The sequence below is a fragment of the Sinohyriopsis cumingii genome, chromosome 9 (genome assembly GCF_028554795.1).
Source record: "Sinohyriopsis cumingii isolate HCF-2022 chromosome 9, ASM2855479v2, whole genome shotgun sequence".
NCBI classification, from domain to species: Eukaryota; Metazoa; Mollusca; class Bivalvia; order Unionida; family Unionidae; genus Sinohyriopsis; species Sinohyriopsis cumingii.
The window spans coordinates 31,956,094-32,083,935 of record NC_142969.1 but is presented as its reverse complement, the minus strand read 5'-3'; the positions used below and the strand labels follow the sequence as shown (position 1 = coordinate 32,083,935).

Here is a 127,842-nt window from a genome sequence, read left to right as displayed (position 1 = left end):
CATTCCAAAGACTTATAAAAATGGTACCTGCAGCTGCCTGGCTTGGCGCTTAGCATTAAGAGGTTAGTTCTAGGACTGGCCGATCCGGTTTGTCAGGATAATGTGACTGGGTGGAACATGATGCTACATGTTTGCTGAATGATGCCCCAGTACTAAATATAAGTATAATCTGCCACACGGCAGACATCGTAGCGATATGACTGAATTCTTTTTAAAGTTCCGTTTAAAATCCAAATCACACAAACACACACACACAGACACACATCTACACAGCAAGATAGACAGAAATACGATCGGAAAGGAGCGAGGAATGTCGCAAGCAGTGGTCGCGTTACTTAGATAATACAACCAGAGCAGGGACACATACAAACCGTCCGAGGTTGTCCTGTTAATGCAGTTAGGAAACAAAATATCCGTACAATGTTTGTAATTGCCTTCGATACACTCAAAGGTGCAATAATAAACAAAAACAAAACTGTGAGGATAGCTCTAAATATCGAACGTGCAAAACCACAAAACAATGAATGCCTATTCTTAGCAAATCTGAAAACGGTATTGAAGAGGTTTGTCCGTATTAATGCCACTTGAACAGACAAAAGAAACCTACTGGTAGCAAAATATAGTCCCAGAATACAAGGGATAGTGACGTCGCTTTCGCCATTGAAAAAGAAACCGAAGACGTGCTCTATTATCTACTGAAAAACGAATCAAAAGTCGAAGAGACTAAAGCCTTCACTCGCGAAATGGACAATTAATGTTCATACTACGCCCGTGGCGTAAGCAATCATTATTGGAAGATGACGTTATAATAGTCAATGGAAAAAATATTGCAAGTCGTGGAGACACCGATGACTGAAGGAACAACAGCAGCCATATATATAGAAGTTCATCTTACAGGGATACCTATAGATATCCCACTAGAGGCAGCAGTGGAAATAGTCCATCAGAAATTTGACACCAGTATTACAGAATCGAAAATGGGGACATTTCCCACATATCCAATTGTACACTCATGGCTAAGGAGTTAAATATGGAAAATATAATTAAGGATGTATCTTTCATAGAAAATGTCACAAATGCGGGACACGATGTCATAATCCTAGAAATCGTAACAATGCAGAAGAGCGATCAGAATAGCAAGAAGAATGGCTAGCAATCCACATCATAGCACAACCATACAAGACCATCGTAACAATTGCGTCAATGGAGGTAACAGGTAGACAATTCCCATAGGGCACTACAATAGCGAAACCAAACAAGAAGAATACGTTTTTGGAAATTGCTCCAGAGAGATATGTAATGGAGGTAAAGAAGATGATGGGAACGAAGAAGAGAATACAGTAGTTTCGACTAGCCTTCGAAGAAGAAAGCCTAGAAGAAAAGGAGGATGGGCATCATATCATGGAATAAACGATAGTAAAGGGTACCACAGCTGGAAAAAGCAACAATGCAAAAACGATATAACCAGAGGTGCAGAAACAAATTTGCGATAAAACCATTCAAACAAAAGCCTATGTCAAGGCACAGAACGCAATCAGAGTGTATTCATAAAGACGAGATAAGATTTGAAGCTTAAGCAAAAAGAAACCACCACCCGATAGAAAAGTATAAAAAGGAGAAGAACGAAAACAAAAACAGAAGAAAGAAAAACGATAGAGTTTTAAGTAAAAGAGGAGACAGAACGAAATGCACATATATAAATGTTCACCGTAAAACAAAGAAATGATAAGTCAAAAAATGTTTTAGTTTAACCCATACACGCAAAATTAGAAATAGAGTATTATATAACGCTATCCAAATTTAACAAGAGAATCAAAAATACCGACGTAAGGGCAAAGTTCACATTAATCAAAAACTAGATATGGAGAAATGGGAAAGAAAATGCCGACCGACATAACATACCTGGTGGGAGTGCAGAACTAGACTAGAAACCCCGATTCCAAGAAAACTTGCTTGTTTAGTAAACAAAACTATGAACCTCAAATAAAATTTTATTCAAATATAAAACTATGCATTTGGGTATTTAGAACATATCTGAGGAGACAGCTCGAATGATCTAACCAGCCATATAGGCTTGGAAGGACTTAGATCCGTCCACAAATATGCAATATTGCATTGTTTGTAACTGACTCAAAAGCGCAGGTAATTGTTTCAAGGTTGAAGCATTGGCGCCTCGTAACGGCTGGGTAAGGTAAAACGAGAATAAATAAACATAAAAAGTCTGATTAATAAGTCACCTTGTGAACTCTCTCACACACACACACACACACACACACACACACTGGGGATTTAATGTCCAATAAATTCAGCTGACATGCAATGAGATGTGTGATAAATAGTTAGCTTATCTATCATTCATATACATGCCCGAGACTATAAGCAACGAATTGTGTTTCCATTGGTGTACAATTTGTTTATATTTCTGACAGAATTTAGGCAAAAGGAAAACTCTGCACATTGCTCATCCCGACCCTATTATCTCGTTACAATATTAAGTATGTGATGCATACATAAATAAAAGGCTACTGTGAATTTCAATAATTAGTAAATTAATAGTTTAAAACACACACTTAATATATACGTCTTTAAACGTATAAAAATATCCTTCAGTTCGAAATACAGACCTTTCCTAAATTTTAAGTCATAAATGACATGTTGAAAACTGCGCGCACGCAAGCGAGCGAGCGAGAAAGAGAGAGAGAGATGACCTAGACTGGTTAGGGCGACTTTTCGAATCAAACAAAATGTTCCAAAATAGAATCTTAGGAGGTTACCACAATTAATCACACATAGCGTCTTTGCGTCGTTGAAATGTTTCGCCGTGTTAAAGAATCCGTTACAAGTATTCTGGTCAGTGTGAGTGTGTGTATAGTTACTAGGACATTATGAAATGAAAACAGTACTAAGAAATAATCATAACGAAACGTTGTTGGAATGAAAGCAGTATAGTCTTTAGAATGTCCAATTGTGCCAAGATCTACAATGTCCTGTGTTCTTACTTTCTGTAGTGCCATGGATATGTGCGGTTTTGATAGCGTCAAGCATGTCAGACAATCTTGATGTCCATTTGTGCCAAGAATTGTAATGTCATGTTTTCTTACTGTCAGTAGTGCCATGGACAGGTACGGTTTTGATAGAGACTGGCGTGTCAGACACTCTTGATGTTTATGATATTGTCTGAATATATCTCATGGTTTTATTTGGGGGCAGGAGTGAATTCAGGTAAATTTCCTAAAAGTAAAAATTAAATAATAATAATAATAATAATAATAATAATAATAACGCTGTAAGGACCTATATGTTTAAATTATAGATTCAAGAGGTATTGATTTTTTATTCAGTGTGGCAAATGTTACAGAACATGTAAGCTTTATTATGATTTTATCAACTGTATCAACAGCTCTAATCAACAACAAATGTAATTTCTGCAGTATTAGGTACAATGAATAAGAATTAAGTAATTCTTTGCTTATCGAAATGACAACTGCAGTCGAATATTTATTCTATCTTCTTTAGGCAATTAATAATTTCTAGACATGTCGATAAATGTACATGTGTTGCTTTCTTTCTGTGTCCCGCATGCAAAACAAGCGGTCGAGAGTTTGTAACTCGCGGCGACATCCCAATATTTTTATTTAATATTTTTTTTTACATTTTAATGTACAAACTTTCGTTTAAACTCGCCAATCTCTATTTGTTTAATGTTTATTTTATTTATTATTATTTTACTTTTTTTGTTCCCGTCCGAGGACGGGCAATTAAGCTAGTTCAATATAATATGCATGTCACGAAGCATTATTCAAATTTCATTCCAAATACTTTAGCCACTGTATTATACAAAATAAGTCCCGAATGCAATTCTCAAGTTCACGCCTACTGATTTAGCCAGTCAAGCTCTGCTTGTCATCTAACCATTTCATTGTGTGTTCTTGATGTGATATATGACACTGAGAGACCTTGGAATGGCATTATTTATTTAAGTTTATGTCGATCCACATATCCTCTTTCGAATACTACATGCATCGTACCCCCCCCCCCAATAAATTTCAGCAGGAGGTACATTTCTGATTTTACCATCCTAGTGTAAGTAACATAACTCATGGCTGATATTATCTACTTTTACGTCTCTATTGATATGTCATATTAAGTATCCAGCCTGATATTTATCCATACAGAACCATCTGATGTAGGTCAATTTATCATCAGAGTTCCAAACCAATTAGACGAGATATCTAAACATTTATAAATAATACTTATATTAGACATGCATTATTTCTTTTCTGTTTTGAATTGAACTCTGTATTGTATGTTTGTTGGGGGTTGCTTTTTGGGGTGGAGTTTTTGTGGTTTTCTTATGACTGCTTTTTAATTGCCTTTAACAATGACAGTTGAAATCTAAGCTAGTCCAAATCCTTGCTCTGTTCCTTAATAGGTTTTTGCATCTCTCTCTCTCTCTCTCTCTCTCTCTCTCTGAAGCTTGCACACACTGCTAATTGGTGACCAATTGCAGTATTGTATTTTATTTTCGACAAAGAGTATGGTCTTTGTTTTCCTTCGATACTACTTTAAGTGTAATAAAATTAAACATTTTTTATCAGACAGTACATTGAGAACTATTTTTAGTTCCTGCAGCAACGGTACGAAAAAAAAAGAAAGAAAAAGTATTTTCCTTGCTGCCAAAACTGATACACTGAAGAAGCAAAGTAATATGAGATTTAATGAAAGCACTGTGACCAATTAGTTTATAGCGGATAAGCAGATGAAACCTTCATTTCGAACTTTCTTTGTAGACCCACCTCACGAAGACATACAGAGAAAAAGAATAACGATTGAATGAACGAACGCAAAAACAGAAAGATCGTATTAAGAAAAACAAGCAAGACTGAAATACAAATGTAGGCTAAAAATCATGGCATGTTTGAAAGCGCAGCTATAAATATTAAAAGTATAAAGACTTGATACGGGGACGTGCACAATTGTACATACATGCATAACTTCTTAAGCGCCACAAACCATGCTGTTTAGGTTGCGCTCAGTAAATGGAGGGGTCATACCTTTAAGATTACATCATTTAAATCACAATAAAACTGAAAATAAACACGGCTAATAGAGTTCAACCAAAAAAGTGTTTATGTAAGATCTTATTTCAAAGATATTGTACCTACCTGTCAACTGTCCTAACAAATTAACTTCCTTATAACCAGTGTATATTATGACGCATGCATTATCTGAGCACGAAAGTTTATATAAAAACACACATACGCACGCATATGTCTCTCTCTCTCTTTCTCTCTCTCTCTCTAAGAGAGACAGACAGACAGAGACAAACAGAGACAGAAATGAAATATTTTAAAAGTAAAGTTAATTAATTTGAGATAAATGACCCGTGAAATATATACCTTATTCTAAGGATGGAATGCTGGGTTGAAGTAATCAAAGTGTAATGGTTTCTGGGTCAGATATACTCTAACGAAGTCGTGAATTTGTGATAAGTAAGTAAAAATGTTGTCATCAAAATAGATGCGTATACTGACATCCTCGCGAAAAAGCGGTGGTTCTTCTTTATTTCCTCATCTATTTCACAGTCTTAAACATCCTAAATTTAAAGCATGTTCTGTCTGATTTATTAAGACAACTATCTTTTGCTTAGACATATATGGAACATTTTCAAAATGCCCGTGGAACTCTAGGTATAACTAAAAATGTTACATAGGAGCGCAAACAAATGATTCAAAAATCCCATACACCGTAGCGTTAATATTTGGCCAAATTACTATACGCATGCGATAAGACCGACAAATCTCACATACATCTTATGCCTGATCTACCCATGAAGACCCATTGAAACCTATAAAATTGATAGAATGCGCTTTGCTGGCAGACACTATATTGATTGTGTTTATTATAAAAATCCAACAACTTAAGTTTTCCCCTTTTAGTTTTATCGCTCCAGTGGCGTAAGTGGTCGGATCGTCTACCTCGGATGCGGAAGGTTGCGGGTTCGAGAAGCTTACATTATCAGCAGCCTCGCTATGCGCTCAGCATTAAGATGTTAGTATTAGGACTGTTCGGCTTGCTGTCAAGATAATGTGACTGGGTGGGACATGATACTACATGTCTGTGGCATGATGCTCCAGTGCTAGACATCACTATAAACTGCCACACTGCGGTATCGTAGGGATATGACTGAACAATTGTTAAAGATCCATTAAAAATCCAAATCTCACACGCACACACACACACACACACACACACCATTTCAGTTTTAGGAGTACCTGTCCGGCGACAACGATACAATAAAAATGGAATTAAGTATAGACCTATTAATGTGCTCAATTTATCCATAGGCAGGGTTTGGGAAAAATTACTGTTTATTTTGTACCGGTATTTATTTTCATCCATGGATCGACCCTCATTCTTTTAAATATGCCATTTAAGATATCAATGCACATATACTGGCTCTGTGGCTCAAATAGGTATTAGTTACTTTTACCCAATCATTACATTTGACTTTCTTTACAACAGTCAAGAGCTCTTGTCGTTGAGACATTTTTCAAACTCATACTTATCTTGCAATCTCCGTTTAAGCTTTAGACAATGTAGTTCAGTTTGGGTGCCTGGCATATATATTGAAAAGATTTCTCAACAAAATAATGCATGTATCCTCAGAAACGTCTTCATATATCCAAGACAAACTATATCTATATGTTGTGCTCATCTTTTCTGTTTGAATCTTAACGCACATACCATCACAAATCTGAGAAAGGGGAAGGTTATTTTGGTTCCTGAGATGGACTCCAAGTTGATGTAAAATTATCAAAAGTTTTGACCTTTCTCAAATCATTACTCAACCTATCTGAATGTGCTTACATCAAAAATTATTTGTAATTCTTCGTTGTGACGGCGATGAATGGCAAATGTTTTTTTAATGAAATGGGTGCGTTTACAACGAGTGTCATAGAAAAGGGACGCACATCCTGAAACCCACCCATTTTTCTACGCAGATTTCAATTTCCACCACGCTTGAGAAACCAATCAGTCCATTTCGGTGGTAATGAAACTAAAGTTAAACATTTTTTTGTATCGATTATTAAAGAAACACGCTTTTTCCGCCATTTGCACCAGAGGCGGAAAGAGATCAACCAGTAACATCAAATATTAAATGCAAGGCATGCACAACTCTAAAATAATTATCATAAAGAATTCCCAAGTTACAGAAACAAGACTTCAACTGATATTGATAATACGATCTCGTTTAGTGGTCTGTTTTTATCATAGTAGATGTGTCCGATTTGAGAAAGAAAAAAACACAGCTTAATACGTTTTATAAAAATGTTTGTAATGACATTGTACATTTTTCATCCCTGATATTTAATAAATGCATTCAACCTGTTCTACCTTTGAAATCCGAGAATTGTTAATCGTGTATTTGTTTAGCTGGAAATTACGACAGACAGGGTTTTGAACACGTATAATAATACAGAACTTCTGATGAAATGCATTACACGGTCTTTTATTACACAATGCATGTATGTATGTATGCATGCATGTATGTATGTATGTATGTATGTATGTATGTACGTATGTATGTGTGTGTGTATGTGTGTATACATGTGTGTATGTGCGTATATGTGTGTGCGTGCGTAAGTGTCTGCGTGCCTGTATGTATGTATATATGTATGTATGTATGTATGCATGCATGCATGCATGCAAGCAGCAGAGATGGAGAACAGATCTTGTTTTCTGAAAAGTCATTTGCTTAAAATAAAAGCTTCTTACGAAATGAAAAATAAGGTCACTAACGCTGAACTAAAGCTTCTAACTTACCGAGAGTTTTTCTAATTGGGTTAATTGGGGTGTGTTTTGTTACATTATTTGTGCAGTTAGTTTTTTTTTAAGTATGCGCGCGCGTTTACCCACGGTGACGCTTCATTAAAATCATTATTTATATATCAATTATGACACCGGGTACGGAATCTTATAGAGCTAGATTAGCTAGATAAAGATTGGAAGCAATCAAAAGGTTTTTGCCTGTTCGTGATTATCTTAGACAAACACTTCAGGAACGTCAAGAATCTCACGTTGAATATGCAGAAGTTACGGAAAAATTATTTAAACCCATTACAAAAGTTACTGAAAGAGTTGCAGAAGCAACTAAAGGTCGTCACCTAACGTTAGCACAGCCTGCTACATGTACTAGAAAAATAGCAGAAAGAGCTAAAAAATGTATAATAATTTTACGAGATCTTTCAAATGAAATGGCTTCTGCTCAACCTCCCACCGTAGACGGAGAAATACTTGAAGGTACTGGTGAAATAAAAACAAATTCTTTCACCAAAGCCAAAACTAAAAGAAGAAGCGTAACTAGAAGAACAACAGGATGCTTGAAAACATTGATGATATGGCTGTTAAGGCAGTATAAAAATAGAAGATTTATCTAAACTTGGTGCTCCAAGTTTTAGTTTTAGAGAAAGATATTTAAGACCTGAACATAATAAACCTGTAAGTATAGACACCTGGTATAATTGGATATATCGCATAAAATTTAGAAAGATCGAATCTCAAATGATGATATAATATATCAAGCGTATATGGATGCAATAAAAAATATAATTTAGGTGCTCAATTTTCTCACCTTTCCCAACCTTCACCACAACATGCCCAGCAAGAACCTTCTTTTCGACTTCTCCACCGCAGCAACAAATAGAAGGAGTACAAAAAGTACTACAATCTCCCGGGTAACGAATTACTCGGTCACAATAAAAAACACAGCCTCTTCAGCAAAATCCTAGCGCTTATAAAAATATATTTGTTGGATGAAATCGTATATTATTTAATAATCGAACATCATCAGCAACGGTTGCTGCTTTTTGTTCGGAAATATAAAAAAAAAAATATTTCAATAAAGATTAGAACCTTCAAAAATGGACTGCTACAGTATATGCCGCTCATAAAACTCGAAATTCTTTAGATCCTACTAGTGAGGATTTTATTGACTTTAAACAAGAGGTATTGAGACGTAGAGATAGAAGATATGAAAGACCAGCTAAAGAAGTAAGCGAGACTGATGAAGAAGTTAAACAGCGACGTAATGACCTTGATGAAATTTACGAACCTAAGTGAGGCGCTATTGGAAGTGGCTTTTACTCAACTATTGCTCGTCCTAATAATATGATTTCTGACGTAGATAGGTTAGAAATTCTGATTGGAGGGAAGCAGGCTGGAAATAATTCGAAGGAAATAATTAATGAAACCTCTGATATTTGTCAAAGATTATTTACTGGCAGTATTATGGATCGCAACATTTATCATTCTCTCATTAATGAAAGTGTTGATGATTATCACAGCGACTAAAATAAATACTAATTAATCAGTATGTAATTTAAAAATGATTATACACAATGCACAACGTGGACCTGTAATGGTCAGGGTAGTAAACTCACGATTATCAACTTACAACTTACAACTTACAAAGTGATTTACGGAGATGGACTAAGTGATGTTCGTATGGGTTTATTCAAAAGGATAGCTCCAAAGGCAATACCGATTGCAAAACAATTAGGGATGAAGGCTATTGAGGCTGTTCGTGATAAAGGCGTCGGGGCTAATGGTAATGTTGCTGATAAAGCATTTTCATCGATCAAAGAAAGACTAGCTCGATTAGTAAGAGGAAAACCACAATCACCATTAAAATTACCTAGCAATGAAGTTATGCCTGCAAATGTCAGGGGAAAAAAATAAATCAAGCTGCAAATTAAAATCTATCAGAGATGGCAGGTAAAGCAGAAAGACATATAACTGTAAATTGAATAGCAGGGAGTTGTCTTCGTTTTAGCCGATGATAAATATAATAAACACGCATATCTGATACAGCATTCGATATGGACGCACCGATTCTCAAAGATGAATCGATACGTGATTATCAATTTTATTCTTATGAAGCAAGACAACCAAAACAGCGTTCAGGATACAAGTAGTTATTTCTTACCCGCTGAAGCATTTATTGAAAGTAGAAAGGGAAGTTGTAACAAATATTGTACCTGATACACCATCTGGTGAAAATCTACATCTTGGTTTTGGGAAAAATGGAATTATGACGTTGTTTGATAACGCTACATGTATGATTGATGGAATAAATATTGAATCAATTAAAAGAAAACGTCGATGTTGCCACAACGATAATAGGTTTGGCAAAATATATGATGATTATACAGGATCAGCTGTTCCATTAATGATGGTTGCTAAAGATGTTACCGACAATGCTAATCATTTTCAATGTACTAAAATGTTTATACCACAAAATACTGCAGATGATCCATAAACGGATGACTTTGAACACGCAGATAGACCAGTTCCTGCTTTTGATATTATAGGAAATGTTGCTGCAAATTTCGACTTAGGATTTGCAGCACGTGCATTGATATTGCTATGAGGATGTATACAATTTTCATGTGCAATTCCACTCTCACATATTTTTGGATTTTGCAGATATGTTAGAAAGGTTATTTTCGGGGCTAAGCATACAGTTGTGCTTGTAAGAAAGGGCAATGACTATGACGCAATCTGGTTGGTGCTGTTAATGATGGTTAAGTAAATATAATAAAATTCTCACTGTGGATGCCAATTGTTGAAGAAAAAAATAAGCTTTCTTTAATGGATTCGGGTGGTAAATCACTGTTATCATGGTTAACAGTGACCACAGATAGCGTTTAAAGCACAGTTCCAGGTGTATTTACATGGCATGTATCATCACAACAGTGTGTTCCTGCACCACGTCACATTTTTATTGTTTTGCAAAATAATAGTCGATTAAACTCGCAAGAACGTAGTCATATATTTGACCAATTCACAGTTACCGAGGTTTCTGTAAGAATAAATGGCCAACAAGCGCCAGCTGAGGATATATTGTTAGATTAACTGTCGATGATATACACTTCCGAGCTCGCGTAAACGAAGTAGCCGTTGATGGTTACAGAGCAATTGCAGTTTTTCAGATAAAGCAATGTTACTTGAAGGTATTGGTGGACGAATGAGAGTTATTGACGATCCAGTAGAAACCATGTAATTGACTCACTTATCATATTATAGAAAATGTCCGATAATCACGTTAATGTCACTCTGACTTCCGGTCAAGTGAACAAATTACAATCAAAGCTGCAACTAAATGTGGAAAAAAAATAACGTTTAAAAAAGATCAAATTTCTAGTGGCGGTCCAAACAAATTATTATTAACTAAGACTCAGCTTAAACCTTTGAATAAGGATTTAGAATCAAAAACCGGAGTTCAGCTTCAACTTTTTCCGAGTTTCTTTAAAGACTCAATTAAAACAGGCCGTATATTTCCACTTCTTGCGTTAATAGCCGCTGCAGCTCCAGACGTAGCAAAAGCAGCTGTACGTGGTGCTGTTGGATCCGCCGCTGGAATGGCATTAAAGAAAGCAACAGGAAAAAATTGTTTAATGGGGGAAATGCCTAAGATTACCAGGAACCTATCGACACGGAAAAAGTAAGAGAGTTCCAGGAACACTTTGCTAAGTTTTCCAATGTCAAATTTTGATTTGCTCGATGTTGTTAAAACATTAAATATACAAGATTTTAATATTATTTCTATGTGTGATCAATTGTCAAAACAACCAAATATTTTTTAAATATGAATTATTGATCTTGATAACAGTTCTGGTCTAGGAACTCACTGGGTTGCATACAGAATTGATCCACGTGGAATTGTTTATTTTGATTCGTATGGGTTGGCACCACCAAGTGAATTTTTAAAATATACAAACGCTAAAAATATCCCAGTCCTGTGTAAAGCATTACCATCACAAACAATGACAGATCCACAGATGTGTGGTCGTGAAACAATTTCTGTACTCGACGCTATATCAAAATCTTCTGGTGCACCTCATAAAGTCGTAGACGAATATACAAGTAACCGCGTTGTTTTAAACAGACCGTACAATATAATGGTCTATATTTACGGAAAATCGTCTCTTAGTGGTACCACTAAGAGCAAGATAATAGAAAGATAATATTGATTTATCAAATTACGAAACTAAAGATGAACTTGTAGATATTATTTACCTCTCTGGAGCTGAGTGAATTTTTAAAATACGAAAATCGTCTCTTAGTGGTACCACTAAGAGCAAGATAATAGAAAGATAATATTGATTTATCAAATTACGAAACTAAAGATGAACTTGAAGATATTATTTACCTCTCTGGAGCTGATCGAGATGAACTTGTTATTATTCAGGATAAATACGGTGTTTTAAAGATTAGCAACATTAAGTGGAATGGTATAGTTCGTATAGTGTTATGGTGCTACTGCGGATAACATCCGGGTATTTGCTATTGACGGTAAAATCAGAGATTCAAGTAGATCAATCGCAACTGTTAGAAATGAAATTGCAAAAAGTGTTGTTAATCGTTTGCGATCTAAAGGTGATATTATGGCAGATGAACTCAGCATGGATGGAAATAAAATAATTGTTTTAAGAGATCCAACAATTGATGAAGATGCTGCAACAAAAATATGTAGACACAGTACATACTAAATTATCCACGCTGCGGGCCGGGTATGACGTTCACGTAAAAATCTTTATGAAAACTCGTAGAAAGTTTCAAAAACTCAATAAAATCGCCGATGACATTTTTTGGGTACTCCACTGACTGCTGACATGAAACGCTCTGACATTAAGACTAATAAGAATCTTTTCTTTTTAATAAAAAAAAACATTAGAATATGTTATCAGCGGAATTCTGATATCGTTAAAAATTCAACTGATTACATTTTTCCAAAAGCACATTGTCAATAAAGCATACACGGTAACATCGGGATACTCAACACGGTCACAGCAAAATAACACTATCAAACATACCGGGGAAGTCACTGGTGTGTATATACTGTCTGTGTTCAGTGCCGCAAAATTTAGTATATACACAACGTATCTATGGCGTCATTCAACCGATAAGTGTTCTGGAGCCGTGTCTAATGCGTTAAATAGCGGAGACGAAGAAACGTTTATACTGGAATCAGCTGATAGGAATTAACCACAACGTCTGACTGGTGGTGTCTGGAAGTTGTAGCTGAAGCACCTCAATTGATTAATAAATAAATTATAATGAGCCTTCCGATCAACGTTCAACGTTTTAGATACAATCAAGCACGTGAATGGCAAACAAAATTTTTAAAAAAGTATCGTTAACTGGTATATAGTAAAAGTAAAGAAAAATCGCAGACGTGTAGTTATTGTTGATATAACTGTTTATTCAGCGTCTGCTCTTATTGCTGAAACCGGCGTATTATTATCAACAATAACAGTATCTCTAGCGATGGCAACAGCGCTTGTGACATTTTGTGTTTCAGCTGCAACAACGATTGTCGGTATTCTTAATATCATGGCAATAAAAGATATATACGTGCACAGATGCAAAATTGCATGATTTTATAATAAAATTACACACGCCGACAGTAGCATACTCAAAATTATCATCGTTCTTATCAACAAGTCTTAGTGATGAAAAAATATAGATTTTGAGTTAACGGGTATGATCAAAATCTACAAAGACGCCATGACTGATTGAATTAGAAGATCAGGATTTAAATAAGAATGTCAACGCCGAACGAGATACTTCTACATATCGTAACGAATACAATTCCGTCAAAAAACTACGATGATATCAGTGACATCAACTATTCCAGAATTTAGTGTTAACTTTCCATTTGCAATTCCTGTGAAAGAAATCGCACTACCACAATTACAAGTATATTGCAGCTGGACAAATATCAGATCAAAATCATTTGGTGGATTGCAGGCGAATACGTTGCTTGTATTTGCAAACAAAATTAAAGATTATGTAGCAACAGACTGGAAAGTTGTCACTATTCCTACAGGTAATTATAAAATCGAACAAATCAATGATGAATTTCAGCGCAGTATAAAATCTACAAAGATTCCAAAATAACTATAACAGTTCACGAACCATCGTTATCAGTTGCTATTGAAATATATTCTCCAGATTACGTTGTAGATAGTTTATCAGTTAGATCTATTTTAGGATTGTCATATGTTCCACCAGGATATCAAGAAAATACCAAAACCAATACGTGTTGATTTCTCCACGGTCAATACAATATTTATAAAACTTCCAGAAAATCGAGAAAATTATCCGTGGAAGTTTACAAAACCAGTTGAGAGATGAATATTGTAAAATAATTACTAACGAATAGAAAATATATAATATTACACCTGCTGGTACAAAACATACATGGCTAGGTTTAGGTAGATATAGTGTTGATTTACGAGGTGATGGAAAATATATTGATAAAATATATTCCGGCCCGAACTAATCTGATTATCAACAAATAATTAACAAGTCACAAAATTTATTTTCTAGTATTACAATTTATTATATTAACGATGTAAAACCACAGATCATTGAGTCAATACAATATTTAAACCAGATTATATCAGATCTCGATTATCTTAATGAAGTATCCGTTGAAAGTGTCGCCCAACATACTCAAGTTTTATCTGAAAACGTATTGCATAAAGAAATATTTTTCGATCATTATAAAATAACTGAGGCAGAGTTACCAACATTCGTAATACCATAATTTAGAACCGACGAACTAAACAAAATCACTTAACGATCTTCTGAACGAAATGTTTCCTAAATACTCAAATTATGGAGACAAATAGCCCCACGAGCTTCTATTCTCAAACATTATAATAATTCTCACGGTGAAGCTCCTCGTATTTCACCAGGAATCGTCAATAATATTTCAACTAGTGCACTCACTCTTGTATACGAAGTAATTGATGGAAGTTATCAAATAGACTTTGACAAATAGACGTTTACTCCGCAAGTACCTCCTGGATATTTGATTGTGCAAAAGCCTATTAATCCAGTTTATCTGCGATGTCATAATAATTTATTATCAAGAAAAAATTTCAAACTAACCGACCAGTCCAGAAACTTAATTGACTTGCGTGGAGAATGTTTAAATATAAATCTGCATGTCAAATCTTAACGATATATTTTTGCAGAGTGTTTTAAAAATAATTATTTAATCAAGAGCTATATTATATAATGTACCAGCATGTGATAAATTGCATGCACGAAAAGGAGGAGGTACTTAAATACGCCGGCAGATCAATAATAACACAGTGTCCAGTCAACACAGAACAACTTAGTGTTGATATAAATATTGATGAATTCGGCAACGAAGACTTTTTATTGACGCAAGAACAATTAAATCAATTGCGGCGAGAACATATTTATATCATCACGTGTGATAGAGAACAGATTCTGAATAATGCACATTCATGTATCAAATTTGATCGGCTTGAAAGAAACCATTGTCTAATTCTAAATAAAAACTCTGATTGCATTAAAGATGAGTATATTATCTAGAATTTTTATATATATAAAAATATATTATAATAGAATATTTATTTTACTGATTCTCGCTCAGATTTCAGATAAATAATTAAATTAGTCAAATTTTATAATTGTATAGGGTGAAAACCTCAGCGATTCTCTGAACAATTTATCGATGAATCGATAATTTTTCCTTCTTCTGCTCCAAAAAACAATCAAATTCAGATATATTTCAATAATAATAATAAAAACATTACTTTCGACTGTGTTTCATCAAAATTTGATGATTTATAGATTTTCACACTTCAAAAATCTGCTATTTCACTGATTTTTTACTGACAAATCGACCAAAGTCGGTGACAAAAATATGAATGTTGACTAAAGTTCATTAAAATCTCGGAAAAGCAACATAACAAATAGTATACCCAGAATAAAATTAACTTATACTTTTCGCAATCACTACTCACGACAGGGACACCAGTTGCCATAACTTTCATTTTCGTAACTAACCTCAATAGTGACGTCTTTACTACAATAACTTTCATAAGTGACACCGTTTTCTTTTGCACGGTCTGATATAATCTTTTCAGTTGTTTTACGCGTGTATTGATAATCTTTCTTGTTTCGTATTCATCAGATAATTTTGATCTAATTTTTTCAATCGCGTTTGAAAGCGGGACGAATTTTTTCATGTCTGTATCTTTAACCGTTGATAAAGATTGTAACATAATTTGCAGGATGGTCTTAATCAATCAATATTAAGCTGATAGTGTAAATCCATCTTCAAATTTACGATTTTGTAATGATTCAAAATCGAAAATAATTTTTCATCATGTTTAATTTTTAATTGCGTAAATAATAGCATTAATATTTTCCAAATTTATTTTATTGTATATATATTATAAAATATATATTTAAAATAAAATATATTAGGTCAACATTGACCGTTTTGGATGACAACACAACACATATTTTTTGTTTTGAGGATGGCACAACATATTAATTTTGTTTTGAGGACGACACAAATCCATATAAAAGCATATTTACATCGTATATATACTTAATTCTAGTAAGGATAGTGAAAAGTTGATATTGTTCTAGAGAGAAAAGCCAAATTGAGATTTTTCTAGTAAGAATAACCAAATTGATATTTTTTTCTAGTTTACCAAATTGACGTTTATCTAGTGAGAATAACCATCTTAACATTTGACTAGCGATAAGAGCCAATGTGATGTTTGTCTAATGAGAATGGATAAATTTACGTTTTCCTAGGGAGAAAAGCCAAATTGAAATTTGTCTATAAGCTTTTTAGATATATGCATTCTTAATTCTAAGGACGGCATAACATTCAATCTTAATTTTATAAATTAATTCCAAGGACGTCACAAATATATATAATTTTGTTTTAGAGACAGCACAACATATACGAGAGCCTTCTCTACGTTCAACATATTTTTGCAAACACAACACCCACACCCACCCCAAATCAACCCGGGAGAGTGCTTAAAATCATCCACCACATGGATATATGGTGGGAGGGTGTATTTGTCTCTGATAAAGTGCGAGCTAGTTTTTTATATCTCCACTTATTAATGAAAGAACGCGAAATATCGCAACCGTCAACAATTGTCAGTCACGGGTTTCGATCGCGAGACCCAGAGTATCATAATTCTGTGCTTTAGCAATGAGCCATCTTACAGATATACGTTTCAGAAATTATCATACAGTTACCTATGTTGAGCTGCTACACACAGTACAGAGTAAAATTAGAGAGTGTGTTTATTTTCTCTTTTACAGAACACGGTACAAAATAACTGTATATTATACATTTCTGCCTTGACAAAGTCTGGTTTGAAAAATATATATTTTCTGTCTTGATTTTGTTTGCAAGTTAGAAACCAGAAATTATCCTTCGACTAATTTGAACTATTATGCAATTATGTTACTTCACTGATATTAATTATGACATAGATGTTTAATTAATTAATTACGATCACAAAACGAATTATAATCTACTTAGAAAGGTATACTAGAGGGTTATATTTCTTCTTTCAGGTCATTGGAGTCAAAAGGAGATTACCGCTAATTTACTCTGCCAAAGAGACAAGAGTTATCTTTCTCACATAATACTAAATTTTGTATAGAGGTATCAGAAAAAAAATTAGAACAAAGATATTATTTACCTCTCTGGAGTTGATCGAGGTGAAGTTGTTATTATTCTAGAAAAATACGATGTTTTAAAGATTAGTAACATTGAGTGGAATGGTATAGTTCGTAGCGTTCTGGGAACAAACATTATTATTACGGTATATGTTCGATGGAACATTACTATTATTGTTAACAGTAAATAAAGCAATTATATCATACCGTCCGCAGAAAGAAGTTTGGTTACCACAACAAAATAAATATTATGATGATGAAAATCCCGATATAACTGATTTTGAGAATAAAATCGCAACAAATCTTGGCAGAAAAATAATCGGTAAATTCAAACAAGGAGGATCATAAGATTACATTTTTTTAAAAAGATTGATTATGGATGATGCTGAATTAAATTTTATAATTGCTCTTACGACAAAAAATATATGTATAAGTCGAAGTAATGTTAATTTATCAGACGGAACTAAAATTAGGTGCAGCTGTGAGTTATATTGATGGTGAGTCACCACAGTTTACTCATTTAAGATCTGCAATGCTACTGCACTTTCGATAAATTTATTATCGATCATAAATAGAGTTCTTAAGTTTGCTGTCAGAGTTGCTACGAATTCGTTTTATATCAATACTAAATATTCAGGATTGGTGGAAACATTGAATATGTTCATTTATGTATCGTGGGACGAATGGAGAATAAAACAAGAAAATATACTCGATTATTCTGAAATTTTGAAATCGAAGATATTTATTACAAAAATAAACAAATATCAAAATTGTCATCTGCGCTAGACATAAAACAGTTTATCTCAATAGGCCTGGAGGTTTTGGTAAAATAACTCGTGTGATTGAACTATTTCGCAATTGTGATATGGTCGTTTTAACCCCTACACACAGACTTGCACGAGAAAGGAGAATAAGAAATATTAAATCATGTACTTATCATAAATTCTTTCGATGGAAGGGAGATACATGGACTCCTGATCGAATGGGTGAAAAATACATTCCAGAGATTATTGTTTTGGATGAAGTATGTACAGTGTCGTTAGAAACGTTAAAAACATGTCTTGATAGGTTATCAACAAAAAATACTGCTGTAATAATGTGCCGCGATCGTGGTCAACTGCCACCTTTTTTTGGATTGTCTACGTACGAATGGTTGAAAAACTGTGTGGATTGTTATGAAAAATAGCCGATGATCATTGAGCGCTTGATCCAGAATAAAGAGAGCTTAATAAATGAATCAGACTACAACCGAATAAAGTTCCGTGTGAAATAATGTCTGATATAATTTCAGAAACTCCTATTAATAGTGTTTTGAATTTATGTAGACCAAATGATTTAATAGTTGCAAGTAGCAAAATCGTCAGAGATACAGTTCAACAACAATTATTTCTATTAAATAAATAATATTTTCAAATCTACAAGTACTATTGTGTTATCAACCAGCAGATACGCGGCGTCAAAATATCGACGTTTATATACCCGGACCCTTGACAGAGTCAAGGAGGAAACATAATCTTTTGTTAAATGATATTGTTTTAGTTGATGCCAGTGTTGTTGAGAACGCTTTAATGGACAAAACTCCGTAGACGCTACGATACGCAATGTTTGGATCTTCGATGATCATTTTTAATGGTCAAATTTGGTTTCCCTCGCAGTGTCTCGAATTAGAAAAATATCTCAGTTGCGGAGGGTTATCATAGACTTCACAGAAAATAATAATCGAACTGCTGACAGTAACGATGATATTGTAAGAAAAGAATTAGCTATAAATAATGTGACAACAAAAACAAAAACGCGACTTTGATCTTAACGCTAAATTTATCATGACATTAAAACAAAAACAGAATAATCATTGTACGAGCTGTAACACAGTAAGGTTGTGGCATTATTTAAATAATAATCCAAAACTATTTACCGTAGATACAATTAATATTAGTCTTGTGATGCTGACCTGTATTGAATGTAATCGAAGTCGATGTGCAAGTTTACAAAAGTGAATGCGGTGGTAATTGTGTGTCTTCAGGAATTGCTTGTAATTAGTCGCGTACGAATCCTCGTTGAGGAGCAGTTGAATCTAGTCTGTAGATTGCAATTCTACCCGTGGATCTTACCACACTAGATATTGTATGTGTCGTAATACTCCAAATAGGACCATTTGCACTTTTTTACCGCCTTCAAAGTTAACCAGGTTCATATAAATATCTTAGTCACATTACACAGTACTGATTGCTTTGAAAAATCATGTCGTTGTATTGGTATATGTTTTATTGTAATCGCATTAATGGGTTTCATGGCAGTTGTTCGAGTAATTTCGTTATTTAATGCTGCTACCATATTTGGCAGTCTTACAACACGTTTGCGGGATCTCGTATCTCTCTGAATTCTTTCCTTTGCATATTGATATCCAAATATGTGTTCGATTAAATCGTTCAACAATTGCCTAATCACGATGAATTGCAGTATGTCCTCGTCTAATTTTGACATTATGTTTTTTCATCGAAGATGATACTACACTAGGGAATTCTTTGCCAGGATCAACCTGTACTAGTTGTGGCCATCGTAAGGGTCCTCCAAGATCAATTCGTTCAAAAGCATATACAAATTTATCAGCTGTTTTAGTTGATAGTGGTTCTGAGTTTTCATGCCTACTTCCAACGTCAACGACAGTTAACGCGTATATAAACGTTCGTGACTGACTTCTACAACGTTTGATAGTATATTGTGGTAAAAATAAAATATCTGCTTGATGAACTTCGTTAGGAGTGCTGACATCAAAACGTGCATCCTGATTTGTTTTAGGTGATGGTAAATAAATGTGCTATAATAATCTTGGGCTATAATAATTCGATTCCATTTTTTTAATAATTGGTTAATTAATTACCGGCTCCGAATGATAATTTACCTTTAATCGCAGATCTCATTGCCAATGTAGCTAATTTTCTTTTAAAGATAATTATCTTATGGAATTTAATGCATTAATTAAATTTACGTCTGCACTATGTCGTTCTTGCAGATGTTTATTTATAAGCTACATCATGAGCATGATATGTTCGATCTGTATCATTTAAAGGATACTCTGCAGGTCTTTGTTGATCTTGTTTATCAAGTCGGATGTCAAGTCAGGTTTCAGGACCACAATAATTATATCCTGGAAGGTGTTTTTCTCCTCGGCATTTGCCCACGGACTTCTAGTAATTTTCCTAATAAAGTAGCGATATCACCACCAATTTTCCTTGACTTGTCAAGGGAAATAAATTTATATTTATTTGTAAGACATCTTACATATTTACATGTAAGTGCATGTCTTTTATTTTTAGTTATTATTGTTGTCAACATACTCGTAGGAGTATGTGCTCTACATCGAACACAATATAGATCCATATTATTTATAATATTTCTATAACATGGATGTCACTGTTATCTCAACGACATGAACACAAGAGCCAGTCAAAGATATTTCAGCATTATTGAATTATATTAAAATGATAATAATAGGTCCATCTGGATCCGGTAAAACACACTTATTACTTAATTTGATAATGAGATGGCTCAAGTTGGACAAGTTATATTTAGTTGCACCATCAGTTGATGAAAAAAGATGCTACTATGTACTAAAAGATTTTAATGACTAGGCAAAATTGTTAAATGAAGATGGTGACATTTTTAATTTTATAACTGAGATAGATGAAACACCGTATGTAGATGAATAAGATGGATTTGTTAATAATCTCGTAGTATACGACGACGTAATACTGGACAAACAAACAAATCCAGCTCGGACATTTTCTAGAGGTAGGCTTACCAATGATGTGATTTATGTTACTCAGAGATATACACAAATACCTAAGGTGATCAGAGATTACTGTGATATTTTAGTTGTTCTTAATGTAGTTGACACAGATACTCTGCGAAATATTCACCAGACTTGGTGTAGTAGGTATATGGACATGGTTAAGTTCAAACACTTCTTTTCAAAAGCACAATCTGCTCCACACGGATTTATAACAATACATTTGCCTGATCCTAGAGCAAGATCTCGTGTATGTCTTGATAAAATATTTCGTTGATATAATAATGATTTAATTACAGCAGAAGAGAGGGTGCGACCTCAATTAGACGTCCGGCGGGTAAACGAAAACACGCGTACAAATTTCAACAAAATAAAAACAACAATAACGTAACCAAAAAATTAAACCAATTAAGGAAACTCTCGGTAAGTTAGAGGTTATGGTTTAGCGTTAGTGTGATTTTTTCATTTCGTAATAAGCTTTTATTTTAAGCAAATGACGTTTCAGCAAAAGGTATGTTCACCCTCTCTGCTATGCATGCTGTGTGTGATTTGGATTTTTAACGTAGCTTTAACAATTTTTCAGTCATATCGCTACGATATCTGCAGTGTAGCATTTTATAGTGATGTCTAACACTGGGGCATCATGCCGCAGACATGTAGCATGATGTCACACCCAGTCACATTATCCTGACACCACGCCGACTAGTCCTAACCCTAACCTCTTAATGCTGAGCTCCAAGCGAGGCAGCTGGTAGTACCATGTGTGTAAGTCTTTGGTATGTCTCGGCCGGGGATCGAATCCACGACCTTCCGCATCTAAGGCGGACGCTCTAACCACTAGGCCACCGGAGCGGTTTGTATGTATGTATGTATGTATGTATTATGTATGTATGTATGTATGTATGTATGTATGTATGTATGTATGTATGTATGTATGTATGTATGTATTATGTATGTATGAATGTATGTATGTAAAATCTTTGTATGTATCACTTGCACCAAATTTGTATTTATTACGACTACCATGAAAAGTTTAACATGTATCAGGAATTACTGGAAAACAAAATAACACTAAGAGAGTATGCAATTTGGTTCATTGCTGATGTTACTTATAAAAAGATGTCTTCTTTTATACAATCTAGACCATGTAAGCGTGCTTACTCTTTAACATATGGATTTAAATAGTATTGTTTTTGTTACGTGATCATCATATGGATGACTATTTCTTAAACTATTTCCTTTTCTTATTCAATTCCTTAAATTTTAGAGATCGAAATCTACTTACTTGTTTTACCGACGATAAGCTGGAGTGCCTCCACTAAATTACTGAGCTGTCAAACTACTTTATACTATAGGCATCCAAATTACGGGATTCTGGTTAAAAATTTGAATGCCCTATATTTTGATTTTCACGTTGCCTACGGCAAGAGGAAAAGTCATCTGTAAGAGGAAATTATATAGAACGTATAATAAAAATATGGATATGTAGGTGCTTCGACAATGCAATTGCATGGCCTGCTTGCCTATTTTCTTTTTTCTTTCATTGAGGTAAAGTAAAGCCACAAACTGCGGAAAACGCATTTGAATGGATACAGCCGAAGTTCTTGAGAACATAATTCCGTTTATAGAAACAGGAAATATTTGTATTTCCATATTAAGCAGTAAGTTTGTTGAAACATAAGGAATATGTGCTTCATCAAAGTGATATGTATTTTATTGCTTTCAATTCATGTTTTGAGGGGGAACAAACTTTCTCAAAGATATCCGTAAATCAAATACCCTCTTGCAATACATACACGTTACACTTTGGAGACAAACTTGAAAGTAATAATCTATATACGGATGTAAGAGTAATCATAAGGCATTTTGACATGGACTCTCTAGCATAAACAAGATGACACGAAATGAACTTGTCTGACTAATCAATTTTGCAAAAATTAGGAAATATTTTTCTCTTTAGTTTCCGTTGTACACTAGATTTAGGATACATAAAGTGTAAGCTTTAAGACCGGCAATCTTTTTATTTTTATGTAATGATCATGGTATGCCTTCTAGGAACGATTCATAATATCTGGCATGTAAGAAGATTTATTTTCATACTGTATACGTATTAAAGACTTCACCATAACCAAGTGTTTATGCAGACTTAAACTTAAACTTGTTTTGATAACCGATTAATTTAAAATAACTAAATTATATCGACGTATATCGAGGAATAAAACAAAATATGAGTAAATGTAGACAAGTCGACAAGTCATGGAAATCTGAAATGTTTCTTCCTAATTAGAAGTAATAAAAAGAAACACACCTGAAAATTCAGGACAGTAAATACGTTAAGCATTTTTAAAGTGGGCGCTATTCATTTTGTGGACATACTGGAACGTGCACCACCAATAGCTGCTATTCTGATATTACTTTCTGGTGCAAACCTTAAGTGCGTTTATGCGAATGAAATTTCGTAATATTCGTAAGCCATGCAATTATACTAAATGTCGATCATTCGAAACGCATAACAGCTGATTCTTTCAATCGGATAACTGATATTCAGAATTCACACTTGTGTGGTACGCTCACCCTTAGTATCACTAAAAGGCATGTATTGTGTCATGTCATCTGTGAATCAGCCGAGTGGTGCATTCCACACCATGCCCACAATAAGCCGTATCATACATAATGTAGTCTGTGGAACTAGATATAAAATCTGTTTGTTTTAGTGTCAGCATATACATTGAAAGAAATTTAGTTAGGGTTGGTGCGAAGTAATATGACGAATAATGGATTCCGTGACTTGTTTCTGACTGTCCGTAGACTTCCCTTGAACTCATGTTTTACTGTATCTAAACATTCTCTTAAACCTTAATGTCTATTTGTCTTCTGCTATACGACGCTTTCCTCAGAATCCTTCACCGCTGTACAAAATGTTTTCTTCACCAGTTTCTTTCTGTATCAAGCAATAATATTATTTTTGTTTCGTTTTATAAAGCAAGCAGTTTTTAAATATTTTCTGTTGTTTTTCCTTCCTTTCTCTTGGTGAAAAGAATATGCTTCAGGTCTTTGTTAATACATACAGTGATTTTCGGACAACATATGTACATGGTGAATGGAACAGATAAAAGCAATGATAATACTTGGACAACATACATACAAAGAGACTGGAAGAGAACAAATGTATGATAATGAATGGGGCACCTTATGTACAAACTGAATAGAAGAAAATAAAACAGTTGTAATGATTTGGACAAAATAATCGCAAAGTAAAACGAAGATACGAAATCAATGATACTGACTGAAACCTCACCATACACCAAAGTGAACGAAAGAGAAGAAAGAGATGATGCTGAATGGGATGATGAGGATAAGGATGCATTTTTAAAGTGTACTAAAGTGATGCTGTTGAAGTGTACTCTTACAAGTATAATACCATCAGCGTTTTGAAGACAGGAATGAAAATACTGGTGGAGAGTGGAATATGTGTTTGTAGTGTACATCATTTAGAATGATACGTGTACACGAAGTACATACGACTGACTCATTTATTGCCCAAATATAATTTTGTAAAAGCCCTGAATAGCCAGTTTTGCGTAGAACAGCCATGGTAAATAAATCAATTTTAAGTTTGGTAGCATTTTACTGAGTTGATATACGAGGGAGATGGATGGGGAAGCAGATCCAACATTACATTTCGGTTTGATTTTCAGTGAATACAAGGAAATATGGGTCTCTACTCTCCTCGCATGTATCTAATGGCCAAACACGTGCTGCTTTAGCTAGAAAAAGACACCCACGATGATCAGTGTTATAAAGATCCATACCTAACTTTAGTCAGGTCAGCCATTTCTAAGCGAGGTTTACTTTAGGTCTGTAGGTGGTGAATTATTTTGGAAGTCATTGTATTCATACGTTTTCTTTCTCTTCTTATTTACTTGGAAATGTTGACATTTTACATGATGTATTAGAGGTAAAGCTATCCAAAATCACTACAAATAATGAAATGAAATGAACGGCTAAAAGTAAAAATAATTACACTTAACATCATAATAAATGGTAGCTGTAAGGTCATGATTGTGGAGAATAAGAAAGAAAGGATGCTATTTGAAATTAGAAGAAAATGAGACGAAAAGTCAGCTTAACATTTTATTTTCGATGTGGGAGCGGTCGGGTCCTGTGTTTAATTTCCCACACACAAAAAATGGACTATTGGGTTGCTATGTCATTAGGTGCATACCAGAAAGTCCCCTGTTTAGCAGCAAAATGCACAAGAAAATAGTGTGAAACATCAATTGTTTTCAAAGCTAAGAAATATCTAACTCTAACGAATGGAAACGTGTGGTTCTTGTGTTAATCAAATTAATATTTTAAAAAAAGAACAAGAATATATTATAGTAACTAGGAAATACATTAATGGTCAGATCCCTAATTTGCATTGCATAACTTAATTTTCCACCTGTAAATGTGAATAGTATGTGTGCTTACACACACTATACTCATAAAGACACTGTATAATATCAAACAGGAGGGTAAGAAGTTATAGATTTAGCTTTCGTGGAAGATACACACATGCACAAACATAAAACTTGCAGATTAGCAATGATTCGGGTATTAGTTATGTTTCGTGGAGGACTGAATGGTTCTGAAAAGGTCCGTTATATGATATTTTTTTAAATATAAGCGTCTAAAGACAATGTAAAAACATATGGACCTGTTAATATTAGATGCAACTGCATTATAACTTCTCTACATCCACTTCGTACTCTTGCTGTGGTCAGAGTCAGATCAAGTCAACTGTTTGATTCTTCTGTCTGTAGATGACATGGAGTGTTCAAAAAAATTAAATGCAATATTTAGCTTGTGTATTCCCCTCTACAACCTGACTTCTTTAATGTTCAGAACGAGTTTATTCTACATGATAATCTAACCTGCAAATTGTTTATAGAAGGCAGTCTGATGAATCATCGTATGAATACGTGCAAGTACGTCCATGGTCTATCTGACACTTTCGTCATCTCAGATGCAAATGTTCAACGAAGTATTTTAATATTCCCTGGGAAATTTTCACCCTTCAAAATGTTGACTAGTGAGGACAAGAGGATACATAAATCAATCTTTATAAATTCAGAAGGTTATACATACTTGGCATTTTGTCGTTTTGGTAAAACATATATATTTGAATCAAACAAGGCATAAAATATACATTCAGTGGTTATTATTGTTGCTTTGGGTTTTAACACCAATTTTCAGCACATGGTAGGCAATACACATTGGCCAGTATATTCGTGTCAGAACCCAGAGAAATCCAGAGAATAACCACTTATCAATGAGAAGCTAGTGGCTAGCTTTCTCAAATACCCACGCTGTCTAAACCCAAGACTCGAACCCACATATCAGTGAAATGGTGAGATATCATGGTATATGGAGCTATATAATATTAACCATTTGCTTTAGTTTGGTGGATCATTGAAAAACAAAGAACAGAAAAACATTCTGATGTGGACTAAAACATGATAATCTCAGGAGCAGCCAATTATGCCTTGTCTTTGTGCTATTAAATCAATGAGTAACCGCAGCTGGATAATTTAGATGAATATGCTTGCTTCTTAAGATACCTATACTACAATACTGGGCAAAACGTTATCACCATAGTGTCTACACGACACCCCCCACAAAAAAACTGGAATCAGCTCTTTATTGTCTGGGCACTCAAACTTTGAAGAACTCTAACTCTTTGGTTTATACACCTGTGGATGTGTAGTTCAATACTGATCAAGGGTGGCATGTCTTCATGCTGTTCTTGGCTTGAACGCATGAATGCCAACTGACCCTGCCAAAAAAATCAAACAATGTTTATTGCTTTTTTTCTGCTTGAAATTAGCAAACTGTCGTGCCATATTAAGCCAATGCAGTCGTGTAATCACAGCATTACTATAAATATACTACACAAGCAGCAATGTGTGAAAATAATTAAAGGTAAATTTGTTAATAATAATTATGTGCATGCACAAGATTTCAATTAGTGATGGGATGGAGAGGAGGCACATTTTATCTCAGGAGGAGAACCAGGGAGGTTTACATGTATACAATAATCAGCTATGTGCACAAGTTTTGAAAGAAAATAAACAAGCATACATTTCTCATTTTATTTGTAATCAAGTTATAAAACATCATAACAAAATATATATATGTAAATGTGGCATATTGATTAAAATATATGTTAAGCTCTCTAAAAATTCAATTTTACTGACCAGTAATATATTGTCACCATTATCTATTGTGCTGATCTGTTGCCCTAAAATGAAGTTATGTACATTTTTGAGCATTATAAACTGCACCACTATATAAATTGTTTTTGTTAAATAAGATACAAATTAAGGAATTTCATGACTAAATTATAAGAAAGATAAAAGATATTAAATCTTTGAACATGATTTATGAATGGACAAATTTCAAGTGATTGATACAAGGGAAATGTTTAAGACCTTTTGTCCCATAAGTAAAATAATAAAGACCACTTATAAAACACAAGATTCCATGATAAATGTTGTATTGTCTACTATTTTAACAAACATTTTGTTCCTTGTAGTATTTTATTGCAACTATCAAGACAGACACATGATATCAATATGATATCATTTATACACAAGGAATGGAAAAATATTGTGCTATGGTTGTAAATATTCTATTAACAAAGGATCAGAAACAAAAACTAATAATCTATGACATAACAAATACAATATTGTCATTAAAAATTGTGCATCTAAATAGACATGTCTCAACTGTCAAGAACATATTTTGACATTGTCAAGTATTAAGTGGGTAATGAGTCAGTGTAGAAAAGTAGTTTACAGCTTGGGGTTTTCTTATTACCTTTATGTTCACACTAAAACTTCCAGATGAATTACTGCTATGTCCAATGATTAAAGACTAAAGTTTTCCACAGATATTTGATGTACAACGATCAACTCCCTGTTTATCATGTACGCACAAAAGTATTTACAATCACCAATCAGCTGTTAAACATTTTTAATCCAGTGACAATTGTCCACTACTTGCTTAGTAAACTCTTTACCACTGAAGTTGTTCTAGCATGTTCACTGATGCATGGAAACTGAAATATCTTTGATGTTGAGCTCGTGTCAATACTGCTAAAATGGAAATTTACTTGGATCCAATAATTTAGCAGACAAAAGCAATTCATGTCTGTAAAACACAGAGATGGTACTATTTCACTTTTTCATATTTGCTTACATTTTATACTTGATCAGTCCATAATTATTATACATTTTTTTAATCAAACAGAACTTGTAACCTTTGAAAGTAACAGATTCTAGGTAAAAAAACATGTTTTTACAGAACAAAGTTTAAGTACAGGGAACATATTCTTCGATAAAATATGCAGACCTTAGGTACATGTTTTCTTTTAAAAAATCAGACTTTAGGTACAGATAACATGTTCTTTTTGAAATTTGTAGACATCAGGTACTGAGAACATTTTTCTTACTCAAAGTTTGCAGAATTTAGGTATAGATGTGTTCTTACTGAATGACTGCAGATGTTAGGAACAGAGAATATGTCCATATTGAAAATTTTTGATATTAGGTAGAGAGAAATGTCTGTCATGAAAATTTGCAAGGCTCAAGAATAGAAACATGTTGTCACTGAATACATTGTACACATTTGATACAGTGAACCTGTTCTTACCAAAAGTTTGCAGATTTTCGGTACAGAGAAATAATGATCAATGTTTCAACACACAACTATTTTTAAACTTGAAAAAAAAAACCACAGAAAATTTATAAAGAATTACAGACATGACAGCCATAAAAAACTAAGTAAGTCTTAACTAAAGGAAAACATATGTCAAGCCCTACTCTTCATCAACTAAGCATATTAATGGACATGTAAACCACAATTTGGACTTAATACATTGCAAATGTTACCAACATCAAACAACAAGTACATCACATGACCCTGTCAGTTTAAAATTAAAGAGCAACATAAAAATACAGTTATAAAAAGATTAGTGAATAATTTAATGAATGTTCAATACAAGAGACATAAAATGCAAATAGATAAGAAACAATGTATACATTTTACATTTAACACTGCTTACAGACTACATATGTGATGAAGCATCTATAAACATTTGGGGCATTACATCCAAAGTAGAACCTAATTCCTGACAAGAGTATTTCATTTTCTCAATATCCTCTCCTAACATAACAATTTTTCTATTTCATTAGCTGTTAATATCTCTATTTTGCAAGCTATACCAGCTAGCTTGGTATTTATAGATTTACTGAACTATATATGAATTTATCACAGTTCACATTAACAATTTTCAACCTTGATAATAAAATTCTTGTTTTTATTTACAATAACATGTTAAAAAATCTATTCAAGGCTATGGCCAAGTCTGTATAACATGATAAAAACATGTCTATTACATGCTAAATGTTTTCTTAATTACATTGTCAGAAGCGTACAGTATATTTCCATATTGCATGGCTTCATATTGCACCATGCATGTGTCTAAAAATAGTATAGTGTACTAGTAACTACTTTTTAAATCAATGACAGAACAGAAACACACATGCAGCTGATTCAATGAAGGTCCCTCCGTGCTTGAATCACATGTACTTCGTGCGGAATTGATATAGCTAATAAATCCAGTCCAATGCAAGCAGAATTCAGTAGAATCAATAACAAGAAAACAACAAAAACAATCCGTTCCTAACCAAGTGTAAAAGTTGTTGCAATGTGTATTCATGGACAATACGACTCAAAATTTGAACTTTAAGTAGACCAAAACGACAATTCTTTTTTAAACTAATGTCAAGCACATGATGAATCTCAAAGGATGATGGGTGTTTCTATGTGTGCATTAATATTGTTATTCTGTAATGATGAATGGTTATGTATGTATTTTCGAATACTGTATAGTTCAATTACTTTGTTTCCGATAATGTATCTTTAATAAATTAAGCCTTAGATAGAATAAAAACCGGGTATATAATAAGAAGGGTCATTGTATCTGTATGGGAAAAATATGAACTCATGCAATATTACTCGAAAAAAGGCTTTCATATCTTCTCATACAAGTGCAGTAACCTATAAATATATGCTATGAAGAATTTGTTTAATAGAACTTTCAATAAGTGGGTACCTAATAAATTGTTGCTAATTACTGAAATAACCCAAAAAAAACCACTTAAAATCTCTTACAAAAATAGGAAAGCTGCACCATATCTTTTCCCGTTAACATAGAATGAATTTGCTACACTTATACACCTCTGTAGACAGGAATGTCAGGTCAGGACCACAACATTATTAAAGTTAATTCCGTCTAATTTCCTGCAAACAATGCATATGAATTGTACATCTATCATCAAATTTAGATCTGCATGCAGATTTAAAACCCACTGAAGTGAGATAAAATAACCCTTTTTATTAAGTGTATATAGCAAACTTGACCTTTGTAGCCTCTTGATTAGAAATAAATATTATATTTTCAATTTTAGGTCTCAGATTAATGATTATTATGCAACATTTAAAACAACAGGAAAGACTATAATAAGCTACTTCTATTGTAAGTTTTTACTCATGCCTGAGGTAAATGACTAATATTTGCTTCTCAAATATATATTTACATCTAGAATGAAATTGTGCATAATAAATGAGCCAATATATACACTTCTGAAACATAACATTTTGGCATTCACAATAAAATGCAACAATATATACTGATTTCCTCATTTGGCATCAAGTAACAAAGCACCTTCTATGCCTCTGAGATTTTCGAGTTTCGCAGCAATGTGAAAAGTAGTGAAACATCTTGTTTCCTTCTAAGAAGCTGATTCCCTCTGTAATAAAATAAAAGAACATATTCTCATGAGACTAAAAATGAAATGTTACCAATTTCTGCACTATATGGCTTAGAGAAACTAACGTCTAATGGCTGCCTAAAGGAAAGAATCATTGTGTTCAAAGTAATGCACACATATACCTTAATAGGTACACACATCATTTGGTAAAAAGTAAAAAGCATTTGTATCTGCCATAATCTCACATATCAATCCCAGCATGCTTCACAAGACAAATCAATTACTAAAATTCACTTGAAAATCATGATTTTCTTGGAACCTATCACCACCCAGGGCTGCTGCTTCAATGCTTGATGAGACAAATCAGCTGATATGACAGCTTTGAACATCATGATTTTATGGGAACCTACCACCACTGACTTGTTTCAATCCCAGCATGCTTTGAAACAAATCAATTACTAAAATCCACTTGAACATCTTGACTTTCTTGGAACCTACCACCACCGATTTGTTTTAATCCCAGCATGCTTCGAGACAAATCAATTATTAAAATCCATTTGATCATGATTTTCTTGGAACCTACCACCAATTATGGCTGATTCTTCACTGCTTCATGGGATTCGGCTAATGTGGGTATGTGAGAAAGCTTGCCAGTAGCTTCTCATGGGTCGGTGGTTCTTCCCAGGGTTTACCCGGATTCTTTCTCCACCATTAATACTGGCCGCCATTCATAGCTGATCGTGTGCTGAAAAATGGCGTTAAACCCTACAACAACAACAACAACGATCACTGCTTTATGAGACAAATCAGCTGGTAAAACAGCTCTGAACATCATGGTTTTATGGGAACCTATCACACATTCATGTTTTCAAATTATTGTTATACTTTGTGGGAAATATAAGTCTCAGAATAAACCTTAAATGTTTTTTATTAGATACAATCAGTTCGTGTAAGAGAATAAACCACTAAAGTTGAGAGTTCTTGACACAAGGAAAAGCTACTAACAATCCACAAATGTACACATGAACATAACAGACTGGTCTGTGTATTACACCTGGACATCTGTAGATATGTTTATTCCATCTAGCTTTAACCTGACTGAAATTATTCAACTGAAAATTTCTTAAGCAGACAGTATTGGTTTTACATCAAGTACCATATGTCTAACAAATGTTTTGAAGAGAAACAATGTACCTGTAAAATCATGTATCCATCCTTTGGTGAACATTAAGAATAACAATACATTTAAATTACATGCTTATCTCAATCAAGATCACCAGGTTCTTATCATAATTAGGTCTCATAAAAATCGATCCCTGAAATGAGATCCTTACTTTTCATGGTTGCCCTTCACTATTGGGGCTATTCATATCAACAAGACATACTAGGGTAAGAAGGAAACATTTGAATTTTGGACAACATGCAAGACTTTCAGCTGATGTACATGATATAAAGGAATACTTTCTGCATCAGAACATCGAACCATATTAGTCTGGCTTCCCTTACATCACTGAAGAATATGTTAATATGGAACAACCCTTCTGAAAATTCATATAATCCAAGTAAACAAATAAATAGTAGAAAGGCCCTTTTCTATCTCCACCAAATTCCCTTGTCTGCAGAAACGGTATCATATCACACCTTTATGAGTAAAACAAATTGGGTTCATTAATCTGATGTGCAAACAAATATTTTTAATCAATCAATACAATTTCTGAATAGTTTGGTACTCTGGATTTTAAAAGCTTGTAAAATCTTAACATTTTATTTCATATATACTTATTAAGAAAGGAAAACAAGAGCTATCGTATTAACTCACTTATAAGTCGAGTCAAACTGCAAAACTGCACAGAACTAGGTCTGCTGTCACATAATATGCCAGCAGATCAGGGTCTGTGAATTGTTACATGTAATCAGTAGAACAAAACAACACAGACCTGATCTGCAGGAGCAAAATGCTATGACAGATCAGGATCTTTGTTTTCAAGTGAGTATATACAATAATTTACTAAAAGCAGATATAAACAAAAAATGTCAACCACAGCATAATTTGGATTTGGATGCTTTTTTTACGTAGCTTTAACAACTTCTCAGTCATCGCTATGATGTATGGTGTGGCAGTTTATGGTGATGTCTAGCGCTGGGGCATCATGCCGCAGACATGTAGCATTATGTCTCACCCAGACACATTATCCTGACACCAGGCCAACCAGTCTTAACACTACCCTCTTAATGCTGAGTGCAAGGCGAGGCAGCTGTTAGTAGCAATTTTGTAAGTCTTTGGTATGACTCGGTCATGGTTCGAACCCACAACCTCACGTATCCTAGGTGGAAGCTATAACTACTAGACCACCAGAGCGGTCCACAGCATAATTTTTATCAAAACTACTTTTATACTTAACCATTCTGCTGAATAGTAAGTGATTCAAAAATACAAAATTTACATAACAACTTACTCAGATTTAAAAAATATGTGCTTTATATTACAAAATCTTTCAATTTTGACGATCAATTCATTCAAAACGACTTTATTTATAGAATTACTAAAAAAAAATTAATTTCCCCCCTCCCTTGACTCTTCACAATCAAAGTAGCCAAATAATTCAAAATGGTTATTAAAAGAAGTACAAATATTTGCTTGATTTGCTATTGAACCATTTATATAAAAAAATAAGAACGATAATATTTTTATTCTGTACTTGAAAATATAATAATTCTCAAAAATCCATACAATTAAAAATGTAATTCCTGAAATTTAATAGTTAGATAATACATATATTTTCAGTTTAAAAATGAAACTACACACGTTATAACTTTGCCTTTCATAAACTGGAATCAAAAATTAAATTATAAATCAGGAAAACAAAATCTTTAGGAGCTTCAAACTTTTATTTAAATGTTACCTACTTTTGAGATATATAAATGGATATACAGACATAAAGATAGACTAAAGGACAGATGGATATAAAGATATATAGATAGACAAAAGGACTTTTGGACATATACCCATATATATAGACAAAGGTACAGATCCATATCAGATATATAATATAGACTTAACGGGCAGATGGATATACAGACATATTGTTAGACAAAAGGATGAATAGGTATAAGACAAATAGACAAAGGACCGATGGATATAGAACATACAGACAAACAAAGGAGAATGGATACAGACAAAATGATAGATAGATGGCCATAACCATTAGTTATTAAAATGCCCATATCTTGGTTTCTACAAGTCAATTAAATAACCATGCCTGTTATGAAGTGGTCACTAATATATGACACTGATATATTTCATTATACAGTGCACTGAAAACAGGTTGCACAACTAACTTTCTGTTTCAGTCCTTCTCAACCTGATTCATTACCCATTGGTAATTTGTATATTTATTCATATATCTCCTTTATATCTTTTCAAACCAAACTAAGTCTGTATGTTAGTGTATTTTGGATTTTAAACGTAGCTTTAACAATTTCTCAGTCATATCGCTATGATGTCTGCAGTGTGGCAGTTTATAGTGATGTCTAGTGCTGGGACATCATGCCGCAGACACGTGGCATTATCTCCCACCCAGTCACATCCTGATACCAGGCTGACTAGTCCTAACACTAACCTCTTAATGCTTAGTGCCTAGCAAATCAGCTGTCAGTACCATTTTCATAAGTCTTTGGGATGACTCTACCAGAGTTCGAACCTGCAACCTCCCACATCTGAGGAAAATGCTCTAACCACCAGGCCACCAGAGTGGTCAAAAACCAAATTTAATGTATTGTTATGTTGTGGATTCAAACGAAATGAGTACCCTACATAATGTATAAAGCATCAATATTATCTTTGTGATTTACAGCCAAGGAATCTGGTCAACAGTTCATGATCACGTTCTCAAATACCAAATATAATAGCATATAAAAATGTGTGTGTGTGTGTGATTTTGGAATTTTAACGTAGCATAACAATTTTGCAGTAATATCGCTCTGATGTTTGCAGTGTGGCAGTTTATAATTATGTCTGGCACTGGGGCATCATGCCTTAGACATGTAGCATAATGTTCCACCTAGTCACATTATCCTGACACCGGGTCAACCAGTACTAACAGGATCCAACTTCAAAATAGTCTATATATGAGTATATTCAGTTTCAAGTACAATACTGATATGGTATCACATGTGATGTTCACATGGTACCAAATATGATGTTTATACAGTAACATATACATTTTTATTAAAATAAAGTGCCATATGAAAATTATTGTCACCTTTACTGTTAAGTCAAACTCTACTTACTATGTATGAAAGCTTACATTGCTGATTAGCAAAAAAGACTGTTGTATTTATCTCAATACATACCCCAAACATTGGATTAGGTTGTGTGTCATGCTGTGGTCTTTTAATTTCATACTGAAATCGTGAAAGAAAAAACATTCAACTGCAGTTGTGAAGAAAGAAATACAATTGATTTACAAATAAATATACACAGCAAATCAGATTCGTTTATAAGATAGTAATGTATAATTACATACAGTGATAAAAGACAAACTGAATGAAACAAAAATATATTACAGAGATAAGTTAAACATGAGCTTTACATAGAAAGTGGAGTCCAAATGTTGAGCTGACCTTTTCTGCATAGTTTGCAGTGTCATATAACACATTTCTAACCATGGTCACAGAGCTACTGTAGTCATGTTATCAATATCTATGCAGATTATGTTGTGAAAATAGTCCCAGGAATCGCCACTGTCAATATGCAAAACAACTACATTTGACGGTTCAAACTTTATTGAACTCATTTCTGAATGGGCTTATATATGAACAACTGGTAAATACATGTATAACTGTCTCATCTCCAAGAGCACCAGCAAAAAGCTTGTGACCCATCAGAAAGGTTAAACCCAAATTAATTTCTGAATATGCACAAATATGACTAATTCAATATGAATTTTTTCTTTTTCCAAGGCAACATAGTAAGTTCTAGACCTATCATGTTAAGATAAGCAACATTTATTATACTTTCACAGATGAAATTATTCTACTTCTTAGAGCAATGTAAAAGCAGTACTTGTATGAAAACTTCTGCAAATAATCTGATTTTTCAAACAGTAAATGAGTATTGGATGCTATGGCATGCAAAGTTACGACATGAAATATGGCAACTGTACAAAAGTGCTAATACAAAATGAATGACCAAAGTCAAAATTTAAGGATACTGTAAAACATGAAAATTGTGTGCAGAAAGGTTGTTTGGACACAAACATTTTTGGTTGATGGAAAGGCATTCCTTTTTATCAGTTTATGAATAAATTTTATTACGGCCTGGATATCACTTTTTTCTTTTCTTCATTTATTCCATGGAATTAATGCAATTTTATGCTTAATATTTTTAATCTTACTGTGTATTATGAACTCACCTTTTCATCTGGATTAACATAATTATACATGAAATCCCATGAAAAGTTGGATGTCCTCTGATTGTCATATACTAAAAATAAAAAGAAATATACAAGAACTGTATGATATATGTTTACATAAAAAGTCTGTAAAAGAAATAAGACCAGAATCTTAAACTGTAAATATGAGAATAAATATCACTTTTGAATTCTTCAACAATATTTATTCCATTATAATTTTGTATTGAAAAAGTGAATTTATAATAATGATAAAAAGATATGTACTATTTGCTGATAATTAGTTAATCAAACTGAGAAAATCTGAGTTGTAACATAATAAAAATATGGAACAATTAATTACCAGAGAATACAAGTTAAAGCAACAAAGATTATATGGAACAATGTGTCTGACCTGTGTATAAACAAGAATTTCATGAACATGGTGTCTAACCTGTATCTAAACAAGGGTTTAGTAGAACATAGGTAAAACCCATCTCCAAACAAGGATTTCATGGAAAAGGGTATCTAGCATGTGTCTAAACAAGGGTTCTTTGGGCAAGGTGTCAAACACATATCTAGACCTAGCATGTTTCTTAACAAGGATTCTATGCAACTAGATGTCAAATCCGTGCCAAAACAAGGATTCCATGGACCAAGGCATACCTGCCAACCCTAACAAGACTTTGTCAGTAAGATAATTCATATTCTTTCAACAAGGCCTCTAACCTGTGACTACACAAAGGTTCAGTGGATAAAGATATCTAATCTCTGAACGGTATTAGAATTACAGAACATTATTCTTAATCTAGCAAGAAAGAAACCTCAAAGTACACCACAGTACAAACATTAGGCATATGGTAGTATTACACTAAGTTTCAAATGAATAAAGGAACTCACTAAATATATGACTTATGACAACTTTATTTCATAATCTTTTAATTGCTACTGTCAATACATCCATCATAGACAAGCCAAATACACATAATAAACCAGAATACAACCCTGAAGCATATATTAATATTAGTCCACTGAAGAAGGTATATGACTTTCAAAACTTTAATTCAAAATCTTTCAAAAACAAGTAGTACTAAAGTCTAGGAAAGTTAACATTTAAGACACATTTCATGACACTCAATAGTAGCTCACCTGTGTTTAGCCTCAATCTCACCTGTGTAACAATGTGCTTATGACTTCACGTTGCGCGCAAACACTTTAACAAAAAGATATTATTTTGACAACATGATGGGGGCCCTGAGTGGCCGCGTGGTCTAAAGCGCTCACCATTATGGATACATGCCATATCACCTCTGTCTATGTGGGTTCGAGTCTTGGATTCGGACAATGTGGTTATGTGTGAAAGCTTGCCAGTAGCTTCTTGTGGGTCGGTGGTTCTTTCTGGGGTTTTCCCTGGTTCATTTTCCACCATTTTATACTGGCCACCATGTATAGCCTATCTTGTCCTGAAAAATGACATTAAACCCTACAACAACAAAAACACTGACGCTGCACTTGCCAATATAAAAGTGACACCCACATCTCATAGAGCTCCTACAAATGAGGCAAATATTATCCAATATCCATACCATTCGTTCCTCCCTGGTACATGTTATCAAGGTCATGGTGTATGTTTCTACTATGCTTATGTCTGCTGTCATTGCTTGAGTTAGATGTACTTGAGTCTTCCTCCCAAACCTGTGGGCCATGAAATGGCCCACCAGTGCGTCCCCAACTTGATATCTTTGTAGGTATCATAGATGGGAAGAACCCTTGACTCATAGATGTTCTACAAATCAAAATAAAGTTTCAGCTTTAACTTTGGAAATAATTCACAACAGAAAAAGAAATGACAATGGATCATTTTGATTACTGCACAGATTGGTAAGTAAACAGAAATTCTGATAGATGCAGTTGTGCTTGATGGTAAACTTTACATGAGCCATAAAATCCACAAAAATTTGTATCATCAACAAATAAAAATGAAATGGCAGGAAAACATCAGACATAATTTAATACATAATACTTGTGTCATCATAAATGATTGAATGTAAATACTGCCGCATTGTAGCAAGTACCTATTCTTAATGTAATGATGAAATGCATGACAATTTTGCTTAATGTTGACACTAATCATATGGTAATGTACATTTTGTTGTCAAGGATACCTCTTACCATAACTAGATAAATATGATGTGTATCAATTACAATTTGCCTTCATTTACAATTCATTGACTATTTTGTCATAAACAATGCCCATTAAATCTTAAACTAGAACTAATCTGAATATATATATATATATATATATATATATATATATATATATATATATATATATATATATATATATATATATATATATATATATACATATACATAACATGCTGAATAAGTTAACCTCTCAAGATCTTCATGTGTTGGGTTCCACTTTTTGGCTCTCCTGACATAAACTATAATGACACCTATTATGAGACAGCACAGGAAGAACAGTGGTATTCCAACACCCAGGCCGATCACCAGGTCAAAATTATCTGTAAATAATAATAATAATAATAATAATAATAATAATAAAATAGCAATACTAGTCTGATACCATACTAAAAAATGTTCACATAATCAATAACAAATCCAACAGCTAACTGATAAAAATAATGCATTCAATCAAAAACACAAAACAGAATAAGATTAAAAACAAACATCCGAAACCTGCCTTACATCTCTAGCAAAGAGTGGAAACCTGTAGAAAGAAAACACGTGTCACAAAACCTAATCTGATTTTCACTTTAGAAATGTGATGAACTGTGTAATATTAAAGATTAAAAAAATATAAAAGATCAAATACATACCTGAAGTCTTTCTTGGCCTGGAATAGAAATAGAAGAAAAAAAATCCATATTAATGTATTTTAATTGCCTTCTGACATATCATAGTAATTCATTTCCAAGTGTTATCACCTTATGCCTATAGAAATGGTTGTGAAAAGACAGTGGAATTAGAAACAATACATTATGATGACTATTCAGATGCATTTAATAACATCGCCTTAAATCTTAATTTAATAAACGGATAAAATACATTTCGATGACCTCTATTCAGATGCATTTAATGACATCACCTTTAAATTATCTAAATTTAATAAATGGATAAATTGTGCTGAGGTTAATAAAGGAAAATAGCAGCTACCATTTTCTTAATCATATCAACAAACCATAGCCCCATAGTCACATAAATTACAGCAAAATAAACTGCCACTGCATATAAACACCAGTGAGAAACTCCAAGTTAATAAATCCCATCTTTATATAAATAAAAATATTAAAATGTCAAACAATTCATAAAGACCACTTTAGATGATCCCCTTGATTGTTTTACCCCACCCCAGGGGATGAATCTAAACTCTGTAAGAGATGAGAAGAAGCATTTGTAACACTGGTTCCACAATACATTAGAATCCAGTCTAATGCTACAAATGCAATAATATGTACTCCTTTCGCACAACGTTGTGGAATACAGAAACAATGTTACATATGCGTATATTCTGTACTCTCTATGGACAAAACAATGCTGCATATTTAATACTGTGTACTTGCTATGCACTACTTTCCGGAACAGGAAAGCAACGCTATGGACGCAATAAAAGTGTACTCCATATAAATTATTTACAGGAATAAGAAAACAGTGTTCAACTTTAAAAATATATCTGAAATTAATGTTGATCATGTTACTGCTGCCGTTGTTACCAAGAAAATCATACCCACATATTTTCATACAAGATACATGTCTGCAGAATGTAGTTTATCAATCTACCAATCTATGAGGTTTTAGACTTTCAAAAACTTTCAGACAGAAATTTAGCATTAATGACACTAATGATTTGATAAGAAATCAAATTTACATTTAATTATACAACACATGAGAAAAAATATTGCATTTAAAGTCTGTTTAAAGCAGTATTCCAAACTAAATGGCGAAATAAACTTATGACAATATCAATGAATTAACAGACAGAATCACATTCTCTTGCCTTTTCCTTGAAAATCAATTTGAAAAGAATGAACAATGATAATTAAAGTATCAACCACTTACTGACAGTTTGGTTTTCCACTTGACACGACACATTCATAATTAGAAGGGCAGCTTCCTCCAATGTTGGCGACATATAATATACACAGTTGATCATCATAATTAGCGTCTGCTGGGACTGAAATGCATAACACCAAAGAATGATAGATTATTTAACTATTTTCATAGAAGAAACATAAATATTCTGAATGTATTTATTCCTGTGAGTCCCAGTTCTTGTGATTGTGTGAAAATGACATTTTTAGTGGTGGATTTTAAAGTTATCAAATTGATCACTTAAGGATCACATTTTGTTGGGTTGAATCACTGTTTGAAGCAAGTACAAAATCGTGAAATTGGTACCTAGTGAACAAGTGAATTCAAAGTAAACAGACAGATAATTAGAAAGAGATATATAGTAATTATGAATTTAAATTTAGTTGCAATTCAAGAATTTCCATAGATAGATTTTAAGGTTGCTACAAACCATGAATATGAAGGATCAAAAAGGTTTTATAGGAGAAGACAATCAGTCTGAACCTCATTTTCAGCCTTAACTTCCAATACCATTGATTAACAATTTTTAAACATTATTTTGTTTTAAATTGTGACAATTAATGCTCAATAACAAGTTCATACAAAAAGACAAGTATATGTTGAGAGATTGTAGGATAAATAATCGGATCAATTAAATAATTCATGCATCTACAAGAATGATAGTAACCACACTTACTGCCTTTGTAACACTGTTTCATGGCCAAAAAACCCACGACAATTCAATAGTTTGCATTAAGTATTACTTTATGTGTCCCCAAGAGCTATTCATACAGTTTCATCATCCAAAAGTATAGCCCTTTCCATGAGGAAAGATCAAAACTGCAACATCTTCTGTGATAACATAACCCAGATATATATATATATATATATATATATATATATATATATATATATATATATATATATATATATATATATGAATGTGCACAGCCACTATGTAGGAATGACAGGATGATATAGCTTCTGCCATTTCCTTGTAAAGCCTATGGAAAAAGAAACAGAAATAAAAATACTGCAGAATGACATCTATTCACCTAATATTAGTATTTGGCACTCACCTTGTTTGCCCTCAACAGTCACATTTTGGGTATAAATAGTTTGTCCTTCTAATACTATTTGTGCTCCTTTGGCCAGATCCAAATTAGCCTGTGCTAATGCTATGTCTGCTGCAGTTATGTCTACCATCTACAGGGTGAATTCGATAATGATACTACCGTTCCTGTAAATGAAAGCTGACTTGTTAGCAAAATAATCTGTGGAGGTGAAAATTTGTGTTTCAACCTCATGGAAAAAAAAGTCATTCACTGCATGCCCCCCAAATCTGATGAAAGACCAATGGATGGAAGGACCACTAAGTGTGTATGATCTGTGTCAACTTTGACCCTTTCTCAATAAAGAGTAGGCCATGAAATTAAAACTGCATAGGATCTGTCTATCTGGTTCTTCTTGTAGGGTTTAACGCCACTTTTATGCACACAATAGGCTATACATGGCGGCCAGTATTAAGGGTGGAGGAAGAACCCGGGAAAACCCCAGAAAGAACTGCCAACCCAAGAGAAGCTACTGGCAAGCTTTCTCCCATACCCACACTGGCCGAATCTGAGACTCGAACCCACGCAGACAGAGGTGAGATTGCAGTGATCCATAACGGAGAGCGCTTTAGACCACTCGGCCAGTCGGGGACCCCCTGTCTATCTGGAATGTTATCTTCAGTTGGCTAGCTGAATTCATAGATACCTGATCATCAATTAACATATATGGTTTACAGCCACACACCCATGTACAGCATGGAATGCTAGCAATAAAAGTCATCAGGATCTGAAGAAAAGAGCATGTGCAAATGCTTAAAGGACTTAAGGACATGCCTGAAGACACTAGTATACTTACACCCATCACGCTGCACAAATGAGGGAGGCCTCTCATTCATCATATCTAAGTCATTTTGAAATCGGTGATCACGTTTGAACAGACATACCCTAGAGTCCAGCCAATGCATCATCAATTCTTGTACCTGTTAACAAATTCTGCAACTCCAGCAACTTCCAGTTAATAATATGTGACCATTATTTCCACAGCCCTTGTTGCACCGTTTTGAGATCACCAGATGTAATACTTGCCACATGCCATTGTATCATCATCATTTATCAGGGTGGGGGAGGGAAGGATGAAGACTTAATAGTTTTCTTTTGATTGCTCCAAAGTTCACACCTATCTTCTGCTTATTTGACTTTCCTACAAAACTGTGAACCATATCTTTTTAGAGTACAGCATATGAACCCATGGCATGACCATGTATTGGTAAAAATGATACCCAGTTCAAGGGCACTTGATTCCCCTGCCACCCTCACCCACCCCGAGGCAAGGTTATCGACAGCTTGTAATGCCAACAATAGTCAAGAATAATGTTAAAGCCAAGTCTTGTTATTATTGACCAAAAAGCTTGGCTGGAAATCCCTGTGTATATTATTCAATCAGATGACTGATCATGTTCCACTCATAGGCAAGACATAATTATTTGCAATTTCTTGTTTATATATTCTTTCCTTTTTTCCTATATTATGGTGAAAGGATTATTGCGGGAAACAGTTCTCTAGACTTAAACAAATCCAAAAGCTTTCAATAGCATAAGTAAACAGATGTCCTAACTTGTAGGTCACATAAGTAAACATGAGCCCCGACTTGAAGGTCACATAAGTAAACAGATGCCCTGACTTGAAGGTCACATAAGTAAACATATGCCCTGACTTGAAGGTCACATAAGCATTACAATATTACAGGTATATTCAAGATTTATTTCACTACAGGACCAATAATTATACATAACCATAAAAGCAAAATCTGTCATTGGCGACATTTATGATTTTTTTTATAGCAATTACCATCTCATTCTAATCAAATGTGTGTACAAATCATCTACTGTTGATATGTTTATGATTTCTGTAACTATACATCAGATTAAAGTTACCAAATTATAAAGCAGAAATGAAGGATAATTGTCACATTTGTTTCATTATCTACCATCAATATGCAAATGTAATATTTATAAAAATATAAATTTGGGTGAAAGTTATCTAAGTAAATGAATAAAATAAAGGATCCACTCACCTTATTCTTATAATGTTGACTTGAAAATAATTAGCTCCCAACTTACTTCGATAGTAAGAAGTCAACTAGAGAAAAATAAAGAAACATAAAAGAAATGATTCTGTGGTGAGGATTTTTATACTGCTCAAATTATTTCTGAGGGCTGTTCCATTTAAAAATGCATGGTACCCAGGGAAGGCATGTTTTTAAAAATATATGCCAGGGTACTTTGAAGTCACAGGATTCATATTAAAATCATTCTTAATTGCATCTATGTGTGAGTACCCCACTTTAAAATTGCCTTCCCAGGCTCCCATGTATGTCTTAATGGAACAGCCCTGACATATTTGGGTTAAAAAAAACAATAATCCTGCAGAATGTTTCATCTTGCATGTCTCACTGGGCCACATGAACAAACGTCATCTTTTTAAGGAGCTAACATTGTTCACAAATAAGCAAAAAACAAACAGAATTTCTTTTTTCTGCAAAACTATAACGCATTTTGTCAGAGTGTTACATAATAAATGGTATCTTGTGGCACTAAAGCTTTCTACAACTTCAGGACACTGGATAAAATTATTGCAAAGCTTCAGAAACAATGCCAAGACCATACTATCTCTGAATTCATGTTTTATGAAGCTTGTTATTCTAGGGTTTCCCTGTACTTTGTGAAATCTACATTTCATAAGCAGGAATACAAGTCCTAAAAATGAAAGACATGAATCACTGCTCAGCTCGACAACGTGACCAGTAGAGATTATAATTAGGTCACTGAGAACTAGTTTTGCGTTTTGCTTGACCATGAACATAGTTTTGCAGAAATAAAGATGAAGCAAAACAAAATAACTGAAGTGGGAGAAGTACATAACTGTCACCTACTTTTCCTAAAGCGAGTAGTATTATTTTTATAAATTAATCCTTAAGGTTCATGATTGTACATACATAGTATCAGTAAAACAGAATTAAATGCAAATCTATAGGTTAATGCCTACAAGCTAATAATTTCAACTACACTACCAACACCATAGTGTTCATACATATGGTTTACAGGTGAGGTAAAATAATATATATTATTTATGTTATTGTATTTATGTGTAGTGTAATATACAGTTCCAAGACTACTGTCATAAGTATTATTTCTATACACAACCCCTTTCTTTTTCCTTATTTTTTTCCAAACTACTGAATATTCATTGAGGACACTAATATGTGGCTGACATTACCTATGAGAAGAAAGCAACTAAGCCCTGATACCAGGAGGCATATTAGCTCAGTTGGTAGAACATCAGACACGTAATCCAAGGATCACAGGTTCAATTCCAGCAAAGGCCAGTCCAGCCAGAGCTAGTGACTACAGCATGTACTTGGAGAAGGCACTTAGCTCCATTTCTTCAGCATTATATAGTCAATAATGTATGTAGTGCCATTAAAACCAGGTAAAGCAAGCAAAACAAAAACCCTAATTTCAAAGTAAAATAACATGACAAGTTTCCAAAATTCTCACTAAAGGATTAGTTTACTAAAAAAAATATATATACATTACAACTGGCTTGAAAATGATAAATATATGTCCTGTTAATCGGCACCAAATTTAAATCTGGAAGGGTAATCCTTACATTATGGAAAACAGGTAATCAACAATACTTACCATATTGAAAGCTGCAACTCTGTATTCCTCATAAGTTGTTTGAACATTCAAATTTTCAGAGCTTCTGAATGTATAATTCAGAGAAATGATTGTCTTAATGATCTTTCTGCCAACTAAAAGAAAAAGAAAAAAATGTCTACATGAAATTTCAAGGAATTATATGTCCTTATCTAATAATTGTGTTTTCAATTTTAAAAGACCATGATAATGACTTCAGGTCATGGATAAGGAAGGAAAGGAGGTAGGAATGCATAAATAAGAAAGTGCAGTGCTTTCTACGAATCCTGTGTTTTGGACATATGACATTACATAGACTTGAACTGAAAACACAGAATAAATAACAACCGTGACTGTGTGCCAATATCAAAACATCTAAGTATAAATGTCCATTCAGGTTTTGGGATTTGCAGCCATGAAGAAGCTTACTTATCCAAAACCTTGACCAAGATTTTCAAATGACCTTGAACATGTGGGTGACAGCATGGGTACAGGTGAATGGATTTCAAGTGGTAAAGCTGCCTAATTCCACAATCTAATTATGACAACTATCACTCTCAGGATTCAGGATATAAATAAAAACTGTATCCACAAGCTTGACCAAGTTCAAATGACTCAAGCATGCATGAGGGCAATAACTACTGTAAACATTGTTACAAAGAAGGAAAGAAATTGCAGAATTTCAACCTTTCATTTTTATTTTCTTTATAAATGAATAAAACCTCTTAGTTTAAACACACAGTATGCTAATTTTGTCATTATTTTGGGTGTCTCCATTGAATATTGGCTAGGGCGGTTAGAAATAGTTTCAACTTACATCTTTTAAGAGTTTAATTAGCTATACAAAGGTACCACTTTAATCTGGTCTATGAGGTGTAGTGAAGTAGGAAAGTAGATCATATTTATATGGACACTTTATTTACAGTTTCCCTATGGATAGTTATTATCCTGAAGCAGAGAATTTGATAAACACTTTCTGCATAAAATGTTTAATTTCTACATTTCTTTGCTGAAAATACATCCAAGGTTGTTCATTATGTAGTAACATATTTTGATCGTGTATTTATAGACATGTGGAAAGCAATATATCCTTTTGAATACAGTGCACAAATCTATCAATTTTAACAATTAAAATAATATGTTGCCTAGTTTGCTGGGAATTGCATAGCTATATGCTAGACTTGTGTGGAATTCAACAGCTTCTGAAATCCTACTTTCTTGTGCAAGAGCAAACTAAAACAGCTTTAGATAATTTAAGACGCGCTACTGGAAAATATTAGAATGCATGGGCTAATAGCAGAAATCAAGTTAATGGAAAATATACTTAAATGCATACCAAACAAGAAAGAATATCAATAATATTCGTGTACTTAAATGTTAATAAATATCTGTAATAAGGAAAATATAACTACTATAGCATTCTATAATGAACAAACTTACTTGGAACAGGTTGTTGTGTTGTTGTGATTGTTGGACCTAAAAAGAAACAAAAGAAACTTAAACATTTGTTTTTATTTAAACTTGCATACACACATAGATCTCTCTTTTCCCCTTTCAAAAAACTGTGATATGCAAATATCTGTTCTGTATTTTCTAATCTTCTTTTTGCTTCAGAAATGAAGATATAGTGCCATTTGTTAATGGAGTATTACACCACTTCTTCAATAACTCGCGCCCTGATAACTCTCGAACCTGCTTATATCATGGGATCAGGCATGGATCCCATTTTTTAAACCAGAAAATCCATATTTGTTGAATTTGAAGAAAATCGTGATCAAAATTGGTAATGGAAACTTTGATATATCACTTGTTTTATCATCGAAAAAGGTAGATAGGACCTGGACATTTTAATCAACATTATAAAATATCAAATTTTAACATATTTCATACAATTTTTTACATCTTCTTTCCAAACACAACAGTTAAAGATATGTAAGGAAATTTCAATCAATGAAAATGTCACTTACGCCAAGTGGAGGCAGTACTTTAATAAATAAATACAAATGAAATAATTCTTGTATCTACGGAAATTCGTGTTCTAGTTCCATCTTTAGTTCCTTTTAAGTGTAATCGTCATAAATGCAATGTGTCCTCTTGTAATTACACGTAAAATGCATCAATCTACTTTAACAGCTATGTCCGCAAGTGTTTCACTGAGAACCTAATTAAGTGCTGACCATGTTTTTATAACTGACTTGTGGAAATATTTGTTTCAAATGTTGTGCTAAATTAAAAGCTGGCCTCCTTTGTAGTATCACGTCAATTATGTCTTTTGAACCAAATAAAGGAGGTGGAAAAAAAGAAAATTAAAAGGCACAAAATTCCTACAAACTTAAAATCTAGCAACCCCTGTCATATGTTGGGTGAACTCACTTCATTTGATCAATCGAAAACTGTTATACAAGTTATTGTGTATTAACATAAACTACCTTAAATTAACCGACTCTTTCATAACTGTGATCAAAGATAGCAAGGCTGCCAAGCAAAATGAATACTTCATAAAAAAAAGCTTGAATTCACAGATACAGACCATTGTGATCAAGCAAGTTTCAAAAAATTCTTGAACTGGCACTTAGAGATATCCTCAAGGATGATAAGAATTTTCATTATTACTTCTACTGAAATTAAGGCATCAATATTGTAATAATTGAACAAAACAGAAATTGAGTTTCGACGTAGACAATTGTCTCACGAAATAAATATCACGTGTTTTTAAATAAAATAAGGAATCTTGTTTGGTTGTGTATCAACAGTTAGTCTAGTTCCCTGCTTTGTGGGCTCCCAATTTGGCAGATTATTATTAAACACCTCTACAGGAACCAGACTCATCAAGAAGACAAAAAGCAGTGATGTAATACACATATGTTTTGCATACATGTGATAGTTGTTGAAACCAGTTGGAACGATCTTTCACATGTTTGACATTTAGAAAATAAATGCTATTTAAATAGAATAATGAATAACTTCATTAGAAAAAGCACGTTATTAAAAATTATTATCAACATGATTGTAAAATGACGATTCAGTCATTAAACAGACCAGTTCACTAATGCCGCTCCCTCCTCGGTTTTCTCGATGTCAAAGCAAATTTGTTCAATTTTTGGAAGTCCCTTTGTAACTCATTCCCTCGCCTATAGTGCGGTCCATGTTTGTGGACCCCGTGGTGCCCAAGTTTTCAAGGGAGAGGTGTATACAGCAATTACAATAAGTAATACTAGTTAATAAACATTTTTCATTTTCAAGAAAGGTCTCGAAAAGATCTGCAATGTAGATCTTTTATCGTATAACAAAATATATTTGGGCCTATCCAGGAACTTAATACTCTGTCCACTTGAAATTGAAGGAGGTGGATGTGATGTGATGTGATTTTGATTTTTAACATAACTTTAACACTCTTTCAGTCATATCATTATGATGTCTGCAGTGAGGCAGTTTATAGTGATGTCTAACACTGGGGCATCATTATAAGTCTTTGGTATGACTCAGCTGGGGATCGAACCCTCAACCTCCCGCATCCAAGGTGGATGTTCTAACCACTAGGCCACCGGAGCGGTCGAAGGAGGTGGAAGATGGGAAAGTATCATCATGCTACTCAGCTGAAATAGGACAAACTCTGTTGAAGAAAACTTGTATATACTCAAAAAATGGCATTTATTTGAATCAACATGTACACCTAAGTTTGTAATACTAAAATAAAAAAAGTTTAATACTTTATTTGCTTCTTACTAGACTGAACCATGTTAATACAAAGATGAAAAAAACTATAAAACATCTTCATGGAACGAGAATGCCCAAACAGTGACATATATGCATAACTAAATGTACTATAGAGAGATGAACAAGGGTAAAACTCTGCACCTATCCTACATTATAAACTTCTTCAGCATTGCACATTCTGCATTAGTAATTCTTGCGTCAGACTGTAACAGGTTTGTTCAATTTTCCTGTCATTGTCAATTCAGACTGTACCAGGGTTTGTTCAATCTTTTTGTCACTGTTGAGTCAGACTGTCACAGGATTTGTTCAATTTCTCGTCAGCTAAAATAACCATGACCTTAACAATTGACATTATTTTAGCAGCCAAGGAAACAGTATAAAAAACATGCTATAGTCTGAGACTACAGTGACTGATCAAAAAGCAAGTAATGTCGGAAAAGTAAATATTTATTAAAGAAATTATTAATCAATACTGCATGTTCCTGTGATAACAATATGAGTTGGATTTCTTCAATAAACAAGATAATGGTAAGGGTAATTGTGATCCTTACTTTTTCTACATGACCACAATGTTCCACCTAAAAGGGGCCATTAGGCCTACTTTTTCTGTTCCTGGAATAAACAGATACTCTTTCTTCCCCAAATTTCAGCCATCCTTAACTTTTGGTGATGGTATATTGGTGACTGCTTAAATATTTTAGCAGTAGAGACAATGTTACATCTTGTTACCAGTGATCTTGACATTTCTGATTGTGACACTAAAATCATAATAGTCTTCTATACCTTGCTCCAAGCAACATCCATCTGCAAAGATCAGTTCAGGACTGTACAAAAAATTGAGATTGCTGTAAAGTATCCTTCTTCTTCAAATGTTGTTTCAACCCGTGACCTGACCTTTCACCTTTTGACCCTAAAATTTATAGACTTTTTCTAACCCTAAATTTCTAGCAAACCACAATGCCTAGTAGTGTACTTGGTTGAGAATTTGATTCAGTTTTAAATTTTTCAAAAATGAAATAGGGAACAGCTGGCTGGCTGACTCAAGATAGATGGATATTATAAAATAATATGTTTTCCTGCACCTTTTGGCAGCCATAAAATAATTTATTCAGCAGCTATGAGTACAAATGAAACAACAAAAACAAAGCATGTCACTGCAAGAGTGACATAAGTGTAAATTGAGATTAGAGGACTGCTTATGTCAGTAGATATATTGCAGTCAGCAGGAACCATAAAGATATCATAATGAAGATCCAAAATTCATGGGAAACCGACTGAAATCATGAACTTCATCAGTTGATGGACTGACAGATCATTTAACTTGCTGGCAAGGATATCTTTAAATGCCAGTCCATGTTCATGGCAGGAAGGAAACAAGTGTTCCAAGGAAGCAGCTATATTATTTGTATCTCTATGCTGATGCATCTCTCATAAACCTGACCATGCAAAAGCATTCGACACAAAACTTTATTCTTAATGCTGTCATTATTGACACAGAAAAAGTGCAACCTCTCTCTCACCATGCATACAGAGAGAAGATGAGATAACGACTGTGGTATCTTACCCTGAAGACAAGTATCATTCACTTTTTCATATCCAACTAGACATGAACATTCATAAGATCCAGGTGTATTGTGACAACCGGAGTTGTTTTTAAAATCGCATATAGTAGGTAAAACAGCACATTCATCCCTATCCTTGCTGCAATCTTCAAGCCATCCTGTTTTACACTGGCAAACACCATCAACATTGTTACAGCTCTGAGCTGGATTCACAGAATTTGTAGTATTACAGGCACAAAATGTAGCACAGCCATTACCAAATGTGTTGTTCGAACATGCTGTTGAGGAAAAAGAATGCATGCTTAATATATATTCTACACCATACAACTTCTACCCCAAAAGGAATATATATATATATATATATATATATATATATATATATATATATATATATATATATATATATACTGGGATTTATAACAAAATAATAACAAAGAACTAAAGAATAAACAATACAGAGGGTCATCAAACTCTACTCATCTGATCAACATTCAATGTAATGAGTGGGTAAGGATGCACAATCCATTTACCTCTATGTAAATAATATAAGGATATTATTGTCACATTATTGTCTCCTGTCCAGTGGTAGAAATTATTTTTAATCTTTGACAACCCTTGAATACTGCTTTAAACATTATACCTTGCACTATCTACTTAAACTGAAGAAATTCCATCAAATTTGAACAAAAAAAAATAACTGAAGGTTTTTTGTTGTTGTGGGAAGTATCATTTCCACACATACTATTGAAAAAACCATTAACGACATATTTCATAATATACCTATAATCCTTGACATCTGAACACTGTATCTTTATAAATTAATTAGGTTAACTATTTCTACAACATTGAGGCAAGTAATTATATGTATATCTGAAGCAGACAATCAAATTTGATGAAAACCAGAATAAATAAGCTTAAACTAATGCATAATGGAGAAATAAATAAGGGTTTGTGGAAGGCAGTATTGCGTAAGTCTCACCTGCACTAAGTAAATGCCACTAATGAATTATGTAGGAATGAGAGACATCCAAAAATATCTGGTACAAACTGTGGAACAGAATAAATCTACTCCAATTTAGTTTCACTTATGTACAATTTACAATCTTACATAATCTTAAACAAAAGTAAATTAACACTATTTATGACATCCCTGGTGCCAATGTGAAGTGATGTGTGTGTTCAATTTGGATTTGTAACAAAGCTTTAACAATTTTTCTGTTATATCACTACCATGTCTGCAGTGTGGCAGTTTATAGTGATTTCTAGCACTGGGGCATCATGTCGCAGACATGTAGCATGATGTCCCATCCAGTCACATTATCATGACACCAGGCCAACCAGTCCTAACACTAACCTCTTAATGCTCAGCACCAAGCAAGGCAGCTGTAAGTACCATTTTTGTAAGTCTTTGGTATGACTTGGCTGGGGATCAAACCCACGACCTCCTGCATCCGAGGCAGATGCTCTAACCGCTAGGTCACCGGAGCGGTCATGTGATGCCTCCTTGAGAATCTGCTAATGACAGGCAAGATCAAAATGTGACAGCACATAAACTTACCAACACAAGAATTAATACTGGAAACATATCCTTTATTGCATTTGCATGAGTATCCACCAATGAAATTTGTACAGTCAGCATTTTGTGGACATGTTTCAGCAAAGGCGCACTCATTTTTATCGTCACTACAGTTCACACCTGTCCAGTTTGCGTAGCACACACAGCCAGTTGCTTTATTGCACTGAAGAGTGTTTGAAGAATTACAAGTGCAATTATTAGTACAGTTGAATCCCCATGTACCATTAGGACATTCTGAAAAACAAAGTAATGAAGTCAAACATATGTATGTATGTATGTATGTATGTATGTATATTTGTGTATGTGTGTGTATGTGTGTGCATGTATCTACATATCTGTGTGTGCACAACTGACTCAGGGCATGAATAAGAAAGTGATGAAATAAAAAATATATATGGCAGTGTGTATTACAACTTTTTTTCATATTTTGTATGGATGTAATGACACTACATTTATACACAAATGCATAATAGACAAATCAGTACAAATGAATAATGATAATCATACTGATGAAATTCCTGTCCTAAGCTGTACAAATTCTAATAGTTTATGTTGCAATATAATGTGATTCAAAGAATGACCATTTGTCATTATTGTATTCTATGTTTGTAAAACCAATAATCTGAGTCAATCTTTCATGCTAATTAATCAGTTTTCCATGTTATTTAATCAGTCTTCCATGCAATTTAATGTTTTCCATGCTATTCAGTGAGCTTTCAAACTATTAGTCAGTTTTTATGTCATCAGTCTAATGCAAATCTGGACACATCAATAGCTCCTACACTACATGCTTGTCTCTGAAATAAAGTTTGTCATTCATAAAAATCAGATTTTGACCTTAAAATATAAAATATCCCAGTCTAAAAATTAGACTGAACACCTTTTTATTTCCTATTGTATTAGATTAATGTTGCTGTAGTTTTAATTTATTTTGTGCAGTAACTGAAGTGCTACAATCTTTGCATCAACAAGAATCACAGGTCCCTTCTGACAAAAAAGCTGGTACCTGTGCATGTGGTGCCATCACCCCGGTATCCAGCTCCACATATGCACTGGAAACTGCCCACGGTATTTCTGCATTCCTGTCCTTTGCCACTGCAATTATGAGTTCCCTCCAGACACTCATTGATATCTAATAAAATATAATCCAGACTGAATGAATGATTACAGTGAATTTATTACTTTCATGTGCATGACTTTCTGTTTTGTTAAACAACATTTTTGATTGCAGAAAGGGTTCTTATTTTCAACTGATGGGTCTTTAAGTTCCAAATTTATATCAATTCAAATATCTTTGTGCCCCACAAAATGAAATAACTTCAGAGTAAGTTGTTCAAACTTGTACATGACTAACAGCAAGGGCTCCATATTATAAATCATCAATGTTTCCACAGATGTAACATATTTCCAAGAATTTACTTTTGGAAACTGAATTGGCAAAAATACTGTTCATGGTAACAGCTTCAGCACAATTTATTAAAGATGCAGTTGATAACTGACAGAAACACTATCAGTGAAAATGTGCAACATTAACAAATCTGTGTAAAGCTAATGATAAACTCCCAAACTAGTGTTTCATCAATGGGATGTAACTGTTGCAAAAATTTCATGTACTTCACACACAAATCAGATATATAGAGCTTGGCATCAGTTCAAATATTTATATATAATGATCACTGTAATTTAAACTATAGCCTTCAGACGCTTAAGAAAATATTTTAAGTGATGGAAAATGCGCCAGTTGTTAAGGAAGATGTAACTTACACATTTCAAGGGATAAATATAAGGCAAAAATGTAGTGTTTAAATCCTGAAACAAAAATCACAAGGGAGGGGATGTGTATCAGTAAAACAAGCTATTAGATGTATATGAAACTACTGTTCAGTGTATCTTTTACATTTTCATATCATTTATGACAAACAATGTACGTTATCAATGAAAGAAAGCAAATTTGTTCCACAAAAGGTGGCAATCTAGTGCTGCAGCAATGGGAAGTTACTGCTGCAAAACTTAATGTAGTCAATATACAAATTGAGCTTGGCATCAATTCAAAATCTTCATTCTCAGGTGTAAGAATCAAACACTCACCAGTGCAAACGCCACTCTTTAAACCAAAACCGGCATTGCATGCACATGTATAAGACCCATTGGTATTTACACATGCCGAATTAGTTTGAGCCAAACAAATGGTGGAATTCTGGCATTCATTCACATCAGATTCACAGTTTGTTCCATTCCATCCTGGCTTGCAACTGCAGTTTCCATCCACATTATTGCAGGACACAGTGTTGTCAACTACACATGCACAACTGGATGCACAGTCTTTGCCATAATGAGTACCATCACATACTACAAAAAAAAGGTAAATATTATTTAGACAATACATAATGTGTGTTTTATATAATTTTAGTAATTCTTTATTATATCACCGATAGTATTTTAAATCATTAAATAAAGTCATTCACACTTGACCACACAAGGCCGATATGTAAGTCTGAATTGAAAGGTCTATTTTTCAATTCAAGATGAGAAGGAGATGGTGATTTTAAACTGTTAAGAAACTATTGTGAGAGATAATAAATACAAGTTGCATGCAATTGTCTTGTTATGAGATCAACCTGGTCCCAAAAATTCACTCTTAAACCCATCCTTTTTTGTTTTTATCCAGTTCACTTCTACCTCTGTCAGATCTAAAATGGGGGAACTTTACTTACCAATACTGTATACCTGGAAATTTTGATCAATTGTATTTGTGATGGACATATTGTCATTAGATTGAAGCATGTTTTAAAGGATCACTAAAAACATTTGACTCTCCATCTCTGAAACTCAAATTTAACAAATAATTATATCTGTACATGATTAAAGTAGGAAAATAACACAGCACAAATATGTTTGAGTTATATACGACAGCCATTGTCACTGACTGCATAATTGTTGAATCTTTATAAAGCAAATGCAAAATGCAATACTGAGAGTAAATTGTTGGTCTATCAAAACATTATAATCAAAACAATCATAAAACATCTGGATGGATACAAGTTTACTACTTGGCATAAAATTCACTTATTTCACGGGATTAGATGTACTTTTGTAGGAAATTCACTCAGAGGGTTATAAGTGTCCTGACACATAAAAGCCAATTCTAGCTGGAGTCTATCTAGCATAAAAACATGTGTCTCCCAAACTCTGTCTTCACCCATCACCTCAAACATGTATCTTAGATTCAAGTGACTGTGGGTAAGAATACTGTTGGCCCAATACCAGGTGCATATCTCAATCCAATTTTTCATGTCAAGTATTTATCTAATTGTTGGCAAGGATCTCAGACCCAACTACACAGTCCTAGGGTTCAGTCTAATTCATACCCATATCTGACATGTTTTAGCATATAAGTAAATGATCTTGCATGCCAATTGTCAGAATTTTTTATTTTATTTTTAAAATGTGGGAGCAGAACATGTTACATTTATGTAAAAGCACTTAACCCACACCTGCCACCTAGATCCAATAACACACTAACTGCATCAAAATTCTAAAACGGTTGTGCACATCAACAGATTCCCTCCAATCGCATCCCAATGTTTGACATCTCAAATGGTGTAAGAAAAGTTGTGATATTATTAATACCCACATCCATGTAGGCATGAATGAGCTGAATCACAAAAATCTACAATACTTCTCCGAAAAGCATCAATAAACAATATTTCAAAATAAAACTGTTTAAAGTTTTTAAGTACGATTGTAAAACATATTAGCTTTGTGTGCATATGTGCTTAATATACACACAAATGTAAACAGTACTGACTCAAATCTGTGTACATTCATATAATATTTAGTAGATTAAGTCTGCAATGCTTACTAAAAATCATTATAAATAGTATTAACGGTAAAGACTCTTTTCTGTATGCAGACCCACGTTGATCATATGTATATTAACAGTATAGACATCATCCTGCATAAAATCTCATATTGATCATAAGTAAAATTAACAATATAGACCCCTATCTGCATGCAGTCCCAATATTATCAAAAGTAGAATTAATAATAAAGACCCAGATCTGCATGCAGTCCCAATATTATCAAAAGTAGAATTAATAATATGGACCCAGATCTGCATGCAGTCCCAATATCATCAAAAGTAGAATTAATAATATGGACCCAGATCTGCATGCAGTCCCAATATTATCAAAAGTAGAATTAATAATAAAGACCCAGATCTGCATGCAGTCCCAATATTATCAAAAGTAGAATTAATAATAAAGACCCAGATCTGCATGCAGTCCCAATATTATCAAAAGTAGAATTAATAATAAAGACCCAGATCTGCATGCAGTCCCAATATTATCAAAAGTAGAATTAATAATAAAGACCCAGATCTGCATGCAGTCCCAATATTATCAAAAGTAGAATTAATAATATGGACCCAGATCTGCATGCAGTCCCAATATTATCAAAAGTAGAATTAATAATATGGACCCAGATCTGCATGCAGTCCCAATATTATCAAAAGTAGAATTAATAATAAAGACCCAGATCTGCATGCAGTCCCAATATTATCAAAAGTAGAATTAATAATATGGACCCAGATCTGCCTGCAGTCCCAATATTATCATAAGTAGAATTAATAATATGGACCCAGATCTGCATGCAGTCCCAATATTATCAAAAGTAGAATTAATAATATGGACCCAGATCTGCATGCAGTCCCAATATTATCATAAGTAGAATTAATAATATGGACCCAGATCTGCATGCAGTCCCAATATTATCAAAAGTAGAATTAATAATAAAGACCCAGATCTGCATGCAGTCCCAATATTATCATAATTAGAATTAACATAATAGACTCTAAACTGCATGCAGTCCCATAGCTATCATAATTAGTTTTCACAGTACATACTCTGATCTGCATGCAGTCCCACCATGATGATAAGTAAAATTAATAGTACAGACCCTGATCTGCATGCAGTCCCACAATGATAAGTAAAATTAATAGTAGAGACCCTGATCTGCATGCAGACCCACAATGATAAGTAAAATTAATAGTACAGATCCTGATCTGCATGCAGTCCCACAATGATGATAAGTAAAATTAATAGTACAGACCCTGATCTGCATGCAGTCCCACAATGATAAGTAAAATTAATAGTACAGATCATGATCTGCATGCAGTCCCACAATGATGATAAGTACAATTAATAGTACAGACCCTGATCTGCTAGTCCCACAATGATGATAAGTAAAATTAATAGTACAGACTCTGATCTGCATGCAGTCCCATAATGATGATAAGAAAAATTAATAGTACAGATCATGATGTGCATGCAGTCCCACAATGATGATAAGTAAAATTAATAGTACAGACCCTGATTTGCATGCAGTCCCACAATGATGATAACTAAAATTAATAGTACAGACCCTGATCTGCTAGTCCCACAATGATGATAAGTAAAATTAATAGTACAGACCCTGATCTGCATGCAGTCCCACAATGATGATAAGTAAAATTAATAGTACAGACCCTGATCTGCATGCAGTCCCACAATAATGATAAGTAAAATTAATAGTACAGATCCTGATCTGCTAGTCCCACAATGATGATAAGTAAAATTAATAGTACAGACACTGATCTGCATGCAGTCCCACAATAATGATAAGTAAAATTAATAGTACAGATCCTGATCTGCTAGTCCCACAATGATGATAAGTAAAATTAATAGTACAGACCCTGATCTGCATGCAGTCCCACAATGATGATAAGTAAAATTAATAGTACAGATCATGATCTGCATGCAGCCCCACAATGATGATAAGTACAATTAATAGTACAGACCCTGATCTGCATGCAGTCCCACAATGATGATAAGTAAAATTAATAGTACAGACCCTGATCTGCATGCAGTTTCACAATGATGATAATTAAAATTAATAGTACAGATCCTGATCTGCATGCAGTCCCACAATGATGATAAGTAAAATCAATAGTACAGACCCTGATTTGCATGCAGTCCCACAATGATGATAAGTAAAATTAATAGTACAGACCCTGATTTGCATGCAGTCCCACAATGATGATAAGTAAAATTAATAGTACAGACCCTGATCTGCATGCAGTCCCACAATAAGGAAAATTAATAGTATAGACCCTGATCTGCATGCAGTCCCACAATGATGATAAGTAAAATTAATAGTACATACCCTGATCTGCATGCAGTCCCACAATGATGATAAGTAAAATTACTAGTACAGACCCTGATCTGCATGCAGTCCCACAATGATGATAAGTAAAATTAATAGTACAGACCCTGATCTGCTAGTCCCACAATGATGATAAGTAAAATTAATAGTACAGACTCTGATCTGCATGAAGTCCCACAATGATGATAAGTAAAATTAATAGTATAGACCCTGATCTGCATGCAGTCCCACAATGATGATAAGTAAAATGAATAGTACAGACCCTGATCTGCATGCAGTCCCATAATGATGATAAGAAAAATTAATAGCACAGACCCTGATCTGCATGCAGTCTCACAATGATGATAAGTAAAATTAATAGTATAGACCCTGATCTGCATGCAGTCCCATGGCTATCATAAATAGTTTTCACAGTACAAATTCTGACCTGCATGCAGTGCCAAAATGATAAGTAAAATTAATAGTACAGACCCTGGTCTATATGCCGTCCCATAATGACCATAAATAGAATTAACATCATACACTCTAACCCACAGTTCATCAGATCAGAATCTACACTATATACCGGAAATGAACAACATACACTGAATTAACAGAATCGATCAGTACTGCTGATACATTATGGGACTGCATGCAGGCCCAAATTTCAGAAGATATTTCAAAATTTGTTCATTAAATTCATATTGTTTAAAATACTTTTTACTAGTTGATAACAATAATTTTGTCACAGAACATCAAATCACTCAGGGCATAAAATACAGTCACAAAAGCTCAATTTTCTTTAAAGGAGTTTAGCCTTATCTTTAAAGAAATAAACAGTTTTAATATTTTTGAATTTCCTAAATTTTAGAATTACTCAGCTCTCATTTCAAAAATATAAAGTTTCCAGATATCATATTTTAAAACTTTAAATAGTAATTTTATATCTTTTTCAATATTTCTATTTCTGACAAAAATATTGATGTTTTCTGAAATACCATTATCCATGATAATATGAAATCTCAATTTGACGAGACATATTAGGAATATTGGGAAAAAGTGGCCTCAATATGGATTATTGCTGTCAGGAGTTTATGCACAAGTTGTAAAAGAAAAAATATGCTTTTCTTTTTCTTAGTATAAATGTTTTAAAGAGCTATATCAGACTGCCCTCTGTTGGTTTGATAAAGAAAGGCTGGTCCACTGAGATAGGCAGGTATACTCAGCTAAGATGCAACATACATGTTCTGCACAGAGATGAATACATGCAAACAAAACACAGACTGGCCCAAAGAAACATGTTAGATGGTTTGACACAACTGCAAATAGCAGTTTGAAGTAATTCCTAGTCATGCTTATATACGATTAATATCATGGAACTGATTTCTGTTTAGTACAAAAGTCTTTTTTATTAAATATGTGAAATTAGATATATGTATGATTTTCATTCCATATGAATATCTACATGACATGAAATTTATATTACCTTGACATGAACCACTGGCTGTCATTAGGTAACCACTTTTGCAGTCACATGTGTACGATCCATTCAGATTCTTGCAGTCAGAATTTGCGGTACAGTTGACAGTTTTACATTCATCTATATCAGTGTCACAGGTGGCATTGTTCCATCCCGGGAAACATGTGCAGGCTCCAGTAGTCTTGGAACAATTTTTCGTGTTGGATGCCACACAGGCACAGGTGTTTTGACAATTCATGCCATAGGTCCCCTCTGGGCATTCTGCATGAGAAAGAAAAAAAGAAGAACTGCAAAACTTTAAGAATAAGTATTAATGCTGACCAATAAAAAGACACTACATTCTCTTCCTGTAATAAGTTCAGTTAATATTCATTTCAAACTTGTTATGTCAGTACAATGATCAAAACAAGTAACAAAACCCAATATATCAGTATCCCTCTTATAATGTGCTTACAAGGGTATTGTCAATGGCCTTCTTTAAAACTGTAAATTTTTGTTTTATTCTTATTACTTAATATATTTCATTTCAGTTCAGTTCTTAGTTGACAAAAAGCAACTATTATATGATCTGGTGTAATCAGATACACTGTCTTCATTGTTTAATACTATATTATGTCACATTCTTGCTGAAACAACTGTCAATCCCCAGCACAAGGCTACCTTTTTATAATGCTTGTCACATCAGTGGCCCCTATGGCCAGCATTACAAAGACAGATCCATACAGCTTAGAGTAATGTTGTGCATCATCACAAACTGATCCACATTAAAATGAAGTATAACATATATATATATATATATATATATATATATATATATATATATATATATATATATATATATATATATATATATATACAAGAAAATAATTTTTAAAAAATTAAAATTTGAAATTTGTTTCATTAATAAACATGAAATATTTCACAATGTAGTCATATAAATGTATTAATTGTGAACACAAAGAAAGGGGGTTAGGTAATAAAGCTTGTCACTGGCTTTTATTACCAGCAAATATCACTATCAATACCAGCTAATTAGAATTATTCCTGAATGGCAGTCATTGCTGTAAGTCCACCTACTTTCCTTCAGTGACCACATTTTTTTATTTCTTACTGATCCCTGCCTAGCATTATCATATGTACAGTAACACTGACCCCTGTCTATCATATGTACATAAAAACAGTAAAGGATTCATTTTCATCAGTTCATACCTATGCAGGTCTTTTTGTCAGCATCCAACTTTTTCCCAATGCTGCAGCTACATTCAAAACTTCCATTAGTATTTGTGCAATTCTCCTGGCAGTAAGTACCATTTAAGCATTCATTTATATCTGAATGTGAAAGAAACAAAGAACAGAATGAAGATTACTATATGTAATTATCATGAACGAGTGATAGGATTGCTATCCAAAGTTTGACATTCACTACTGATATTGAAAAATGCATGGGAAGAATCAATATTTTAAATAATGATTAAGGTTTTTATAAAATTGCTTCTCAAGCCCCCCAAAAATAAACGTCTGCTACATTTGAAATCCAGAAATATACAGTATATTTAATTCAAATTACTGGTAAAAATCAATACATTTTAAATGAATTGAACAAAAATATTCATGCAATGACAATTTATGCTATTATTGTTTAATTAAAAAAGTCTGGATCTCCAAATGAGCTTGATTTGGATATCATGGATTCAACAAATATTACATGTATAACTTTTGTAATGTTATGTGATACTATAAATATATCAGATAAAGAATATGTGACATCATGTCCCTGACTTGACATTATTCTAGATGTGTGACATCAATAATATTAAAGACTTACTGAAGCAAATTATCTCTGACTTGATGAATACGAAAGGCCTTTTCAAGCATCATGTATCTCAGCTGAAGAATATAGGAGACTAGCTGTGTCTATTGATGTTCTAGAACACAGGCATAACATCAAAAATATGGGAGACTTACTATGTCTATTGATGTTCTAGAACACAGGCATAACATCAAGAATATGGCAGACTTTTTGAAGCATTATCTCACTGACTTGATGTGATTAATATACATGTAAAGCAAAATGATTTCTGACAAGTCTGAACAATTTGACAACAATGGTTTGCATGTATGTTGTGTGTACATATATAAAAGCAAAAAATGATATATAGAACAGTACCTATGCAGGTGGTGTTGTCAGCATTGAATTGGTAACCTCTATCACAGTAGCATTCAGTTCTGTTATATACTGAAGCACATAAAGCATTTTTTCTCAAACAGATGTTCGTGTCATTCTCTGCGCAGGTAGTTTCAGCTGAAATCAAGATTTATTAACACTAGAAATGTGCCTATGGAACATAGATGCCGACCTTGGTGCCTGAAAACTGATCTAAACACAACACATTACCAGATGCATACAAAGATGAATTGATAGACAAACACACAATAGTAACTCAATATGCATCACCACTGTTGCTCTGTTGGGATACAAATATTATTTCAAAAATATCTAAAACGTTTAGCTGTCTTCTACTCATTTTTAATTTGTGAAATAATTAAGAAAATGAAAAACTGTCACAATTTTATTTTTTGAAAGACCTCTATAAAATTGATGTCTTGAAACTGATAGGATTTCATTATCAACAAATGCTAGCAGAATTCACAGCATTATGCAAACAAGGACAATAATGATTATTATAATTCTACAGTGTAACTAACTGATTCAGCATAATTTATATTTATCCACTGCTAAAAGTGTCAAAGACAATTAAAACATTATGTCTAAATGTTCAAACTGGAAAATGTGTTGACACTTCATGACACTTCTATCTAAAATTTGCCAGTCTGCATACATCTAAAAGATACATTTGTCACCTGATTATCATTTATACTATTTTTATTCCCTTTTGACCTCATGGAATACAACTTACGGATGCATGTAACTTTGTCTTCAATCTTAAGTTTAAATCCAGGCTGTTTGCAAGTGCATCTGTATCCTCCAACAGTATTTTCACAAGCATCTGAACAGTTATTAACTCCAGCACATTCATTTATATCTGAAGAGAAAATGAAATTCAATTGAAAATGATACCTGTACTTATGTACATTTTAAGCACTTAAAAAGGAAATGTGTGCATAAATTTCTTTTATAAAGTTCTGCTGCATAGTAACACTATCCGGAAACTTGACTTGGAAAAGAAACTGTTTAAACGTTCCCAATACTTCAAAAAAAGACAAATGCAAATATAACTTAAAATGTGCTTATGGATTGGTTTGGTTTGGTGTCTGTGGAACTGCAACACAAGCACATTAGTGCCAAGACAACATATTAAACTGCAGTAAGTTACATCCCTTCAGTTACGACATAATGTGTATACTGACTTAACATTTTGTTACTATTATTATAATGACTTTGTTTTTATTGACATTTATGCTAAAAATCTATTTAGTGTGTTTCTTGAATGTTTTATCTTATCTAAAAGTCAAATGAGTTAATCAAACTTCATAAACATTCTTTAGTTTATACTTTCTGAGTAAAAATTTGTCAAACATGAGGGTGCACACATTGTATTAACTTTAAAAAACCAGGCAGATAATTATATAGATGTATAACATTGAACAGAGCTGATGAGTAAATAAACATAATCACCTTTTATCTGCAAAATAACTGCCATTAGCCGCATTTCATGTAATTTTTCATACTCAAAAAAATAATTATAACTTCAGTGTACAAAAAATTATATGTAAAATAAAATAATTATCGTTTTGTGGTACTGACCATGTATGAAAAATAAAGGGATCATACCAGAACAAGTTCTATGGAACACATGCTACTTAACAAACCAATGGTACAAACGTACAAAATAAACATATATTTTCTGTCTCATTCTGCTCTCAACTCAAAGAATCCAATTACAATAAAAATAAAAGTACTTAAAAAGATTTTGTTTTTACTGAATAAGAGAGAGAGAGAGAGAGAGCATAATGTCTCAGTGTGCAAGCTCATCTACATTTAGAGCATACTTCTTTGTAGCTGTTATGGTGTGTAATGTTGGCAAAATGATTAAGATGGCCTGAACATGTATGGGTATTTTTTATGGGTAAATTGTGCACAATGATACAATTCAACATTGTCAAGAAACTAAGTGCAACTTGTATTCTTACAGAAACAATGACCTCATTTTCAAATTACAATACAAAGTATAAAGAACTTAAAAACATGTTTTAGTTAATGCACATGAGTGTGTGTGTGTGTGTTTGTGAGAGAGAAAGAGATGAAACAAAATTTTGTCAGTATGTACAATACCATATTTATTCAGGGCAGTTTTTATTTGTAGCTTTTGCAAATAAAAGAAAGACTATTTCCAGGTACCTGACACTTGTGATAACCCTCATGTATTAGGACCCAACTATATTCCATTATCAATACACACCTCAAAATCAACAATTCATTCTTGTTTCCATTAAAATATACATTGTTACAATAGCCATATGGTTATGCAGTATTATTTACACACTAATTAAATATGCTTTGAGCTTTGGTTATTCCAGCTGAAACCGGATCGAGGACAAAATTCGACAGAATAGGTCCAATCAGTGAGGGTGCCAGTAGGGAAATGAGGCTCTCTTTTGGGAAATGAATTTCTGTTAATGAGCTATCAAGATCATTGTCCATGCAGCAGATGTTGTAAAGACCAGTGATGATACACTTTACTTGTTACTCACCAATAAAGATAACAATAAAGGGGTATATCTTAGAATAGATTCATAACAAAATTTTAATTATATCCAGGTCAAACAGTACAAGCAATTAAAAGACTGTATATGTGCGAACATATTTTAACAAAGTCCATAACTTTCAAACTGACAATAGAAAATGACAAGGTTTTTGTAATTTATGTATGACTATAATGAAACAATAAGACTAGTTCATTATTGGTCTCTGGTCTTCACTTTAAGCATGTACTCAGATATAAGTTTTGTTGGATAAGAAAATATCACAGGGCTTCCAAACTCATTTTTAAATGCACATGGTGTTTTATTAAGGTGATGGGCTTAATAAGAAGAACAAATTAATGATAATTAAGGATTATGTTCAGTGAAGGCCTTTGTCCAGTTGTTAATAAACACTGGTATATATTGTAATGACAATAATAGTGCTTATGTATCAATCAATGTATTTTCTCAGGAACAATTCATTATTAATTTTTGTAAAAATAAAACAGCTATACAGTATCTTCAATCTTTTTTCAAACGTAAATCTTCTTAATAGAAATGTTAAGCCTGATAATTTAAAGGAGTTTTTGAAAAATTACAAAGTGATATGTATGAAAAAATATTATACATTTAAATATTAGTTTGATAACTGGATAGTATAAGAAAAATTAAAGGGGTATGAAAAAAAATACATGAAATACAGTAAATTATAAATAATTAAATATGAAAGCTCTTGTTTCAGCAACTTATTAAGACTACTGATTAGCCTTATGTATCAACTGTTATAATAAAACAAGGTATTAACTGTTACAATATTTGTGAGGGCAAAATGATTTTTCAATAGGAGCATCTTCAAGTAATTACCATCTTTACCAAGTTTCATGTCAATCAGTACCAAATGAGGGGCTAGTTATGCAAATGAGATTGTGTCATGCAATGTGTAATGCTAACTGATTGAAACAGAAACAACTCTAACACAAATTGCAAAAGCAGAGTAATTTGTAGACATAAGCAGATTTCCAGCAAGCTATCTTTGGAACTAATGTGCTAATGAGTTTGCATCATACACTGCTACAAGACAAACTATGTAATAGCTCTAAAAACATTCAGGAGCTATGTGATTTGTCAATATTCAAATCTTAATTAAATGAATATAATTTCAACAAATGTAACATACCACACCCAATTATATGAAAAAAAGCTCAATAACAAAAATTCCTGGAGCAAAGTGATTTTTCAGCAAGTTTCATGGCAATCCATACAACCTGTGGGACTAACCACGCTAGCAAGATTGTGTGCTGAATGGAGACAGACAGATGAACACAATTACTACATGCATCATCTACAGAGATGAGGGTATAACAGATAAATCTGTTTGATACCGCTAATCAAGTATACCATTTAAGCAAATGTTAAACCATTTTAGTATATAAATGAAAATGTTACCATTGCAGGTTACTCCATTGTGCAATATAAATCCAGGCTCACAGCTGCATGTGTAATTTCCTGCAGTGTTGGTACAGATTTGGTCACAGCCATTGAGCTGAATGTCAGCACACTCATTAATATCTGAACAGAAAATAACACACATTAAAAGACAATAGAATACACATAAGAAAACACAGATAAATATTAACAATAATAATAATAATAATAATAATAATAATAATGAGGACTTTATATAGCATCTAATCTTTAGAAGCTCTATGTACTTTACAACATTAGACAACACCTATAACATAAAAAAACTTATATGATGATATGATTACAAAAATCAAACACCATGAAATTAGAAAACATAAAACATGCTGAAAATATTTAAGGTAGGAAACATTATTGGGTCTTTAAGTTTGTTCTTGCAGCTGAAATAGGTGCGTTTTAACAGCACTTTTGAATGAGATCACTGTGTCTTTGTGTCTATGTTCAGTGGGCAATTCAATCCCTGTTGCTGGGCCATGGTATGCAAAAGAACGTTGTCCATAGGACTTCATTTTCATGGTGGGAATAATGAGTATACGACTGTCAGATGAGAAGCGTAAGTATCTTGCTGGTGCTTACACAAGGGTGAGGTTGGTAAAGTATGTTGGAGTCTATCAGTGAAACGTAGCATAGAGAACAAATTCTGTGTTTGATTCTGGATCAAATGCATAGCCAGTGCAGGGTACATAGCAGGGGAGTTGGTGAACTCTGATCATAATCCTCTAAGGATGATCCGAGGAGCTGTGTTTTAAACTTTTTAAGTTTCTGGAGAAATTATTGAGACGAACCAGACATAACTGAGTTACAATAGTCTAGTCTTAAAAATACTAATAAACACACAAGTGTTTTAGTGGCTGTTGTTGTTGTTGTTGTTGTAGGGTTTAATGGCATTTTTCAGCACACGATAGGCTATACATGGCGGCCAGTATTAACGGTGGAGGAAGAACCTAGGAAAACCCCGGGAAAGAACCACCGACCCAAAAGAAGCTACTCGCAAGCTTTCTCACATACCCACATTGGCTTAATCTGAGACCCGAATCCATGCAGATAGATGTGAGATGGCAGTGATCCATAACGGAGAGCGCTTTAGACAACTCATTGCTGATGACCTACCTCCTCAAACGGATTTTAGTGGAATCAACTAAAAAATATTTGTGAATGGAGCTGATGCGTCTTAGCTCAAGATATGCAGCCTTGCATATGTTCATGACTAATAAAAGATGAAAAATTGTATTTTCTGTCCTATCATATAAAGGGCAGTAACTCATGCCCATTATCTCTCCATGCTGAAGCTATGTGTCACACATCTTGAGTTGAGCAATATACCAATGAGGATGCTTACATGGAGGGGTAGGGGGTGTGGATGGGATGGTTTTAAAATAATGTGATTGGGCAAATTTACTTGAAGAAACATAATTTGATGAAAAATCTGCAACCTCCTTCTAATATGTGCCCTAATGACATTAACGTTAGGAGAATAGGTAACAGGAGAAGGGAATGCTGATGATCATACCTATATCTTGGGCATCTTCCAGGGCTGAAAGGATGGATTTTCTAAACAAATGATAACCATTTCTCCTAACTTGAAAGCAATACAGCCAACAGAGACAGGATCTGTGACAACTACATCTTGTTATAAGATGATTTCTGAATTCTTCTTACAAACCTTCCCTGGCAAAGCCAACAAAAAGCTAAGAGTTGGTCATCTTTGATTATAGCCAACTTTTCTCCTGGTAAAGCCAGAGAAAAATTGGCCAGTTGAGGGATTGATGCAAAGGAACAATGCTGTTGACTTGGTACCAGTCCCTGAAAATACTGCACTATCATTCTTAAGTCTTCAAGATTCTCTCTGCAATTTAAGACTTGAATTCTTTTCTTCACAATGCTCTTCGTACATGAGCCAGTCTTAAGGAGAAGAATACCTGTGACTGTGGTTGTTTGAGATGATTTGGCTTGACTGTAATCTTCCTCAGTATAACTATTTCCTGACTGAGTTGATTGTTGACCCAGGAGTTGTTCCCTCTGAAAGGGACTATCAAAATCATCTTGCAGTTCTGGCCCTTCATCTTGTGTATTATTTTTTGGTACCAAGACCATGAATGGGCAGGCAAAAGCTCATAACTTTTTCCAACTGACTGAATTGCATCCATGCAACAAGTTTCTGGGTCTGTAATTAGGGAAAAAAGGTGGGCAATTTGTTATTCCACCTTAATGGTCAGCCAAGACACTGAGTCTGCCAGGATTGTGTCTGATTTCATCATTTGTACAGTGATATGAGTTGGAAGTACCAAAGAAGAACACAGTTCAGGTGATATGGTAAGTCCGTTTGAGGAGGTAGGTCATCAGCAATGAATTGTCTGACATAATTAAGACCATTTTCTGGCAAAGGTGATCCTTCTAGAACTGAAACACACTGATGACAGTTTTTATTTCTAGAACGTTGATATGGAGTGGCATTTCTGCCAGCCCACCTCCACTTGCCACTGACCATATCAAAACCTGGCCACAGGTGCACTTCCCAACTGCAAATTTTGCCATTCATATATAGCATACTCAACATTACTGAAGGGTTGCATCTAGAATCTGATAAATGTGGGCACTTGTCTCCAATAAATCTGACAAGTAAAGAGTCCAACCCAGTGATAAGGAGGGCCTACCATTCTGGTATGCAACAATAAGGTTCAACATATTCCAACAGAGCAATACCAAGTAAAATAAGTACTAAGTGCATATCATATTGTTCTGTATGTTACAATATAACACTTAAAGGATATATTACGCTCTGTATATTGCAGTACAAGATGAATTATAGATCACGCATTCTGTAAATTACAATACAACATTTATTACATGTGTTCTGTATATCATGTATCATATGTTTTTTACAACATAGGAAACTGAAATCAAAATCTTGTGTTTACTAATAAGGGCATTTTCTGAAAACTTACCTTAAAAGAATTAAATTTTGGGCTGCAAATCATGTCATTCTCCTGCCCAATTTTATATCTTAGAAAACAGTGTCACATATGTACTGCGTGTTTCACGATAGTTGTCATATATGTATTTTTGGGGGGATTTTCATGCCTTCTAATATTTGCGAAAGCTGGACCTTATTCAACTATTTCGCACATTCAACATTAAGTTATTAACAATCTGAGATCCTCTATTTATGTAATGTGCCAAAAGTGACGTTCTAATTGACAATGATATGCTTATTACTGCCATAATACCCTTTCTGAAGGGTATATTAAAAATCGTCACAAGCGACATAATGTTTAACCCCATACCTAAGCAAGCCTGTCCATTTTGTCTTGAATTTGAACGTTATAACAGAGACTGATACAGATCGGTTGCAGTAGGGGTGGGGATGGGCCTAAATCATTGGTACAAGACCTTCTATGAGATGTTAGGTATACATCAATTCTAAATGTCTGGACAGATATAATCATGGCCTCAGTTTCATCGAAAAGAAGAAGCAACAATGACAATATGGCTGGATTCCAATAAAATATCTATCTAACATCTAAGTGAACTAAAAATTCAAACTACAGAACAAAAGAGGCTTAGGTCACACTAAACTTTCGTTTTTCTGTAATAATTTGTGTAATACATCAATATCGAATTTTACGACTTCGTACAAAATAGAGACAATGAGCAAACAGCAAAATCTTTGAAACGTTAAAAAATCGGTTCAAGTGACTTACGTTGTCTGAACAGTGTAGAACTGATGTATCTGCATATGAAGTTATGTGACTCTTTAATAAGAGTTATCCAACACATGGAGTTATATACAAAGACACAATACATACAATGATGTAAAACAGGTAGAAAGATAGAAAGATATTAAGTTGTATTGCAATCCAGCCAAAGGAGAAGGATACATCACAAGTCCATTAATTAACCTACCTGTGCAAACTCCTGTGGAATTACTATATCCTGTTTTACATTGACAACGGTAACCCCCATTAGTGTTTATACAGATGATATTTTCTCCAGTGCAAGGGTTGCTAAAACATTCGTTTATGTCTTGGTCGCAATGCACACCAGTCCAGCCACTGTTACATATACATCCCTTGACAGGATCACACGTCATGACTCCTACACCACAGTTACACTCATTAGTACAGTTCTGTCCCCAAGAACGGAACTTATCGCAGCCTAGGAAATAAATAAAGAAATCATGATAAATGATGAAGCTATGCACATACTGTAGAACTTTGATTATCCGTCACCTTATTAGCTGTAAGTCTCTGTGAACCGCCAGGGCATTGTACGTCAAAATATTAAAATCAGGTACATGTACATAATAAGATATTATGATTTTTTGATGATCCAGTCTAATGAATAATATTTTACTGTATATATTCTATTATCCATCTATTCTCATATCCATCATGATCTCGGTCCGATACTCTGATGGATAATCAAAGTTATACTGTACATGTACCATCTGGCTAAAAGTTCTTTGATCTTTCTTTGATCTCCTTATTTGGTTTGGGAATTTTATATTGTTTGGTTGACATGGATCGCAGGTGGGGAGTATTACCAGGTAGCCTATACTGGAATAGTGATTGTAAATATTCAGGAGCACTATTCTAAGATATCCTGTACATTCATTTGGCTTTTCTCAAACAGATTCGGTCTTTAATAGGTAATATTTTTAACCTACCAGCTAAACTTTCCTTGCTTTCTTTCTGGATTGATAATAGCCCAAATGCTCTTTTTCGAAGATGTGCCAGCTTTGCTATGTTTTTATCATTTGAATTACCCCATACTGTACTACAGTAGTCCAAATAGGGTTGTATGTAACTGTTATAAAATAGTTTCCTGTGCCTTTCAGGGAGAAAATGTCTTATCCTACTGAGAAGCCATAAACTTGAATTGACTTTTTTACTGGCATGTTTGATATGTTCAGTCCATGATAGGTTTACAGTGGATCAAACCTTTTTAACCTCATCCATTGATGTCCACATGATTAACACTGATTTACTGATCTTGCTGAATCTCTCACAATGTGTAAATTATGACCTGGATGAATGAGGATCTAAACAAAGTGATTAATTTCCTTATAAAGGTATTTGCAATCAAATTCTAACAAATGATACACGTTATTGAAATAGTTGGCTTTAAATGCCTACACAACCTGTATGATTTATACTGTAAAGGCTCACCTGTTTAAAAGTTATATGTGAAGGCACTAGTAGAACATGATGGATATTACTGACCACTGGTTGCACTGACCTTGAACATTCATCAAAGAATACATTCTTGAACTAAACCTAATGTGAAGAAATTATTTTGTTGTTAGAATTACCAAGATCATTAATCTTTATACGCCAAGACCTCCACATTTCTTTCTTACCCAAAGTCTAAATTTGGTCAATGAAAGTACCCTAATACAAACATTATTGCGCAAAACCCATCTTGGGAATCACAACGACCTTGATGTTTGGCATTCTTAAATCTACATTAATAGACTTCTTTGCCTTAAGTGCATTCCATCCACAATGTTTGCTTAATTTTTTTGACTAGATCTAATGTTACTCTGTGGAAATCATATCATCTTTTTACAGTAACAGTGATATTAACCTTTGACCTTTTAACCCAAAATCAACAGGTTTCTTCCTTAGCCATTTACAATGATTTTGTTGAAGCAGATGAAATATATACAAAATTAAAAGTATTGTATGGGAAGAGAAATGAAAGACAGATGGACATCATAATTATATACACTATGCAAAAGATAACAGCCTCAAGAAATACCTGTACAAGTCCTGCCATCATTGTCAAGCTTGGATCCTATGTTACAAGAACAGGTATATCCCCCTTCAGTATTAGAGCACTTGTCCTTAGTACTGCATTTGTTCAATGTGTCATTACTGCATTCATTTATGTCTGTAATATTAACAACATAATGGATAAATATACAGACCTTCAAGCAGATAGGCAGAGATTGAGAGATTAGCAATCATACAGATAGAGAGACATTAAGACAGACATAAACAAAGACATACAAAAAAAAATTTAACAGTTATACACAAACTTACATATGTGTACAAATATAAGTGGAAAGATTTAAAAGTACATCCACTGTATGGTGGGAATTATACATAAGTTCATAGAGAGATAAAGAAATGTAGTATGTATAACTTTTACACTGACTTCAGAAATTATAAATAACAAACCACTCAAAATAAAAACATTACTTACTTATTCGTTTGCTTGTTTTTCTAAACTGTAAAAAGCTAAATACATAAATTCAGTTTTGGGCAATTTATCTTGCAGATTTTTACAAAAGTGAAAAATCTGAAAAGTATCATTTCAGAACTTTCCCCCACAAGGCACATGTGAGAACTTTCCAATTTGTATTACTCACCTATACATGTTTCATTATCAGCTGCTAGCTTATAACCTGGTCTACAACCACAGTAGGCCTGAGTCGCTGCTTTCACACAAATCTGACTGCAATTTTTGTCTGGTATGAGTCTGCAGGGGTTTTCCACTAAGAAAGGTAGTAGAGAATTTGTGAACAGAAACTGATCTTGATGAGTGGTAAAGACAAAACTGACAAGCTTTCATTTTGCAAAGATAAATTTGTAAACACAATTCAATACGAAACAAAACAAAATACATTTCAGACTTCTTCTATGTTTAAAAATATCAATTTTCCACGTGAATTCTCATGTCTGACTGTCATGGAAACTAACTTTTGTAAATCGGACAATTCCAGAGCTACTGCATCTATGTCCCATTTCTAACAGCATAGTGGTGGTAGCAGAATAATGGACTGAAAATTTGTTCATTTTATGTCAGAATGAGGAATGTGCATGTTAAATAACTACAAATATATATAACTGTTCTGGTCTTGTTTTAAAATGTCCTCCTTCATTTTTAAACAGTTAAGCTGACAAGTATTAATATTTATATAAATTCGAAAGTATCCAGATCTGAATTTTTCTGGTAGCTCACTACAAACTGATGATGAAAACTGAGTTTCAGTTCAGTAAGCAAGATAAAATCCACCGAATGATGGTAAATAATTTTGCTGACCTCAAACAAAGGCAATGTGGTGACAAAGTTACAGTGAAGTTAACAAATTAAGACCAAGTATTAAGTGTTTCACTTAAATGGTGTGAATTGAAAATTTTTGATTGATGAAGACATATTCATTATGTTACAACCAGACAACTGCAATTACAAGAACAGTTATTATTTTAGAATGGTGGGAAGACTTAAATTTAATAATGGAAGTGTTCCATAAAACATTGTGTTGTGCTTTAAAATGGTATTATGATGACAGTGATGAATTCTGGCACATCAAGGTACAAACATTAGGCATATATTAATACTGTACCAAATGCCTGGACCAATTTATCAACAGGCACAGAATAAACATGACTTTCTAAAAGTTAAATACAGAACCATAAAGCTTTTTTTTGCTGCTACCATCAAAGGAAAAGTAATACATATGTCTCACTGTTGACACGTGAAACTGCAATACTACCTTCATAGCAAGTTTTTCTGTCATCCTTCAGAGTGTATCCAAAGAAACAGTCGCAGGAGAACCTCCCTGGATTATTTACACAGATCTGACTACAGCCTGACTGCTCAGTGGCACATTCATCCAAGTCTAAAAACAAAAGCAAATTGCACTACTTAAATTTCAGTACACTATATTCATCAATTTTCAGGCCAACAGAAACACAGGAGTTACCTTTCCTGACTCGGATATCAAATATTGGTGCACTGCATGGACATGTTTCCTTTGCACAAAAATTGTATCAACAAAACCTTGCTAATCATACCACAGATGAGACTTGAATATTATGGTCTTAGCAACATAGATGCCAACTCCATGAGATGTATAAGCGTAATATTTGCTAATATATGTAGCAAAAATGCGTAATCTGAGCATAAAAGCATATTCTATATAGTACTATTACTAACATTAGTACCCCAACTTTGCTGGGCCTACAACATTGTACCCAGTATATTACATGCTATAATTACAGCACACTGTATGAAAAATGTATCCGCAGGTCATAATACTTGGCCTAAATGGGAGAAATTCATGTGGATTAGAACCAGAATACAAACACAAAACGTCTTAAAAATTATTTATGTTCAACACTCACCTTAAGTGTTCTAAATATCTATAACTTTTACCAAATGATCGGGAGGTCCACACATTCTGTATTGCACCAGTCTCATACTCTTCTTCAAAAATGTCCAAAATGGTCTTGAACTGGTTTTTTTTTCTGATAGACATGTTACTAAGTTTAAAAAGACCCATCTGCTCTAAGAAATTTCATCCACAAGTCAACCCATACAAATTCATTTTGCTTAAGATCCATTGCCATTTCCTTTCAAAGTACAGACTGTTTCCCTACATAAAGTCATTATCAATATAATAAATATAAGAGGAAAACTTTTAAATTAAAGAAATCATGTGTTTCCTTGGAAATGGGTCATGTAAATGCTATAAAAAGAACACTGAGAAAGTTCATGTAGGTCTATGATTGACAAAGATTTGCTCTTTTGCTGTTCTTATGCAGCACTGTTTCTTTTTTAGAATACTCTAAAAAAAATTAAGACAGGTGGAATTAAAGAGACGATAATAAACAATTACAAACCTATCTTGTATTGCTGTAGTTTTATTTTATTTTTTAATGTACCGGAAAAGTGTAATCAGATGATGTGATTCAGGGCAAAAAAGAATGTAATGATTACACCAGAAGCATAAGGTTTTCATTGATGTTAATATTAATATTTTCTAAATACTCAAGGAAAACAACATGTTTGATCTTTTTGCCATGTCTGTCCCTCGGACTATATGAATAAATGACAGTTATCAGGAACAGCAATGACCAGATTAATTCTACACAGGTTGATTAGTTATTGCTCTTACATATTAGGTTACATAAATACTTATTTTAATTATAACTACTGGAATGTATAGTCAGAAGATGTATATTTACCTATACATTTTGTGTTGTCAGTGACATTCAATAGATATCCAGTACGGCAGCTGCATGTGAATCCCCCAGGAGTGTTGCTACACTCTTGTTCACATTTGTTTAAGGCAGGATTAGTGCATTCATCAATATCTGAAAAATTCATCAATCAATATGCCAAAAGTATTTTATCAACAGGCATTCCACAAAGCTTCTCTTTTACAGAATGTATACATATACTTTTGGACTGGTTGGCAACAAATCTTCTCTCGTTTCCCTCATCATTCAGCAGGCAATGTTGAATGAAAGTTATAGTATTGTGCTGTTATAGGGTTTAATGCCATTTTTCAGCACAAGATAGGCTATACATGGCAGCCTGTTTAAAATTACCGACCCACGAGAAGCAACTGGCAAGCTTTCTCATGTAACTACCTTAGCCAAATCCAAGACTGGAACCCACCCAGACAGAGGTGAGATGGCAGTGATCCATGAACCCAAGATGAAAAGCTACCCTACAGGAAGCTACTCGCAAGCATTTCTCACATACCCATGCTAGTCAAACCAAGATTTGAACTCATGTTGACAGAGGCGAAATGTGTGACTGATCTGTAAAAGTCTGCCTTAATAGACCACTTGGCCACCCAGGATCTCCAAATGTTGTCCGACTTAAAACAGGCAAGGTAATGGACAATCTCAATGTGACAAAAAGTTCCAAGAAATGTACTGAAACTTGACTCAAATACTTTCTGCAGGTAAGACAATATTTCCAGAGCACTTCTAACTCCCTCAAAACTCAAGAACAGAAGGAATTGTGATTGCATGATTATAACCAAAATGCAGGTTCAATCCTGACTAAATAATTAAAAGATCAAATTAGCAGAAGTTTAAAAAAATAAGACATGATTATTAACCTCTAGTTATCCCAAAATATTACAATATTAAAAAGTATTGTATAAATTAACAAAATTATAGCAAAATGTGTATTCCATGTACGGTGTCAAACAAGGAGGCAGACCAACATGTCAAGCCTGCACAAATTAAAAGTTATGCCAATAACTAAAGTTATCAGAGTATACATAATAATAGTAGACCTAAATGTAGATAAGGAAAAAGTGTTTGAATAAAAAGCTGAGGAACAGACTGCATATATAGCTCTGAACATAAACTTTACACAGAGAGATAAACGTGTCAATAAACAGATCCTTTTAGATGCATAAAAACATGATATAACAGACCGATCGCTCCACAACAATGATAAAAACTTACTTATAAGTTGAGTCCAACTGTACAACTACACATACAAATAATCAGTAAACAAACATGCAGATCTTGATCTGCCAGTCCAGTATGCAATGGCAGATCAAGCTGTATGCTGTATACAGAAAGTATATACAATACATTAACAATAAAGATAGCTTCACTTAGACTTGAGAATACTTTGTAATCATTTATAAACATACTGGTATTGGTATGACTTGAGAACAGATATTTTTCCATATAATTATTCACAGTCATTATAATCGGGGAGCAGCCTACTCATTCACTACCTGTGACTAGTTTAGGACTGGAAAGTTGTGAAATTATTTTTCTTACAAATATTATGATTCTGATGTAACTGATTACTTAAAATGTAAATATTTATTCCCTATTCATCAGAAATGGTTTAAAATATGAAGCATGCATTATCTCATTTTTGTGACAAATTTGGGACTGGCCTTGGCAACGAATACAAGTGGAAGTGATGGACTTCATCAGTGTGTCATAATTTAAAGCTCAATTCATTAATGAAACTATGGGTTTATGGTCCATATATAAAGTTGCTGATATATGTACTATGGCAACAAGTTCAATGAGTATGAAACCTGCAGAACATAAAGTATGAAAAACTGAACATGACCTCTCAATAATTTTTGGATCAACCTAGTATGGGAAAGTATTTTCGGTATATCAGTCTGCCTGAGGCAAATATGAGCTTGCCCTTTGGTGATGGGCAAGTGGATTTGTCCATATCTGTATATGTTCTACATGTCTAACTATCCAATGTGACTTAATGTAAAGTCAGCTCCAAACATCCAGCACAAAGCATGGTAATGTCCTAAAATTGAATGCTTTACTATATTACTTACATCATTTGCATATACTTTTTAACTTTCTGATGCGGTCTTGGTATTTCTTTTGTATGATCCAGAATTTCTTAAGAAAAGATTCCAATCACCTTTCATTTTTCCATCATTTAATTTCCACAAATCACATGAAGCCCACTTCGATTTTTTTCACTAATATTTTGAGTACAGGTTGGTCTTCTAACAAATTTCTCTTTCTATTTATTATGAATCTGAGAAATAGGTTTTCAACTTGAAGAAACCAGTCTCATTTCTAGGAATTTTATTACATACAGTTACAAAAATAGGACACAAGGAAAGTACATGTACATTAAGTGTACTCCTTAAAATATGTTGGCCATCTTTTCTAAACATTTTTAATGATTTGGGATAATAAGAGTACAAAATGAGAAATGCTAACTTTATTTCATTTTGTAAACTAAACCTAAGAATGAAATATACACATACAGGCACAGTCAGAGCATAAAATCAAAATGATGATTATTCCCATATTATCATGACTGGAAGCTAAAATATACACAAATCAAACCTTCATCCAAAGCATTAACAAAAGTGATCAAGGGGCTAGCACAAAAGTGACTGTAATTCTCTTTCACAAAAGTGACTGTAATTCTCTTTCACAAAAGTGACTGTAATTCTCTTTCACAAAAGTGTGATTCTCTTTTCCAAGCAGACCAACAAATATTACTTTGTTAAACGACACAGTATTTTATAACAGATTACATTAGTCAACATTTTGTCTTTGTTATATAGAAATGATTTTGTCAAGTTTAGTGTTTGTGACTTTTCTTCTTACCCTTCATTCGAATGTTTGTAGTACAGCTTTATCAGATATAAACTATTTTTTTTTTTTTTGAGGAATATTTTTTACTGTGTAAACGAAAACCAAAATATTCCAAGTAAGGAGAAAGATCTCAGAAACAGTATCTGACTCTGAAAAAACAATCCAAGAAAGCGTGTGTATTACCTTGACATTGACCGACTGAATTCAGCTGATATCCTGTTATACATTCACAGGAATACGATCCTGGAGAATTTGTGCATTTCGTTAAAGGATCTACACTACATGCACTCACAGCTTGACATTCATTAATATCTTGTGCACAATTTGGTCCTGTCCAACCACTAAGACATATGCATCCCTTTATATTGTCACAGCGCAGTGTACCTCGGGACTCGCACTCACATGTTTGTGTACAGTTCTCACCGAAGTTTGGAAATGGGCATGCTATATTGAAAAATAAAGGTAGATATTAATGTATATAAAAAAATAATTGGGCAATGTCATTTATTCTGAAATACAGCTAGCATGAATTTACTTTGAGAATTAACAATTTACAAAAACATTCAAAATTTCAAAACACTGTTTGTTCGTTGCCAATTTTAGACAATGCTTTAGGTGACAATTTTATAAAGCAAACATTTCACAAGAAAAATATGAGCAGTTAAAAAAATAGAAGGAGCAACTAAAATGACAAACTGGTTCCCTTACCAGCTCCACAATTTAATATAAAGCCAGATCCAGATGAAACACAGACATTCCCTTGTCTGATTTCAGTGCAATGATCATATTTTTCCAAGTTGTGCTCTTTTTTCATAAGTATATAATTTCAGGGTCAATTCAGTAAGATTCACGGTCAAATCAAAAGCTTTGGCAGGTCAGTACATAGTGCCATCAGAAATATCAAGGTCAAATACCAGAGGTCAAGTCAAGTTTGCCAATTCAAGTTCTTAGATCCTAATGTGGAACCCACAGCAACCCAATTACCAGTGTGTTCTAAAGGACTCACAGCTACAATGAATCCCTAGAAAGGAATGAATCCCTGCTTAAAAATAAGCACACAGTTTGTCTGCTGTATGCATAACAAAACCAATAACTTGCATTGGCAATACTTATTATGAACACATAAGCAATTAACTTCAAGATCAAAATGTCACTTACTGTGTGGCTATTTGGAATTAAGCAAAAGTTTGCTTTCACTGATTATCTAGTTACAGTATTAAAACTATTTTACAAATTGTGCCAAGTTACATTCAACTAGCAATCCAAAAATGTAACACAAAACAAACTCTCAAAATTTTTCATTATATCAACCCATTACACAGTCACACTAGAAAAGCAATTTCTGTACGTTCTATTGTCTTTCTATCTAGTGTTATGTGTTTTAAGAATCAAATCCAAAAAACAATCCAAGAATTTAAAATTAGAATTCCTAGTAATAAAAAGTTCTAATGAATTTGAGTCTGAGTCCTGAAAAAAATCCAAAATGGAAGGCGATGATATCTACTGCAGCCAGTATAGAACTGATGAGTCTACAGTTCTTGGTTGTACCACATAAAATAATACTATGGTGTTTGATTCCAAATAAAATTTCAATAAACTTCTCTGTCCAAGAATTCTGTATCAACATTTAAATATTCCCAGGGAAAAGAATTAATCTCTTAGAATCCAAATAATTTGAAGAAAAATTAAAATTTAACTCAACTGGCCACAGCAGAAAAAAAACACCTTGATATCTATGTGTTAAAAAGCTCAACTGAGATTATTTCTCAAAACATCAGTATTAAACCTAGCTACTGCACAAGACAGATGCCCATATAAGGGTAATGTGTTCACTTTCCAGAACAAGGTAGAAACATTACATCACATACTCCCAGGACAGCCTCGATTTCACACTTTAAATCACACATTAAGAATAAAATTAAAATAAAAAGTTATTTCACCAACTATTCTTAATTCTGTATCAAGGTCAGGAACTAGGTCAGCATAAAGATACAAAGTTCTATTTTTAGGTGTTTATGAAAAAACAGTCAGGTCAAACTAATTTCTGGAAAACGTCTAATTCCGGTAAATAAAATTACATTACTATAACATGTAATGGAATAAAAAATAATTGTAATACTAACAAACAAACAATTAAATTAAATATAAATTAAATCAAATATACATAACATTATCTTGATGGGCAAGAAAATAAAAGATTCCCATTCTAGGCCACAAGTGTGTGTCTGTATATATATATATATATATATATATATATATATATATATATATATATATATATATATATATATATATATATATATATATATATATATACATATATATATATATATATATATATATATATATATATATATATACATATCTGTGCTATATCTTTAATATATGAGATGTACGCATTTTCATTAAACTGAAATGAGGCTTGCTGAGTTTCCTTTTAATGAAAAATTATACAGTGAGTGGTATATCAATGATACAGCATACATACTATACACATAATTTATTTATATCACATACAACTACACACACTTGCATTTCCAAAGCAGTTAAGACTGACCACAGACAACTGTGTATTAGTGGAATGAATGAACTCTACACATCCCTGTCCAGTGTCTGCCACAACATATTGTTATTTACCTTTTGCCGCTAATCACAATCTTCTTAGCAAATTGATAAGTTGCTTCTTTTATTAACTGAACATCCATTTTCATTCATACTGATTAAAAAATACATAACAGACTTATTATTAAAACATAAAGAGGGTTTAAATAAAAAAAGTAGAGCACTACAAGCAAAGGTGTAGGCTAGCTACAGGAATGCTGAGTACAAATCCTATCACTTACTGGCATTTTGGTATAACAAAGCAAAATGATGAAACAACAAGATGTAATTAAAACATTTAAAATAATTTAAGTGAATATTATCAAACAAAGGTTTAAATAGACTACAGTGTGTTCCTTCTAACCAAGAAACGTACCTTCCAGTCTCGATAGACCATGCGCAACTTTGTATCACTGGTATTACGAACAATATATTAAAATCCCATAGAACATGTACACATAACCATTATGAAGACTCAGGCTTTTGTTGGTTACTTGGTGCAAGTTTAATTTTTTCTCTCACTCAATAAATTTCACCCTTTTGTGTCTCGAAAGAGAGAGAAAGATCAAAAGGGAAAGCATAGATGATTTGGATGAAATTGTGTACCATGTTTAATTCATTTAAAAAACATGGATTATTCATACTTTTCTCAGTTTTCTTGCATTACTAATGATTAATCATTGAAAATTCATCACTGATTTAGAGAGTATAGAAGCAGTAGACTACTTCTGAAAAAGAACCAAACACTGTTTACATATGCATACTAATTCACCATGTACATATCACAATTTGATATAACAACAGTATGGGTATATCAAATTACTTTATACCAGCACTTTAAAAGACATGCTATTTTTAATATATATATATATATATATATATATATATATATATATATATATATATATATATATATATATATATATATATATATATATATATATATATATAGAGAGAGAGAGAGAGAGAGAGAGAGAGAGAGAGAGAGAGAGAGGAGGTGACATACCTTTGCATGTTATCTTGTCATTTTCTAGAGCATAACCAGTGTAACAAGAACATTTATAACTCCCCAAAGAATTGGTACATTTCTGTGAGCATGTGTTCCCTGCACATTCATCTATGTCTGAAACAAATTTAGTTAAGATTCATGAGTTAATGTTTTTTTCTTTGCTATTTAAATTCATTGGAAAAAAAGTTACTGACAATTCCCTATATGAACATATGAAATCTCATAATATGATGCATGTGATACATTAAGCTGCAAAAGGATTATGTACATTACAGCTTGGCCATTGTATATTCCTTATTTTAATACTTATAGATGCATCAATTGCATATACAGTGTGACCCCGCTATAGCGCGCTCCGTTATAACGCGAATTCGGATATAACGCGGTCGTGGCGTGGCTCCAGAAATTTCATATACATGTATTTTTCTTGTGCACAAAAAATTTCTTGAGCTGCAAAAGGATTATGTACATTACAGCTTGGTCATTGTATATTCCTTTATTTTAATACTTTAATGTGTGTAAATTACATATATTCCATTAAAGGAGGAGAGGTCAAATTTTAATCTTGTTTCTTTGAATTTTTTTCTTTGAGAAAACAAACAAATTCACAAGAAAAGTCTTAAGTGTAGCATGACCCTTTACCAATCTTTATTAATTATATGATTATTTTGAACCATGAGTCACATATCCATCTAAGAGACATCTTATGTGACTCTACATGCAATATTACCAGAGACAAAGATTTAAATGCAAACCTAAAAATAACTCACAATTAGTTGGCCATCACTGGTAGCTGCAGCACCCCTTGTGATACAATTAGATACCAATTTATTTTTGTACAGGAGGCAATAACCTTTTCCAGAAATATGAGTAAATTACAAAAGTTAACCAAAAACAATGGACTGAAAACTAATAAGTCAATGACCCTCTTTTCTGAGATGTGTAGTACTCCACATCACACTGAAACACAGACCTCTGTGACTGTATGATTGATAGTGTCTGAGAAATTTTGTTACGTGCAAACTCTAACCCGAGTGTCAACAGCAGACTGATGACATACCTCATCAATGCATAACCTAAAATTGTTTTACAATGTGGCCAAATAATTGGTAACCAAGCAATACATGTAATTACACAATGCTATTTGTGTCACTAACCTGTGCAATTATTGGAACCAATGGAAGAGAACTTATATCCTGATTTACAGAAACAAACTGCTGATTCATTGCCATTTTGTGTACATCCATCAGTATTACTGCAGTTTATCGAAGTACAACCACCTGGCTGTACACCTATAAAAAGAAAAATAACTGAGACTACAAGTCAGAATAATATTAAAACAAATAATATGAATGGTCAATTATAAAAGATAAGAAAAAGGTGTTCCATGTATTGTGATATCTCACATGTGAACTGCATTATTATGACATAGTTTAATACTCACACAGCCTAGACAGGGAGTTCAAGCATGGCTCTTATATAGACAAGACAGAAACACCAAGCATATCTCTTTCATGGGCAATGCAGGACATTGCAGCATCTCTATATCACAGGCAAGACAGAAACTCTTAACATATCTCTTGCACAGGCAATACAGGAATTCTTAGCATATCTCTTGCACAGGCAAGACATGAATTCCTAGCTTATCTCTTGCACATGCAAGACAGGAACATAACAATTTTTGCATGTTACCATGACAATAGAACATAACTCTAAAAATGCAAATCATTAAAACTAGCATAACTCCCATACAGGAAAGATATAAACACCTGGCAGAACTCTCACACAGGCAAGACATAAACGTCTCTTATACAGGCAAGGCAACACAACTAAGCCGATCTCCCTGACAAGCAAGACAGAATTTTTCTACATATTTCTTACACTGGTATGACACAGTGTTCTAACAAATATCCTGGCCATGCTTTCTACAACTGCAGATCAAGTTAAATACATATTGTAATATTGTACCAAACATTCCAGTGATGTAAATCAAGCAACTGATGTAAAAGATCTGACTTTTAAAACATCTAACACAGGATAATGACACTGCTGACGACAAAGATGCCAACAACTTTCTGCATATAGAACAAACATAAAAAACATCTAGAATTAAAGCAAACAAAACATAATCCATAATAAAATTATTCAAATGTTTAAGCTACAAATAACCCACTATATGTAGAAGATATGAGACTTTCAAAAACTTGAATACAACATTGTTTCCAAAGTTTGATACCTATGTCTCAACATTCAGAGTTATAAAAGGTTTTGGATCACAACACTGGGAGAAAAAAACCCATCTCATAATGACAGTCAAACAACACAGAAACATGCATGCCTATATGTCAAGATCTCCGTGAGAGAAGATGCATACACAATTTTGCAATGGATGAACAGACAGAAAGAGTGACAAATATAACTGATGAACTTGGCTCTCCTCCAATACCCGATATTCATAGAGTGAACGTAAGGCAGGATTACTATGAGCCTACTTAATGTACTTTAATATAATAAATATGTATGGGTCTGAATAATATTATCATATCAACTTTACCTAGAAATGGTCTGTATTACTTAAATACTGAAAAGCATCCACACCCCAGACCCAATTACAAAGAACGTATTACAGTAAAACATGACTAGACAAAAACGTTTTAGCAGATGACCTATAAAAAAACATATTTTATGCTGGGGTAACAGTTGTTCCTTTCTGACTGATGACCTATCTTGTGGAACTTCTGTGTGGTCTAATAAGACAATGTTTCCTGTGTACTTATGTCAGACCCAACAAAATCCTAAATATTAAAGCTATAGTAACTTTACGGTTTATGATACAAAATTATGCAAATGAATACATACTCTTCTCAAATGATCTGTTCTGTTAATAATTATTTGTATGCTAATTTTATATTAAATTGTTACATAAATTGTCTACACAGCCTGAATACAGATTTATAATATTGAAAAGCTACCCCACCCACACCACAATTAATAAATATGTTGCACTAAAATCTGACTTGAAACACCCCTGCATTTGAAATACCATCTATTCAGGATGACTACATTTGTGATTTTAACAGATGGCCCTTCCTGAGCAAATGCCCATCTCGATTAAATGCATATTCTCTCGTTAAATCATTCCCTGTGTGCTTTTTTCTGACAAATCTTAAGACAATTTTAAATTTGCACATTGCAATACAGTTCACAAAAGTGTATGCTTACCTTTCTCACATGATCCATTCCAGTAATTGTATCCTGGATAACAGGAACACTTAACACTGCCAGGTGTATTGGTGCAGATTTGATCACAATTACTTGTACTCTCTTCACATTCATTGATATCTGTAATAACAATTAGAATAATATTACTATTAATAACAATAACAAAACAATCAATGAAACTGTGTCTTTCGTTTGGCACATTAAATGCCTGCCATGTGTTTCATAATTGTATATGTAGCTATGCAGTAGTCAGGCAAGGATGGCACAAGGAATTACTAACAATAGGTCTAAATGACCTCAACCTTTCTTCAAAGTATCAGTCTTGAATTATACTTAATGAGCAGCAATTGCTTGCTAATCAGACTCAACATGATATTGATCTCCAGCTTTAAGACTGCATAATCTGTAGGTTTTATTACCGCAAGTATAAACCATCCACAATGACCATGACCTTTGATCTTCTGACCCCTACATCAATGAGCCTCTTCAATAACTACAGTTACTGTGGCTCACTGGATAGAACGCTGGACTCGGATTGAAAGGGTGTAGGTTCAAATCCTACCATCAGATCTACTGCACCAAATATGTAGTGTGAAACTAAATGTTATGTTATACATGTAACTTTCTTCCCATGACCATGACCTACTGGCTTTTGACCCCAAAATCAATATACTAGTTCCATACCTTATGTGCAAGCCATCCATAGAGTATGGTAACTGTGGACAATGGACAACTCCATTTATTTTGCACCCAAACAAATTGTTGGCAGACTGACAGACATACAAAAGCAAGATAAAATATGTAGAGAAATAGCAAGACCAAAAAAATGAATAAGAACAAAAAGATGAAGAAGAAATGTCAAGTATTCAAGTCCACATCATCTCCTCCTCATGAAACATCATCACCAAAATCATCATTCCTTTTATATTTGTGGCATTTCCATGCAAAGTGTACAGTTCTATTAGAGGACTGCAAAGAGTTTAACAGATCTAAACGTATAATGACATGAGCCTTCCAAAAAAGAAACAAAAGATTTTAAAAGCAAATGTACGATGATAAACAAACTAACTTTAATATCATAATACCGACAGCTATTGTAACTGTATCATCCACCCATGGATCCTGCTTATGTAAAGACTCCTACTGAAAGTACCTCACCATCCTGTATTCATAATTTGCATAGTACTTATGCTAGTACCCCATCATGAATCATTATCTATATACCAACGATGTTATACTCTGTTTCTATGGTAATGTATAAAAAAAAATAAATTTTATAAATTCCCATCTTCAAAATGGACTCAAAATGTCCTGTTTCATGTGTAATACATAGGTTGAAAAGAAAAACACATGAAAAGTTGTGTAATATACTGGGGAGGGGGGACTTCGAGTGGCCGAGTGGTCTAAAGCGATCTCCGTTACGGATCACTGCCATCTCACCCCTGTCTGCATGGGTTCGAGTCTCGGATTCGGCCAATGTGAGTGTGTGAGAAAGCTTGCCAGTAGCTTTTCGTGGGTCGGCGGTTCTTTTTGGGATTTTCCCGGGTTCTTTCTCCATCATTAATACTGGCCGCCATGTATAGCCTATTGTGTGCTGAAAAATGGCGTTAAACTCTACAACAACAACAACAACAACATTGTCATATACTAGTACAAGATAAAAAGGGTGATAACTCTCACTGATTTATTGATAGGTGAACCTTCAGATGATGACCATAATATTTCCCAAGTTGAGCAGTAATCTATCAAAACACTATATTACAAATTGCACCAACATGTGCAAGATGGGTGGATGGACATACAGCAAGATACAATGGATGGTAGCACTATTATTAGTACCTTTACACCGTGGATGGGGTACTAACATAAACCTATGTATACGTAAGGAGCAAGCAGGATATGATTCTCACCTGGTGCTTTTTAAGACTATGATAAATAACCTGGAAATTTTACTCAAATATACTAAAAGGAATTTTATAAATCCTCTTTCTGCATATCACCATAGAAACATGTGTAAAGTATTGTTTACCTTCCTTACATTTTTTCTCTTTTGAATTGACTGCGATTGTATTTTCAACTGATAACTACGTCTGTTTTCAGCCTCAATTATTTGTGTGCCATGAAGGAATATTGTCGTTTTATTTTGGAAATGTAAACAGATCACAGTAATGAAGCATACCTTGAATAACAAATTATACAAAATCTAAGCAGGGCAAAGCAAGCCTCATTTTGAAAATGAATTATCTCAATAATCTCATGTTTCTTGCCAGGGTGGAGAATAAACATACCAACATAATATGTATACCAATCTAGTCAACTAGTGTAATATCTTTACCAATCTGGATAACTTGCACAATATGTATACCAATCTGGACACCTAGTGCAGTCCATTTACCAATCTGGACAACTAGACTAAAAGTGTAATATGTATACCAATCTGGACAACTAGCATAATGTGTACCAACCTGGACAACTAGTGTAATGTGTACCAACCTGGACAACTAGTGTAATATGTGTACCAATCTGGACAACTAGTGTAATATGTGTACCGATCTGGAAACTATCGCAATGTGTACCAAAAGAGATACACTGAATAGTTTGAGAGTTATGTTCTGGAAATTAAATTATCAGCAACAAACAGATTACACAGATAAAGGTGGGCAAAAAAGACAGCCCTCAGATTTCATACCAGGTTATAGCAATACTGTTTAATTTATGTGTGGGGGGTCTATTCAAGAAGTGAAATAGGGTGGTGAAGTGTAGCAGAAGAAACTTTCTTCCTTTATTTGAAAAAAAGGAAGAGGAATTGTTTTCTAACTATAGGATTCACTGTAGAAATTAGAAACAGGGTTTGTAAATATGTTCCTCATCATTCTGTCTATTTTTCTTCATGATGTTCTTAGAAATTAATATGACTCCCACAAATATTCATCCTAGAAAAGACTGTGTATGGCATACCATTAGCAAGGAATTACCTTTGCAGGAATATCCATTCTGATCCAAACGATAGCCTGTATTGCAGCTGCAGGTAAAGCTTCCCTCTGTGTTTGTGCAGATATGATCACATCCACCTTTATTATTACCGCACTCATTTAAATCTGAAAAGAATATCAGTTCTTCTGAGAAAGGTTACAAAATACAAATTTATGGGGAAGTGAAGTTATCGTACTTGTAACATATTTACAAGAACCTTTGCGAAAAATTTTCATAACATTACATCCAAAACTGTCAATCAACTGTTTCTTTCCCTCTCAAACAATTTACACTTCAAGACAGTTTTCCAGAATATCACCATATGTAGTTATTAATATTTAGTTTCATAATTTATCTTAATTAATATTTAGTTTCATAATTTATCTTAACTTTAAAAAAGATAATCACTTTATCCTAAATTAAATTACAATAAATATATCAAACATTTAAAATAACAATTATTCAAACTGCCACCAAGTTAGTATACGATTTTGAATCTCGGCTCACCATTGTGTAACATTCCAAACAGTTAATCATTAATCCTTCTGTATTGTCTTTGTATTGTTTCCAGTTGGTTCTCAGACTATACCATACCAGTTGTGTAATGTACTTTTTTCTGTTGGTTTTCAGACTATACCATATCAGCTGTGTACCATACCGTATTTGTACTGTTTCCAGTTGGGTTTCATACTATATCATACCAGTTGTGTACCATACTGTCTTTGTGCTGCTTCCAGTTGGTTTTCAGACTATACCATACCAGTTGTGTACATGACTGTCTTTCCTGTTGGTTTTCAGACTATACCATACCAGTTGTGTACTATACTATATTTGTGCGGTTTCCATTTGGGTTTCAGACTATATCATACCAGTTGTGTACCATACTGTCTTTGTAGTGTTTCCAGTTGGTGTGGAGACTATACCATACCAGTTGTGTACCCGACTGTCTTTGTACTGTTTCCTGCTGGTTTTCAGACTATACCAAACGAATTGTGTACCCTACTGTCTTTGTACTGTTTCCTTTTGGTTTTCAGACTATACAATACCAGTTGTGTATCATACTGCATTTGTACTGTTTCCAGCTGGTTTTCAGACTCTACCATACCAGCTGTGTACCCAACTGTTTTTGTACCGCTTCCTCTTGGTTTTCATACTTTATCATACCAGTTGTGTACCATACAGTATTTGTACTGTTTCTGGTTGGTTTTCAGACTATACCATACCAACTATGTACCTAACTGTCTTTGTACTGTTTCCAGTTAATTTACAGACTATACCATACCCCAGTTGTGTACCATACTGTCTTTGTACTGTTTCCAGTTGGTTCTCAGATTATACCGTATCAGTTGTGTACCCGACTGTCTTGGTACTGTTTCCTGCTGATTTTCAGATCATGCCATGTATTGTACTGTCTTTGGGCAATTTCCACCTGGTTTTCAGACTCTGCCTTACTAGGTGTATACTGTACTTGTATTGTTTTCAGCTTTTGCACAAGATGTAAGTACCATACTTACAGTATTGTTCGCAAGATTTATCTGGGAAAAATAATATCAAGATAGGTAGAAGAATAATATAAAGTAGTCAGAAACCTGAAACATGTTTATACTGGAGCACGGGTGTCCCACCTCGGTCCCTGACACAAAACATAACCAAAGTGTAACTGACAGAGAGGGTTGAAAAACAGACTAACAGGGAGTATAAAAATAGAAATAGCAGTGTTAAAGGGAATGTTGCTCTTTAATATTACTGATTTAAACTATACAAGATTAGTGAATAAAAATGTTTTTAAAGTACTACGAAATCATACCAATGCATTTGCCATCATCAGTGCTATTATAGCCATATGGACAGACTGAACAGTTGTATCCCAAGGCAGATGGACCGAGCTTCTTGTGTTCTGTAGCAGGAATATCCATACAGGTCCTCATTGGAGAACAGGGGTTGCTGGCACATCCATTAAAATCTTTCTCACAATCAACACCTATAAGTAGGAAAATGAGAAACACATGAAGCATTTTGCTATTTCTCCACTCTAGAATGATTTTTTTTAATATCAAGTCTGAGAAATTTTATTAACTACTGTGCAAGATCTTATTTTTTATGCTGTTTATCAATGGTTGTAACTTGTGAATTTAAAACAAAGCAATGAAAAGATGAAATATTAGTTGGATTAACCTCAAACATTTTATTGTGAATAAGCTCCTTTCAAAAGTACAAATATGTGAGGCAGATTTTCTTATCATACACAACTATACCTTCATAATATGGATCACAAGTACAGACTGCATATTTGAATGTGTCTGTGGTGCGGTTATCATCCCTGAAATTGGTGTAGTTGCAGTTGCCATTTGTACTGCATCCAGTACATAAGACAATTGTTATTTGTAGTGGTGCTGCATGTACTCCAAAGTCGTCCACAGCAGTGACACTGAAGAGAACAAAACATATAACAAAGGAAATTAATAAAAGAAAGGAGATGCTCATAATTCCTCATCTTTATAAGTCTATGCCATGAAAGAAAATTAACATCACTTATATCATTCTGACATTTAGACCTTCTGACATTTTTATGTCTGTAAGGCACTTAAACATTGAATACGTTCAACTTAATGTGTCTATTTCTCTGCTAGATGCATTACACGCTGGAAAGAAACTTTAAGATTTCTGTAAGAGAAATATTGCAGAGAATTTCTTTTGATTCATCATGCAAATATTCTTATCTCTATCAATAGATTTCTCAATATCATGATATATATGTATATATATATATGTGTGTGTGTGTGTGTGTGTGTGTTATTTTCAATGTGGGTATATTTTGACATAAATTACTCAGGTGTGATTGACAAAAGGTTGTTTTTTCTTGTCAGAGAAGTGATACCTTTGTCGTTCCTATGCTTTGAAGGTGAGAAAAAAATTACCTCAGTACAACAGGGTCAGTTTTATTTAATCTCAATGAAACATTTCCTGTGTTGTCTTGGTTTTTGTTGACAGTGGCTCCAATGGTGTTATTAAGAACTTTATAGGTAAATGTACCATCATCACTCCCACTGACACGAAAGGTAACAACTGTATTCAGAGTCACTTCCACACGCTTTGTTCCATTGATTGATGGAACTTCATTAGCTGAAATGGACAAATGGTTCTTTCAACCTAGGTTTATATCTTTATTGCTATGTTTTAGACCTATTTTGTTTAGGTTTCTACCTGCATCTACTAAGCATTAGACAAAGGTTATGTAATGCGCAATGCAATCACAACATAGCTTTCTGCTTATGTTAGCAAAACAGAATATCACAGTGAATGTACAGGCATATAATAAAATAGCACATCACAGTTTTAGTTGAACACAGCATCGTATATAGATCAACATTGTTCAAAATACTGTAACACAAACTGCCATTACTACCAGAACGGTGATACTTATACCTTGTATTAACAGGTCTCGTCATTGCTAGTGGTCTTGCAATAAACAGGAAATGCAACAAAAAACAACTTTCACAAGTTCTCCTACAATGGACTAACTTTAACTAATTGACAAAGAAATAAGTTATTACTGATATTAAAATATGTATTTAAATCTTTGACAAACACGTAGGACTTGAACATATATATGCATATAGTGAGAACAAAAAAATAATGTCTTAATATACAAATCATTTATTATGATAAAAACTTCTAGTCTTCTTTACCAGTTGTAACTCGAGAGATCCGATGTACTACGAACTTTGGTATTATGAAGCAACAACTTTCAAATTTAACTATTTCAAAATAATATAAAAAAATTTAAAATCGCACATATTTGCTAAAACAGGTGCAAGTGTTCAGCAGAAAACATTGTTTCATTTGCATCCATTCAATGATATATTGCTTCACAAACACCAATATCCAACTTACAAAAACTTTAATGCAAACTCCTGCCTTGCTACGAATGTCCACCTAAATCTCAATTTCCTACACAGATGAGGCAATCTTTCTATAAATAATGACATTATTTACCTACTGGCATAACAACAAATCTTCAATGCAATCAAACAGTGAGACATTTTCAATGGAATGTTATCCTTGCAGAATAAACATACCAATTTGTTTACTATCAGACTGGGTTGTTTGCTCTGTTTGCTTTGTATTTTCTGCCACTTTCTTATTCTCAGTAAAGGCATAATCAAAGAGGCACTCTCTGTTAGCATCACCCCCACACACTTCTTTGGCTCGTGCTTGAATAACAGGGTCCACATCCGAAAAAAACCGTGGCCTAAAGGTGGGGTCAGAATAATCAGCAGTGCCCTTCAAGGCTGGATACTTCATGACAGATTCATTTGCTGTTATAGCCCCTAAATATGGGAGGAGAAAAGACATCATTATAAAATTGAAGGATATAATTATAATATGACATCATAATAATAAGAAAAGAATAAGAAAAAATATATATGTGCACCATACATACCCAATAAATAGACCAAATAGACAAATAAATAATGTAAAAATGTATATAAACTATACTGCATGTAAATTTAGAAAATGTATGCAGGTTTCATACGCAAATTTGTGTTGGTTTAAACTACATTTTAGAAAACATATTTCATGATCAAACAGCATTCATGGAATCAAGTTAAATTACAATTTATCACAATACAGTCAATCCATGTTACAAAATTTGTACTTTCTTTTTACTCTGGTCATTAAATATTACATTTTCAAGATCTTTGACTGAGCACAGAAGTGGCATGCTATTAATACACCAACTGAAAGGAAGAAAAAAATAATGCAACTTACATGTTTTGGCTATATCAAAAATAGCTGACTCATTGGCCAACTGGCTCTCAGGCAACATAACATTATGTCTGGAAAATATATCATTGGTTTTTTTGCCATCAAAATTCCCAAGAAGACCTTTAACATTCCCTTGGAATAATGTTGGAACTGTCAGACCAATTGTCAACATCTTTACTCCAAATGAGACATTAACTGAAATACCTGTAAAAAAGTGAAGAGATTATGGTAAAGCTTCTCTCTAACTGATCAATGCAAAAAAGGAACTAGCTTGTAAAATTGTGCACAGCTGCTATACTGATTGAAATTGTGGCAATACTTTGCCTTATTCTTCCTGCAGTCAAGAAATGTGAGGAGTATTCAAAAACACATTCTTCCTTTTGTCAGAATTCCGTACAATATAAAAGTGTAATGCCTACATAATGAAACTCGTTTGAGATTTTACTGAATTTCACAAACGGCTTATGTACCAAGTACTTATGACCAAAATGACCCAAATCTGACAAGGGCCTTTAGGATGGCAAGAAGCAAATGTTGATGGACAAAATAATTATCTTTTCTTAATGTCCAAAACCTTACGGGCAAAGAAATCATTCTTAACAAAATGCTTTAAACTTAGGACTGGAGCTGGGGTAAAGCAAGATAAATCCCTATGTTTGTTTCTGGTGTTGGCTGATTAATTACTTCATTTGCAATGTAGATATGAAATAACCAATCTCTTTCAGGCATACACAACAATTAATGTTGGCATATTTAACTTAAATGTTGCAATTTCCAAGCAAGAAAATTCCATATATCGAACATAGAGTAAGTCTATGTTTAGCTGTCACAATGGCTACAAATGACCATGTAAGACTATGTTCAGCTGTCACAATGGCTACAAATGACCGTGTAAGTCTATGTTCAGCTGTCACAATAGCTACAAATGACCATATAAGTCTATGTTCAGCTGTTACAATGGCTACAAATGACCATGTAAGTATATGTTCAGCTGTCACAATAGCTACAAATGACCACATACGTCTATGTTCAGCTGTCACAATGGCTACAAATGACCATGTAAGTCTATGCTCAGCTGTCACAATGGCTACAAATGACCACGTAAGTCTATGTTCAGCTGTCACAATGGCTACAAATGACCATCTTACTGTATATCAGATTAAACTAAAAATAGACTACTGATGCCTTCACATACATAAATCAAGACAAATGCTTCCTGATTCACATTTGCTTTTTAACAGTCCATTGTATGACATGATGTGATGTTCCAATGTAGGACATGATGTGGTGTTTAAATATATAACATGATGTGATGTTTTAATGTAGGACATGATGTGATGTTTGCTACCAATTTCATACGCACATAAGAGTTTAGCTGGTTAGGAACATATAATAAAGTAGCAAATATCGTCCAAAATAGGTAATCTCTCCACTTATTCAAATGGTATCTGAAAAAAATTATAAATCTCAGGTATTGGTAAGGTAAATAATATGTAAATTAAGAATCTATACAACTAAGATTTGTCTCAGCTTTGAATGTTTAGCTATATGTATATGAGATAAATGCATTCAATGTAAACTTTGTATTAGGCATTTTCTGGTTAAGATAATGTAACAACAAAATAACTTTCAAAGGACAGGACAAGACAGGTCATGCATAGGAAAGATTCAAATAACCTTTCTTCTTTCAGTCACAGTGACAATGACATTTAACCCTTTGAAACTAAAATCAATCAGCTTCTAAGTTACTCAACATGTAAGATATCCACAAACTTTCTGGTGATGGGTCATGATCACGAACTGAAATTTCTGATGGTACTCTTCAAGAATCATTCACATAGCTTAATTATTCCAAGTTTAAGAATATATTTATAGTGTGAACAAAATTCTAAACTAAACATAATCCTCAAAGAATGTACTACTGTTGTACATGTATGTTCAAAGTCATCCCTTATAGCCCTCTCCCCAGGGAGCAGGTACTATGAAGCCAACTACCAACTGTTGTTGACAATGTTTAACAAGCATAACTGAAATGCAGTGAGGTTGTACATGTCTGTATTCTTTAATCTATGCAGATCCTAGTGACAATATCTAGAAAAGGGGCAGTAAGTCTACTATAATTCACAGAGTTGAAATAAGAGATAAACAGAAATACTATTCAACATTATTGTAAATTTCTTAATTGGAACTTGGAAAATTTTCCTCTAACATGATGATCACCAAAATTACAAATCCCATCTGAGCATTTCTCACCTTTTTTGTGGCTATTTTTTGTGGCTGCGCAGAAAAACTACATAACCTGGAGTTAATAGTAGCTTATATTCTGGCTGCCACTGTTATCTATTATGAATTTTAAGCTCCTTTTGTGGTGATTGATTTCAAGGTTACAAATTTTACATTTCGTTGGGACTAAAATTCATAGATGTATGGTGAGGTTCGATTATATTCATATGTGGTCAAATCATTGTTTGCTGGGTCCTTGAATCTGTGTATTTCTGCAACAACACAATACACAACTATTGGTGACCACCTATGATTAAAAATGCGTGGATATTATTCCCATGGACTGCATGAAATCGAGTGTAAAATAAAAGTACACAATATAGATCTTAAAGGTCAAAATGGTTTTGGTCCAGTTTTGGTTTTGAATATTCTAATATTGCAAACAAATTTGTTACACTAGAAAGGAGAGATTCGTTCATTTCAAATATATTGAGTGATTAGGATTTAGTGTGTCATCACATATTAGCGATGGAACTGAAATAGCCATTCTAGTATTGCCTAGTATTTGTGAAGTCATTCTAATAATGTTGAGATTTTTGAGGAGTTGTTCCAGCAATGATAAGTATTGGGGTGACTGGGACTGACTGAGTCCTAAACATAATGTTGACTATTAAGAGTGAATTTGCTGTAGTCATTCATTTCAGTAATGTTAAGTATTGGAGATTGAGTCTGACCGAGTCAGTGAAATAATATTTAGTATTTAAGTGATTTGACTGAGCCAGTCATTCCAGTATTGTTAAGTATTACAGCAATCATTCTAATAATGTTGATCATTGGGGTGATTTAGACTGAGTGAGTCATTCCAATAATGAGAATTATTCAAACACTTATTCTAATAATGTTGCTAATGGAGAGAATTGGACTGAGTGAATCATTCCAATAATGTTAAATATTACAGCACTCTTGATTACTGGAGTCAACTGGACTAAGTAAATAATTCTATAATTCTCATTTTAGAAATGTTCTTTTGGAGTGAATGGTACTAAATGAGTCATCCCAGTAATAATGAGTATTTGAGTGACTGGAACTAAGTTATTCAAGTAAAGTTGGGTATTAACATTGTTGGGACTGAGCAAAACGTTATATTAATGTTCAATAACAGGAGCTATTATTAATGTTCAATAACAGGAGCTATGTTGAGTACAAGTCTTTGAGAATGAGTAATTCAAGTAATGTTGAGTACTCGAATGAACATTACTTAACAAGTCGTTCCAGTTATGTTGAGCATTAGACTATGTTCAATTCAAATTTTCACTGTGTATTAAGTTATTCCAGTAATTTTGAGCATCAGACTGATTATCAAGTCATCAGTGTTTTTTAAATATCCATCAAGTCATTCCAGTAATTTTGAGCATTAATTATACTGATATCATGTCATCAAAGTTTTACTGCATAACAAGCCATTCCAGTAATGTTGAGCATTAGATTAATGATCAAGTCAATGTTTGCCCGTATATCATTTAAACTTTGTAGAAGGTTAAACATGTAATAAATCATAACGAGAAGCTGCATTATATTTGATGCTACATCTTTTACCAAACTTTAACACACTTAATGGGTACAGAGCATGAAAAAATTACATACCTGAATCAGTAAAAACAGCAGTCAGTGTGTTGCGTTCGTTATCCTTTGAGATACTGTAGTACTTTGAAGAGTAAGCAGTGAAATTGCTGATGCTTGCATAATCATGTGTGTAATCAGTGAAATCTGTATCTCCTCCTTCTTTCACATATAAGTTGAGTCCTGTTAATAATAATAATAATAATAATAATAATAATAATGATAATAATTTTGAAAGATAATTCACAAATATATTTAGCAAACATGTATAAAAACTCTATCTCAGGTTATATTCAAGTAAATATATGCTAAAAGTCTTTAGTGTAGGTGTAATTTTGTAAACTTATCAGCAGATGTTTCACCAAAAATAAATTGGTTATGGCAGATGTAAAATTACACATGTATAGAATTGGAACTTTAATGTAAAATTCATATTTGACAAATTAACTTCGTTAATGAATACTCTGCGAACATCCCTAATCAACGCATATGCACTTTATACGTCTAATACAAGTGTACTTTTGACTCTTAATTAAAACATATGTACCGTTAACCCTAATTGAAACATATGCAATTTCAACACCTAATTGAAACATATATATATTTAACCCCTAATTAAGGCATATGTAATTGTAACCCCATTTGATACATATATGCTGATAGATAACTGATACAGATGTAAAGTACACTCCTAAAACAATAGTGGATATTATTAACTGCTAATTAAAACATGTATCTTTAAGCCTAATTAAAACATGTACTTTTAAATTTTAATTGACATATATGTACTTTAAGCCCTAATTGGCACATATGTACTTTCAACCCCTTCTTAATAGAGTCATACTTAAAACTCATAACTGAAACATGTGTATGTTTACCTTCAAACTAACGTGTCAGAATTTGATAAAGACATACTTTCAACCACCAACTGATTCATAATTTTAATGTTACATTTTCACATATGCAATGAAACATTTTTAGACCAAACATGACAAAAACAAAATACCCTTGAAAATGAAACAATTTTCTGGTTCAGAATTTTTACTTTTTTCATTTAAATAATAATAATAATAATAATAATAATAATAATAATAATAATAATAATAATAATAACAATTTATTTATAGAGGGTGACTCATTAGTCAAGTATTCTTCTCCCTTGAGAACCTCCTACGTAAATTGATACTCATCTACTCTGAAAACTGAAAACAAAATCTGAGCCCCAAATATCATTATGAATCGTATTGAACAGACACAAGCTCATAACACAGCCATTCAACTCCCAGATCATATTTGTGAGGTTGGCAATGCATGAAATAAAACAGGGCCTGCCACATGCACTGGCACAGACTATGATCAGTATCAAGAATATATCAATCAGCAATCATTACACTTGGCTATTGTGACAGTTTTCACAGTTAGCTGTTTAAAGTATAGTGCCAACGGTTGCGCAAATCAAAGGAAATGATGTTCAATTGCTGATTGCATATGTCCAATACTTTACATCTGTGTGTGTGTGATTAGGATTTTTAACGCAGCTATAACAATTTTCCTGTCACATTTCTACGATGTCTGCAGTGTAGCAGTTTATAGCATGTCTAGCACTGGGGCATAATGCCGCAGATATGTAGCATGATGTCCCACCCAGTCACATTATCCTGACACCAGGCCAACCGGTCCTAACACCAACCTCTTAATGCTGAGCGCCTAGACTTTATATCTAAGTGATCCTTAGTCAACTAAGTTTTAAGCTTAAAACAAGGTTCATGATTCCACCATTGACACTAGTTCCCAAAGAGACCGGATAAATATTAATTTTGCAATACAATTCTCATATTTACCTGCTGCAGTATAAAAGATTAATTCAAATATACAAATGTACATGAAAATTCAAATGCATGTGTCTCATCAAAATTAGTGGAAACAAATGCGCTGTAAACAACAGCAGAAACAAGATCAATATATGAATAAAACATTAAGTGGGCACAAATCATGTTACACATTATACTAAAAAAAAGACAGAAAAAACCTTAGTCAGGTTGGTTTTTCTGTATCAAGAGGTGGAATTTTTCAGAATTTGTAGGCCACTTCTTACAAGAAAAAAGCCCTTCCTCTCTCTTTCTCTCCATTTGTATGCATATAAAAATACAGCAGGTAAATCAAATATATTCTGCACTTATAAGTCAAACACTAGCCAACTGTTATGAGCAAATATTTATATGGGTCTAATGGCTGGCTTTCTAGGACGGTTTGATTTTAATTCCAGCTTCTATTTTAAACTTTGGAGAATATTGTTATCAAGTAAACATACCGTCTTTATTCTCATTAAGTTCTACATGCAACTGGGTTCCATAGTTGTCTTTTGCTGCAAAAGCTGAGAAAATTGTGGCATCCACAGTAGTCCCATTTTCATTGGTTGCCTTTGCAGTTCTTCCCTGCAGAACAAATGTTTGACTTCCATTCTTAGCATCCATTAATATGTACTCTCCAAGACCATTGAAGGTGTATTTTTGTCCATCCAGTGTCTCTATATGGGGATCTCCCCAGACGAATGCTGAAAAAGAATAATGTGGTGGAATTCAAATTTACATTTTTAAATACATCATTAAAGCTTCTGAGATATAATAAAATATATATTCACAATTAGATATCTCTATTCAAATTTATTCAAGAATTTTCACTGTGGCAAAGATTTCACCACCCACGAACCCCTCTCTCTCTCTCTCTCTCTCTCTCTCTCACACAAACACATACACACAGACATAACAGGAAAGTCTTTCAAAAGACATTGTGACTATGATGACTACAAATACATAAATGTTTAATGAAAATAATACAAACAACATCATCATAAAAACATGACTCTGTACAGCTCATGGACTGTCATAAATTCCTTTGTATCACTAAGGTAATTAAATCATAATGGAGGAAAAAAATCACAACCAACAGTACCAACTGCCACCATGGAAAACCACAGTGATAATCCACTCTCCCATGTATCATCATGGTATGTGATGGTGGCAAATGCCTCCCAAAGCAAGGCCACCATGTTTTAATTATTGATACTATCAACTCTTATCAAATTAGATATTCAGTTAAATTTTAGCCATCCTAGAGACAGTATCATCAATTGCATAATAATATTTGCCCAACGTATATGTTGCTCAGCTAAAAATGAATACAACTTTGCTAACTGACTCTGCTAAATGCAAACAGACCAAAAATGCATATATAATTCTTTTTTCAAAAAAATCATTCCAATTATTCCAATAAGTTTAATTTTAAGCATCTAGTCCAAATTTGACCTCATGCTGCTCCAGCTGATTGCACAGTCTATGTCAAGTGGTGGCATATTCAATACAAACTATGAAATCTGGACAAGCTTAGGATGTTGCATCCACATTTTGAAATAATATTACTTAATCCCCAACAGGATACTAACTCATTCAGACATTGTCTTGATCACTATGCTGCTTGATGCATTCTAAACTTGAGTTCCTTATCACTGAGACTCAGTCTGATGTTATGAGTTTTTGTTTTGTGCAATCGTCGGAGTGTACACAAAGTAGTCACTGAATTTCAAGACATTCAATTTGTTCCAAAACCAGAGTAAAATGTAAAATTTATTGATCCCTTTCTAGAACTCTGTAAATATTCAAACACTTTTGTTTTTACTCACTAAGACGAAATGGCATTACACGGGTGCATGACCTCCTTGGCCTGACTGTATAATATAAATCACACTGATCTGACTCTTCGCAGCACCACTTTTTGGGCAAAACATCATCAGTAAGGTATTGCAGGTAAGATAAATTTGGATTATATCGGAGAAAACTGCCAGAGAACCTTGTCTCCTCCATAAATCCACCACCGAAGAAATCATAGCAGCAACTCTGTAGAAAGAAAAAATAGAGACAAACATAAAATGTCATGAGATCAAATAGATCACAGTCAAACCTGTAAAAGATCACAAAACATATTGTAAAATCAAGACAATCATTTCAAAGTTATGATAAACAACTTAACTTTGAAACCTTATGGCACTGCAGGTCCAAATATGTGGTCCCAGTTTTCAATATTTTTAGGATCTTTTAGAGGTCACAAACATGAAATGTGTTACCACCAGAAATGAAGAAATTCCATCAAATGATACTAAGTATTCAACCCATACAGGACTGCTATAATACTATGTCTGGGGTACAAAAGGTGTCATTGTGTTATATAATGTAACATGCAATATCATAACCAGTCAAAAAAATAAATAAATTGCAGTTATGTTCTCTGCAGGATGAATAGAGGGCTGCCAAAGTATGGGGCCAGGGACAAAGTTTCTAACATAAAGTGATGCACATTAAACAAGAAATGCCTAAAACAGTGATTACACATATTAGGAAACTTTGGAATATGAGTTTATGAAAGCTACTAGTCCAACAGCAAAGATAACAGCCACAGACTAGTAATGCACTACAACTAATTCTAAGCCCTACCAAACTTTAAATATATAAAGGCCCTCCCAATGAAAAGCTAATGGGCTTGACTGCCATACTGAAACTAACAGTGTCATATTTTTCCTAACAGATTTGAAGGCTTTATAAGAACTATATGGGTCACTGTTAATGAAATTCATTTAAACCTACAGCAGTCACACACTCATGTACAAATCAGATCCAACTGTAAAACATGCAGACCAAGACCTGCTGCTACATGAAGTGCTGATAGAACTGAGTCCATGCAGTTTCTTAGAATTAATTAGTAAAACAAATTACATACACTCTAATAGGCCTGCATATTGTGTGATGACAGATCAAGGTGTATGCTATTTGCAGTTGGAATCAACTTATATGCAAGCATATACAGGTCTCTTTTTTCCAGTTTCTTGTTTATGTGGTATCATTTATACAGTTCTTTTTCATTTTTATACATATTCATTTTTGCACAGCATTTGATGTTTCTATAACTCTAATGTTCTGCTCTACATGTGGGAATTAGGTTAAGGCACTAACAGTATTTCAATCATAAATATTTGTATGAGGTACTGTATTGTCATTTACTTTCGTTGAGATCAATTTTTGTGGTTCAGCCAAAAAAAGAAAAAACATGTAGATTTGTGAGTACATAAATTTGTTGTTTTGCCTATCAAAAGTTGCCTATTATTATTATATATTGAATTTCATGGTTTAACCTCTACAAATACCAAATATAAATAATACAAAAGAATAAAACTATGCTAACGCAAATGGCAGTCACATTAATGTTTAAAACAATACTACCACCTGAATAACATCAGTCACAGCCAACGCAGCCAATGACACTAAAACAATACTTTCATCTCTATGAGCACAAATAAAATGCCTGTCAAGATAAATCACTTTCACTATGTTTTTTTTTTGTTGAGTAACTCTGCAGCCAACAACACTAAGCCAATCAATTATTATAGTACATATGAATGGATCTCTTACTTCAACCATTGTGCATCACGTGTGCACATCAGTACTTTCTGACGATCATGGCATTAACACAGTGGCTTATGAGAGGTAAAATTCAACTCAGACCCCGTCGGTTCCTGGACTTCCTAAACCATTAGAAGCTGTAAACATGGTGCACGTGCTTGTTTACCAGGCAGCTAATGTTTGTGCCTGCCTTTTATACAGAACAACTTCAACCACTAGACTTGACAGTAAATAAAGAGTTCAAAGAAGAATTAAATTCACACTTCCACGAATGGTATGCTAAATATGTCATGGATGCCATTACGGAGAAAAAAGTTTCTAGTGAGGATCAGTGCACAGTATTAGTAAACCTTGCAACCTTAATACTCAAGCTAGTTCACACTGAATGGATACAAGCAACTCACGCAACAATGAGTGAAAGATCAGACCTAATTATCAGTGGTTTTGAGAACTCTGGGCTTGTTTAATTCAATATATATATATTGTTTCATTAATAATAGTGCTTCAAGAAATAGTTATGAAATTTTACAGGATTGTTGTTCTTTAGGACTAAAAATACATGGACAAAATGTTGCAAAAGAGGTTGTACATGAAATGAAGGTGCGATTTGAATAAGTATTAAATTTAATTTTCATATACTATTATTCTGTATTATTTTTTCTTTCACGTTCACTTTTACTATTGTTTGAATACCTTATGCTTTTTGTCTATTTTCTCTCTACCATTACTTACTTCACATAGCAATTTAAGGCACTGAGCATAAAATTACAGTTATCAGATACCTTATCAAGCTTGTGCATTGAAGCAATATAAAATAAGTTATAACACTTGTTTCAAAAGGTTAAACTAAAAAATAAAACAAACACATGTAAAAGCTATTATTTAATTACAAGATTACAGTAATGACCTTGATTTATCAAATACTAGTAACTGTGTTAATCTCTAGGAATGAAAAACTGTAAGAAACGGGGGGGGGAGAGACATCATCCTATATGGCTCACTTTTTGTTGGGGATTTAAATTTGTGGTTCGGGACAACAACAAAAACCATGAATATTGGTCCCCCACAAAAACTGATGTTACCACGGTAGTTGTAATCCTTTATTAAAATATGTTTTGGCCATCATAGTTTAAAGGGGCACATTTTCTAGGGCATTATTTTCTTAAAGACCCAAGGAACTGAGAAAACTTCTAGATCTAAATGTTCAAGGTAAAATGAAGCAATCTTTTCCAAAAGCAGTTTAAAATACATGTAAACACATGCATTACCTCTGATGACTGATATATCCTTGGGGTTCCAACACGATAAAAGCATAATATTCCGTCTTGATATGAAAGTTCTAGGAATCGCCTGTTCAACCATGCACCTAACATGTTGCAGGGGCATTCATCCATTTCCTCCAACATGGCACTGTATGATGATATGCTATTTTCATTTGCTGCATGCCAGATTGCACACTGGGTTCCCATACTTCGCACAACTTGTTCTTCAGTTCTGGTCAATCTACTGAACTCGAGCCCAACGTAATTTCTGTTGCCGGCTGTTACAAGAAAAACATAATGCTCTTTAAAGTTTTACATAAGCTTTTCTTTCAAAATGAGCACATTTATTCAACAATGTACAGCACTGTAAAGCAATTTTAAATAACTGTAATATTAGTTTTAAGTAAATTCTTTTACACAATGATTGCTAACTTACAATTTTAAACTGTAAAATCTCAATTTATAAAAAAAAATGTATGTTCCTTAACTTTAATTCCAGCTTTAAAATATGATTTGCTTTTTACAGATATCATATAAATAACAAAATGATTAAAACTGCAAATGTAAATATTACAGTGAAGATTATCTGTTCAGATTCTCGTATATGAAATGTTCATGTGTTTCTTGAGAACAATTTGTATATACCGTAAATTTTGAAGATCTATATAGTTAGTGATTCACCCATGAGAGCTTACTCCTTTCGGAATACAAAGTGTAACCACCATATTTTCTAACCGATTAGCACATTCTACCGTTTCAGAAAATTTAGGAAAACTTTTATCTCCAACAAGGTCTATATTACTATATGAGCCCACTTTCACACACTTTTTCAAATTAACCTGGGAGAAATTATGTTCATCTGGAATAATGTTTACATTATTTGGTATTTAATGGCCAAGAAACAATTTAAGATTATAATGTACAAAGGCATGTAGAGTAAAGCACCTTGCTTAAGATCACCATGGTAATAAGATGAGCTGATGCGATGGTAGGAAATTGAACCTGCACCATTCTGGTCACAAGTCCTACCCCTTAACTGGCAAGGGAGCCATGAATCACATTAGTGAACAAAGAAAATGGAAATTAATATTCACATTTTATTTGATGACATTTATCTAATAAGATGTCACTTAATGATAAGGGTTCCCCAAGTGGCCGAGCGGTCTAAAGAGCACTCCGTTATGGATCACTGCCATCTCACCTCTGTCTGTGTGAGTTCGAGTCTAGGATTCAAACAATGTAGGTATGTGAGAAAGCTTGCCAGTAGCTTTTTGTGGGTCAGTGGTTTTCTTCCCAGGGATTTAGCGGGTTCTTCCTCCACCATTAATACTGGCCGCCATGCATGGCCTATCGTGTGCTGAAACATAGCGTTAAACCTCACAACAACAACAATTTAATGATTACCACACCCCACCTATTACAAAGTTTTGCAACATTTACCAAAAGTTTATTTATCTAATTATAAGCCAACCAAATTGTTTGAAAAATTTCATTATGCAGTCCCCCAATGTATCTTATCAGTAAAAAATACATTAAATCTTTCAACAACTGCATTATAACAGTACCAAATACTGGCATCCTATCTATTCTTCTCAAGAATGCAAATATTATTTCACTTTTCAAAATTGGGTTTATTAATATATTCATTACTTAAGGATACAAATTAGTTTACTTCTTTTTTGAAGACAAATATTACCACATATTACTTTTTATAACAAAAAATTACTTAATGAAAACTCCATTGTAGAAGATTATGTTAATAAAATTATAAGATAGAGTATGGTAAACATCATGTAGGGTATGTATTTTTCATGGGGGAATTCCAATAACTATGACCCAGACCCAAATAAATATATTTACTTCTATTGCCAATGATCCTAATATTTAACACATGCCCACATAGAAAATATAAGGACATTCCTAAAATAGCGTACATGTGAAAAAGTTTTTATCATTTTTGCAGCACTGTAATATATTCACTTCAATGGATTTGTTTTATTTCAATAAGCACATTTCATTTTAAGTGTTTCTACTTAATTACTGTGATAACTTAAGGTCAAGCAGCATCTTGGATCTAGACACATTTGTCTAACTTACATTACTGTCCTGAACTTGTATTTCCTGGTCAATCTTAAAACGACAATAAGTTTGTATTGTCCATTGATTAAAATTATTTGAATCACAAACCTTCTTTCCAATTTAATTCTCAAGTGCATACCTTCAATGAGACCTCTACCATCTGTACATGTAGTGAAATATTTGTCCTTTATTACTATTTCTGCTTATATGATATGTACATACAATATGTCCTTTCCCCTAATGTGATGACAACAAATGCATTGCTATTTAGATCTGCTTTTAAAGCATATACAATATGATATTAATTATTAAACTTTAAACTTATTTAACAAGAAAAAAGAGCCTAATAAAACTATAAAGAAGCCCATCAAACATATACAGTATCAAGCCAAAATAAAATTTACTGAGTTGGTTTGACAAAATAAAATTTTGTTTTATCCATTCCCCTATGCACTGGTCCACTTGAAGAAAGTGAACATCCGTTGCATGAAGGACTGACAATTTAATATAAAACACGGCATGGGCTTTAGTTGAGAAAAGAATTTCTGACTCTTAAATAGCTTGAAAAAATATTCTTCCCTGATTAAAAAAGCCAATTATATATATGACTTTAACTGAAGCAAAACAATGATCTGGAGGAGAAAGAAAACAAGAATATCCTAGATTAAAATAAAACAGTATTGACCTGCCATGGTTTGTGGGGTGCCATGACCTAATCTTGTTTACAGATCTTGTCAGTATTAATCAACAAAATGATGCTATACAAGTTAGATTTGCACTCTCTACATAATTATGAACCAGAACACATAATGTAGCCATGTCTGAATAATTTTTCATAGTCCATGTCCTGTAGCAATTTCACAATTACCTCCCCTTGCTCAATAATAGCACTGCCAAAATATGTAAACTTGGTGGTAAAAAAAGCCACCTGGGGAGAACCATACTTCTTGATAACTTCATTACATTTCATTCAGATTGCATTTAGTGTTCCATCTGGTCCTTATACATGTCTTCAGTGTAAAATATGAGGAACAAGTAGAACAAATAGAGGAAGAAAAGACTGATAACATGATAGGTTTTCATTAACGCAGATGTGTAAATAAATTGTGTTTGATTCACTGCATTTACCTGTAGTCTTCATTACCCTTGCTCTTAAAGGAATATCAACGCATGGAACAATAGTAAGAACCAGACATTTTCATGTGCTAAACTACGAAGGAACAAGGCTTCAAAAGTCAAACACCAAAACATGATTTTTAGCTCTGAAATGCATATACAAATATTGGGCGAAATTGTAAAACTTTTTATCGTTGATGTTGGTGTTTTAGGTTTAATGCCAATTTGTAGTGCATAATATGCTATACATGGCCGCCGGTAAAAGTCCAGTAAGAACCACCCCTCCAATAGAAGATATTGGCAAGCTTTCTAACACACCAACATTGGCCAATCCCATGGCTAGAAACCCATGAGAACAAAAGTGAGATGGCAGTGATTAGTAAAGGCTAGCACGTTAGGCCACTCAGCCAATCAGGGCCACAAAGTAGTATAGGTCATGAACTGGTAATGGCCCTGATATGATAAGCTGAGAACTAAACTCATTACGGTGTGGCTAGCTCTTCTGTACAAAATGTAATATGATTCCTACCATCCTTTGATATGGGTGCATCAGTTAATATTACATACCCTTAATCATTAGTGTATCAACACTGTAGGCACGAGATGAAAGAGAAACAAAGCCTTTCTGTACATCCGTTCGTGATCCTCTGACACAAGAATATCCAATGAAAACATTGTTGTTTCTCAATTTCATCTCTCCACTGAAGTATATGTAGAAAGTGAAAGTAGATGATCCATCTGACACAAGGACTATCTGAAAGCTCATTGTCTGAAATGAGACAAAGTTATTTGACACTTTTGATAAATTATTCATGCATGCATAGAATAATATAAAGCATCTTCTAATATGTCTAACGAACCAATCTACATGCTGTTCCTGGGGGAATACAAGCAATATCGCTTAGTAATAGGTTGGGGTTACTTTCGAACAAATAAATCAGTTCAGTGCCATTTAAGATGCTAATTTGAATGTCTAAAATAGTTTAAATGCAAGATAAACAAGGAATTGGTTTGTTTAGCAGAAAACGTGCCACAAATATACCCAGAATTATGCTTTAATTCTTTCTGATATTATAAAGTCACTTCTAAAAGTAGTTGTTTCGTTTAACATGAGGGATACCATGCCTTCAAAGCCTTTCAGTGCTTAAAGAGATTTCATTCTAAGGGCATTCACAATGTAGATTAATTTACAGGACTTCCAAAATTATATATTTCTTATAAGATTTAAACTTCAGAGTAATTGCTGCCAAGTTATCCTAAATTTTTGACTGCTAAATGACTTTTCCCTCTCATGATCTTGTAGACAACAATGACAACAGTGTAGCAAACCTTCATTTATAGAGGAATGTATATGTCTGTGCTCCACGGTCTTATGTATAAAGTTGCTGCATGTACAATATATTACATTTCAATTTGAAATTTTAGCACCATGAAAATAGGACTATTTGAGGTTAAAACATACACACAGCCAATGCATTTTCATTCCTTTTTATTTTCATTTACCACATACAATTTGGGCTGCATGTGACACTATAGTCCTGCTATGTAAGACATAGCACATGTATTTGTTTTAGGGCTAGAACAATAATATCGAATGATGTATTACGTTGTAGGACTAGTGCCACTAGTCCTACATGTAAGACCTCTACGCTGATATTAACGTTTTGAGCGTCTAGCCTTAATTTGCAGGAAAGCACCAAAATGGGCTGCCAGGTGTGTGAGAAATTCCTGAAAATCTGACTTGTCGTTCCGATGTTAAACATCATCGGAACACGCTATACATCGCCGTTATTTGGGCAGTAAGACCACAGGAGTCTAGGTCTTGCCACTCCTGTTGAAAGACCAAGACGCCCAAAACAAAAATATCAGTGTCGAGGGCTACATTTGCACCACAGGGGTTCGTATCATTGCTCACAGTTTACCGGTCATGCAGGTACTATATAACCACAGTACATGTATGTCCGATAAAATGTAAGCAACGATAAAAGCCCTGTGCACATGGTATGATAACAAATTTCACTGTATGAAGAATTTTGTGAAATAAAAACAAGTTCAGTATGCATAGAAGGAGCTTGGTGGAATTTGAGCCCTCTACCTTTGTTAAATTGTGTACGAATTTGCGTTAAATAATGTCATTAAACAATTAAAATTGGCACAAAGGACCTTATATGCCTTCATCAAGATAAGATGATGAATGTATTTGGAATGCTGATACCATCCGGGCATTGGTAAGAATGTAATTTTCAGTTCAAGCGATTATATCCAGGATAATTTATACCATATGTCCCGGGTCCTAATGAATCCTTCCGATTGGAAATGGCTGACTTTCATGTGTATACAAGTAACCGAGAATATATTATTATATTGATATGACAGAGTAAGGTCATAGTTACCGAAATTTGCTATCAGCCTCTCTAACACTAATTTGCAATGAAGAATCCTTTTTTTTTAACCCAAAACACTATGAAACATATCAAATGGGTTTCCAATTAATTAATGTAATGATAGAAGCGGAGCATTTTACTAGCCTATAAAGTCGCTCAAAAGTAGTTGCTTCTGGTCAACCTATCATCCCTGTTACTTATTGCCAATCCTATCACTCCACCCCACCCCACACAAACTCAGCACTGTTAGAAGAAAGAAAATAAAAAATCCAGAATTTGATTTGTGCATGTAACTGAGCCGGTTGTGCCATTTAGTACATTACATATTCATAGTATTATTGCATATATAATGTTTGAATGTAAAAGAACCTACCTGCCTTAATTTTGAAATTCATGCAGCATGAAACACGCGCATTTATTTTCGGATTAGTAGGTATGCAAAATATTTTTTTTCTTCAAAACTGGTATGTTGATCTTCAGTTATATGATACTGATTCAATTTGATAAATATACGATTTATTGGCACAAGAAATGATACACAAAACAATTAACATTTTAGAACAAATATGTTTGATATTTTACAGAGAATTGTTATGAGAGGTGTGTAGTATGGCAGTACTGAACTCCTACTTTTAAGTACACATATCATATTTATAGTTACCTTGTATGCCAAAATAGCGTTCTATAAATACTGAGCAATTCAAAAACACTACTATCGGGATAAATTCGCATTATGATGTAGCAGGTTGTATTTTTAATAGAATCAATATTTTCGTTGTTGCTAAGAGCAGAGAGCGAGAGAGACAGAGAGACAGAGAGAGAAAGAAACAGAGAGACAGACAGAGCGAGAGATTACCTCGTTGTCTCTTGTGTCACCGGAGCTATATGGTTGAACTTTGTAGTATGTCACAACCATCAAGAACTCTGCTTGAAACGAAAAGTTGTCTATGGACGTTACCATTTCTTCAGCCAATTTCACATCAGAACTGCTGCCAAAGCCCTTGTCCTTAGATGTCATGGTACGATAGTATATTTTCCCCTCACCTCTGACATTTATGTCAGTGTGGTACCCAAGGAGTAAAACACGGTCACCATATGCCGATTTGTAATTATATTCACTCGGAGCATCTGCCGTCGTAAACGGTTTCTTTATGGAAACTACACCATTACTGCCCACCTGTGTGTAGACAAGTCATTGTATCTTTAAAACTGATTTACAAATACAACTAGAGCTACTTCTAGATGGCAAATGCACATGCCTTGTATAACCCATAGTTCCCCACTCTACACGTGGCCCTGACCCGAGGGGTCCAAACAATGTCAAAGCTACTGCAGAAGGAAAGGCTGATGGACAAATTAAGATTACAACAATATTAACACACAACACTCCATGCTAAAGCACAATTCTAATTTAAAAATATATTTTAAAAAAGCAACAGATATCTATTCATCTTGTAAACTAGTAATATTTAACCAACTACCTACCAACACACTCTCGCAAATTCATTCATACATACATAAATCCATCCATACATGCATGCATGTATGCGTACATACATACATGCATACCTACCTACCTACCTACCTACCTACCTACACACACACACACACACACACAAACAAACAAACATACATACATACATACATACATACATACATGCATACATACATACATGCATACGTACGTACGTAGGTACGTACATACATACATACATACATACATACATATGGTTATATCATCTGTATTTTGAACAATCTTCATGTGACATTGAAAACGTACCTTAAATGGTACTAATCAATATTGGGCAAGTGTCAGAAAAAAGAAAAAGCTTTAATTAGATGTAACGCATTAAGCTAATGAACAGGGAAAGTTTGATCGGTTCTGGCGATAGGTCAATTGATTGGAAAATTAGCATGCAAATACTTACATAGATTTTTTTATATGTATTACCACAGATGGGAAACTCAAAGTTGGATGACACTTCTTGAGCTACATCATCTACATTCACCATTACTTGATCCTTTGTAATGCTTCCAAACTGGAAGCGAGCTTAACAATAAATAAATAAATACATAAATAAATAAATAATCAAATAAACAAATATCTCGGGTAATATACGGTGGAAAAATAAAGCGTGCATGCGTGCATGTATCTCTTTCGGAAGACATTCATGAATTAGATAGCTCTTGATAATTCTTGACTGTTTTATAGCGGTTTTTTCTTCACAATTATAATGCATATTACGAATGTCAAACTAGTCCAAATGTTCTGAAAATAGTGCGTTGTGTGCTTTATCGTGGGTTAGGTTTAACTGCTTTCAATTAATGAATTAATCAATGAGTGAAAAAAGAATTCAAGGACAATATGAATTTAGTCACTTTTAAATATTTCTGTTATGGCAACTGAAATCAAATGAAACAATGAAAATGACCATGAATAAAGCATAACATTAGTTCGAGAAAGACAAATTGCGATTGACTAGATTAAAGCAAGGTGGTGGTATTCTTATTTAAGGAAGAAATAAATATATAGATTAGTTACGTTGTGTCAGAGGCACGGTTGTTGGTGTTGTACTTCTCGTTGTAGACATGGTGGACGATGTCGTACTTGCACTACTAGTTGTTGATGTTGTAGATGAAGTTGTACTCCTAGACGTAGATGTTGTAGATGAAGTTGTACTACTAGTCGATGGCGTTGTAGATAAAGTTGTACTACTAGTCGGTGACGTTGTAGATGAAGTTGTACTGCTAGTCGTTGACGTTGTAGATGAAGCTGTACTACTAGTCGTTGGCGTTGTAGATGAAGTTGTACTTGTACTAGTGCTCATATACGTTGTCAGACTGGTTACAGCCGATATTGTAAAGATTGTTGTCGGTATTTTTGATGTACTTGTTGCTGCATTATCAAGTTAATTATGTCTTTTGAATTAAATAAATGAAGAGGAAAAAAAGAAAGTTAAAAGGCACAAAAACCCTACAAAGTTAAAATCTAGCGGCCCGGTCATATGTCGGGTAAAATCACTTCAGCTGATCAATCGAACACTTTATAAACGTTATTGTGTATGTAACATAAACTACGTTAAATTAACTGACTCTTTCATTCCTCTGGTCAAAAACAGGATGGCAGCCAAGCAAAATGAATACATCATAAAATAAAGAGCTTGATTTCGCAGATATTGACTGTTGTGAGCAAGCGTGTTTCATAGGATTCTTGAACTGGCATTTAGAGATATCCTCAAGGATGATTAGAAGTTTAATTATTACTTCCAATGAAATTACATCAATATTGTACTTATTGAACTATACAGAAAACAAGATTCTACATAGAAGATTTCTCAAAAAATAATGTCATGTGTTATTTATTTTTTTTAAATGGAAACTTGTATCCTCGTGTATCAACAGTTAGTCTAGTTCCCTGCTTTTTGGACTAACAAGTTGGCAGGAAACTATTAAACATAACAACGAGAACCAGACTCATAAAGAAAACAAAAGGCAGTGATGTAATACACATCTTTTTTTGTATTCACGTGATTGATGTAAAAACCAGTTGAAACAATCTTTCACATGTTGGACATTTTTTAAAATAAATCCTATTTAAACAGAATAACAAACAACTTCATTAAAAAAGCGCGTTATTAAAATTTATTATCGATGTGATTGTAAAATGAGAATGCAGTCATTAAACAGCCCAGCTCCCAAATGACACACCCTCCACGGTTTTCTCGATGTCAAAGTGAATACTTTCAATTTTTGGAGGTCACATGATACATCGCGCACTCGCCTAAAGCGAAGTCTCTTTGAGGACCAATTGTGCACGAGTTATCGAGAGAAAGGTGCATACAGCAATTCAAAAGTAAGAACTTGTTTCCAAACATATTTTCATTTCAAGAAAGGTCTCGAAATAATCTGCAATGTAGATCTTTAACGGTAGAATAAGATATATGTAGGATTAAACAGGAACTTAATACTCTGTCAACATGAAATTGAAGGAAGGAGGTTGTTGTGATGTGAATACATTTTAATTCTTAACATAGCTTTAATTCCAACTGCATGTAACGATCTAACAATAAAACCAAATGTAGACAATAATGCAAGCATAATTAATAAGGCACATTATTTAACGTTCGTTCTGACTTTTCTCCGGCAAATCATGAACTCTATTTCTCTAGTTTATTAGTGTGTGTGTGTGTGTGTGTGTTTCATTTGCATTATTAACGTAGCTTTAAAAAGAAATCAGTAATATACTGCTTTGGATGATCGCTGACGTTGCTGTACTTGTAGAAGCTGTAAAAGAGACGGTAGATTGGCACTTATCTACTAATACTTTTACTTAACAAGAACATATACATTACATAATTATTGCTGATTAAATGGTACAAACAACCGAAAGTAGCACCTTATGGCAATAACTAACAATTAATTTCGACTAGTGTAAACGATTTGAGAAATTTCAAATATCACTTACATGCTTACAAATTAACGCTTGACTTAATTCTCACTTCATGCAACGATATAAAATTGACACCTAATATAGATGCTATGCAAGCATAATTAGGCACATTATTTAACGTTCTTTCCGATTTGTCTCCGGAAAATCACGAACCCTTTTTCTCTCGTGGATGAAGAAGAAAAAGAAAAACTTCCCATTGACGTATGAATGTTGATGCTGATTATTTCTTCATTTCATATTTCAATAAGTGGACAATTGTTAGATTTTGTACACTTTATACACGAATAAAGCGTAAGCTTGTAATAGTGTATCTTCAAACAGATTCGTTTCATCTCTTGCACTTGACCAAAAATTCAAACTAACTTCGGGTGCTTCAATTACAACATTTAATCTTAAAATATACTTGTCCTAAAAACAAACATTAACGATATTCATTCTATTATGATTGAAGCACATGTCAATATCGAAGCCCAAAGGCAATACTCCCATCACGACGGTATATGTTCAAGTCATCGTGAGCAATGCCATACGGCATAAATAATAAACAAAGTGAACCTTTATAATCTCATTTGATGAGTATCCTTTCCTACATCTTACCTCACAGTCCAAAATTATTCTGATGGCTAGTGTAGTTTTGTATCCTGTTATAGGTTTTTCTGTTTGTAACAGTTTTATTGAACATTTAAGGTTTGAGTAGATCTTTACGAAATTGTTCAAGTCGATTTACCGCCATTACATGAGACCCCAGAAAAGTTGTGTATGGACAAAACCATGTAGACATCAGATGTTAAAAGTAATGATCAGAGTGGGCATAGTAAATAACTCTCGTAGTGATTGTGTAAAATATAGTGCATTGCACTCGAAGGTCCGTTGGATAATAAGGAGTCTACCTACCTGTTGAGGAAATGTCTGCAGTAGTACTTAGAGTCCTTTGTGTCGATGATGTCGCCTCGGAACTAACAATCGATGTTTCTGTTAGCAGCCCAGACGTACCAGATGCAGTGGCTGTCCCAAATGTACTTGCAACCTGTAGCACACTTGTACTGGAAGGCACGATCGTTGTCTGACTCTCAGATATCGTTAATGCTGGAGATGAGCTATACATCAAGCTTGTTGTGGATTCGAAAGTAAGCGTAATGGTTGGCGTTGTATACTCCGAGATGGTACCAACAGATATCGTTTTTGTCGAATCAGATGTAATAGCGAAGATTCCACTTGATATTTCCGCCAAAATGCTACTAGCTTGTGCGATAGAAGTGCCGGTAGATTCATCCGATACGCTTATTGGACTTGTGCTGATCGTTGTGGAGGATACTATGGTTGACAATGTTAAAGTAGATGTCTCGCTCATACTTGAAGTTTCTTGCCCCATTGTTGGTGAAGAACTGCTTTGGATTGTCGTTGTCATTCTTGTACTTGTAGAAGCTGTAAAAGACACTGTCGATTGGTACTTATCTACCATCACATTTACATCACAGGAACATTATACAATACATATATATTGCATACTGAATTGTTGAAAACAACTGACAATAGCCCCTGACATTAATAAATACCCATTTGTTTCTACAAGTGGGAAGCATTTTCAAAATTTCGAATATCACTTACATCATTACAAATTAACTTTCGACTTAGTTCCAACTTCATGTAACGATCTAACATTAAAACCAAATATAGACGGAATGCAAGCATAATTAATTAGGCACATTATTTAAAGTTCGTTCTGACTTTTCTCCGGCAAATCATGAACTCTATTTCTCAAGTTTATTAGTGTGTGTGCGTGTGTGTGTGTGTGTGTGTGTTTCATTTGCATTATTAACGTAGCTTTAAAAAGAAATCAGTCATATCGCTACGATGTCGGCAGTGTGGCAGTTTATTACGATCTCTACAAGTGGGGCATCATGACGCAGGCACGTAGTATGATGTTCCACCCAGTCACATTATCCTTACACAAGGCCGACCAGTCCGAACACTAAGCCCTTAATGAAGAGGGCCAAGCGAGACACACCTTCCAACCATTTTTCTAAAGTCTGATTGAATCTGAGTACATTTGATATGATGTTTATCCTTTCCCATGTCTTGCCTTACTGTATACAACTAATTTGCCGGATGACACAATTTTATATCCTGTTGTAGGTTTGTGTGCTTGCAATAGTTTTCTTCAATAGGTCCTTGCAAACTCGCTCAAGTCGGTTTATCACCATTACATGAGACCGCATAAATCTCGTTTATTCACAAAGCCACGGAACCATCAGAAGTTAAAAATAATGATCTGAATGGGCAAAATAAATACCTATGAGAGTGCTTGTATAAAATAGAGTACAGTGCACTAGGAGGTCCTTGAGGTAAATAGGAGACAACGTACCTGTCGAGGAAATGTCCGCAGTAGTACTTATAGGCAATTGAGTCGATGATGTCGCCTCGGAACTACCAATCGATGTTTCTGTTAGCATTGCAGACGTACTAGATACAGTGGCTGTCGCAAATGTGCTTGCAGTCAATAGCGAACTTGTACTTGAAGGCAAAATTGTTGTCTGACCCTCAGATATCATTAATTCTGGAGAAGAGCTATACATCAAGCTTGTTGTGGATTCGTAAGTAGGCGTAACGGTTGGCGTTGTAGACTCTGAAATGGTACCTACAGATATCGTTCTTGTCGAACCAGCAGTGCTAGTGAAACTTGCACTTGATGTTACCGCCAAAGTGCTACTAGCTTGTGCGATAGAAGTGACGTTGGCCTCAACCGATACACTTACTGGACTGGTACTGATCGTTGTCCAGAAAGATGTGGTTGACAATGTTAAGGTAGATGTCTTGCTCGTACTTGAAGTTTCTTGATCCATTATTGGTGTAGAACTGCTTTGGATGATCGTTGTCGTTGCTGTACTTGTAGAAGCTGTAAAAGAGACGGTAGATTGGCACTTATCTACTAATACTTTTACTTCACAAGAACATATACATTACATAATTATTCCTGATTAAATGGTACAAACAACCGAAAGTAGCACCTTATGGCAATAACTAACCATTACTTTCGACTAGTGTAAACGATTTTGAGAAATTTCAAATATCACTTACATGCTTACAAATTAACGCTTGACTTAATTCTCACTTCATGCAACGATATAAAATTGACGCCTAATATGGACGCTATGCAAGCATAATTAGGCACATTATTTAACGTTCTTTCCGATTTGTCTCTGGAAAATCACGAACTCTATTTCTCTCGTGGATGAAGAAGAAAAAGAAAAACTTCCCATTGACGTATGAATGTTGATGTTGATTATTTCTTCATTTCATATTTCAATAAGTGGACAATTGTTAGATTTTGTACACTTTATACACGAATAAAGCGTAAGCTTGTAATAGTGTATCTTCAAACAGATTCGTTTCATCTCTTGCACTTGACCAAAAATTCAAACTAACTTCGGGTGCTTCAATGACAACATTTAATCTTAAAATATACTTGTAATAAAAACAAACATTAACGATATTCATTCTATTATGATAGAAGCAGATGTCAATATCGAAACCCAAAGGCATTACTCCCATCAGGACGATATATTTTCAAGTCATCGTGAGCAATGCCATACGGCAAAAATAATAAACAAAGCGAACCTTTCTAATCTGGTTTGATGATTAACCTTTCCCACATCTTTTCTCACAGTCCAAAATTATTCTGACGGCTAGTGTAGTTTTGTATCCTGTTATAGGTTTGTGTGTTTGTAACAGTTTTATTCAACTTTTAAGATTTGAGTAGATCTTTACGAAATTCTTCAAGTCGATTTACCGCCATTACATGAGACCCCAGAAATGTTGTATATCGACAAAACTATGTAGACATCAGATGTTAAAAGTAATGATCAAAGTGGGCATAGTAAAAAACTCTCGTAGTGATTGTGTAAAATATAGTGCATTGCACTCGAAGGTCCGTTGGATAATAAAGAGTCAACCTACCTGTTGAGGAAATGTCTGCAGTAGTACTTAGAGTCCTTTGTGTCGATGATGTCGCCTCGGAACTAACAATCGATGTTTCTGTTAGCAGCCCAGATGCAGTGGCTGTCCCAAATGTACTTGCAATCTGTAGCACACTTGTACTGGAAGGCACGATCGTTGTCTGACTCTCAGATATCGTTAATGCTGGAGATGAGCTATACATCAATCTTGTTGTGGATTCGAAAGTAAGCGTAATGGTTGGCGTTGTAAACTTTGAGATGGTACCAACAGATACCGTTTTTGTCGAATCAGATGTAGTAGCGAAGATTCCACTTGACATTTCCACCAAAGTGCTACTAGCTTGTACGATAGAAGTGCCGGTGGACTCATTCGATCCGCTTATTGGACTTGTGCTGATCGTTGTGGAGGATACTATGGTTGACAATGTTAAAGTAGATGTCTCGCTCATACTTGAAGTATCTTGCCAAATTGTTGGTGAAGAACTGCTTTGGATTGTCGTTGGCGTTCTTGTACTTGTAGAAGCTGTGAAAGAGACTGTCGATTGGTACTTATTTACCATCACATTTACATCACAGGAACATTATACAATACAAATATATTGCAGACTGAATTGTTCAAAACAACTGACAGTAGCCCATTACATTAGTAAAAACCCATTTGTTTCTACAAATGGGAACGATTTTCAAAATTTCGAATATCACTTACTTCATTACAAATTAACTTTCGACTTAGTTCCAACTTCATGTAACGATCTAACATTAAAACCAAATATAGACGCAATGCAAGCATAATTAATTAGGCACATTATTTAACGTTCGTTCTGACTTTTCTCCGGCAAATCATAAACTCTATTTCTCTAGTTTATTAGTGTGTGTGTGTGTGTGTGTCTGTGTGTGCTTGTGCGTGTGTGTGTGTGTGTGTGTGTTTGTTTCATTTGCATTATTAACGTAGCTTTAAAAAGAAATCAGTCATATCGCTACGATGTCGGCATTGTGGCAGTTTATTACGATCTCTACAAGTGGGGCATCATGACGCAGGCACGTAGTATGATGTCCCACCCAGTCACATTATCCTTACACAAGGCCGACCAGTCTTAACACTAAGCTCTTAATGAAGAGGGCCAAGCGAGGCACATCTTCCTACCATTTTTGTAAGCGTTTTTATGACACGACCGCGGATCGAACCCACGACCTCCCGAATCCGAGGCGGACGCTCTAAACACTAGGCCAACCGAGCACTCCTCCAGTGTATGAAAGAAATAGAAAACGACTGTCTCACGTACGAAGGTAGATATTGAATCTTGTTTTCATTTCAAATATAAATATGTGACCAATATTTTGATTTCGAACACTTTATACACGAGTACGACGTAAGGATGCAATATTGTATTATTCAACTAGACCAATTTCTTCTCCTGCATTTGACCACTATTGCAAACCATAGTCGGGACCCTCGATATCAGCATTCAATCTGATAATATAATTGTCCTAAACACTATTCAGGATATTCATTCTACGTTTATATCTGCAGCTGTATATGTAGAAGCCCTAAGTTAATACTACCATCACAGCGATAGATTTGCATTGCTCCATGAATAATGCCATCTGGCAAAAATAATAAACAGAGTGTGCCTCTAAAGTCTGATTGAATCTGAGTACATTTGATATGATGTTTATCCTTTCCCATGTCTTGCCTTACTGTATACAACTAATTTGCCGGCTGACACAGTTTTATATCCTGTTGTAGGTTTGTGTGCTTGCAATAGTTTTCTTCAATAGGTCCTTGCAAACTCGCTCAAGTCGGTTTATCACCATTACATGAGACCGCATAAATCTCGTTTATTCACAAAGCCACGGAACCATAAGAGGTTAAAAATAATGATCCGAATGGGCATAATAAATACCTATGAGAGTGCTTGTATAAAATAGAGTACAGTGCACTAGAAGGTCCTTGAGGTAAATAGGAGACAACGTACCTGTCGAGGAAATGTCCGCAGTAGTACTTATAGGCAATTGAGTCGATGATGTCGCCTCGGAACTACCAATCGATGTTTCTGTTAGCATTGCAGACGTACTAGATACAGTGGCTGTCGCAAATGTGCTTGCAGTCAATAGCGAACGTGTACTTGAAGGCAAAATTGTTGTCTGACCCTCAGATATCGTTAATTCTGGAGAAGAACTATACATATAGCTTGTTGTGGATTCGTAAGTAGGCGTAACGGTTGGCGTTGTAGACTCTGAAATGGTACCTATAGATATCGTTCTTGTCGAACCAGCAGTGCTAGTGAAACTTGCACTTGATGTTACAGCCAACGTGCTACTAGCTTGTGCGATAGAAGTGACGTTGGCCTCAACCGATACACTTACTGGACTGGTACTGATCGTTGTCCAGAAAGATGTGGTTGACAATGTTAAGGTAGATGTCTTGCTCGTACTTGAAGTTTCTTGATCCATTATTGGTGTAGAACTGCTTTGGATGATCGTTGTCGTTGCTGTACTTGCAGAAGCTGTAAAAGAGACGGTAGATTGGCACTTATCTACTAATACTTTTACTTCACAAGAACATATACATTACATAATTATTGCTGATTAAATGGTACAAACAACCAAAAGTAGCACTTTATGGCAATAACTAACCATTACTTTCGACTAGTGTAAACGATTTGAGAAATTTCAAATATCACTTACATGCTTACAAATTAACGCTTGACTTAATTCTCACTTCATGCAACGATATAAAATTGACGCCTAATATAGACGCTATGCAAGCATAATTAGGCACATTATTTAACGTTCTTTCCGATTTGTCTCCGGAAAATCACGAACTCTATTTCTCTCGTGGATGAAGAAGAAAAAGAAAAACTTCCCATTGACGTATGAATGTTGATGCTGATTATTTCTTCATTTCATATTTCAATAAGTGGACAATTGTTACATTTTGTACACTTTATACACGAATAAAGCGTAAGCTTGTAATAGTGTATCTTCAAACAGATTCGTTTCATCTCTTGCACTTGACCAAAAATTCAAACTAACTTCGGGTGCTTCAATGACAACATTTAATCTTAAAATATACTTGTCCTAAAAACAAACATTAACGATATTCATTCTATTATGATAGAAGCAGATGTCAATATCGAAGCCCAAAGGCAATACTCCCATCACGACGATATATTTTCAAGTCATCGTGAGCAATGCCATACGGCAAAAGTAATAAACAAAGCGAACCTCTCTAATCTGGTTTGATAATTAACCTTTCCCACATCTTACCTCACAGTCCAAAATTATTCTGACGGCTAGTGTAGTTTTGTATCCTGTTATAGGTTTGTGTGTTTGTAACAGTTTTATTCAACTTTTAGGATTTGAGTAGATCTTTATGAAATTGTTCAAGTCGATTTACAGCCATTACATGAGACCCCAGAAATGTTGTATATCGACAAAACTATGTAGACATCAGATGTTAAAAGTAATGATCAGAGTGGGCATAGTAAATAACTCTCGTAGTGATTGTGTAAAATATAGTGCATTGCACTCGAAGGTCCGTTGCATAATAAGGAGTCAATCTACCTGTTGAGGAAATGTCTGCAGTAGTACTTAGAGTCCTTTGTGTCGATGATGTCGCCTCGGAACTAACAATCGATGTTTCTGTTAGCAGCCCAGATGCAGTGGCTGTCCCAAATGTACTTGCAATCTGTAGCACACTTGTACTGGAAGGCACGATCGTTGTCTGACTCTCAGATATCGTTAATGCTGGAGATGAGCTATACATCAAGCTTGTTGTGGATTCGAAAGTAAGCGTAATGGTTGGCGTTGTAGACTCTGAGATGGTACCAACATATACCGTTTTTGTCGAATCAGATGTAGTAGCGAGGATTCCACTTGACATTTCCACCAAAGTGCTACTAGCTTGTGCGATAGAAGTGCCGGTGGACTCATCCGATCCGCTTATTGGACTTGTGCTGATCGTTGTGGAGGATACTATGGTTGACAATGTTAAAGTAGATGTCTCGCTCATACTTGAAGTATCTTGCCAAATTGTTGGTGAAGAACTGCTTTGGATTGTCGTTGGCGTTCTTGTACTTGTAGAAGCTGTGAAAGAGACTGTCGATTGGTACTTATTTACCATCACATTTACATCACAGGAACATTATACAATACAAATATATTGCAGACTGAATTGTTCAAAACAACTGACAGTAGCCCATTACATTAGTAAAAACCCATTTGTTTCTACAAATGGGAACGATTTTCAAAATTTCCAATATCACTTACATCATTACAAATTAACTTTCGACTTAGTTCCAACTTCATGTAACGATCTAACATTAAAACCAAATATAGACGCAATGCAAGCATAATTAATTTGGCACATTATTTAACGTTCGTTCTGACTTCTCCGGCAAATCATGAACTCTATTTCTCTAGTTTATTAGTGTGTGTGTGTGTGTGTGTGTGTGTTTCATTTGCATTATTAACGTAGCTTTAAAAAGAAATCAGTCATATCGCTACGATGTCGGCAGTGTGGCAGTTTATTACGATCTCTACAAGTGGGGCATCATGACGCAGGCACGTAGTATGATGTCCCACCCAGTCACATTATCCTTACACAAGGCCGACCAGTCCGAACACTAAGCTCTTAATGAAGAGGGCCAAGCGAGGCACATCTTCCTACCATTTTTGTAAGCGTTTTTATGACACGACCGCGGATCGAACCCACGACCTCCCGAATCCGAGGCGGACGCTCTAAACACTAGGCCAACCGAGCACTCCTCCAGTGTATGAAAGAAATAGAAAACGACTGTCTCACCTACGTAGGTAGATACTGAATATTTTTTCATTTCAAATATAAATATGTGACCAATATTTTGATTTCGAACACTTTATACACGAGTACGACGTAAGGATGCACTATTGTATTATTCAACTAGACCAATTTCTTCTCCTGCATTTGACCAATATTGCAAACCATAGTCGGGTCCTTCGATATCAGCATTCAATCTGATAATATAATTGTCCTAAACACTATTCAGGATATTCATTCTACGTTTATATCTGCAGCTGTAGATGTAGAAGCCCTAAGTTAACACCACCATCACAACGATAGATTTGCATTGCTCCATGAATAATGCCATCTGGCAAAAATAATAAACAGAGTGTGCCTCTAAAGTCTGATTGAATCTGAGTACATTTGATATGATGTTTATCCTTTCCCATGTCTTGCCTTACTGTATACAACTAATTTGCCGGCTGACACAGTTTTATATCCTGTTGTAGGTTTGTGTGCTTGCAATAGTTTTCTTCAATATGTCCTTGCAAACTCGCTCAAGTCGGTTTATCACCATTACACGAGACCGCATCAATCTCGTTTATTCACAAAGCCACGGATCCATCAGAAGTTAAAAATAATGATCTGAATGGGCATAATAAATACCTATGAGAGTGCTTGTATAAAATAGAGTACAGTGCACTAGAAGGTCCTTGAGGTAAATAGGAGACAACGTACCTGTCGAGGAAATGTCCGCAGTAGTACTTATAGGCAATTGAGTCGATGATGTCGCCTCGGAACTACCAATCGATGTTTCTGTTAGCATTGCAGACGTACTAGATGCAGTGGCTGTCGCAAATGTGCTTGCAGTCTGCAGCGATCTTGTACTTGAAGGCAAAATTGTTGTCTGACCCTCAGATATCGTTAATTCTGGAGAAGAGCTATACATATAGCTTGTTGTGGATTCGTAAGTAGGCGTAACGGTTGGCGTTGTAGACTCTGAAATGGTACCTACAGATATCATTCTTGTCGAACCAGCAGTGCTAGTGAAACTTGCACTTGATGTTACCGCCAAAGTGCTACTAGCTTGTGCGATAGAAGTGACGTTGGCCTCAACCGATACACTTACTGGACTGGTACTGATCGTTGTCCAGAAAGATGTGGTTGACAATGTTAAGGTAGATGTCTTGCTCGTACTTGAAGTTTCTTGATCCATTATTGGTGTAGAACTGCTTTGGATGATCGTTGTCGTTGCTGTACTTGTAGAAGCTGTAAAAGAGACGATAGATTGGCACTTATCTACTAATACTTTTACTTCACAGGAACATATACATTACATAATTTTTGCTGATTAAATGGTACAAACAACCAAAAGTAGCACCATATGGCAATAACTAACCATTACTTTCGACTAGTGTAAACGATTTGAGAAATTTCAAATATCACTTACATGCTTACAAATTAACGCTTGACTTAATTCTCACTTCATGCAACGATATAAAATTGACACCTAATATAGACGCTATGCAAGCATAATTAGGCACATTATTTAACGTTCTTTCCGATTTGTCTCCGGAAAATCACGAACTCTATTTCTCTCGTGGATGAAGAAGAAAAAGGAAAACTTCCCATTGACGTATGAATGTTGATGCTGATTATTTCTTCATTTCATATTTCAATAAGTGGACAATTGTTAGATTTTGTACACTTTATACACGAATAAAGCGTAAGCTTGTAATAGTGTATCTTCAAACAGATTCGTTTCATCTCTTGCACTTGACCAAAAATTCAAACTAACTTCGGGTGCTTCAATGACAACATTTAATCTTAAAATATACTTGTCCTAAAAACAAACATTAACGATATTCATTCTATTATGATAGAAGCAGATGTCAATATCGAAGCCCAAAGGCAATACTCCCATCACGACGATATATTTTCAAGTCATCGTGAGCAATGCCATACGGCAAAAATAATAAACAAAGCGAACCTTTCTAATCTGGTTTGATGATTAACCTTTCCCACATCTTACCTCACAGTCCAAAATTATTCTGACGGCTAGTGTAGTTTTGTATCCTGTTATAGGTTTGTGTGTTTGTAACAGTTTTATTCAACTTTTAAGATTTGAGTAGATCTTTACAAAATTCTTCAAGTCGATTTACCGCCATTACATGAGACCCCAGAAATGTTGTATATCGACAAAACCATGTAGACATCAGATGTTAAAAGTAATGATCAGAGTGGGCATAGTAAATAACTCTCGTAGTGATTGTGTAAAATATAGTGCATTGCACTCGAAGGTCCGTTGGATAATAAGGAGTCAACCTACCTGTTGAGGAAATGTCTGCAGTAGTACTTAGAGTCCTTTGTGTCGATGATGTCGCCTCGGAACTAACAATCGATGTTTCTGTTAGCAGCCCAGATGCAGTGGCTGTCCCAAATGTACTTGCAATCTGTAACACACTTGTACTGGAAGGCACGATCGTTGTCTGACTCTCAGATATCGTTAATGCTGGAGATGAGCTATACATCAAGCTTGTTGTGGATTCGAAAGTAAGCGTAATGGTTGGCGTTGTAGACTCTGAGATGGTACCAACAGATACCGTTTTTGTCGAATCAGATGTAGTAGCGAAGATTCCACTTGACATTTCCACCAAAGTGCTACTAGCTTGTGCGATAGAAGTGCCGGTGGACTCATCCGATCCGCTTATTGGACTTGTGCTGATCGTTGTGGAGGATACTATGGTTGACAATGTTAAAGTAGATGTCTCGCTCATACTTGAAGCATCTTGCCAAATTGTTGGTGAAGAACTGCTTTGGATTGTCGTTGGCGTTCTTGTACTTGTAGAAGCTGTGAAAGAGACTGTCGATTGGTACTTATTTACCATCACATTTACATCACAGGAACATTATACAATACAAATATATTGCAGACTGAATTGTTCAAAACAACTGACAGTAGCCCATTACATTAGTAAAAACCCATTTGTTTCTACAAATGGGAACGATTTTCAAAATTTCCAATATCACTTACATCATTACAAATTAACTTTCGACTTAGTTCCAACTTCATGTAACGATCTAACATTAAAGCCAAATATAGACGCAATGCAAGCATAATTAATTTGGCACATTATTTAACGTTCGTTCTGACTTCTCCGGCAAATCATGAACTCTATTTCTCTAGTTTATTAGTGTGTGTATGTGTGGGGGGGGGTGTTTCATTTGCATTATTAACGTAGCTTTAAAAAGAAATCAGTCATATCGCTACGATGTCGGCAGTGTGGCAGTTTATTACGATCTCTACAAGTGGGGCATCATGACGCAGGCACGTAGTATGATGTCCCACCCAGTCACATTATCCTTACACAAGGCCGACCAGTCCGAACACTAAGCTCTTAATGAAGAGGGCCAAGCGAGGCACATCTTCCTACCATTTTTGTAAGCGTTTTTATGACACGACCGCGGATCGAACCCACGACCTCCCGAATCCGAGGCGGACGCTCCAAAAGCTAGGCCAACCGAGCACTCCTCCAGTGTATGAAAGAAATAGAAAACGACTGTCTCACGTGCTAAGGTAGATACTGAATACCTTTTCATTTCAAATATAAATATGTGACCAATATTTTGATTTCGAACACTTTATACACGAGTACGACGTAAGGATGCAATATTGTATTATTCAACTAGACCAATTTCTTCTCCTGCATTTGACCAATATTGCAAACCATTGTCGGGTCCTTCGATATCAGCATTCAGTATGATAATATAATTGTCCTAAACACTATTCAGGATATTCATTCTACGTTTATATCTGCAGCTGTAGATGTAGAAGCCCTAAGTTAATACTACCATCACAACGATAGATTTGCATTGCTCCATGAATAATGCCATCTGGCAAAAATAATAAACAAAGTGTGCCTCTAAAGTCAGATTGAATCTGAGTACATTTGATATGATGTTTATCCTTTCCCATGTCTTGCCTTACTGTATACAACTAATTTGCCGGCTGACACAGTTTTATATCCTGTTGTAGGTTTGTGTGCTTGCAATAGTTTTCTTCAATAGGTCCTTGCAAACTCGCTCAAGTCGGTTTATCACCATTACATGAGACCGCATAAATCTCGTCTATTCACAAAGCCACGGAACCATCAGAGGTTAAAAATAATGATCTGAATGGGCATAATAAATACCTATGAGAGTGCTTGTATAAAATAGAGTACAGTGCACTAGAAGGTCCTTGAGGTAAATAGGAGACAACGTACCTGTCGAAGAAATGTCCGCAGTAGTACTTATAGGCAATTGAGTCGATGATGTCGCCTCGGAGCTACCAATCGATGTTTCTGTTAGCATTGCAGACGTACTAGATACAGTGGCTGTCGCAAATGTGCTTGCAGTCTGTAGCGAACTTGTACTTGAAGGCAAAATTGTTGTCTGACCCTCAGATATCGTTAATTCTGGAGAAGAGCTATACATCAAGCTTGTTGTGGATTCGTAAGTAGGCGTAACGGTTGGCGTTGTAGACTCTGAAATGGTACCTATAGATATCGTTCTTGTCGAACCAGCAGTGCTAGTGAAACTTGCACTTGATGTTACAGCCAACGTGCTACTAGCTTGTGCGATAGAAGTGACGTTGGCCTCAACCGATACACTTACTGGACTGGTACTGATCGTTGTCCAGAAAGATGTGGTTGACAATGTTAAGGTAGATGTCTTGCTCGTACTTGAAGTTTCTTGATCCATTATTGGTGTAGAACTGCTTTGGATGATCATTGTCGTTGCTGTACTTGTAGAAGCTGTAAAAGAGACGATAGATTGGCACTTATTTACTAATACTTTTACTTCACAAGAACATATATATTACATAATTTTTGCTGATTAAATGGTACAAACAACCAAAAGTAGCACCTTATGGCAATAACTAACATTACTTTCGACTAGTGTAAACGATTTGAGAAATTTCAAATATCACTTACATGTTTACAAATTAACGCTTGACTTAATTCTCACTTCATGCAACGATATAAAATTGACACCTAATATAGACGCTATGCAAGCATAATTAGGCACATTATTTAACGTTCTTTCCGATTTGTCTCCGGAAAATCACGAACTCTATTTCTCTCGTGGATGAAGAAGAAAAAGGAAAACTTCCCATTGACGTATGAATGTTGATGCCGATTATTTCTTCATTTCATATTTCAATAAGTGGACAATTGTTAGATTTTGTACACTTTATACACGAATAAAGCGTAAGCTTGTAATAGTGTATCTTCAAACAGATTCGTTTCATCTCTTGCACTTGACCAAAAATTCAAACTAACTTCGGGTGCTTCAATGACAACATTTAATCTTAAAATATACTTGTCCTAAAAACAAACATTAACGATATTCATTCTATTATGATAGAAGCAGATGTCAATATCGAAGCCCAAAGGCAATACTCCCATCACGACGATATATTTTCAAGTCATCGTGAGCAATGCCATACGGCAAAAATAATAAACAAAGCGAACCTTTCTAATCTGGTTTGATGATTAACCTTTCCCACATCTTACCTCACAGTCCAAAATTATTCTGACGGCTAGTGTAGTTTTGTATCCTGTTATAGGTTTGTGTGTTTGTAACAGTTTTATTCAACTTTTAAGATTTGAGTAGATCTTTACGAAATTCTTCAAGTCGATTTACCGCCATTACATGAGACCCCAGAAATGTTGTATATCGAAAAAATCATGTAGACATCAGATGTTAAAAGCAATGATCAGAGTGGGCATAGTAAATAACTCTCGTAGTGATTGTGTAAAATATAGTGCATTGCACTCGAAGGTCCGTTGCATAATAAGGAGTCTACCTACCTGTTGAGGAAATGTCTGCAGTAGTACTTAGAGTCCTTTGTGTCGATGATGTCGCCTCGGAACTAACAATCGATGTTTCTGTTAGCAGCCCAGATGCAGTGGCTGTCCCAAATGTACTTGCAATCTGTAGCACACTTGTACTGGAAGGCACGATCGTTGTC

The 127,842-nt window shown here is 34.2% G+C and overlaps 1 protein-coding gene across 1 annotated transcript; it reads right to left on the bottom strand.

Moving 5' to 3' along the window:
• Window positions 1-40,625: 40,625 nt before the first annotated feature.
• On the bottom strand, window positions 40,626-111,246 carry LOC149791502 (uncharacterized). The gene is made up of 37 exons (XM_089969437.1): window positions 111,198-111,246; window positions 110,584-110,705; window positions 109,512-109,832; window positions 106,839-107,040; window positions 103,083-103,354; window positions 100,044-100,257; window positions 98,676-98,918; window positions 96,389-96,547; window positions 92,525-92,725; window positions 91,831-92,082; window positions 90,670-90,874; window positions 90,007-90,179; window positions 89,559-89,732; window positions 87,754-87,876; window positions 84,779-84,898; window positions 82,714-82,848; window positions 81,554-81,670; window positions 78,130-78,390; window positions 75,064-75,192; window positions 73,590-73,715; window positions 72,462-72,587; window positions 71,849-71,980; window positions 69,992-70,243; window positions 66,053-66,175; window positions 62,821-62,946; window positions 62,070-62,204; window positions 61,112-61,231; window positions 59,909-60,163; window positions 54,331-54,591; window positions 53,249-53,374; window positions 52,225-52,476; window positions 50,669-50,944; window positions 46,828-46,863; window positions 45,391-45,503; window positions 43,764-43,828; window positions 41,717-41,877; window positions 40,626-40,740 (listed from the first exon to the last, which is right to left on the bottom strand). The coding sequence occupies exons 1-36, from the start codon at window positions 111,244-111,246 to the stop codon at window positions 41,844-41,846; spliced, it is 6,030 nt and encodes a 2,009-aa protein (XP_089825563.1). The 3' UTR covers window positions 40,626-40,740; window positions 41,717-41,843.
• Between the last annotated feature and the right edge of the window lie 16,596 nt (window positions 111,247-127,842).

Coding starts and splice junctions, on each gene's coding strand:
- LOC149791502 (XM_089969437.1), bottom strand. CDS start 111,246: ATGTCTACAACGAGAAGTACAACACCAACAACCGTGCCTCTGACACAA. Junction 92,726..96,388: donor TGCTGTTTTTACTGATTCAG/GTATGTAATTTT, acceptor ACTTTTTTACAG/GTATTTCAGTTAATGTCTCA. Junction 73,716..75,063: donor TGACAACACAAAATGTATAG/GTAAATATACAT, acceptor TTTTGTTTTTAG/ACTTGGATGAATGTGCCACT.